We start from the raw sequence: 117894 nt of genomic DNA, 5'->3' as shown, positions 1-117894 counted from the left end.
AACAACAGCAAAAAATCCTAAATAAAGTATTAAATGACAAGATGCAACAGTGTATTTAAAAATACGTGGTGTTCAAAGGGTTTTTGTCCCAGGAGTGCGGGAAGGCAGGCCTGGGGACTCCCTGGTGGTGTGTATGTATGCTGGTGTCCCAGCAGATGGCAACAGAGAGGCTTGTGCTGGGAAAATCAGTAGATCATGACAGAAGGAAGTCAGGTGGCTTGGAGAAGTGGGATGTTTGAGGAATGGCAGTCTTCGACCTGCATCTGCTGGATAGTGCCTGCCAGGAGGACAGTTTTGCAAGGATGGTTCAACCTCAGGAACCCTCAGGAACTTGCTAAATAAAGGAGGGGAGAAAATCACATCTCCATCTATGCAGGGAAAAAGCCTGAAAAAGTCCAACAACCTATTTATGATTTTGAAAACACTGCTAGCAACTCACCCTGGCTGGGTAGCTCAGTTGGTTAAAGCATCATCCCAATACACCAAGGTTGTGAGTTTGGTTCGCCAGTCAGGGCACATACAAGAATCAACCAATGAATGCATCAATAAGTGGAACAATAAATCTATGTTTCTCTCTCTCTCTCTCAAATCATTATTATTATTTTTTAAATTTAAACTACTAGCAAACTAGCAGTAGAATAGACTTTCTACAATTGGATCAAGTTTGTGCACCCAAACCCCACAGACGACACTGAGCTCAGTGGAGAAACGGGGCAGGAGCTCTCTTTCCGGGGGGGAAGACAAGGACGCCCACTTCTGTTAGGCTTGGGGCAGAGTCCTGGACGATGCTATACAGACAGGGAAACAGATGAAAGGACTTAGGACTGGAAGGGAAAAGGGATGGCGGTCATTGTTTACAAAAGGAACCAACTGGGAATAGAATTTTTTAAAAACCAAGCGCCATTCACAATAGAAACCAACCTCTAAAGCATTTATAAAGGATTAACCGATACCATAAAAGACCTGGATGGGGACCACTTTAAGACTCTGGTGGAGTTTTATTAACGGGTGATGTGAAGTATTCGGAGAGCCGGATCTGAAGGCTCCCGAGCGCAGCTGAGGACAGAGCCTGCGGAGACCGCGGGGCGCGAGGCAGAGGCCCCCCACCCCCACCCCCCGGCTGCGGCCACTGCCAGCCGCACCACAACGCAAGCGCAAGGCGGTGTTGGCAGGACGACGTCCAAACCTGGACGTGCTCCGAGCAGAAAGCTGAAGCTCGCCCTCCGGCTAGCGCCTCGGTAACTGTGCTCCTGATGGCAAGAGGGGCTCAGCGGACTGACACGTGCTGGATAACCGTGTGACCGGCAGGCGAGGGATTCTGAACCAAACCCTGGGCACTCACTGATCAAAGGCAGTAGGTTTTCACTGGGTTGGAACAGGGCGTCTGCTCAGTGAAGGGGGAGGACAGAGCTCACAGGGGAAGACCACAGTGGGTGATGGATGGAAAACGGGAGCCCCCCCCCAACAAGAAAACTGGGCGAGCGATAGAAACGGGAGGGAAGGAGGGGGGCGCTCGGGAGGAAAAAAGTCCCAGGGAGAGACGCTCAAAACCTGAGAAATACAAATTAAAACACTGATGTCCCCTCGCCTATGACTAGGGCGGCACGTCAGTTGCAGGACAATGCTGAGCGCTGGGGGTCGTGGGAGGGGACCCTGTGCAGCCGGGCTGGGACGGTCCATCCGCCCTGCGCCGGCGGAGACTCCGGGGCCATCACCCTGTCCCTGGATCCCTGGGCTGTTCCCACCCAGGTCCTGGGGGTCTCCCCGTGGCCCCGCCAGCCCCCTCCCCGCTGTGGCAGCGCAGGCGCCCCTCACCATGTCCGAGACGCTGTGACGTTCTCGCACCAGGACTGACACCATCTGCAGGAAGACGTGGCATCAGCGGCGGACCCCACTGGACCCGCAGCCCCAGACCACGCGGGACCCCAGGCACCTTGTCCGCTGGGAACTCGACGACGGCGCCTGCGCACGGGGTCCGGTTCTGGCTCCAGTTGTCCGCCGTTTCGAAGTCAGTGTTGGGGACCCAGATTTTGTAGGCGGCCCCGGTCAGCTCTGGGGAGGAGGAAACTGAGTGCTCCCAGGGCCGTTGGCATCCAGGTTCCCGCCCAGACGTCCCGTCCCCCGGGGGGCACGACCTCTCCAGAGAGGCGCGGGTCACACAGCCAGGCACAGAGGGGGTCCCCGCGGTGGCCCCGACCAGGCCCGCACCCCTCCCCACGTCAGACCAGGCCGGCGGGAGCCCCGCCTTGGCGCTCTGTGAACTCCTACTGGATCCGCAGAGCCCGCGCAAACGTGCCCTCCCCCGGCTCCGTGCGCCCAGGTTTGCTCTGCGCTGGAGCAGAGGACGCGGCGCGGGAAGGACTGTGACACCCGAGGACCCAGGAGGATGGAGCAGCAGAAGGGCGGGGGCGGCAGGGCCCGGCCAGGAGGGCTCTGAATGGGAGCCGGGGACTTAAGAGAGGGGGACAGGGACGGGGCTGCTGTTTTTAAAACTCCTGGTGTGGGGCGGGCACGGAAGACACGCCCAGCCTGGTGCGATAGGGGAGGGTCAGCGGGGCCCTGGGGGACGGGGACCTGACGCAGGCTGTGGCGCCCCAGGGCAGGAGCGCCGCCCCGGGAGCGGCCTGGCCAGGGCTCCCTGCTTCCCGCGCCGCCGGCTGGGGCTGCGCCCGTGGGGCCCGGCCGCCCACCCTGGGGGTCCAGAGCGCCGGGGCCGCCCCGCCGCTTACCGCAGAGCTGCAGCCACAGCAGCAGCCGCCCCAGCGCGCCCATCGCGCCCGCTCCGCCGCCGCCGCCGCCGCCACCCAGGACTTTGCCCCGCGGAGCCCACGTGACCGGGCGGGGTGGGGTGGGGACCCGGGCGGTTACACATTTACCTCCAGACCCGCCTGGGCCCCGTCTTCAGGTTCCTCGGAGGCGCCTGACCAGCCTTGGTCCCCTGCCCCCTTCGGCCTTCCAGGACCTGAGGACCTTGGGTGTCCAGGAAGAAGGGTCTGTCAGGACCCACCTGCCCCATGAGGTGGGTGTGGTGTTGGGCGGAAGAATGAACACCTTTGGGTCCCCCTTCTCTGTCCCAGGTGCTGCTGGGTCATCTGCCCTCCAGCTGGGGCCGGGGGTCCATTCCTCAAGCAGGGCCTCCTGCCTCTGGCCTGGCTGGGCTGTGCATGGTGCTGGCTGGTGCAGGGGCGGCGTGCGAAGCCATGTGCGGCTGACCGGTGCCGGGGGGCAGCGGAGGGATCCCGCTGGTGGGTGGGTGGGAAGCAGTGAGTGAATAAATGCGTGGACAATAACTGAGGGATGGTGGGTAGCGAAGCAGTGGTCCCTGGCGGGTGGATGTTGGATGGGAGATGGAGGTGTGGTGGATGGAGAGGTGGCGGCCAGCTAGTGGAGGTGGATGGACAGGGGTAGTGGGCTGGGGTGGATGGCTGACGATGAGCAGACAGATGATGGATGGGAGATGAATGTAGGTAGCGGTAAGTGGATGCATTGGACCATGGGTGGTGGGGGCAGTGGTAGTCAGATGGAGAAAAGAATGGTGAGTGGATAAATGGACGGTTGATGGGTGGAAAAGTGTAGATGTGGGATGTCTATGGCCGGCTGGCTTGTTGAGATGATGGGGTGTGGATTTCAGATGGTAGGCGAGATTAAATGGTGGGTGAATGAATGGGGTGTGGGATTTAGATGAACTATGAACAGATGGCGAAGAGGGGGGATGAGAGTAGAGGTGACGACTGGAGACAGTGAATGGGCAAATGGCCCAGTGGGCTGAGTACAGGGCTACTGGGCAGACGGATGGTGGGATGTTGGAGGCATGGATGTGGGGTGGATGGTTAGACTCGACCAGAGCGATGGGCGCCTGGCTCTGCGCACGGCACGTTAGGATGGACAGCGGCGAGTGGCGGAGGTGGGTTTGTGGGTGGTGGGTGAGTGGGTGGGTGCACAGATTTCGCGTGTTGGACTGGAGGATGGTCAGTGGGTTTATGGATGGTGGGGCAAATGTTGGATTGATTATGAGGGGGTTGCCTGTGAATCACTGGAGAGATGGATGGGCGACTGTGGATGGTGGGTCTGACAGATGATGCCTTATGGCTGATGGAAGGGGAAGGAATGGCGGATCGGCCGAGTCTGGGATGACCTGATGGTGGCTGAGTGAAGACAGGGCGGATGGCGAGGTGGGTGTGCAGATGGAGGACTGTGGGTGAAGAGGGAACTACTCAGCCTTGGGAACTCCTGTGCCTTCTGCCCTCCAGGTCACCTGCCCTCTCCTGTGTCCACACCCCTCACCTGCCACCTCCCGGCCTTGGCACCCTTCTCTCATGCAGAGGGTGGAGACCGCCACTGGGGGCGCTCTCACCTCTGCGCCGCGCGGAGGGGCGGAGGCCTCTCTGGGAGGGGGCAGTGAGCACACCAGCACCCCCACACTTGTCCTGGTGAGACGGGGCACCTGCTCTCAGTGGCTCAGCAGTGCCAGCCCTGCCCGAGGGGTGGAGAAGGCCCAGTTCTGGAGCTCGGCCTGCCTGCCAAACGTGCTCACAGGTGGCTCCATTCTCTGTGGCCTCACCCAGGAGCAAAGGGGCTGTTTGAGAGTCACATCTGTTTTGCCCCTTGACTTGCTTCTCCCTGGGAAGGAGGTGGTCGTGTTGAATGGGACTCCTCGCACCGACCCCCCAGGGACTGCCGACACCTCCTCCCACCACCCCACTTCCGGGGCTCAGCGCAGAGGGCTTGGGAACTTCATCCAGAACACTGCAACCAGCCCCGGAAGGCCAGGCAGGCCTGCTCACTGGGCTCCTTTCTCTTAACACAGGGAGAGGACTGCGTGGAGGGCAGGGCCCCGGGAAGCTCCAGGGGGATGGCTGGGCCTGGGGAACCAGAACTCTGACCACTCCTGCCCCACCTGGGCAGGCCATTCCCAGAGAGACTGCTCTCTGGAGAGGGCAGTAAAACCATCTGGGCAGGCAAGGAAGGCTTCCTGGAAGAGGCAGCATGAAAGCGGTGACCCGAAGGCTGAGGTCACAACTGTAGGCACAGCTGTAGGATGGATCAAGGTGGAGTCAGGGCTGGTTGGCTATGGGGTATTGGCAGCCACCTCCATACCTGAGCAGAGGCTGGAGGTACGTCCAGTTATCTGAGGATGGCCCAGCGAGGAGCCCATGCCAGGCATGAGGCAGGCACTAGCCCTGGCCCAGGCTGCCAAAGGATCTCCACAACGACTCAGGTGCCCCGGACACCTGGGTCCACGTGAGCACACGCTCCCTCAGTGGGAAGTGGGAGGAATGCAACATTACTGTTTCTCCCTGTAACCAGGAAACCCCACAGAGCAGCTGCTTCAGGCACGGCTGGATCCAGGGGCTTGGCTGTCTGGTCTCCCGGTGTCTGCCTGTCTTGCTCTGTCCGGGCTTGACTGCCCTCGCTGTGCTGTTGTGTTGGTTTCTGCGTGCTCAGCCTTCTCCGCGTGGCAGGGAAGGTGGCCTGGGAGAGCTGAGCCCCCACCACCCTGGCTGGGCCTTTGTGCAGGGGCTGTGAGGTCTGGGCTCACCCTGCACCAGTCACATGGCCTGGGGTTGCTGTCCTCTGACTGGCTGTCACAGCCCTCCCCTGCTATAAGGGCACCATGAGTGACAGCCTTGCTACCCTGGGGATGGAGGGTGGGCAGACCTGCTCTTGGCCATGGTCCCCGTCACACCCCCAGGGCCATGAGAATCACTGCCTTCCCTACCCCTCCCCTTTCTCTGTTTTCAACTCCCCACTTCTGTGGGGAGTGGCCACACCCATCGGCCTGAGCCAGGGAGGCAGTGAGGGTCACCATAAACCATTGGGCACTCCACAGGCCTCCTGGAGAGCCGCTGTCCCGTCCCCAGTGCCGACCCCGCAGACCAAGGCCAAGGCCGCGAGCTGGTCAGCGGCACTGCTGCACCAGCCCTCTGGAGGTCTGTCCTCAGCACGGGCAGGACGCCGGGCCGGCAGGAGCCTGCTCTGCTGTGGACAGCAGCCTTCAGCCCGGTCCCCTGGCGCCTCCGGCTCCGATGCTCCTCTTCCTGGGCCATGCTGCTGACTTCCTTCCCCGTGGGACTCAGGAAAACCAGCTCAGAGGAGGAGGGAGAAAAGGATCCAGTTTCCGCCAGTGGAGCTGGAACTCCCACGGACACTCATCTGCACCGGCGGGGCTACAGGCCACCCGGGTGCTGCCAGTCTGCCCCGTGTGGGCAAGGCTGGGTGGAACCCCAGGCCCGAGGGCCTCCCTAGGAAGGTGGATGGGGTATAAGGGGTTCGTGGACTCGGGACCCCCAGACAAGGGGCCAAGGAATGGTGGTGTTCCCATCTGGGCAGCTCCTGGGGTCTGCCAGGAGGAGCCGGGGCCTCCGGCCTGTGGTGGGGGTGAGCCCCTGCAAGGGTAGGGAGGCCCCGTGGGTGGGCCTGTGTGTGTAGGGACAGGAGCAGTGTGGCCACTGGCCAAGTGGGTCCCAAGAGGTCGGTGCCAGGCCCTGGACTCCGGCAGGAGTGGCCTCTGGGGGTCTGCTCCAGGGCCTCTCCTGGGCCCGGGCCCCAAATGTGACTTGGAGGAGTGCGTGGCAGTCCAGTGGCTGCGCGAGGCTGTGGTGGTGACGCCCAGAGAAGCATGGGTGGTGGGGCAGGGCGAGGTGCTCGCCGGGGACTCTGTGCCAGGCTGGAAAGAGCCCACAGCCAATCATTTGGGGGAAGCCAGGGAGATGCCCGGTGGACAGGAGCACAGAGAGGGACGGCGCCTGGCGCTGAGTGGAGCCGGCAGACCCTCCGCACACCCGTCGGAGCGCAGCCCAGAAGCGCCCCCACACCACCCGGTCTCAGCACTGGCCCGGCTTCTTAACCACCACTTGTTTCAGAAACGTGCTGTCCTTCCACCTGACCGACCAGGAAACCGAGGCTCCAAGAGCCTGCAGTCCTCCGGCCGAGCGGGAACTGGGAGAGGATCCCAGACCTGTGGCCGCGCTCGGCGCCCCGGAAGGTGGGGGCTGCTGTGCTTGCTCTGGACCAGGCCACAGGCAGGGGACTGTGCCTGCTGGTGCACCTGCCCGGGCTCAGGGCCGGAGCCTCACGAAGGGTCGGCCAGGCGCCCCGGCGGAGAGACCGCTGTGCCCACACCCAGCGCCGCGCCCGCAGCTGCTCCCGACGCCGGCAAGACAGTGTGGTCAAGAAACTGAGTCCTTAGTCAGGTTTATTTTCCTCTAATAAGACAGTTCAGCATCTCAGTGTTGCATTCTATACTCTTACAAACTTTAGTTATTAGCATCCGGGACACAAAAACATTGCAAGACCTCAAAACACAAATAAATACCAAATAAAACCACACACAATGTACAGGAAACAAAAATATAAAACGTACTAATGCTATCGGAAAACCAGGCATGTTGCTAACTCGGATCAACAACATGGTTATTGCTGAGCAGGACTTACACTGGTCGGTTGTTTCTTAGAAGAGCAGGAACAGGCGCGGATCACTGGTCAGTCACTGGCACTGTCGAGCTGGGTCCTCACGGGGGCCACACGGACGGCGGTGTGCGCAACAGGCAGGTTACATACAGAGTCAAATGAAAGACCGGCCTTCTTTGGTCTTTGTTTGGGGGAAGAACTCAACGAAGAGGTGTGCGTCGGAGAACGAATGCAATTCCAAAACCACTCTGCAGCCGTGTCCGTGGACTCACACTGCGTCCCAGGTGTCACCCCACAGGGGACCCTCGCGGAAACCCCGGGGAACCATGCAGCTTGTGTTTACCTGTCGGGTCATCGGGTTTGCTGTTGAAGGTCATCTGACCTGTCTAAGGGGACTGAGTCACAGAACCACCACCTCGAGCTGCCCAGGCGGAGCGGCCATCCTGGACGGCCCCTCGTCTCTGCGTTCGCAGCGCGGACCAGACGCAGCAGGACGATGAAATGCAAGCATGCCAGCGCCCTCAGCCTGCCGCCCGCCCACCCCGGCCAGCGCCCCTGGGGTGCCTCTGGGCCTCGCCACCTCCTTCCCCGTCCTGGCTCCCTGTGACCACCAGCATGGCCCATTCAGGAGTGATGACCAGGTCACCTGCCAGCACGGAGCCTCACACTGGCCTCCCCTGACCTGGGCCCTGGGGACACACTCCACTGCAGAGAAACCACCATTTCCGAGACTGACCAGCGGGAGACAGACCACAGTGGTGGAGCAGTCGGTTGGGTGGAGACCCCTCGCTCATCACCGACGCTCACAGTGTGAAGGGGCTGCTGGAACCCAGCTCCCCTCTGCAGCCGATCCCCTCTGGTCTAGGGTCAAAGTCAGGGCTCGGCACTCTGCCCAGCTCCTTCCAGCACTGACTTCAAGCAGAGGGACGCACTTGGGAGGCGCAGGCCTGGGCTCCCGCCCCACCCCGGGAAGACGGCGGAGGGGCTGGGCCTGACGGGTGTCACCGCTTCAGTGCGGAGGGAGGGACGGTGTGGGCCCTGGCTGCCAGGGGCGCTGTGCCCCAGGGCGGGACTGCGGTCCTGCCTGTCTCCCCCACGCCCTTGGCCTGACCGGTAATGACCCACCTCAGGACTGGCTGTATTAAGGGTCCATCCAGGCACCCTTTTCTCTGCCAATGTTGCCCCCGCTGCAGGTCCTGGGCCAGCCACAGGGGACCATCACCTCGACATTGTCAATGGTGATGGGGGTGCTGTTGATGCAGGCATCGACCAGGGCAAGGGGCCTCAACCCCGGGCGGCTGAGGGCCCTGGGGAAGACAGGCTGGCTGTCTTGTGGTCCCCACGGTGGGCCACAGGGGTTCAGGGGAAGCCTGGGGGTGTCAGTTCTGCCTGACACCACTGGGGGGGGGCTGGCAGCTGGAGGGCCTGGTGGAGACGGCCAGCAGGGAGGGCAGCTTTCCCACCACAACCCCTGGGGTCACAGGGCAGGAAGGAGAGGCTGAGAGCCTGCGGCTCCACCAGCTGTTCCCGCATGGGGGTGCGGGTGCCCGGACAGCTGGGAGCTGGGGCCCTGGCAGCAGCCATCACAATGGCCCTGCAGGCTTCGGCCGGGAACAGGAACCGAGCCTCGCCCAGAGGTCAGCACCACCGCTCTGGACAGGCCTGAGGACGGACACACTCCCTGCTCTACCACCTGTGAAGCCGGGAGTGGAAAAACCCTGCTTACAGAAAGGGCTGGGGCAAGTGGGCCCAGCTGGGACACACCACGGGCCCAGGCTGCCAGGAAGCCCACAGTGTTGGTCTCTCTCAAGTATCAGAACTTTGATCCCGTGTGGAACTTTGTCACTTTTGGTAAACAGGAAAGTGCATCCAATCACACCACGTCTGCCCCTTCAGCTGTCACCTGCCGTGGAGCAGAAGGGCGCTCAGGGCAGGGGTCTGGCCTCGGCCGCCCAGGCGCACATGGGGAAGGCCCACACCCCTAGAGCTGCCCACTATGCCCAGGCCAAGGGTGACGCCGACACGGCACAGCCTCTTCCCAGCTACTGCGGCCCTGACCTATGGGCTCCTCGGGAGGGGCTGGGATGGCCCAGCCTCTCCCCAGGGGCAAGTCTCCCCACCAGGGCCGGATGACTGCAGGCGGCCCACCCCCAATAGCACTTCAACCCAGGGAGGAAGGAAAAAGGATCGTTTGTTTTCTTTTTGACCAGACCAAATGTTGCTTATGGTAAATCTGCTAGTGCAGTGGGAGTCACGGGTGTCTCTGTTGGTAAGCACGGACCTCGGGCAGCCACCAGAGGCCAGGCAGGGCCAGCCAGCGTGCTCCCTTCCGGGTCTGCAGGGTGGGCCAGGTGAGGCCGAGACGAGCGCCTTCGAGGGAGGGTGGCCCCACTGCACCTGCAAGAAGTCCTTCCTGTGAGTGGGGACACACGAGTCCTGAACTGATGACACGGACTCGCCCTCAGAGCCGTCCTGGGAGTGGTGACAGGTGAAGACAACTGAGCATTTTAACTGCCGAAGGGCCTGGCAGGTGCTCGGAACCCAGGAGGCCGCCTATGGAAGCCCGGACGGTGCGCGAGGAGGGCGCTCCCAGCAGGCAGGGCGAAGGCACACCCGGGCAGACACAGCACCAGAGACACGGCGGGCCGGGCACCGACCCAGCCGCCCCGCCACGCAGGAGCCCAGGGGCAGGCAGGCAGTCTGAGTGCGCGGCCGGCGGGCCCATGGGCGCGGCTTTTGGATGAGCGGCGCAGATGCGGTGGGTCACGCACTGGCTTTGCCTAGAAAGCACCCGTCACATGTAGCACCTGTCGGTGGTCAGAGCACCCATGAAGCGCGGTGCATAGCAGAGGGCACAGAAGGCAGGCTCCGGCTCCTATCACAGTTGGACCATTGAGAGAAGGTAAACAGTGGGTTGAGAGAGTGCTAGCTGGGTGGGCGCAGGCTGGGCCAGGGCACCCCACGGCCACCCTCCCCGAAGGCGGTGGTCGAGGCCTGGGGCAGCCTGGGCAGCCCCGGAGCGGCGGTCTCTGGAATGCTTGAGGGTTCTGCTTGCGTGGGCCCTCTCCCTCACCAGGCGGCTCACCTGCGGGGCCCAGGGATTTGGAATCTGTGATAATTAAGCAGTGGGCCCCAGCGGCCGAGGATGGAGCCTGACCCCTCCAGCAGGTGCGGAGCTGCCTGAGGGCCGCAGAGACAGATCTGGTGGTGGAGGGAGAAGTCTGGTTACACGGTCACTCCCTAGAATCACAGAGAACACAAAGCTCGGGTCGGGAAGCAGCGTGCATGGCTAAGGCACATGTACAGTACGCCACCATCTCTAGGCAAAGATGTCGCTTTTGGAGCTCATTAACAGAATGCAGCACATGACAGAATGAAGAGACACCTGCTGGGCCGCCTTCAGCAAAAGCCGCCCGCCCACCCGGACTCTGGACACTGAGGGCCGGTGCCTGTCGGCGATCGAGACCTTGTCGGGACACGTGGGGCACGATTTAAAAACCTACAGGTTTGTTAGAACTCCAAAGTTCAACGAGTGCCCTATTTTAGGGTGAAAACAATTATAAATCTGAAAATGATGCATAGCATCCATGAGCAATTTTCCTTTCGCAATAATTTTGAAGTAGTGTCATTAACTACGACAGATATTGAAGGTTTACATTTCTAACGAGAAATAACGACGGATTGAATATTCTCTTTCCTATCACAAGTGATAACCAGTGTTTGATATTTTACATTTTCTTCCAAGAAATATAAGTCTATCAACGTTTTAAAATAAAATGTCTGCAGTGACAATTATTTTAGAACTTTAAATTAAAAAGTGATTCTGAATTTAGAGACTTCCAAAAAAGACCGAGGTGCACTTCAGGGTCTTCTGACAAACAAACTATTAAAACAGAGACCAGGCGAGGCCTTAAAAATAGACAGTATGCTGTATTTGAAACAAGACTGCACTCTTGAATTTCAGAATGAATATATCAGAACTGCATTATTATTTCATAAATTCCTTTTTTACTTAACATGCTGACATGTCCAGCTATTCCCAGGTGTGTGTGCGTGTGGGTGGGTTTGTGTGTGTGTGTGTGTGTGTGTGTGTGTTCAAGTTTCAGGAAGAAAATCATGATTCTTTTGTTTAGCATATATGTTTTCCACCTTAATTAACGAGATCTTTAAAAATGAAAATGAAAACCTTCCCTGACAGCCGTATTTATCTCGTCGAAGGATAAATAATTCTTCAGTGAAGTGTTGCTAGTCTATTAGAAAACGTCCTCTTGCTGGTTCCTCCCGCCGGCCCGGGCCGCCGCCTGCCACCTCCTCCGTCCCACAAGGCCCTGTTCTGACACAGGGACCTTGGTGGAGACAGCGGTTCAAACCCCCCAGAGGAGTTGCCTTCTGCTCCGTCCACCTCCCCCGTGACTTGTCAGGGGTCAGGCAGATCTGAAGTATCCACTATGACTTTAATAAAAATGGTATCATCTTTGATATACGTCCCGTTTTCCAGCACCGTCTGGGCCACGAAGACCGGGCAGCCAGAGGCAATATTCATCTCCCCCGTGGGTTTCTTAAAGCTGCTGCTGTTGGGGTCTGGCTTGAACGCGTCTCCCAGGTGACGCCGAGAGGACCCCTGGTCCATCAGCATGAGCGTCACCTTCTGCTTGAAGGGCCAGGGAAGCAGAGCGTCGTACTCTCCGCGCATAATGACAAAGAAGAGCGACAAATGCGTCCCCTTGCCCATGCCGTCCCCATTCAGGTAGACGCGGGCGCACATCTTGTAGCCGAAGTACCCGGTGTAGAAAGGCTGGCTGTACAGAGACAGCGTCTTCCCCATGACGGCCTCCTGCTTCCGCCGCTTATAGTCACGGATCTTCCAGATTAGTACCCCGTTGTAGCTGGCGGTCTCCAGCACCTGGAACCGCAGGTCCATGTCGGCCAGGCGGATGTCATGCACACTCAGCATCTGGTCGTGCCGGCTCAGCTGGGACTCCAGCAGGCCTGGCAGGCGAGGGGACAGGGGTGGAGTCAGTGGGGATCAGAAAGATGGCAGAAGCCAACCCTCACCAGCGTCTGAACTAAACACCAAGAAATCACTGAGGTTCCCGGCTGGCGGAGGACAAACGCCACACAGACATCCTGACAGACACAGACCTCAGACTTCGGCACACTCATGGTGACAGCCTGCTGAGACGCAACAGCCTAGGGTCCCTGGGCACCTCCCTGCAGCGTCTGCGACAGGAGCCTGCTGGGGGCAGGCAAGGTGCCCTGGTGCCTGCCAGCCTGAGGCTCAGGGCTCTCTGTGCCTGAGCGGCAGCAGCTTCTCCCCACCCACGTCCTCGGCCTGCTTACTCCACCCCCACACATTCCTCTCACCATTCACCCTTCCTGCAAACACTGAGAATATCACTGCGCCCCGAAGGCAGAGGCCCCAGGCCTTCCAGGGAGGAGGCACACCTGGGCTGACCAGGTGGGTGCTCCACGTCACCTGCCTGTCACTTCTGCTCCTTGGGTCTTTGTAAGCACCTGCCAGCAGGCCCTGCCCTCCACCCGGCATCCACCCTGCGCCCACGGTCTGCCCTGCTGGCCTCACATGGACCGGACAAGTCTGTGGGACCCATTTCTTTCCACCAGCAGGAAGCCTGCCACCTGGGCCCATGCTGCACCTGCACCTAGGAAGTCCTGCTCTGGGGCACCACGTGCCAACAGACCACTTACCCCACGAGTCTGGGCCACAGCACCTACCTGGGGTTGCAAGAGCCCAAGACAAGTGTCACCTGTCCCAGGACCCTCTCGAACCTGCCCCTCCCCTGCTCGGCCCACCCGCCTTACCTGTGTTCCGGGCCGCCTGCCCCGAGCTCTTGTCCACACTCTCCAGCTCGGTGACCCGGTTCTGGAGGGACTCCACGCTGCTCTTCATGCTGTCTGCTTCCTCCCAGTTCTGACGGAAGGGGCGGATCTCTTTGTCAAGCTCTTTCAGTTTCTCCGCTTGGCTGTCTATCACTCGCTTCCAAATCAAATGCATCAGAAAGGCAGACCACCGTTAGAATGCTCTGAGGATGCCCGGCGCCACCACCGGGAACCGGCTACTGAGGGGCAGAGCTGTCCGCTCAGGCCGGCCTGGCAGCCGCGCACCTGCTCTCACAGGCATCTTGTCTGCTCCTCAGGAGTCTCAGGGGACTTAGGTAACAAGGGTCCCTACTTCCCAGAGGAGATCGAGGCACAGAGAGGCTTCACCCCACTGACTGCAGGGCAGGTGGCCCCCACATCACTGTCCTGGGGTCTCAAGTTCAGGACGCTGCAGTGACACCCATCGATGCTGTCTGCAGGCCTGGGTTCCTAAAGGCTTGAGCCATCACCAGGGGCCAAACAATGTGGGCCTCCTACCTGGGTTCCGGCCCTGTCCCTGTCCCAGGATCCTGTCTGGGCCCTGAGAGCGCGCGGCCACCTCCCTGCCCTGTTCCAGGTCTGAGCATCTGCACTGGGCGCGTGACAGAAAAGGGCCCTGGTTTGGGTCTTCAGACTCTGGGTGAAGCTCCGGGGCCGAGGCCAGGGGTGCTCCCACCACGCCCCCTGCTCGGCGCCCGCCCCACAGGCACTGCACAGCCTGGGCAGCGCTGTCGACAGCGAGGCCCGACTTCATGCTACTTTATGTGAAAAATTCAGAAAACCTTTCCTCCCAGAACACACAGACCCTTTACCTCGCTAACGGACTGGAGGACGAGGCCCGGCCCCTGCGCCAGTGACCCAGCTGTCAGGGACTGGTAGGCCCACTGCCCAGAGAAGCCAGGGCCCAGAGAGTTTCCACTTCAGAAGAATTTGCATTTGTGAAATGAGCACCGAGATGCTGGAGGTGGGCCTCGGGCTGCAGGCCACGCTCACTTCCCCTTTGAAAGCTTATTTTTAAACATTCAGTGTTCGGCACCTTTGTGGCTGTTACTAACCACGAAGGAACAAGCATGATGGGTCTGGCTTACTTTCTGGGGGTAAAAGTACAGTGTTGGTCTTCTTCTTCTTTCCAAGAAAGCTGATAATAGCCAACATGTAGAAAGGAGAGACGACTTCATTGAAGGATACTATCCATGTGGATGGCACCTGACTGTGAACACGTGTGGGCCCAGGCACAAAGCTACTCAGGGACAAGCATTCAGAATGTCTGACTGGGACTGTTCTCGTGCCCTCTCCTACTGAAGGACACGCCGAGCGATGTGGACACGGTGAGTGGGCAGGGATGTCAACGACACCCGCAGTGACCAGTGCCAGTCCTGAGAGCCGCCAGGAGGGGACCGGCAGCTGCAGCGTGGCTGAGGCAAGCCTCTCGTCACTTCTGAGCCACGTTCGCCCCCAGGTAAATGTGGATGGTGCTGAGCTGCCTCCTCCCCAGACCGGGGAGGTGCCTGGGACAGTGGTCTGTAGACCTGTGGTCACCTCAAGAACAGAACTGTGGAGTCAACAACAAAAGCTACGCCACACCGACAGCAGGCCCTGACTCCAACCCGGAACAGGAGCCAGCACGCGGTGCAGGGGCAGGAAGCTACATGCTGCACACACATGCACACAGACATGGCTCTACCACACAGTGAGGGAAACTGCTATTGTTAGTGACCTTTCACGTGTATAAACAGTACCGGTTCAAAGCAGAGCAGCAGCCTAAACCAAGCTTTCTCTGCCAAAGGCAGCCGAGGTGACTGCGTTCCCGAGAGCGGTCCACACGCAGCCACGGCGGCGTCACAGGAATATATCCTAGATGCAGGCGTGGGACTTCAGCAGAAGACACTAAGTCAGCAGCTGAGACACACAGCAGACTGCACACCATGTAAACAGCCCTGGGCAAGAACACCAAACACAAGACCTGCTCCCAGACAGGTGAGGGCCGCGGTGGAGACGGGCCGGTCCGGACGCCCTGACCACGGCCCTCAGCAGAATGCCGGGGACTCTCCACAGGAGGCCTGTTGGTGTTTTACGCTTATTGGCTTATTCAACCCTAATGACACGTGTGTTTCCTAATACAATCTAATATTTTGTTGTTCTTTTCCTCATCTCTGGACAACCACAAAGTTCAATACAAATGAAATTCATTCAGCTATTTCCCAGATAATTTAGGGAATGCTCCGTAAGGACAAACACTGACAAACCATTTGGCTGCATATGGAGCTATAACGGCGGAGGCACAGCGCACAACCACTGTGCAGACAGCAGCTAGAGACAAGACGCCGACAGGCACCTCGTGCGGCCTGTGTCGGTGACGGGCCGGGGCAGCTTAGGGGCTGTGTGCAGACACCTTTGGATCGGAGAGTGGAACCCAGGGAGTGAGTGTGGGAATCCCTGGGAAATTTGGAACAAGAGTCTGGTTTCACCTCACTTTTGGAAGTGAAACTTTACACATAACTACTCATGAACAACATGAAATCTTAAATAATAACAAAAGCAGCTACTTTTAAAAATCATGGCCTTAGCTCTTGTTGCACCAACAGCGGGTCAAAGGCGGAGAGAGGCTGGGGCCTGCTCTCGGGAAAGGAGGCGGGAACCCTGGGTGGGCCGCGCTAGTCCCGGCGGCCTGGCCTTCCCAGGGTCGGCACTTGGCAGGAGACAGGCCCACCCTTGGGAACCGTCCTGGATGAGCCCCCGCGCGGCCCGAGGCCTCTCACCTGCAAGTGCAGGATCTTGGACTCGTTGTTCCGCAGCATCTCCTTCTGCCTCTCGATCTCAATCTCGAAGCTGCATATCTGGTTGTGCAGGCTCTGGATGCTCTTGTTCTTCTCCACACTTTCATTCTGCAGCAAGGAGACCTGGAAAAGAAATTCTTCAATGAAGCACACAAAAAGTGGTTTTAATGCTAATTAGTAACAATTATGATAATAAACTCCCACAAATAAGCCTTCCCTTAGCTCACCGGATGGAGTTCCAGGGCAGAAATCCCCCACACGGGACACGAAGTCCTGGCGATGCAACGGGAGCTCCCACCCAGCTGCGGGCACCCTCCCACCCTCCCAGGTGAGGTCAAGTGCAGCCCCGGGTCTCAGAACAAATGGGAGGCTTCCTAAAGTTTCTGCTGAAAACGAGTCACTCCCTTACCAAAGAGGCTTTCCGACTTTGACCAGGAAATGCAGTAGGAACCACATTCTTACATGTCACTATGTATCACGTGCGTGCGTGTGTGTGTACTTAAAAAGCAGGTGCCACAAAACCACCCTTGTCCTCACCACTTACAACACACCCTGATATTTCCTATTTTATTCTCATTTGCTTTAAAAAATGCTAGTCGCAACCCACTAATTATTTCATGTCTACCGACAGGCCCCTCTGCACCCTGAAAAGCTCTCCCAGCATGAGAAAGTGGTGAAGCCAGCTCCTCTCCAAGGGAGCCGGGGCTGCGGGTGCCCCCAGCTGCCTCCGCAAGCTCACCTGCAGCGCCTCCTCAGCCCAAGGCAGGTCCACGCCCACCTTGGACTTTTTTGAAGTCTCTTTCTGAGACACAATTAGCTCTCAAAAGCCAACTTCCTCTGGTCTAAAGCCCCCAGGGTGAGGATCTGAGGGCAACTCCTTCAAGGCTTCGACACAGGATTTCTACACAGGCACCTGGCCCCCCGAAAGGCCTCCTCTACCCGAGCATGGGTGTGGCTGCCCCCCTGGAAGTCACTGTGCGCTCAGATGGACAGGAATGACTCCTGGCCTGAGGACCGTGGTGCTGTCCCTGAGCTGGTGGCCCAAGAGCAGTCAGGAGAAGCTCAGGAGTGATCAGAGCGGATTCCCAACAGTGTCCCTTTACGGAATGACCACTGAAGACAGACGTCCTATGCTCGAGATGTTCGGGCGAGCAGCACCTTTGGACACAATCACAGTCTGTTTTACTTTAGAACAAATGTGTTTACTGAGGAAGACAAAACCTGCAGTGTCTCCTGGGGCTGGACTCAGCACAGTCGGACTGTCTTTCCTAAGATCCGCCGTCTCCAGTGCCCACGATGCCCACATGTGGCTCCGTGCCCAGTGCTGTCTCCTTTCCTGCGGTCACAGTCCACTCGTTCCCACAATTCCCAGACTCTTCAGTCTCACACCAAAAAGGAGATACGAGCATGTGCCAACCCTGCTGAAAACATCTCGTATCTCCAAGAACAGCAGCAAACACGTCTCCTTGGGAGACTCAGAATGCCTCACCTTGGAGACCCTCATGCATACTAAACACTAAGTTCTTCACTGGGCAGCTTTCCTGATTCAAACTCATTTTATTTATTTACATATATTACTGGGAGAACCGGCCCACACCTGCGGAAGCCGCTCGCACTCATCCATCAGGTAGACGACATGCACCAGAGAGGCGGCCTAACAAGTGTTTCTAGGAGGCTCAGGCAACACTCCCACAACAGGTGCACAGGCCCTTGCCTCCCGAGAAGACCCCCCGGAGAACATCCTTGTCGGGCCTGTGCTGGGAGCAACTCCGTCTCCCTCCTAAAATGCAGGGTGTGGACGGGTGCTTTTAAGTCCAGATTTTACAAAACATTTTCTATATTTTGACCACAAATGTAATGTGATGACCAGTCTCTCCGAACCGACCTAAACATTCTATTTTCTATCACGTGAACAAAATAACCCGAGATTGCAGCTGGATAATCTATACCGAGGAAAAACCTTTGCGAGTAATCACAAGTTTCTCCACCTTGGTGCGGCCTTCACTTCGGGCCCAGTGAAGAGAGGGTCCAGGGGAGGCTGCATGGGGTCGAGGTTCGGCGGCCTGATGGACAGTCGAGGGCAGGGCTCTGAGCAGCACCCAAGACCAGCACCTCCGGTCTGCCCTTGCAGCGCCCCTCAGGCTGCAGGGTGGGCATGTCGCGGTGACACCAAGCGAGGTGTTCGCAGTGAGGCTGCTGCGGGCTGCGTGCAGGTGGCCACGCTGGCAGGTGTGGGTCCCCAGTGAAGGGGCGCTTCGCTGTGAGGTACTCTGACCAAGTAGGGGGAGAACCTACTGATGGGGAACCTCCAGGCGCCCCACAGGGTGTCAGCCCAGAACCATGCTGGTGGAACTGGACAGCTCCCACCGCAGCCTGCTGGACTGTTATGTAATCAGTGCAGCTGGAATAACCAATCCATTTCAATGAGAGAGAACCTTTTAAATGAATGAGAAGCCGTATTTATGAGACTTAAGCCCTGAGATCCACGCCTACCATTTTTAAAAGGGCAGAAACAGAACAGCCTTCAGAAAACAGATTCTAGGAAACCATCATGGACTCAGCAGCGCCACATGCTGACAGGACAGTGAACTAACACTTCACGTTCAGCAGACCTCCTCCCAGTGTGTATCTTCAGCTTGAGCATTTATATTAAAACACTACTTTATTTCAGATTTGATGAGACATTTGATTTAAGCCCTGGCCAGTTTGGCGCAGCGGTTAGAGTGTCGGCTGGCAGACCAGTGAGTCGTGGTTTCAATTCTGGCTACGGGCATGTACCTCAGTTGTGGTTGGTCCCAGGCCCTGGCTGGGGTTGTGTGGGAGGCAACCAGTCAATGTGTCTCTCTCACATTGATGTTTCTCTCTCTCTCCTGCCCTCCCTTCCACTCTGTCTGAAAATAAATGGAAAAAATCTCCTTGGGTGAAGATTAAAAATAAATAAAAAGCAGGGCACATGCAACTGAAAACCAGAACTCCTTTGTCGACATGTGAGATCACATGAGGGGAATCTGCTTGTCTGACCGGCTCGTGACGCCGTTTCCTTTACCCCCGAACCGTTAATAACTGTAACAGTTTGTCACTAACAGGTTTCCTCTTTTTTTTTTTTTTTTTTTGTAATCCTCACTCGAGGACATTTTTTTGTTCAGATAGAGAGGGAGGAAGAGAGAGAGAGAGAGAAACATCGACGCGAAGGGACACATCGAGTGGCTGCCACCTGCACGACCAACCAGGGCCGGGGACAAACTGCAACCGAGGTACGTGCCCTTAGCGGAACTGAACCCGGGTCTCTCGGGACCGCAGGCCGACGCTCTAACCGCTGAGCCAAACCGGCCAGGGCAACAGGTCTCCTCTTTGAGGTGACCTGAGGAGATCGAGGACCCAGGGGAAGCAGGACGTGCACCTACCTTCTTCTCCAGTGAGCTGCTCCACTCCTTCAGCAAGTCGACGTGCTGCACCGCGGAGCTGGCCTCGTGGGCCTTCATCTGCTGGTTGGTCCCCTGCGAGAACAGAGGTGCGGAGCATGAAGCCCAGGGTCGCACCACAAGAGCGGAAAGCCTAACAGACGGACGGCCTAAGAGCAGCGTGGACCATGAGGTGGGGGCCAGGCTGGCAGGCCGTGCCCAGAGTCCCTACTGGGAGCAGGCAAGAGGCTGGCCACCAAGGCTAGGGGACGGGCTCTGTGGCCGGGGGACGGGCTCTGCAGCTGCACAGTCTCAAGGCCGTGTGCCTCGCTTCTCAAGCTGCTCAGAGGGTGCCTTCTCGGCTATGCTCATACTTGTGATAGCGAGAAATTAAATTTCAGACATCATTTTCATTCCTTTATAAATGTTTTCATTAAAAATATAGATGGAAAATGTTTGGACAGCTTCAGTTACAGCTAGAGACTGATACAACAATCTAGTGGACATGGAATCGGACGAGGATTTGGAATAACTCACCGAGATATTAACTTATCAGGAAGCACACTGTCTCAGGAAATGTGCTGCTCACTGCCGTGAGCATACTTGGAAAGGTACGTACAAAACATAAACAATCTACAGAGTACATAAGATGTAGACCATCTTAGTCAGTACTAAGCACAGGAAGTAGTACTTCACATATTTAAGGAAATAGTTGGTATAAAAATGGAATTTGTTTTGATATTGAAAAATAAAGCCACAGGAAGCATTTTAATGATCTCCAAAACATATACTCTGTACATAGGATTTTCATATATGTATGTTGATATGAGTATTGCTGAATACCGACATACACATATGCATACACAGAATGAATGGCAACTACATACGACATCACGGGGTGAGGGCTCCGTGCCCTCTAGAGCGAGGCACAGGGAAAGCGGCATCCTTCTCACTTAGGCCTTTTACTTCCTAAGAAAATACTACGATGCCAATACCTCTGTCCTGATTTCACAGGATGCATAGCTAACACATAAAATTAAATATAAGATACTCTAATGGCAATATATATTGTCTTCACATAGTTTTAAAATTAAGATCTACATTAAATAAAAATTCAGTTCAAATTCACTACAACCTCGGACGTGCTAAAAAACAAACCAAAGCCAGAGCGTCTCACAGCGCGGATGCGGCAGTGACAGATGTCCTCTCCCCACGGCCCTCTGGGCTGCGGCTTGTGTGTGGGGTGCACGCCCCTGGAACCATGCTAGCTGCACGCCCACTCATGCTGTTACGGCTGACATTCCCGACTGGCTGCTGGAGAGCCCCCCCATCAGGCCTGCGCCCGCTCGCTAGCTGGTCTCAGACACAGCCGTTCTCGGGGAACGTGCTGACTTCCTCCTGGCACAGGCAGTGGGGTAATTCGGTTCCGTGACAAAGACTCAAAGTCCAGAACTGGCACGTTAGATAACTTGTCAATGTGATAACTTTCTCTCATGGCAGAATGTCAGCGACTGGGAAGGACAGATGTCGGATACTGACCTGAAAAACGCAGCCATAGCGCTTAAAACTACAGGTGCTGGGGGCATTGACACACTCTGACAAGTGCGCACTCAACTGCAACAGGAAAGAGACGTGAGTTGTGGCACGAACGTTCGCATGAACATGTTCAAGCAGGTTAAAGGCACAGTCACCTGGGCTGTACTGTCACGAACGGTGTGTACAGCCACAGGTGTGCACCTATCACTGGCTCCCGAACTTCGGCAGTAAATTTACAGTATCATCACATGTACACACATATATACACCAATATACAGAAATACGTTCACTGTAACATTGCTAAAACTTGCATTTTCTTTAGAATTGTCCAAAATGTGACATGCCATCTGCAGTGCCAGAATTAAAAAGGAAAAAAACGTAAACTAAAATGCACATTTAAAGACTGTAAACAAAAACTGCATGAAACACAAAAAAGGAAGCATTCAGGATGCAACTAGGCCACACACCTCATATACAGTACACAAAAATAAATTTATTTCCAAAGCAAGTTTACAGGACAAACCACCAGGTGCAACACTCGAGGTAACTGGAGATGTTCCTCCTACTAAGACGCTCCCTCTGCAGGGCTGTGCATTCACGGAGCTTCCAGGGACCGCTAAGGTCATTCTAACCACGTGAATCCTAACTGTCACCTCTCGCCATGGGAAAAAATTAGGAGGAAGCTGGAGAGGATCTCTCATGTGCAAGGAAAGAGCCTCTGTGCAGCTTATATGTTGGCAACTCATCGAACACAAACCACTTACACTCTTGATGCCTCAGGAGGGAAGGGGCCGACTGCCTGCCTTGTGGACGAGTGCTGGGCCCTGGGCTCCCATGATCTAAGGACAGTTTCTCCTTTACTGAAGAAATAAACTCTCATCAGGAAACTCTGGTGAAAGACCTTCCTGGGAACAATCAGACCCTGAATCGGCAGCGGGTGTGGGATGTCTGTCCATGGGCCAGAGCCCACGCACCCCAGGGCCCACAGCGTGTCACTCTGGCAGCTGCACTTGTTTCTACAGCTTCTCCTCCATCTACAGGACAAAGATGGGCCCTTCCCTTTAGGTCAGCACTCAGGGAGGAGAGGAAAGGGGGCCGCAGGACTGCTCTCTCACCCTGTCTTGACTGCTACGGAGGAGGCAGGTGCTGAGAGGGTGGCCTGAGGGACCCAGCCGACCAAGGCCGAGGCTGACCTCTGCAGAAGGTCTGAGCCAGGGCGGCCGTGGTGGCAGACATGCAGCCTAGCGCACCTGCTGTCCCCAGAGCCAGCCTGGAAGCTCAGGCTGCACCTGCAGGGAGCGCTGAGGGGTGCGTCCCAGGGCCACGCAGACACAGCCTGAGGCGGCATGCGCAGTGCGTCAGGTTAAGATGTCAGAGGTGCTCTTTCACGGCTGCACCACCTCGGAAACTGAGCAGCTAATGCTGGGCTAAAATGAGGACACTGAGTTTCACGCAATTTCTAGTGTGCCACTGTGAATTCAGGGTCACACTTTTTCCTAAATTGGCTTTATTATCATTACTCATAGAATATACAGGTGCTTTGGAATAGAGGCAAAAAGAATCTATACACTAATGATACCTTTCATCAAAACCCCAAGATAAATGCAGGTTTAAAGATTTTTTAAAATACAAGTAACTTAGAGGCGAAATGGAGGCAGCTTGTCCCTCATTCAGATAGCCCCACGTGAGTAAGAATTTAGGGACATGTATAAAACCCTGAAAGTTATTTCAACAGTACAGACCCTTCACACGCTCACTTTAGCAGGGGCTTCCCGCTGTGGCCGTAACCGACATGCACGCATCTCCGGGCGCCAGGGGCCCTGCCTCGCCCAGCAGTCACCTCGTGTGAGGGTGCACCTTGGGCGAGAGTAGCTCTTGGGGTCCTCCCTGCACCCTGTGTCTCCCTCAGCAGGGACATGAGATGACTCCTCACCCTGGACCAGGGTAAAGTACAGGCTGCTGGAAAGGCTGAGGTGAGCAGGTTCCTCAGGTCAGAGCACCCTGACTACGGGGACGCACGTGCCCACAGGAGCCCCAGATGGCACCCCGAACACAACCAAAGGGGCTCCAGCTCAGGATCAGGTAAAAACAGTAAGCATGCTTGGAATGTATCCTGATCGGGTGAAGTCCACCCAACTCTACTTCCTGAGGGCGGTGTGCGCTGTGGCGCCGGGTCAGGGGCCTTCTCTCTGCTCCCGAAATGCAGCGGCCACAGTGCCCACTGGCTTCCCAGGGCCAACCCCGCACGGCACGCGTGGCCATTAACTCATTTTATTCTTAATTAATTTCTTTTCTTGAGATACTGTACAGTAATTCCTATTTTATAGATGTACAAATAGTTTCTTTTTGAAAGAAAAGCAGCACCTTTACTTGCATTGTGAAGAAATCCCACTTTCTCTATTCTCAACAACATTTGTTCGGAATTTACCACTCTGTCGCTTTTCACTGCTCGCTTCTGCAAACTGCCTCCCCAAACAGCAGGTCTGTGCCGCTTTTCCAGCATCCTCATCATGGCTGGAGCCTGCGAACACCTCAGGTGTCCGCTCGCTCATCCTGAAGTCAGCCCCAACCCCTGGCCGGGCCCTGGCCACGCCCTTACCTCGCTCCTCAGGAGGGTCTGGACTCTGCACTGATGAGGGCAGGACACCACCACGCACGGACAGTCAGTGTCTTCATGTTTCTGGAGGAGAAAACCAGTGTCAACTCCGGAACATACAGGTCCCACCGGCGTTCCCACAAGGAGCCGGAGCTGCTCACAGTACTGCTCCGCAGTCACGAGGCTCCAGGACTCCGGGTAAGCCCTCGTCCTGAATAAATAAGGCCTCCCAGCAGACGCTCACCCCTGATGCACCGTGGGAGCGGTGCCCTCTTAGCAGCACCCCTGGGCCTACACTGCAGCAGGGACGCTGAGGCCAGCCCGGGTCCAGCCTTTGCTGGTTGGAGAGGACAGGTTTCATCTGGCCTCTCAGTCTGGGGTCTGGAAATGATGCTTCTCAAATACCTGAAACAGTAAGACCTCCTGGGTATTTAAATTACTGCCCTGTAATCTTACGGAGATTATCTTCGGTACATGGAAAATGTGGGTAAATTCTGCTTGAATCCCTCTCTGGATGGGGCCCAGATAATGGTGGCTGTTCAACTCAGTGCCACAGGTGCCCATCTTGTACACCTATCCATAAGCAAAGCGAGGGCAAGACAGGTAACAGGGCCCAGAGAACAGGTGGAGCCGGAGGGGGAACTGCCCGCTCAACAAAGCCCCTGCGGTGGACGGCTCCGGGGACACACCCTACTCTCTTCAGCTCCTCTGAGCTTCCACTCAGGCTGCGGTTACACTGAATGACGGGGGAGGCCTGACCAAGTGCCTCGTCTGACTGGGCAGGCGAGGGGACCAAGGATAAGGGTGACCCACATAAGCGAGTGAGCGAGGATGGTCCTCTCCCAAGTCCTGGAGCCAGGCGTGGGTTTGAGTCCCTCGTCTCCACTGTGGGTCCGTGGGGCAGCGATGACTAAGGCACACACTGCTCTGCTCCTGGGCCAGGTCCTCAGAGACCCCTACAGGGAGGCCCGGTGCTCAGAGCTCATCAGAGGGTACCTACTGGCAGGTCTCCCACAGGGGCACCAGCTTTGGCTTTCTGTCCTGCCTGCCTATGCCCAGAATTCTGAGTCCCCAGGTGCCAGTCTTTCAGGGAGAAACCTGAGACAAATGACTTCTCTGCTTTATCTGTAAAAGGTGGGAGTGGCCAGGGGTGAGGGCTGAGCCAGTCCTGGGCCTGCAGAGCTCCCCCAGCCAATGCTCTGCCTCCTCCTGGAACCTGCCCTTGACCCCACCTTCACGAACCACTGGGAACGCAAACAGATCATCACCCTGGAGATATCAGGGGACAGGGGTGGAGTGGGGGGGGCTGAAGAATAAGTGAGGGGTGGGGGCGGTGTTCTGGGGAGGGTTCCACACCTCTGTGTGTACCCTCTGCAGGGCTGCGCACGGGCACCTGCCAACAGGTTTCCAGGAGTCAGCTGTGCTGGGTGACAAAGGTATGGTACCTAAAGTGGGGTTTTCACAAATACTGCCAAGCCACCCTCCTATGACCCCACCCACACGCTCCGATCGCCCCGAGCTGCAAGCTCCAGCCTCGTAAGTGCCGTCAAGCCTGCCGATCTCCGCCAGTGCAGCAAGTCAAAACAGCGGCGTGCTTTGCAACCCTTCAACAGTGTGCGGTTAAGCACGTTTTTGATATTAACCATTTATATTTCCTGTGAATTGCCTTTTCTTGGCCTTTGCCCATTGTAGTGGGTTGAACAGTGACCCTTCCCCCCAACTCATGTCTATCCAGAACCTTGGAATGTGGCCTTATTTGGGAACAGGGCCTTTGCTGATGGAACGCTAGGATGAGGCCACGCTGGTCAGGGAGGGGCCTAGATCTACTGACTGGGGTCCTGATACGAGAAGGACACACGGCATGTGAACTGGGGCAGACCTCAGCAGTGTGGCTGCGGGCCAGCATGCACCCAGGATGCCCCGCCCAAGATGGGGGTGGGGGTGGGGGTGGGTTCGTCTCTGGAGCCTTCACAGGGAGCACAGCCCTGACGACATACCTTGGTTTGGGCTTTCTAGCCTCCAGAACTGTTAGAGAATATATTCCTGTTGTTTTAAAACACCAACTTTCTGCCCTGGACGGTTTGGCTCAGAGGTTAGAGCATCGGCCCGCGGACCAATGAGTCGCAGGTTCGATTCCACTCAAGGGCACGTACCTCAGTTGCAATTCATCCCTGGCTCTGGTTGGGGTCGTGCGGGAGGCAACCACTTGTGTCCCTTTCACGTTAATGTTTCTCTCTCTCTCTCCCACTCTATCTGAACAAAAAAGTGAAAAAAGTGTCCTTGGCTGAGGAATAAAAAAAATAAGTAAATTTAAAAAATAAAACACCAGCCTTGGCCGGTTTTGCTCAGTGGTTAGAGCATCGACCTGCGGTCCAGAGAGACCCGGGTTCGGTTCCCGCTAAGGGCATGTACCTCAGTTGCAGTTTGTCCTCAGCCCTGGTTGGTCGTGCGGGTGGCAGCCTCTCGATGTGTCCCTTTCACGTCGATGTCTCTCTCTCTCTCTCTCTCTCTCTCTCTCTCTCTCTCTCTCTCTCTCCCCCTCCTACTCTATCTGAACAAAAAATAGAAAAATGTCCTCAGGTGAGGATAAAAAAAAAACCCACCAACTTTGTGGTCCCTTGTTACAGCAGCCAAAGGAAAATAACAGTCATTAAAATGCTGCTCATCTACTGGAGCAGGAACTCTGCATCCTGACACAGCCAGCCTATCTGTCAAGTTACACGTGACTTTGATATGCGCAGAGCAGATGTAACATGCAGGGGAGCCGGGAGAGCAGGACCATCTGGTGACACCCCCAGGGGCCAGCCCATCTACCTGTGTGCTCCTGCCTCATCTGTGCCCTCCCCCACGAGCCACCATCAAAACTAGCCTCAAACTGTTTCTACTGTCTTTGCTTTAAAAATATTTTGCTGCACACATATTTGTGCCAGACAAAATACTGTTTTGTTTTGATTGCTTCTGAATTTTATCAAAACAGAATTCTACCCAAGGAGTTGTCTGCCACGTGGCTCAGTGTCAGGCTTCTCAGGCTGATCGTGTGCTGTGCACATCTGCAGGGTCTCACCTCACAGGTGTGACTGTCACACACACATCCTCACGTGTCACACGGCCCATGGGGCCTCCACACTGGTGTGTGCACTCTCCAGCAGGTGAAGGTGCGGGCTGTCTCCGGGCTCCGGAGGCTCTGGCTATGTGCGGCCATCCTGGCCTGTGTGCCTGACAGCTTCTCCCTGGCCAGGGGAGGAGCTACTAGTTAACTGAGCACATGAATGTTCTGCCAAATTGTTTTTCAAAGTGGCTACACCTACAAACCTCCCATTGCAATGTATGTTCTCCCATAACATGGGATGCTTGTCATCCTGACTTCTCACAAATGAACACAACTGCTAAAGAAGGCTAACTGTGAAGCGATGCTGACCTGCAGATGGACGATACAGCATCAACGCCAGTGCAAGCGCAGACAAAACTCCCACAGGATGTGAATGCTCAGAGTGCCGGGCTTCACCCACGCTATGCTATCAGCACTGCCGTAAGGACCCGACACAATGTGGGGAACGCAGGAATGCCAGGCGAGCGGAGCTCGGGTCTGCCCGAAGCTAAACGGCTGCTCTGTGTAAACGTGCCCAGAAGGCCTGGGAGGGTGAGGCTAAGTGTGTTCGAGTGGAAACAAGACTGGGAGCCAAAATCACGTCAATGGGACAGGAGGCCGGGCACCAAGGGACCTCTCCCTCGTTGTGTGAGGACATGAGTGTACAATGGTCTGACTAGCGTCAAGTGCCTGGTGCACACGGAGGGACCGGGAACAGATACACCTCATAGAACTACAGGTCCGGACAGACTGCAGCACATTCCTTAACGTACACTTGAATGTCAGCATCGCTAAAACAGGTCGTCTCGAGGGTGCAGTGAGATTTTAAGGAGGCTGGATTTGCACAACTCAGGCCCCAAACTTTCTAGTGAGCAGTCTATGCCTCTGCATCTGTTGTGCCTCTCGCCCGTTTGCAGCGGACAGATTTAAGACCCAGATCAAATCCACTGCTCTCTGCTTACCGAAGCCTTCGTGACCCGTCCTTCTCATGGCACTTCATTCCTACCAGTCTCAGCGAGACGAAGGGGCAGGCCAGTCTGTGCTCAAGTGCGCCGTGAGCAGCCAGCTCCCTGTCTGGTGCCCACCAGGCCTTCCAACATCTCGTGAATCTGGACACCACGTTATTTTAAAACCGGTCTCTTCACAGCCTCGTTTGGAGTTCAGTCGGTTACTTACGTGGTGTTTAACTGACAAGCTCTACAATTCTTTCTCAAATGAAAATTAATCACTGGATTCTATTCTGCAGAGAGAGGTCATTGATTCTTGCAGGAAGCAAAATGCAAGTTTGACAGCAACAGGCCCACATGTGCCAGGCCTGGGGTACTGCTCGTTAGGTGCATGTCTCCTTCACTCGAGCCTAATTACCAAAGGGATTATTCAGCTATGACAAATACTACTGCTGTTCTCCAAAGGGAGGGCACAGTTCTGAAAAGCTCTTAGTAACTGGAAACGTCTATAGAATTGTACAGGAAAAAGATTTCACAATGGAAGAAAGTCACAGGCATAAGAAAGTTACACAAAGTAAGATAAACATGGAGATTATCAAGATCATTTCATACCAAAACCCAAAAACTTTCCCTAATTTTGGTCAGTAAGTGCTTCAGAATGCCCACCAGGAACTTAGCTGTGGCCCTTGCGCCCAGGCTGCACTTTCCTAGTGCCCTCCCACCTGAGGTCCCCATCAGTCGTCACCCTGCCATGCCCAGAAGTCGATTCCCAGCCCCTCTGCTCAGCCTTCCAGCACCATCTGCCCCACCTGCCCCTCACCCCGCTCCCCTGCTCTGGGCACCACTCCCCTGGTCCTTGGCAGTGGCCACTCCTCTGCTGGATGGCCCCTCTCTGCAGTCTGCCAGTATTCGTGTGCTGGGCTGCTGGGCTGGCCTTGGTTCTGCAGCCTGGACAACTCCCGTCCTCCCCCAGCCTGTTACCGTCCACGAGCCTCGCCTTGGCAGGACACGCTGGCCCATGCAGCTGCTCTAGTTACAGATGCCGGTAGTCACCCTCAGCGCATTAGCTCATCCTACTGGTCTACCTTTGAAACTACCCCAGAACCCCTCCCTCCCCCTACTCTCCTTGTCCAGGCCAACACTGTGCCTCCCTGTCACCACCCCACGCACCTGTCGCACCTTCCAGAGCAGTGCAGGAAATGTCACCCCAGTTCAGGGCTGCCCTCTTGTCAGCCTCCTGACCCTTTGGCACCTTGACTCTGTTACGTGCTGGGAGCATGCTGGCCTCTCAACAGTTCCTAAAATTCACCTGCCAAGTTAGTCCCAGCTCAGAGAGCCCCACTGTTCCCTCTGCTGGGAGGTTCTTCCTGCCTCGGCCGTTGACGCAGTCAGAGGCCAGCCCTGATCACCTGTGCCCTGATGTAGCTTCCTGTTCTCCACAGTACCAATTGCTACTGCACACTGTGTGTGTACCTGTTACTCGTCTCTGCCCATGAGAAGGTGAGTTTCACCAAGAAACCCTCAGACCCAAGAACAATGTCAAGCACATAGTCGACACTTAGTAAATACTTATTCCACAAATGGACCCATTTTGAGGGTTACCACACCACTGATTGTTTTTTTTATCCTCACCCAAGGACATTTTTCCATTTTTTGTTCAGATAGAGTGAGAGGGAGTGGAAGGGAGAGAGAGGGGGGGAGAGAGAGAGAGAGAGAGAGAGAGAGAGAGAGAAACATCGACGTGAAAGGGACACATCGAGTGGCTGTCACAGGCATGACCAACCAGAGCTGGGGACAAACTACAACCAAGGTACATGCCCTTAGCGGGAACCAAACACGCGTCTCTCTGGACCACAGGCCGACGCTCTAACCGCTGAGCCAAACTGGCCAGGGCCACCACTTTTTAAAGTTTGTTCTCCACTCCCAAACCCTCTCTCTTTCTCTTTAATTTACATGATATTGAACCATGTCAAAATAATCGAGGTATGAAAAACATGTCAAGTTCTCATCTCTCTGCAGGACAGACAGCGGCACGTCAATGGTGCAGGACAATTACCCTGCCGAAGGGACGTTACCATGGGGCTGTGAAAAATGAAGCAATCTAACAAGATTTTCAGGCCATTCCTGAGACAAGTGAAAAAATTCTACCTCTTTTGAATAATTAGTCATTTTTTTTGGCATCCCAAATGATAGTCAACCAAGGCAATGAAAACGTTAATTACATACATGAAAACGGGTAAAACAAATAAAGCTTAACTCCGAAATAAAGTCAGATTAAATTGCTATTTTCTCCTATCTTGTCTCTTTATTCCTGTTAGAATAGTCATTTAAAAGCTATTCTGTGGACAAACCACATCTGGATTGAGCAATACTGCACCTGCAACGTGATCATGGGAACTTGGCTTTTGCAGTGGCTGCATGTGGCCTCGCGGTATTTACAGGCCTTATCCACATGGTCACGCAGGTCTTTTCTCAGGACCCTTTCTTTGCAGTCAGCGCGGACACACGGAAGCTCTTCAAACTGGCAGTCATTCTTCAAGTGCACCTAGAAGGCAAACAGTGCAAAGTTCTCAGTCGGCAAAAAATGCCATCAGCAACACCAGATTTTAGCCTCTATGCAATCAAACCCTGCAGAAGTGCTTCTGTCTGCCGAGACTAGCGCTCCACAGAGAAGACTGACACGTGTACGGAGGGCACTGCATTTACTCAAATGACTGCTCTGAAGAAGCAAGTCGACTCCTCCTCCTAGATAAATACATGGTTATCTGCTAAGGGCTTTGTTTTATTCTAATTCAAATCTCCTTTCGGGATAAAATGTTACCAACCAATAAAACACAAGAAGTTATGTAGAATTTCATGGTTTAAAAAAAACAAAAAAAGAGGCTTTAATGGGCCTTCCCAAATTAAAATTCAATACTATTTCTCTCTATTCTAAACAGGGTGGGGGTTTAAAACCCAGTTGCGAATTCTGCTAATGATGTCACCGAAAGAACATGTTGTACCCGAGGGCTCCGACTGCTCTCACACTGATTGTGTGTTGAAGGATTGATGCAAACGTGGACCTCAGTGGGCATCACACCAACCAGGGACACGTATGTTCTGTGTAAAACCCACCGTGTCACCTCGGTACTGACCAGCAGATGTCCCAGGGTTAGTTGCTCTGCACAGCCTCGACTTTCATTCCTACAGTAGATCTGAAGGGCCAGAATCTCCCTCTTGCAGCAGTTATCCTTAAACACCTGAAACAGAAAGACAGTCACTTTAGAGGATTAGTATTTCTTAATCTCCACATGATGCTACTTTGGACAACCCAAACCACTTTAAAAAATCATGAAAGCATCTCTTCAGTGGACTTCAGAAAGCATTAAGGACCATCTTAATTTCTAATGTCCATAAGTAGAAGAAAGAAGCTGCCCCCACAAAAAGACATTGCTTCAATAGCCCAACCTCAACTATGGTCTTTTATTAGAAATGCCGAAGGAAAGCCAGTCACACTGAACGCAGAGATCGCTATGGAGCGTCTGGACGGTCTGGATTCGCTCTGACACAATCTCAAGGCGGGCACGCCAGGACCAAGTTCACATTTGGACTCAGGACGCTTCTGGGAGCCAGCTCTGAGAGGGTAGCAACAGGAGCGCACCCCGATCAAGGGACAAGGGCAGAGCCTGCAGAATGCAAGGCCTTCCTAGATGGCTTGCTGGAGAAACTTCTGTGAATGATCACACCTCACAGATGGTTTGTAAAACATTTACTTTGGTTCTTTCTCCTAAGAGTAAGTCACTCACAACTCATTTTTCACCAAAAAGGAGGCATTAGCCTGCTATTTAAAAAATATATTTTATCCCTGGTCGGCTTGGCTCAGCGGTTAGAGCGTCGGCCTGCAGTCCGGAGAGACCTGGGTTCGGTTCCCGCTAAGGGCACGTACTTCGGTTGCAGTTTGTCCCCGGCCCTGGTTGGATTGTGCAGGTGGCAGCCACTCGATGTGTCCCTTTCACGTTGATGTTTCTCTCTCTCTTCCTCTCTTTCCCTTCCACTCTATCTGAACAAAAAAATGGAAAAATGTCGAGTGAGGATAAAAAAAAATATTTTAAATATTTATTGCAAAGACTGAGGGTGATCCAATAGTGAAAATATTTCCCTTTCAGAATGAGAACCCTCCGTTCTTTAATTTTATTCCCTCTTTAGAAGCAGGCCCAGCGGGCCTCCATCAGCAGTCCTCACCACCTGGGCCTCCGGCCTCTGCCTCTGAGGAACTCCGCATGCTAACACCACCACAGTGGGAAAACAGACAGGGTGCCTTTCTCAACTCCACAGGCAGAGAAACAGAATCGACAGCTGTTAAGCGTTAAACTAATTTGGAGTCAAATCTAATCCTTTATAAATATTACTTTTTTAAAAGGTCATAATTTAAGATATGAAAGTCAACAAAGTAAGTATTTTTTTTTATCCTCACCCGAGGACATTCCTGCTTTTATCTTCAGATACAGCGGGAGGGAGGGAGGGAGGGAGAGAAACATCTATGCGAGACTCATCGAGTGGCTGCCACCCACATGACCCCAACCAGGGCCAGGGACAAACTGCAACCGAGGCACGTGCCCTTAGTGGGAACCGAACCCGGGACTCTCTGGTTCGCCGGCCGACGCTCTAACTGCTGAGCCAAATCGGCCAGGGCCAAGGAAGTATTTTTATTTATATTTTTATCCTCACCTGAGGACATTTTTCCATATTTTGTTCATAGAGTGGGAGGGAGGGAGAGAGAGAGAGAGAGAGAGAGAAACATTGATGTGAAAGGGACACATCGAGTGGTTGCCACCCACACAACCCAACCAGGGCCGGGGACAAACTGCAACCGAGGTACATGCTCTTAGCGGGAACCGAACCCGGGTCTCTCTGGACCACAGGCTGACGCTCTAACCGCTGATCCAAACTGGCCAGGACCAAAGGAAGTATTTTTAATTGGTGAGAAATAAGCTTCCTTTTTGTGCCAAAGTTTAAGTCATTTGAGTTTAACTTGACAGAGAAGAACCACAGACGGAAACATAGTAACAGAAGTACAGAATGCGAGAGCTGAAAAAGAGCGCTGTTTATTCACTACAACCGTCCACCACGATGAGGACCCTGGGGTCCCACTGCGGCCCCATCGTCAGGGATCTAGCCGTGGTCTCCCAGGGCCCAGCTTTCCCACGAGGACTGATGACGTTACTCATCTCCTCTCTGATCCTTCAAAAAAACTCGTCCTTTTCCTCCAGCGATCAATGCCGCTGACAAAAGGAACAGTGCTGGAGAATGAATGGAGGTGCTGAAACCTCCTTGGTCTGCTGTCGCGACCTTCTCACAGTCACACCCGTCAGATGCACCTTTACAAAGTGCCAGGTTAGCTGCCGTGTTAAGAGGCTGAGGTGGGTGATTTGTTTTTCTTAAAAACAATCCCCTTCCTGTTACCAACCAAAGTTTTTAGAAGCAGATAAATGTTTGGAAAGAAAAGGCAGATGGACACTTGGCCAATCCCGTCTCTACACTGTGCCAAGCAGGTGCCCCCAGCCGCCCTGCCCTACAGCCCGGGGCACCCATCACAGTGACCCGCAGGCCACTGCGCTCTTCTGGGCTGCCCAACGGCACCCAGTCTGCGAAGTGCTGCAAAGAGGAGAGCCCCAGAGCGAGAATTCAACTGTATAATTTAATGACCTGCATTTAAAAAACTGTTAGGTTCATTAATCAAAATACCAGAACCACAGATTACTATTGATATTTTAAGTATTTCAATGAGTCATTTCAAACTACAAGTGTGCCTGACAGGGTTTGGCAGCACACGACGGCCACAGAGACGCCGCGAGAGGGGATCAGGCCTCAGGATGGAAGCTGATGGGAGACCTGGGTGGCCTCCTGAGCTCTGGCAGGGTGGCCCCCTGTGACACCTATGAGCTTTCCCTGGCACACAGAGTCATAAGGGGAGGGAAGGGGCTGAAATCTCAGGTGTGCAATGACTTGAAGATGCTACCTGAGGGCAGAGAGACAGTGAGCTCGTGTTTGTGTAAGACCCCAGGTGACAACCTGTGCACCTCACTCTCACCACCTCCTTGCTCCTCCCAGGTCTTAGGAGGGCGCCACTCCCATGTCAGGTAAGGGGAAGCTCAGAGTGTGAAGCACCTCGCTGGGGCAGACTTGCCCTGTGTCCGGGCGTCGGCATGACATGGCAGACATGACCCCACTGCACCAGCTGTCACACTGAGGTCAAGTTGGAGCTGGAGCACTATCCAGCTCACACATGAGACCAAATACTGTATCAAAGACCCAAGAATACCTTATCTTTAATGATGCTTTCTTGACACGCAGTACATTTTGGGCTGGTGGAGCTGAGAGGAAACACAAACACGTTAGGGTGGAGTCCCATCCCGGTCCGGTGCGAGCCTCGATGGCCCGCAGCTGTGGGGCGTTCGTGACGACCAGAGCTTTGGGATGCGGGGCAAGTCTGGTCGACACATGAAGTCATAGGAAGAGAGGGCAAACGTGTTTAATGGTAACTTTTCATAAGGAAGTTGAGAAGAACAGCTAGTCAGTCCCATTTGGAAAGCCCCTTTCAGTTAAAAGTGAAATTTTGTATCAGAAACCAAAACCAGCTACGCCGGCGTGTCCAGGGGCTCAGGAGCCAGCACTTTCCCTACACCCTCGTGCCCACCAATGGGGCCCACCGTGAAGGGAAGGCAGTGCCACTGCACACACTTGACAGTGTGTGCCGGGCGTGGGCAGAGGGGCAGGGTCCAGCAGCCTGGGAACAGGGCAGGAGAGCTGAGGGCTGATGGGGGAGGAAAGGAATGTGACTAACACTATGAGCTCGTTCATTTAGATGACACTATCTGACATGGAGGTGCTGCTAGGCTGTTTTAATCACAGGAATCTTTTCACACCCTTAGACCCCAGGGCTGAGCAACATCCAGGCAGGGTCCTGACAGCTATAGAACACGGGGCAGCAGAAGAAGCAGGAGCAGAAAAGGATGCACGAAGCCAGAGAGGAACAGCCCGCCCCCACCTGCCCTGAATTCAGGAACAACTGGTGCTTGGAGTTAACTCAAGAGTGACTCCACCCACAACAGGGAGCTGGGTTCACTGTCCCGGACAGTGGACAGGCCCACAGCTGGGAGGACCCAAAGGAGGGTGATGGGGACGGAGGCTGCGGTTGTGCCCAGTGGTGAGTTAGAAAGAGGAGGGGGCACCTTCCCAGACCCTGTGCCCTGACAGGGACAGAGTAAACCCAGGGCCCAGTACCATGGCCAGGAGACACCTGCGGGTGGAGGAAGACACTTGCATGGCCAGTGTTATTTTTGCTGAGATGCGCCCCCATGACTCTAAGGTGGCATCAGTACTCAGCTGACCAGGCTCCCACGGGCCTGGTGCACGCTCTGCTCACAGTCGCTGGCTCAGCGCACACACAGTGGATTACTCCTCAACCCTGCACACCAGAACACTTGCACATTAAGGATTCCGCAGTCAGGGTCTCCTCCCCCGAACTGTGAGCTAGCTCCTTGGGCAAAAGTCAGCAACACTGTCAGGGGACACCACAGACGGAACACCAGGGTCAGAGTGGCTGGTACCATCAAGAAGGTGGCAGGGGAGACTTTACAAATGCTTAGGGGAGGAGAAGACAGAAGTCTGCGGACGGGGCCAGGTGGTCCAGGCCACGGGTCACAGGGGCCCATGAATTCAGGTGTGGGTCCCGCTAGGCTTCCCTAAATGCCTCATTTATTTGGGTTTCTGGAGAGCTCAGACCTTAGAGCTTGCTTTCTGGAGAAGCAGACGGAGGAGCGTGAGGGAGACGCTGCCTCGGGGGGCGGGGTGGGCCTACCTCAGCACGGCGGCCATGCAGCTGTCGCAGAAGCGGTGCCCACACTCGGTCTGCTTCGGGTTGCACAGCACCAGCCGGCACTTCTCACACTTGTACTTGTCTTCCACGGACTTCACAAACCTCTCTTTGTACCCTCCTTGCTCAGGGACGAACACGGACGCCCCAGCGCTTCGGTCTGGGTGCAGCTTGAGTGGTGGGTTGGTCTGCAGTGAGCCAGAAGGGTCCATCTTTTTACTCGACTCCATTGTAAGAAGAGAAATTCTGCTAGAAAAGAACAGTGATGAGTAAGTCAAAAGCTTACCTGTCCCACCACCCCTGCAAGGAGAGAGCACACGGCTCGGAAAAGCAGCAGGTCGGAAGGAGAGACGTGCTGGGGACCAGGGGAGCAGGCGTGCCCCTCCCCTCTTGGCCACACACTGCTACTTGCCTCACTCCTCAGAACACTAAAGGTGTGAGCTGTATTAAGGTTCTTTAAATGACAGAAAATACTTTCTGTGCCATAATTTCCAACTCTATACCTCATTCTGATGTTTTCGCTGAAGCCAACAACCATTCTCCACCAGTTTTACTTCCTAGTAGCCTCACGTGGAGGACATCTGGATGGCACGACTCAGGTGGCCCCTCACACCGCAATGGCACCGCAGTCGAGCTGTGAGCAGAGCAGGTGTCTCTCACGCTGACAACAGCCTTCTGTCTGCGGACGCCTGCTGCTCCTATGTTCACGGTGTGCCCCGACCACAGTGTACCCACAGTGTCCCAGCCTGGGCGTGGCCGGCCTGGCCTTGCCTCTCCTGCCGCAACCCCCTTTCTAGTCACGTTACAAACCCTGCAACAGCGGCCCTTGCACTGTGCACACAGAGCTTCCCAGTGGGCCCGTCGTGCGTGGACTTACAGGCACTTTTGCGTCTAGGACAGAGTGGCAGACGGGTCTCCTGTGCCCATGCAGCAACTCTCCTACCACAGACAGTGACAAGTGTGCAGAGGGCTGGTTCCCACCTACGTGTTGCCATTAGCAGACAAAGTGAGCAGTTCCCAGACCCAAAGGACGCGGTGCCAGCCTGATGGGATGCACGGTGCGCATCTGCTGAAGCTACAGAGGAAGTTGCTTCCAAAGTCACCAGGACTCTCAAAACTACACTGTGTTCTTGTGTTCTGTCCATCTACTTCTGCTGCTTACAAACTTTTCCTGCTCTTGAGGTCCCGTGGATCCGCCCCCACCCCACCCTTCCCCCTGGGAGCCAGGGCTGGGCACAGCCACACACCTTGGCTCTGCTGGAACTGGAGGTCAGCCAAGCAAGGGTTCTCAAGCTGGGCTGGGCAGAGCCCACTCTCTCCCGGCCTCAGTACTCACGCTGCCTCCCTGCCTCTTTCTGAGGCTGAAAGAATGAACACTTCAAGCCACAGGATGTAAAGGACTCAAGCCAGCTAGCTGTACAACATGTGACAGATAATGAGCTGGTGTCCCAGCCACACGTGGGTTAGTTTTAATAAAACAGAACACTACTGTGCAACATGTGGAGCCTTCTGTTAAGTCTGTGAAACCAAAACAAGTCTTCACAATGACCTCAGAAGCCAGCAAGCCTTTGCCCACAAACCCGTTCACTAAGATGCTCAGTAGGAAGGTACCCCGTGCTCACCATGCCTGGCAGAGGAAAGGGTGGATCAGAAGTGGACCTGCCTGACCTCTGCTCTCTCCACACTGGGCACCTCCGTCCACAGATATTCTAGGTGCTGCCCCTCCTAGGATGCACCCTCCACCTTCCCAAGAAGCCCAGCCTGGCCAACCCCACTGGCCGACTTGCTCTGCCCTGCCTATGGTTCCATGGTGCTTCCTGCCACCCAGGACCACAGGCGGAGTATTGACTCATTCTCTCTCTCTGAGCTAGAACGTAAGCTCCCCCGATGACATGGGTTTTGATCTGTCTGGTCCCTAGAATAGTGCCTGATGGGTAGAAGGTACTTCATACACATGAACAAAGAGAAAGTGAGGTCTGAGCCACTCAACCAAATTGTATTTCTGTGACAACCAACTCTTCAGGAAAAGAAAACTCTTCAGCTTTCGGATCGGATCTGATAGCTTTACACCTTGAAAGCCCTCATTTAGATTAAAGCTACTTACCACTTCAGAGTAGTATTTTGTCCTGTGGAGCTTAGCAAACTGTGTGTTCTATAATTTTTAATAAGAAATGTTTGTTTGTTCGGAGGTAAATTCCCATTTCAAGTATGAGAGACAACTAACTTATCAAGCTGGTGATAACTGTGCACTTCCCTACAAGCCGTGCTCTACGCGCAGAAGCAGACGGTGCACTTTGGGAAGCTCTGTGTTTACATGCTACTAAGAGAACAGATGCAGAAGGCCCAGGCACACGACAGAGCCTCTCGCCGCCCTGGCCAGCGAGCACGGCTGCAGCCACGTCTGTCAGGACTTGCCTGTAGTGTGGGGCACGATGAGGCCACTCTGCAGTGGACACTGGGGCCTCTCGCAGCCCTTCCCAGCATCCCTGCATCCCGCCCAATGGGGCCCATTCCTGAGCTATGCCTTTGAAGACAGAGGAGAAGACGCCCCAAGGGGTTGGACAGCAGGAACAAGAATACACCAGCCTCCTCTCCCTACTGTTCGGTGAAGAAAAAGAACCACAGGAGAGCTGTCTACATGTGAGACACCCAGAATGCCTCTCAGGCCGCAGAGACAGGACGCCAAGGCCTGGTGGCCAGGGTGGGGGGCGTATGTCTGCTGCTGGCACAGGGCTTCCTGCAGGGCGATGTGAGGGGTCAGCAGCCACATGGCGGAGGCTGCACAGCTCTGCGAATCTACCAAAATCCACAGAAAAATGCCCTTTATTCAAAACGACTCCATTTGGCTTCGGTCAATTTGTGATATTTATATAAAGTGTCGCATACTTTATTACGTTTTTCTTTATTGTTTTTTTTTTTTAGAGAGAGAGAGAGAAAGTGAGAGGGAGAGATAGATAGAAACATTAATGAGAGAGAACATCGAGTGGCCGCCTCCTACACGTCCCCCAACTGGGGATTTGGCCCACAACCTGGGCATGTGCCCTGACCGGAAATCAAACCCATGACCTCTTGGTACATGGGTCGACGCCCAACCCCTGAGCACACTGGCCGGGCATAGAGAGTCACATACTTTACAATGTAGGGTTGTGAAACGAAAACTGTATGTATCTGACACACAAAGGGGTCTAAGATTTTCACTGACCTTGGGGAGAAAACAACAACTAAGACACAAGGGTAAAAGGGAAATTTAAGTTCCTTCCCTGTGGCCGATCCTTGGGAACAGCACCTTCTTTCCATGTGAGAAGCAGACACCGCCTCTCATTCCCAGAGTGTCGCCAGGCCTCCCTGAGGTGTCCTGTGCAGAACCCTCTGCTGGCTGCAGCACTGGACACACAAAAGCCACATCCTTTGGCCACAGGGGGTTGGGAAGCCCAACAAGAATTGAGCTGTTTCCTCATCTTTGATGGCTTAAAGTCTTTCTTCAAAATGCCCCTTCTTGGCAATTAGGCAAGAAAAAGAAATAAAAGGCATCCAGCTTGGAAAGGGAGAAGTAAAACTATTTCTAGTTTCAGAGGCCCTGACATAGAACATACTGAGGAATGACCCGAAGGCTAGCTGAACTAACAGACTTGCTCAGCAAAGCTGCAAGATGAAAACCGACAACAGGTGCAAGTCAACTGTATTTCTCTCCACTGGCAATGAACAACCCAAAAATGAAATTCAGAAAACAGTCATTTAAAATCACATCAAAAAGAATAACACACCCAGGAACATGCATAACCAAGGAGGTAGGGGAAGACATGTGCCCTGGAAGTTACAGAACATTGTCCAGATGGCGTGGCCTAAACAGCAAGCTTGCTCAGACAGCAACATTATGCAAACCCATCTCCAGAGTCACCTCACCTTGTTAAAAGCCTACTTTTTTTTTTTTTTTTCCAGAATAAGCTGAACCTAAGATTCATATGAAAATGAAGGGACCCAGAATGGACAAACAATCGTGAAAAAGAACAAAGTTGGAGAACTCACCCCTCCTGATTTCAAAACTTCAACAACTCAGTCAGGACAGGGCGGTACTGGTGCGAGCACAGACCTGCAGACACGCGGAACAAACTGAGAGTCCAGACACGAGCCCTGACATTTATGGTCTCGTGGGTTCTGCCGAGGCCGCCACGTCGGCGCAACAGAGGGAACAGTGTGCACTGGCCCAGCCATCTTGCTCCTGCTCAGAACAAAGGCTCCACTCCCAGGCGTTCTCATCAAGCTCTGTAAGGGTTGGGCTGAGTGTCACCACACGACAGCTGCTCAGATACCTGCCCTCCTTCCCTCCCTGGTGATCAACCAGGCATAGCTCTCATACAGAAATACTTCTTCAGGGAGGACAGAAGCGGGGAGTTCTAAGACCTCCCTTACTGGTATCCTTTCTTGCCTTTAAGAAATATATTAGCTGACACAGATAAAAGACTCTGTGCAACATACATGCAAGGTAAGAACACAACAGAAACAAACCCCAGAACACACCACCCACTCAGCAGCCACCATCTCTGTGTGCCCCTTCCTCAGCCATCCTCCTGCCCTCCAGGACATCAGCTTGAACCTTGCATTTATAATTCTCTTCCTATCATAAATGTTTTTCTTCTTAAACAATATAGTTTTGCCTGTTTTTAACGTCATACCACACGTCATTGGTATCATACACATTCATCTGTGCTTCTTTGTGCAGTGGATATACCGCGTTCATTTCTATGGCTACGTCATATTCCATGCTGTACTTACCCATTTTCTAATCACACTGCTTCCGGTCTTTGCTATTATAAACAGTCTGCTCTGAACATCCTGGCATGTCTGTTCTGGGGCCCTCATACGAGTTTCTCTAGGATATATTCTCAAGATTGGGGACCAGGGTCTAGAGCAAACAGTCTGTGGGTCAAATATAGCCAGCAGCCCGTTTCTGTTAGGTCCTTGAGCTAAGAATACTTTTAGATTGTTATGGGGCTGAACAAACAAACAACTGAAACAAGGACAGCTATGTGACAAGACCGCTGTGGTCCACAAAGCCTAGAATGTTTACCATCCTGCCTTTCACTGTGAAAGGACTCGACGCTGGAGTGCAGGGGAGCTGCAGGTCTGCACGTGGTGTGCACGGCACCTCACCAGTAGGGCCAGACTGCTCTCCAAAGCAAAGAGCATCCTCACCAACACCGTGGATTATCAGAAATCTTAATTTCTGCCAACCTAAAAGGTACGATGGGTGGCCTCTTTTTTCTTATTCTGATAAGTGAGTAGGTTTAGCAAATTTTTCTATGTTCATGGACCAATGGAGTCTCTACTTCTGTGAAATGCCCGATTCTGCCTTTTCTAACTGGGTTGCTGTCTTTTACAATATTGATCTATAGGAGTTATTCAAGTATTCCAACTACTAACCCTTTATTAGTTATATACGTATGTCTTCACCACAGTTTATGGCCTGACTTTAACTTTATTTACATCTTTTAATGAATGGTTCTTAATTTTAACGTAGTCAAATTTATCTGTATCTTTCCCTTATAAAGATATTGAAGATGCTGGTGACAAAAGACAGCCAGTGCAGACAAAACCGAAAGAAAGCAATTTTTATGATTTGGCTCCTGACACACACGCAGGTGTCAGAACACAGGCATGTGAGGGCTCTTCTCCAGCTGGAGAAACGGGGATCCAAAGGCTTATGACCCCAAAATTGTAAAAGAAGCTGCACTTCATTAAATGGGAAACTTGGTGCTATTTGCTCCACTTAGATAAACATGAATGTGAGACTCATGTATCCACAATCTCACGTGCTACTGCTGACTAACGTGCCAAGGCAATGGGCTTGGGGTGAAATGGTGACATGATGTCAAGAGTGGTCTGGGTGCCAGTCTAACAGTATGTAATGCTGACTCCTGTACAAGGGCTTCTTTCTCAACCTTCGAAACAGAATTCCTGGGACCTCTCGGGTTTCTAGAGTTAATATTAAGAATTTATATTTCTGACATCAGTAAACTGTTCAACGTCTTCAACGTTTTAATAGATTTGTGCATCTTTAAAAGCAGTTCTAATTCTATCCCAGAATTCTTTTCAAAAGAAGGATCCTTTTCAAAACTAGCAAATGAGCCACTGTGTCAAACAGACTCAAACTACCAAAGAAAACCACTCTTCCTGAACAAAAGCTTACTGGAGACAGAAATGGCACAGCCCCTGAGCCAGCCCAGTGGGCAGGCCTGACCTTCTGCAGCAATGAGATGGTGGATGTGGGCAACCTCAGCTGGCCCAAGCAGGAGTGAGACACCTCGGCAGGTGCCAGGACTGGTGGACAGATGAGGGCTCTCGGGTTGGCTGACAATCCCAATCTCCACCAGCTACTCAAAGTCACCCAAGGAGTCAGTGCTCATTTGAGGTGTAGGAATCACCTAATCCCCTCCTAAAGCCATTAGGACAATAGGAACATGTCTATCATGTCCTGAGGAAGGGGAGCTTTGGAGGCAAATGTTTCACAATCAGCTGCAACGTGGACAACAGTGAGCTCCCAAAGTCGGACACTAATGTGTTAGTAAGACCACATACACAACCACGCAAAGGAGAGCCACTGAGGTGAGCTGCTCTGGGTTCCCTTCCACTGATGTAACAGGGAGGTTAAAATCCAAGATCGCCAAAGGAAACAAAGTTTCTATTTGTAGGACTAAGTTTCCAATAGCAACAAGGGAGGGCAAGGTTTTTACTGGGGTGTCCTCCAATCAGCAGGCATACAATAAATATTAACAACGATAATTTACTGCATTTTTAAATCATTTATCTTTGTGAGTCATCTTGAATTCTTTCTGAAATCAGGTGGGGTGAATATAAATTAGGCAAATTCAAATCTGGTCACAATGTCAAGAACAGACTAGTGAGTGATGTCAGGAACTCCAGAAGTTCATCTTTCAATAAAAGCAAGCAAGCAAAAAAAAAAAAAACTGGCAAAACCTGTCAGAAACAACTTTCTTGGAATTCTGGAAACTAACTAAAAGCTTGCAGGAATCAGAGGAACATTTAATCAAAAGAAATGATCTAATCTTGGTAAGAACAGTGGCATCTGACCTTAGTGGGGCCCCATCTCCCAAGAGGTAGTAGCCTGGAAGAAAACGGCCTGAAATCCTGCACAGGTCCTTGGTTGGGGAGTGTGGAGAACAGAAAAGACCTCATTTGCAAAGAATTTTGCTGGTTTGTTTTGATCTATCTGGTGGTTCCCTATAAGATGGGCTCAAAGGGCTTACCTTGAGTTCACCAAACTCAGAACTCTCCCAGTGCTGAGGTGGCTCCTGGTGGCAGGGAGGGAGTACTGAAATATTCACAGGCAAAAGTATTAGTCACTGCTGCTGGGGGCAGTCAATAGGAGTTGAGACACACAATGGACCAACAGGCTGAGAGTAAAAGCTGGGAAATAAGGATTCTGAAAAGCTCCAACATATTCCTGGGAATCTAGAAGGTCAGGCAAATGTCCAGGGCTGTGTGCACACTCAGGAAAGACCTGAGAAAACCCAAAGCTCTCACCTCTGGCTGACCTTCCGGTTTTGCACAAGCAGAAAGAGAATTATTAGGCAGAGCTGCCAACAAAAAAGACTGGGAGATAGCCCTGGCCGGTTTGGCTCAGCGGTTGGAGTGTCGGCCTGCGGTACAGAGAGACCCGGGTTCGGTTCCCGCTAAGGGCACGGACCTCGGTTGCAGTTTGTCCCCGGCCCTGGTTGGTCGTGTGGGTGGCGGCCACTCAATGTGTCCCTTTCACATTGATGTTTCTCTCTCTCTCTCTTCCTCTCCCTCCCTCCCGCTCTATCTGAACAAAAAATGGAAAAAATGTCCTCGGGTGAGGATAAAATAAAAGACAAAAAAAAAAAAAAAAAAAGACTGGAAGATAATTTTATTTCTAAGCACTTAAGGAAATCTCTGTTCCAGTCACTAGCTGACCACTACACTAATGAAATAGAGACTTCAATGACCAAATATAAACTTTAGCCCAACCAGTGTGGCTCAGTGGATTCAGCATTGTCCTATGGACTGAGAGGTCTCAGTTCAATTCCCAGTCAGGGCACATGGCTGGGTTGTGGGTTCAATCCCCAGTAGGGGGCATGCAGGAGGCAGTCAATTGATGTTTTGCTCCCACATGGGTGTTTCTATCTCTCTCCCCCTTCCTCTCTCTCTAAAAAAAATAAATAAAATATATATATATATATATATATATATTTTTTAATCCTCACCCGAGGATATTTTTCCATTTTTTGTACAGATAGAGTGGGAGGGAGAGAGAGGAAGGAGAGAGAGAGAGAAACATCGACGTGAAAGGACACATCGAGCGGCTGCCACCCGCACGACCAACCAGGGCCGGGGACAAACTGCAACCGAAGCACGTGCCCTTAGCGGGAACCGAACCCAGGTCTCTCCGGACCACAGGCTGACGCTTTAACCGCTGAGCCAAACTGGCCAGGGCTAAATAAAAATATATTTTAAAAAGAAGATAAGCTTTCCAAAATTAGCTCAAAAGAGTCATTACACAGACAACAACCACAACACGTAGCAACAACATCCTAAAGAGAGAGGAGAGTCTCATTTCCAGATCAGCAATGTTACAATATTCAAAATGTCCAATTTTCAATAAAAAATTATAAGGTATGCCAAGAAACAAAGAAGGATAGCCCATACACAGAACAAAATGCAAGTAATAGAAACTGTCCAGAAGAAAACATAGACATTCGACTTACAAAGACTTTAAATTAGCTATTTTGCATATGTCCAAAGAAAACCATGTCTAAAGAACTAGAAGAAACCACCAGAACAATGTTTCAAGAAATAGACAATATCAATAAAGATACATTTTTAAAAGGAATCAAATACAAATTCTGGAGTTAAAAAGCACAATAACAAATGACAAACTCACTACAGGGACTCAGAATCAGAACTGAGCAGGCTGAAAAAAGTATTAGAGAACTTCAAGACAGATCAATCAAGATTTGAGGATAAGTCAATTGAATTTATCCAGTCTAAGTAATGAAGGAAAAAATAATAAAGAAAAATGAACAGAGCCCCAAAAACCTGTGGGGCAACATCAATCATACTAACATATATATTATGAGAGTCCCAGAAAAGGGCAGAGGGAGAGAAATGGGTGAAAAGAACATCTGAGAAAGTAATGAACAAAAACTTCCCATAGTTGATGCAAAAAAAAAAAAAAAATATATATATATATATATATATATATATATCTCCTCACCCGAGGATACTTTTCCATTGATTTTTAGATAGAGTGGGAGGGGAGGAGGGGAGAGAGAGAGAGAGAGAGAGAGAGAGGGGGAGGGAGGGAGAGGGAGAGAGAGAGGGAGGGAGAGGGAGAAAGAGAAACATGAATGTGAGGGAGACACATTGATTGGCTGCCTCCTGCACAACCCCAAAAGGGGCCAGGGATTGAACCTGTAACCAAGGTACATGTCCTTGACTGGGAATTGAACCCATGACTCGTTGGTCTGCAGGCCCACTCTCTAACTGCTGAGCCAAACTGGCCAGGGCTTGATGAAAAATATTGATAGGCACATCCAGGAAGCTCAACAAACTCAATTTAGGATAGACTCCAAGAGATCCACACTAGTATACATTCTAATTGAACGGATGAAAGAATTTTTAAAACAGCAAGAGAGAAACAACTCCTCACATAAGTTAATTTCCTCAGTGAAATTTACAGTTGATATCTCATCAGAAACCGTGGAGGATAAAGAGACAAGGGACTGAAAGAAAAAATTAAAAAACAAAACAAAACAAGAATCTTATATCCAGCAAAACTATCCTTCAAAAATGAAGGAGAGCCCTGGCAGGTTTGGTTCAGTGGACCCAAGGGTCGTCATGGATTTGATTACTGGTCAAGGTCACATACCTAGGTTGCAGGTCTATCCCTGGCCCTGGTCAGGGTTGTGTGGGAGGCAACCGGTTGATGTATCTCTCTCACATCAATGTTTCTCTCTCTCTCCCCCACCTCCACTCTGTCTAAAAATCATGCAAAAATATCCCCGGATGAGGATTAACAACAACAAAAAAGGAGAATCTCAACAAAATACTAGAACACTGAATCCAACAGCCTATTAACAACATTATATATCATGACCAGAAAGGCAAGGGTGGTTCAATATAAGATAATCAGTCCTGGCTGGTGTTGCTAAGTGGTTAGAATGTCAGCCCATGCACCAAAGGGCCAGGGGTTCAATTCCTGGTCCAGGGCATGTACCTGGGTTGCAGGTTCAATCCCTGGCCCCTGTTGGGGCACGTTTGGGAGGTAACCAATTGTTGTCTCTCTCTCACACTGATATTTCTATCTATCTTTCTCCCCCTCCCTTCCTCTTTTCTATTCTCTCTAAAAAGCAATGGAAAAAATATCCTCAGGTGAGGATTAACAACAACAACAAAATCAATCAATGTAATGCACCCCTTTAATAGAACAAGGGGTGAAAACCACATGATAATTTCAATTGATGTAGAAAAAGTACCTGACAAAATCCAAAACCCTTTCATGGTAAAAGTAAAACAAACAAACAAACAAACAAAAAAACCCCTCAGAAAACAAGGAGTAAAAGGGAACTGTCATGACATGATAAAGAATATGCATGAAAAGCCCACATTTAATGGTGAAAGACCGAAGGCTCCCCTCTAAGATCAGGAAGAAGGAAAGAAGGATGCTTTCACCACTGCTATTCAATATTATACTGGAGGTTCTAGCCAGAGCTATTAGGCAAGAAAAAAAAAAGAGGCATCCAAATTAGAAAGAAAGAAGTAAAACATCTCTATTTATAGATGACATGATCCTACATATAGAAAATCCCAAAGAATTCACAAGGAAACAATTATAGTTAACAAATGAATTCATTAAAGTTGCAGGATACAAGATCAATACAGAAACATCACTTGTGTTTCTATTACCCAACACTAAACAAAAAGGAAATTTAAAAAGAAATTCTGTTCACAATAGCATCTGAAAAAATAAAATACCTAGGAAAAAAATGTAACCAAGGAGGTGAAAGGTTTGTTCACTGAAAACTACAAAACAATTGCTGAAAGTTAAGAAGAAAAGGAGGAGGAGGAAGAGGAGACAATGACACAATTATATGACAGGACATTTGTTTATTCCAAAACAAATCTATGTGCATAAATTGGAAGACTTAATATTGTTACAAAAGCAGTATTACTTGTGATAATTAATTTTACGTGTCAACTGGACTGGACACAGGGTGCCTAGAGATTTGGCCAAACACTATTCTAGGTGTTCCTACGAGTGTTTTGGATGAGATTAACATTGAAATTGGTAGACTAAGTAAAGCAGATTGCCCTCCACAATGTGGGTGGGTCTAACCCAACCAAAGGCCTGGACAGAACAAAAGGGCAGATTCTCCCCCAGGTTAGAAGGATTATTTCTGCCCGATTGCCTTCAAATTGAGACATCAACTTTTTCTTGCATTAGGACTTGAACTAAAATATCAGCTCTCCCTGGATCTCAAGCCTGCTGGCCTCTGGATAGAAACTAAGCCACTGGCTCTCCTGACTCTCCAGCTTGCCAACTCATCCTGCAGATCTTGGGATCTGCCCACCTCCATAACTGCGTGAGAGCTAATTCCTTATTATAAATATATCTTTCTACACACACACACACACACACACACACACACACACTTGATTCTTTCTCTAAAGCACTGTAATACATTATATCCAAAGTGATCTACAGAGTCAACACAATCCCTACCAAAATTCTAAAGGCCTTTTTCTTTTACCAAAATGAAAAATCTGATCTTAAAATTCATATGGAATTGCAAGGGACCCCAAAAAGCTTTCAAACTTACTACTTCAAAATTTACTGCAATAATCAAAATAATATAATACTGACATAAGGATAGACATCTAGACCAATGAAATAGAACTGAGAGTCCAGATATAAGCCCATACATCCATGGCCAAATGATTTTTTACAATAATGCCAAGATCATTAAGTGGAGAAAACAGTCTCTGGGACAATTGGGTAACCACAGGCAGAAGAATGAACTTAGACCCCTATCACTCCATCTATACAAACTAACTCAAAATGAATCAATAACTAGACAATAAGATCTAACACCATAAAACTGATTAAAAGAAAAAACATAGGGATAAATCTTCATGACCTTGAATATAGCAAAGGATTCTTAGATATGACATCAAAAGCAGAATAAGAAAAAGAAATAAATTGAACTTCACCTAATTTGAAAAATTTTGTACATAAAAGGACATTATCAAGAATGTGAAAAGAGCCCTGGCTGGTTTGGCTCGGCGGTTAGAGCGTTGCCCTGTGGACCAGAGAGTCCTGGGTTTGGTTCTCACTAAGGGCACGTACCTTGGTTGCAGTGTCCCCACCCCAGTTGGGGTCATGTGGGTGGCAAACCAGTGGATATGTCTTTCTCACATCCATGTTTCTCTTTCTCTCTCTTCCTCCTTTTCTCCCTCCCGCTCTATCTGAATATAAATGCAAAAATGTCCTCAGGTGAGGATAAAAAAAAAGAATGTGAAAAGACAAACAAGAAAATGGGAGAAAATATCTCCAAATCACATATCTGTAATGATCTAGTATTCAGAATATATAAAGAACTCTTACAACTCAACAACAAAAAGACAACACAATCATAAAATGGGCAAAAGATGCCCTGGGGTGGCTCAGCAGTTAGAGTGTCGGCCAACGAACCAAAGAGTTGTGGGTTCGATCTCCAGCCCTAGCTGAGGTCACTCAGGAGGCAACCAATCAGTGTCTCTCTCTCTCTCTCTCTCTCTCTCTCTCTCTCTCCCCTCTCCTCCCTCCCTCCCTCTCACTCTATCTACACAAAAACAAATGAAAAAGTATCCTCGAGTGAAGATTAAAAAAATAAGGGCAACTAATCTGAGTGAATATTTCTCCAAAGATATAGAAATTACTAACAAGCATATGAAAAGATGTTCAACATCATTAGTCATTAGGAAAATACCAATCAAAACCTCAATAAGTTACCAATTCATACCCACCAGGATGGCTATAATTTTTTTTCAAAGTAAAACAACTACTGATGAGGATGTGAAGAAACAGGAATTCTAAAACATTGCTGGTGGAGCCCTGGCCAATTTGGCTCAGCAGTTAGAGCATTGGCCTGTGGACCGAAGTGTCTCGAGTTCAATTCCCAGTCAAGGGCATGTTCCTGGGTTGCAGATTCCATCCTTGGTCTTGGTCAGGGTCCTGTGGGAGGCAGCCAGTCAATGTGTCTCTCTCACATCAATGTCTCTCTGTCTGTCTGTCTGTCTGTCTGTCTGTCTCCCTCCCTCCCTCCCTTCCTCCCTTCCACTCTCTAAAAATGAATGGGAAAATATCCTCAGGTGAGGATTAACAACAACAAAAAACCCACATTGTGGTGGAAACATAAATTGGTTCAGCCACTGCGGAAAAGTTTGGCAGGTCCTCAAAAAATAAAACATAGATTTATCACATGAACCTACAATTCCACTCCTATGTGTATACCCCAGAAAACTGAAAACATATGTTTATACAAAGACTTGTACATGAAGGTTCATAGCAATATTCATCAACAATAGTCAATAAACAAAAAGTATTAATAGTCCAAATGTCCATTAAGGAACGACCAGATAACAAAAGGTGGTATATATACATACAACATACAATTGATTAGCCATTAACAAGGAATGAATAGACCTCAGGGGAGGGGGCGGGAGGGATGGATGAGATAAACCAAAGAACTTATATGCAAGTATGAGTAACTAATAGACATAGACAACAATGCTGGGGGCAGGGGGACCAGGATGGTGACGAGTGTGTCTAGGGGGGGGAAAGGAGAAACATCTGTAACAAAAATAAATTAATAAAAATTGGAGGAAAAACAAGAAGGAATAAAATATTAAAGCGTGCTACATCATGAATGAACCTTAAAAACATTATGCTACATGATAAAATTCAGAAAGAAAAGGCCACATATTGTATGATTCCATTTATATAAAATGTCCAGAACAGGCAGATCCACAGAGACAAAAAGTAAATTAGTGGCTGCCAGAGGCTGGGCCACAGGGAGAATAATGAACAGTGACTTCTTAGTGGGTAGGAAGTTTCTTTTTGGGATGATGAAAATGTTCTGGAAATAGATGGTGACAGTTGTATAACATTGTGAAAATACTAGAAAACACTGAATCATATACTTTAAATGGTTAAAATGATAATTTTTTTCCTTAATAAAAAAGTAAAAATCATTTTTAATAAAAAATAAAAAGTCTAAGGAGCTTGGATACCCTAATCTCTCTTCATCACACACAGCCTGATAACCCTCCTCACCAACCAACCCTAGCAGAGAAATAATAATAGCAATGACAACAACATTAGAAACATCTAGCACGTTGTAACCTGATATATATAATTCTGTCCATATTCAGATCCAAAGAATTTCATATCATTGTATGCATTTTAATGGAAAAATTAAAGAGGAATAAAGACATCAGAAGGCAATAAAAAACTAAGCTTGAGGAAACAATGCTTTAAACTAAATGCAGAGAAATAAGAAGTGGCCAGAGGACAACTGCCAACATCAGACGTGGACCACGGTGAGCACCCCAGCGTAGACGGTAAATGGACACCGCTGCAGGCGACCCCTTCTCCGTCCCTGGCTGGGACAATGGCACTGACTATAAGTACAGTTACAGAGCTGATATCGTGTTCAAAGGCCCTCATACTAAAAACCACTATTAAAAAGGAAGTTCCTTGGTTCTTATCATAATTCTCTAAAACAAATTTAAGTGCTAAATTTTTCTAAAATATCTGTGATGCAATTTCTAATCTGCAACTAAATCTGGTCCTTCACGCCAAGCTGCAGATGGGCCAGGAGTCCCGCGTGTGCCCCACGTGGGGCCAATTGCAGTGAATAAGCAAAGTCGCATCTCTGGAATCTTCCAAAATGGGGACTGTGGAAAATTTTAACTAGATTTCTTGATTTAAATATAAATATCTTATTTCATTTGCTTATACATGGGTATAAAAATAGTTAAATTCTACTTTAATCCTGAAGTTCAGGTGTGACAAAGGCACGTTAATGAATTTCTACAATATTTACAACGGCTGTTGGTGGAAGAGAGGCCATGCAAGCAAATGCCTTAAGGAGGTGGTGGAGGAAGCAGCTGTTAGAGACCTGCGGATGGGGGTGGGGGAGGTGGTTGTAACAACTTGGTTTGGGGAAGCAGCCGCAGACTGACACACGTGCCTCTGTTTAGGACATCGGGCCACGCAGGGGTGGAGCTCAGGGCCACTGCCAAGGCCTCATCTTCCCATCCCCATTTTAGCATCAAGTTTGGGAAGAAGATGTTTGCTTCCACACACAAAGAAAAAGATTCTGCTGAAAAGGAGCAACAGAAACACTGAGCGTGAAAGGAAACGACAACGGAGAAGCCTGTGGCTAAGAAATGGCACACAAGTCAGTGTACTGGGGGCTGAAGAGCAGCCATGACCAGAGCCACCAGGAGGCCATGGCCTTCAGCTGCTGTCCTGGCCCCACCAGAGGGTCAGGCCTGCCTGCCACAGCCTCGGGCTCTCGCTTCCAGAACACTGATTCTGCAGTTCCCTTCGAGCAGAGTTACTACTCCGTTATCACACTGTTCACTGTTTGCTATACGTGGAGGCGTGAATTTATTAGAGTTGGAGGCCATATTTTTACCCAAATGGAAAAAAACCAACCCTACTTGAGGAATCATTTCATAAAGTGTTGGTTTCTAGCCATCTGCGCAGGAAGCCCCTCCCTCACAGCTGAGGCCGACCTGTACTTAGGGATAAGCGAGGAGCTGCACTGAGTTCCTCCACTTTCTTCTAAAGACTTACTGTATGTTCCCTGCTTCTGGGATTTCAGTCGAGCTACATTTTACTTGGAGATTAGAAACTGGAAACAAAAGTACATCTGCTGACAAAGGGTGTTCCAAGAACGGGAAAGCCTGGGGAAAACCAAAAAAGGGAAGCATCAGATAAACAAAGAAAGTGGCTCCTGCCAGCCAGAAAGTACTAAACACACACAATGTGAAAAATGAGCTCCTTGTCCGTAAACGGAGTGATGCCGTAAAGGGAGGAGGGAAGAACTCGCCAGCGGACAGGTGTGCCTGGGGTAAGTCGCGGGCAATCCACATTCATGCAAACATCTTGGCACACTGACACCGTCCTGACCCCACAGCAAAAGCTCTGCCAAGGGAGCGGCCTGTGGCTGACTGGCCATGGGACAGTAAGATAAAAGGAGACTAGATTCACATTCAGACAAACAGGCAGATCACAATCACATGCTAAAAGCCCCACTTAGGAGAGACAAAGAGACAGAGACAGACAGACAGACAGGTACACAGCAAAGAAAACCATGCTACTGATCAATCCATAGTATAAAACTTGTTCTCAAATCCTTTAGGAAAACAACAGCGATTTGAGGCCCAGCACTGCCACATCATTTTTTTTTTTTTTTTTTTTTAAAGCATTCATTCAACCCTGACCACATGCAAGGATGCTGTGCCTGTGATGGCCCAGGGCCCGAGTCCAACTATCTGGACAGGAAGGGCGCAGAGGGCTCAGACCACTGACAACACAGAGCAGGCAGCCAGTCCAGGCGGATGCTGCCCTGAGGCTGTGCCGGGGCCAGAGCTGTAGGTAACAAGGGTCATGTTCCTGGAGCATCAAGTTTACCTGAAAATATGAGTGAGAAGCACAAATACTGGTCATTACCATATTTAAATCTGCCCTGGCCGGTTTAGCTCAGCGGTTACAGCGTCAGCCTGCAGACTAGAGTCCCGGGTTCAGTTCCCACTAAGGGCACATACCTCGGTTGCAGTTCGTCCCAGCCCCTGTTGGTTGTGTGGGTGGCAGCCACTTGATATGTCTCTCTCACATCAGTATTTCTCTCTCTCTTTCTTCTTCCCTCTCTCCCTCCTGCTTTGTCTGAAGATAAATGCAAAAATGTCCTCAGATAAGGATTAAAAAAAAATTTTTTTCAATCAACTTTCAGAATAAAGCATGAGATTAAAAAAAAAGCATGGCTGTTATTCCAACCTGTTTTGCAGACTTTCCCATTTCTTTTTTCTTTAATATATTTTTATTAATTTTTTGAGAGAGGGGAGGGGGGAGAGAGTGAGAGAGAATTGATGTGTGAGAGATACATCAATCGGCTGCCTCCTGCACGCCCCCTACTGGGGACCGAGCCCACAACCCAGGCACGTACCCTGACTGGGAATAGAACCAGGACCTCTCAGTCCATGGGACGATGCTCAATCCACTGAGCCACACCGGCCGGGCTGACTCTCCCATTTCTACCTGTGGTTTCAAGGCAGGAGCTACTCAGGTGCTGCTCTAAGAGCCTCTTCCTCCCTCCTCCCCACAGTGCGTCCCCTCCCCAGGCTTCACCTACAGAGTCAGCATCTAGCTCTGAGTGCCTGGACAAGCTTGTCATGTTGCACCGGTGCTCGTATTCACACAGCCAACGTGGAACTTGTCACCTTCAGTGCTTCTGACCCTGTTCAACCCGTCTCCACCTACCCCGCACAACCTACGACACCACTGACACCACCACAGCCAGCCACCACAGCCACAGGCAGAACTGTCCTGCCTCCCCGATTCTGACACCCAACCATTAACCAAGACCTGTCCATTTCGCTGCCTCCACCTAACTCTGCCTGTTACCACCACCTCCCTCTCAGATTTGGTTCCTCATCTGCCGTCTCTTCCAGCCAAAACCACCCATCCAGAGCTCCTAGTCCAAGCCTCTCATTTTCCACGTAAGGAAAACCAGGCCAGTCAAGCAATGTGTTTGTAAAACCCCCATATTGCTGAGAAACAGGCAACAGGATCAAGGGCGAATCACCACATTTCGATGCAGGAGACATATACTGATTGAAGCCAAAACATTTTTTAAAATCCATTTTTTCTATAATATATCCAACATGATGGAATACCATGCAGCTGTAAAAAAAGAATGAAGATCTTTGTATACTGTGATGGTGTGAGCCTCATTTGTTGTTAAATTAGGGGGGGAAATCAAAATGGAGAAAAGCTTCTACTGTTTTCTAAGAAAGAGAACTGTGTTCTCTCTCTCTCTCTCTCTCTCTCACACACACACACACACACACACACTGTCTCTCTCTCTCTCTTACACTAAAAGCAGAAAGACCCAAAAAACTAAACAAAAAGTTACCTCTGGAGGAGTGAAGAAACAGGGTGGAGTAAGCAAGAATGAAAGTTAAGTTTCTGAAAATATTTGACTTGGAACCATGAAAATGTTTCACAAACATATAACACAAAATTTAGAAAGCTATTCCTTAAAATAAAAACAAATGAATCTAACTGTCAACAAGAAATTGGTTCAACTTTAAAACTTAATTTAGCAGAACATCACTAGGAGTGAACTCTAAGGACAAAAGAACTGGAGAGTCCTGGCAGGTCTCGCTTAGTGGTTAGAAGACCACTGACCTGAGGACTAAAAGGTCACAGGTTCGATTCCCAAACAGCAGCAGGTACCTGGGTTGCAGGTTTGATCCCAGGCCCCTAGTCAGGGTTGTGTGGGAGGCAACCAATTGATGTGTTTCTCTCACATCAATGTTTTTCTCTCTACCTCCCTCCTTTCCTTTCACTCTATCTAAAACTCAAGGGAAAAATATCCTCAGGTGACGATTAACAACAACAAAAAGAAGAACTAAAAAAAAAATCTTAGACATTTTCAGTCATCATGTTGTCTGTACTATATTGGAATTGTTATTCTAAAATTGTCACATGTATTTTATAGGCTAAAACAAATAAGTAATGATGCTAATGTTGAGAACCAGTTTTTCAACATAAAAGAGTCATATAAAATCAAAGAAGTGAAAGCTAGATGGTTCTAAATTTGAAATGAAAACATCAATATGAGCTCATGATGTATTTTTACTTAAAAAGTATAATTCCTGGCTGTCCAACAAAACGACCTAGAAACAATAACCAGCCCCATACCAACGAGTACCCATGGCACCCAGACTGTGGTCTCAAGATACCATTTTCTACAAAAGGGAACCTGAGCTACTTAGACAAATAGCCAATTCTAGGTCTGGGGCAAGAAAGTACAACATGAATCGGAAACATCTTACCATACCGGAAAGCAGGGGAAGGAAGACCAGGGGTCTTGGTAAAGCAGGAAGGAGTCAACTCAGAGAGGCCCCACTGGCCAGCAGGGGAGCAATTTTAGCATGTATAACATGTTAATAACAACTGCAATGAATCAGAACACAACACCTGCTGACATTCTTGCATTTGTAACAATACTAAGTCATCACTGGTCACCTGTGCAGTGGCTAGGGGTCCATCTCACTACACTGAGAACCAACAGAGAGAAAGAATCAGGTGTTTATCCTGCCTTTCCTATTTAGATTGTCCCTTAGAGTAGCCACTGGTTAATGAGTGAAGGTTTCTCTCTAGAGAAATATTTAATTTAATCAAGGCAGGGTAAATGATAACAGTTATAACATCATTGTTTTGCAACCCGGAATGACTGAGTCCCGGCACCGCGGGCGCCCGTGTGCAAAGCCTGAGCCAGAACGGGACCAAGCCTCTGGCCTACCTGCCATTTCACAGGAAATCCAGGGGACAGAAGAGCGCGTTCGATGGAAATGGCAAAAGTCAAAACAGGGAAACTTCTAAACAATAAGCCTGGATTTTCCAAAAACGAAAATGCAAGGAGAAAGGTGTAGGGAGGGGCAATCAACTGATTAAAGAGACAAGCAGCGAATCAGCTAACCGCATTTGTCTGGGCCCTGCTTCAAACAAGCTGAAAAAAACCAAGACAACTGGGGACAACTGAATGGTATGGTGACTATGAACAAAATTTTAAATAGCAGTTTTCTTGACATTTATGAATTTATCAAAAATAGCTATGCATAAAATATCACTTTGTATGCAAACATTTCAAATCCATATTATATTCATTTTAATGTTTTAACATATTAAAGAGTTCTTAATTTCAAATATAAAATGTTACTCCATCACAAATTAGAGGTGAAAACACAAGGTATTTTGTTTCTTTTCAAACTCCTGGAGAAGGAGGTAGAGGGGCACAGTTTACATTCTGAAGAGACGCCATGCTCGGTCCAGGCAGCCTCCAGCCTCAGCAGCTGGCGGGCACCCGCATGCAGGGGGTCCTAGGGAAGGGTGGGCCTACTGAGGGAGGTGCATGCTGCTGCCTTGGTTCTCACACTCTTTAATCACCACTGGGCCATTACACAGGATGACAACTTCTATGACCCTCCAAGTTTAATGCTGGTTTTAAAAAAATAAAAATGAAGTCAAACACAGACCAAAACACTCTGCCACGTGTGAAGAAGATACTCAAACACATCTGTCACGGATGAAACTGCTGGAGCCCAGATGCGCACATTCTGAATGTTTTTAAATTTAATTAGTTTTATACAAAACGAACAAATGACAGCAAAAGAAAGAAATCAACTGAAGTAAACTTTCCTAGCGACGTACCTGTGTCCCCTGTGCTGTCAGAAGGTTCGGCCAAGGAGGAAGACTCCAGGAACGAAAGGCGCAAAGCTGCGTCAACCTTACCCTTCTTCAAATAATGTTGCAGAGTCCCTGACCTAGGAAGCAAGAATACTCGGTCAACTTGCATGTGAAACATTTAAAAGCTTTAAAAAATAGAATTTCAAAAATGTACAATTTCTAAAAAAGGATCAAGTAAGAAGATAAACCATTTTTGACCACTCCATAAAAACATGTGCTTTGGGTTTCCCACATTTTTTGAGTTGGACACAAATTACAAAGTCTGACTATCTTCAGATTTTCATTTGAAAATCACATTTATCATGAAGGATTACAAAAACATAGAAAAGCATAAGAAAGGTGTACAGTTTCATAAGGTTATTACCAAATGCCAGTCCATTTGCCACCCAGCCCAAGGAATGGAGCACAGATGGAACCCGAAAAAGATGGGTGCCTCTCTGACCCCAAACTCTCTCCTCCCCGTAAGGAACAGCCACCCTGACTCTGACGGATATCGTCTCCTTGCTTTTCTTCAGCTTTATCACTGGGTGTGCAGTCTGACACTTCTGCCTGCTTCTAAATTTTACTGACTGCACCGCACTGTCTGCATTCTTTTGTCTTGCTCCCTTCCTCTGCAGCCACTGTGCCCAGCAGTTTCTTTTCACTGCTGTGTAATACTCTGCTGTGTAAATCAGCCGTCATTTCCTTGTTCATTCCCCTGCCCCCTGGGGTGGTTTCTGCTGTGGAGAAATACAAGCACCATCGAGACCCTTCTGGTGCAGCTGTCTGATGCACCCGGGCATGCATGTCTCTGGTGCGCACACCTAGAAGTGCAGTGCCAGGTTACTGGGCCAGTCTCAACTTTGCTACTTAAAGTCAAACTGTTTGTCAAAGCAGCTGTAACAATTTAGACTCCCTCCAAAAGAGACTAGTCTCTGTTGTTTTACATTTTGAACGAGACCTGTCAGACTTTCATTCTTGTGAACTGAATGGCTGTGTCGAGGTAGCCTAAGGATTCTCTATTATGTAGAATTTTATAATTATTTTGAATAAAGAATTCATGACATTTTACATCTGACCACTGCTGCAAAGGAGATTTAATTTTGCAGCCAAGCCTCCCTTCACTTTCCCAATGGTCACTGCACTCAGTTTTCTCGCCCAATCTCCATTCACTACTCGAGACACTGACTCCGACCCCCACGCCAGCAAGAGCATGCTAATCCCTGGGCAGAGTTAGCTCATCTCCGTGCACACCCCAACTCAAAATTAATGAAGGCTTTCCTTCCTCCTCTGGGACCTGCAGAGATTCTTACTCTTTCCAAAGAACTTGAGCATGAGCACAAGGAGTGAAGAGCCTGCATGAGAAGCATGGAGGATGCCGGGGAAGGACACTGGCCCCTGGGGCCAGCTCTACCGCAGATTCTTCAATTAGGGGATCAACAAATCCCCTTTGTACTTGTAACAGTAAAGGTCCAGTTACATCAGAGAGTCTTCACTAATAAAATCACACTTTCATTTTCTTAAAAAAAATTTTTTTTCTTTATTGATTTGAGAGAGAGAGAGAGAGAGAGAGAGAAATATGGATGAGAGAAAACATCCACTGGCTGCCTCCTGCATGCTCCACACTGGGGATTCGGTCCACAACCTGGGCATGTGTCCTGACCAGAAATCGAACTGGCAACCCCTTGGTATGTGGGTCAATGCTCAACCACTGAGCCACACCAGCCGGACCTACAATCACACTTTCAAAAACATAAATTTTAATCCACTCGAGAAACTGTATAGACCAATTAAGGTAATACACACACACACATACACACACACACACACCCTCAATATTCTCCATTCGTATTTTGTAAATCAAAACAGTTTATCATGCTCAGTGAAATAAGGCAGTCAGAGAAAGACAAGGACCATATGACTTCACTTATATGTGGAAACTAAAGAACAAAACAAACGAACAAAATAGAAACAGACTTGTAGATATAGAGAACAGGCTGACAGCTGTTAGAGGGGAGGGGGGCTGAGGAGTTTGGGAGGAAGAAGTGAAGGAATTAAGGAAAAAAACCCTCATAGAAAGGGGGACTGGGGGAGGTAGAGAGGATAAAGGGGGGTAATGGGGGACAAATGGTGATGGAAGGAGACTTGATGTGGGATGTTGAACACACAATATCAGATTATGTATTATAGAATTGTACACCTGAATCCTATATCGTTTTATTAACCAATGTCATCCCACTAAATTCAATAAATAAATTTAAAAAGTTTATCAGCCCTGGTCAGGTAGCTCAGTTGGTTATAGCAACCTCCCGATATGCCAAGGCTGGGGGTTCGATCCCCAGTTGGAGCACATACAAGGGTCAACCAGTGAATGCATGAATGGATGTTAACAAGTCGATGTTTCTCTTTCTCTCAAATCAATAAATTAAAAAAAATTTAAAAACAAAACAGTTTATCACTCAAACTTGATCTACAGTTCTTGCCAAGAGCAAGTTAACTCTGCATGTTTCTTTGGCAAGGAAACAAAAAGTCAGTGCTGGCAATTTATTTGTCCTTGCCTGTTAGAAACACTTCACTGACTCTACTACCCCTGTTAGGTTTTAGTAATGAAGTTGTGATAAACTCAAAAATGAATTAGGGCCCTAGCCAGTTTGACTCAGCGGTTAGAGTGCCAGTCCTTGGACCAAAGAGTCTTGGGTTCAGTTCTGGTCAAGGGTATGTCCCTTGGTTGCCATTAGATCCCCAGCCCTGGTTGGGGTTGTGCGGGAGGCAACCAGTTGATGTGTCTCTCTCACATCAATGTTTCTCTCTCTTTCCCTCCTTCCCTCCCATTCTTATCAGAAAAAAAATCAATGGAAAAATATACTCGGGTGAGGATTTTTAAAAAAATAAAACAGGCCCTGGCCGGATTGGCTCAGTGGTTAGAGCGTCAGCCTGCAGTCCAGAGAGACCCAGGTTTGGTTCCCGGTTGCAGTTTGTCCCCGGCCCTGGTTGGGTCATGAGGGTGGCGACCACTCGATGTGTCCCTTTCATGTCGATGATTCTCTCTCTCCCCCTCCCACTCTATCTGAACAAAATATGGAAAAATGTCCTCGGGTGAGGATAAAAAAAAAAATGAAACAAGACATGTTTCCTGTTTCATTCTGAGGAAGTATTTGGGTAAGACTGGTGGAATTTAACAATGAAGCTATTTTGTCCAAAAATTTTAAATTACTGATTCGATTTTTTAAACGGGTTATAGACTTAGTTAAAGTTTTCTGTTTCTTCTGCAGTTACATTTATTTATTTATTACAGAGAAGAAGAGAGAGAGAGAGAGACATTGACATGAAAGGGACACATCGAGTGGCTGCTACCTGCACGACCCAACCAGGGCCGGGGACTAACCACAACCAAAGTACATACATGCCCTTTGCGGGAACCGAACCCAGGTCTCTTTGGACCGCAGGCCAACGCTCTAACCGCTGAGCCAAACCAGCCAGGGCTGCAGTTACTTTTAATAAGTTACATTTCAAGAAATTGATTACACCTGATTTTTCAAATTTACTGACATGATGCTATTTTTAATGTTTTGCAGTTTTACGGTCCACTGAATCCACAGTGGTTTCTCTTTTTTCTTTTCACTGATTGTGCATCCACTTTCTTTTCTGTTACCAGTCTCACCAGAGGTTTGTCAATTTGACTAGCCCATTCAAGGAACCAATTTTTGGCTTTGCTGATCTTTTCTACTGTAAAACTTCCATTTGATTAATTCTACTCTTATTTTTATTATTTTCTTTCTTTGGGCTTTTTACCCCTTGTTTTTGGGGTTTTTTTTTATCCTCACCCGAGGACATTTTTCGATATTTTGTTCAGATAGAGTGCGAGGGGGGGAGAGGGGGAGGGGGAGGGGGGGAGAGAGAGAGAGAGAGAGAGAGAGAAACATCGACGTGAAAGGGACACAATGAGTGGTTGCCACCCACATGACCCAACCAGGGCCAGGGACAAACTGCAACCGAGGTACATGCCCTTAGCAGGAACCAAACCCGGGTCTCTCCGGACCGCAGGCTGATGCTCTAACCGCTGAGCCAAACTGGCCAGGGCAACCTCATGTTTTTTTCTAATTTTTAATTAGAATGATGCTTAGCCTACTAATTCTCAGCTTTTCTACTTTTCTAAGGCTATAAATCTCCTTCCATGTACAGCTTTGGCTGCATTCTACAAGTTTTGTACACAGTATTTTCATTATTATCCTGTTACAAATATTTTCTAACTTCCATTATATCATCTTCTTAGACCCAAGATATTTCAAAATTTTTGTTTGTAAACTATTAGGGGTTTTATAATCCTCTTTTTGTTACTGACTTTTTAAAATTTAAATATTTTAAAATTGATTTTAAGAGGGAGAGGGAGAGAGAAACATCGATGTGAGAGTGAAACATCGATGAACTGCCTCCTGCACACTCCCCACTGGGGATCAGGCCTGCAACCTGGGCCTATGCCCTGAGTGGGAATCAAACCAGCAACCTTTCGGTGCATAGGACAAAGTCCAACCAACTGAGACACACCAGCCAGGGCTTGTTACAGATTTTATAGGTCAATTCTACTGAGATCAGAGATTCTCATTGGTATTATTGTTAGAATGCTTTAAAACGTGTGAGATTTGCACTATGGCCCAGTATTGGTCAATTTTTACAAATATCGTATGTGTGCTTGAAAATAAAGTTTCTGAATGGAATGTTATTTATATGTACACAAGACCAAGAGTATTGATCCCGTTTAAAAACATCTGTGCTTACAGATTTTTTTGGTCTGCTTATTCTATCAATTACTAAGAAAAATAATTCCCATCTGGTATCATTTTCCTTCTATATGAAGTTCCTTTAAAATTTCCTGGAGTGCAGTTATGCTGGCAATAAATTCTGTCAGCTTTTATTGGCCTAGAAATTTTTATTTCACTTTCATTTGTGAAAAATATTTTCACAGAATACAGAATTCTAAACATTATTAAATGTCACTCTGTTGTCTTCTGGGTGACAAGTTCTGACCGGAAGTCACTGCCATTTGTATCTTTTTTTTTTATCCTCACCCAAGGACATTTTTGCATTTATCTTCAGATAGAGTGGGAGGGAAAGAGGAAAGAAGAGAGAGAAATACCGATGTGAGAGACACATCAAGCGGTTGCCACCCACATGATCCCAACCGGGGCAGGGACAAACCACAACCATCCCTCGCCACTTCGTGCTTCTTCACTCTATCGCAGTTTTTTCAAATATATTCATTAAAAAGTTGATTGAGACAGTGAAAATGATACAGCGTGCACTCGGTTGTCTGAGTCAATTATACACCCCTGCATTACAATAAAAATTAAAATTACTGTACGTATGGACTGTAGGCCTATGTATTCGAGCACCCCAGGAATCCTTCAACGCCAGGTGCAACTGCTAGAGTCTGGAACGAGTTAACTGTGATAAACGAGGGACGACTGTATGTGCCCTTAGTGGGAACTGAACCTGGGACTCTCTGGTCCATGGACCGACGCTCTAACCACTGAGCAAAAGTGGCCAGGGTGCCATTTGTATCTTATTTCCTCTGTAATATGACTTCTTTTCTTCTTGCTGCTTTTCAAGAATTTTTTTCTCGTTATCATTGTTTTTTTTAGCAACTGGATTATGTGATACCCTGGTAAGGTTTTCTTTGATTACTCTGACATTTTTTAGTTTTGTGGCTTATAATTTTCATCAAATTTGGACATTTTAGCCATTATTTTTCAAATATTGTTTCCAGTCTCTCCTCTTCTTCTGGAACTCCATTTACACATATCTTAGAACAATTAATGTTGACTCAAAGGTCAAGAGTGCCTTGTTATTTTGTTCACTTTTCTTTATTCTTTCTGCTGTAAAATGGATAGTTGCTATTGCTGTCTTGAAGCTCACTGAACTTTTCTTCTGTGGTGCTAATTTGCTGTTAATCTCTCTACTGCATTGCCCATTTCAGATATTACTTTTTTTTATCTCTAGTTCTATTTCAGTCTTTTTTATATCTATCATTTCACTCACTATGCTCATTTTCCTCTACATTCTTGAGTGTGTGCATCTTATTTATAATAATGTTTTAATGCCTTTGTCAGCTAATTCCACCATCTCTGTTATTTTTGGGTCTGTTTCTATTGACTGACATTTCTCTTGGTTTATATCATATTTTCTTGCTCCTTTGCATGCCTGCTGATTTTTATTAGATGCTATAATGTCCTGCCCTGTATTGTGGAACTGTCTCTAGGCTGGGATTGACAAGCTACAGTATGAGGGCCACATCCAACCTGCTGCTTGTTTTTACAAATACAGTTTTATTGGAACACATCACACCTATTTGTTTGCGCACACAGTAGGAAAGCAGCTACAGGCAAAGGCAGAGCTGAGCAGTGTCACACAGACCATGTGGTCTGCAAGCCTGAGACACTTACTGTCCGGCCCAGGACAGGAACAGTGTGGCTCCTGCTCTGCAGAATAAGCTAGGATAATTGCAGGGCTTACTTCCTCTGTTTCCCTTATTTCAAGGAACACAGTCTTAACCTGCCTGTTGACCACAACCAATGTTGAACTCTTGTTTTACATTTTGTCTGGTTTTCAAGTTGTTTAAGGTGGGAGTCAGGTTTTGGAACTACAGTGAGGTGAGCGAGGCACTTGCCTCAGGTATAAATTTTAAAGGAGTAACAGACATAAAACCAAAATTAATAAAAAAAATCCACAAGAAACAAAAAAGACAGTTATCAGTGACAGAGCTGAGTTGAGCTCTACTGAAGCTAAGGCAAAAAGAAAAATCACTGATACTGACCCCGGCTCTATTTAAAACTTGATTTTTTCATTGTGGATTTTCTTCTTGCATTGAATTTGTTATTTTTAAAAGTAGTTCTCTACAATTTTATTAATCTCAATCGCTAAGCGTTCTGGTGTGCACCTGAATTCTGCACCCGAGGCAGGTCCTCAGTCACCTCCCCTTAGTCCTGTTGGACAGGGAGCCTGGTGCCTGTTAACCCCGCATGGCTGCGACAGCAGACTTCAGAACAATTTTCTTAGTAAGCAGAAGCCCACTACCACGTAACTACTACAGTTTATCAGAACTAGGAAGCTAAGTGTTTCCTTCCTCACAGACATCTTAGAAGCAGAAAAGGCTTTAGTGTGCAACATTATGCTCTAATTCTATTTGCAGCAAACAGGTCTTCTATGTACATGTTCCCACCTACCCACTTTGCCAACAGGACAGGACTATGAAAACAAAACAACTTTCTTTCTTTCTTTTTTTTAATCCTCATCCAAGCTTATTTTTCTCTATATCTTCAGACAGAGTGGGAGGGAGAGAGAGAGAGAAACATCGATGAGAGATGGACACATTGACTGGTTGCCTACCGCATGACCCCAACCAGGGCCAGGGACAAGCTGCAACGGAGGTGCTTGCCCTTGACGGGAATTGAACCTGTGACTCATTGGTCCGTGGGCCAATGCTCTAACCACTGAGAAAACCGTCCAGGGCCACAACATCTTTCTTATCATCACTAGTGAGTACATGCCTCGGAGACACTGTGGCAGTACAGTGACTGTGCCACTGGGTGCCACCAGCACATTACCAGGCGTGCGAAGCAGCCACGCAGGGCCTGCTGCCAAGCCTGCTCACTGACTGACGAGCGGGCGTGCCCAGTCTCCAGACATAACGGTGTAATGGAAAGCAAATCAACTAACAAACTTCCATTTCTGACTTTGTGGGCCTCCCATCCTGACTCAGCCAGCTCCCGCTCCTCACTAAGAAATGCAGCAGAAAGTGCTGGGTGAGCAAAGGCACCACGTCCTCCACAGGGCATGAAGCAGCCCCTCCACAGAAGCCGATTTCTGCACGTTCTCCATGCCATTTGTTTCATTTTCTAACCCACAGGTGCAGGAAACTGTCTGCAAACGTAATGACCAAAAAAGGTTGTTTTCTTAATTAAAAATTTTATGGCTTTAAGTTCAGTGGAGAAACAAAGACTATGAAATTGAGTTATTTTTAAGAAGAAATAGTCTAGCACACATAAAACTCTAATTCAACAATTAGACGCCACTCAAAGTCATGAAGCACTCCCCCTCCCTCGCCGTCTGTCCTCTGACCTGGCGTGGGCCTGAGTCCAAGGAACCCCACTCCAGTTCAGCAGGCCCAGACCCCACTGCTCCCTCAGCAGGGGGCCTTGCAAACTGTGCTATACTGCCCCTTCCCTGTGGCTCCTCCTTCTCTCCCACGCCCTCCCTGTCCTCACACTTCAGCCTCAAGACTCAGTTCTTAACATCAACTATTTACACCAAACTCAGTTTCTCACTAACCTCAGGGCAGGGATCATGTTAGATTTAGTTCCCCAGTCTCCCGAGCACTAAACAAGGTGCCATGCACACTTGGCAGGCTCTTGCTGGCTGGGGAGCTCGACTCCAGTATCTTCCCACAAACCCTCCCCTCCCAGTGAAAGTGACCCTCCTGTCTATACTACCGGGTCACCATCCAACACTTAACAAGCCTGGCCTGGCCTTGCTGCCTTCTCGCTCCCACGTGACGGTGAGCTTTCTGAAGACAAATGTGTTTTCCTCAGATTTATACCCTCAGCACCTAGAAAGCGCCTACACCACAGTAAGCATTCAATTCATACTAGTCGTAGTTACTATTAACTTATCCCTGTAGTTATGAGTTTATTACTCCCAGTTCTATAAACACCTTTCTCCCTCTCCCCGACCCACAATAGATGAGGAAAAGGGGATGCAAAGATTCAACAACTTCTCAACATTACACGTTAGCAAGTGGCAGTGGTTGTCCTCGAGTCTGTGGTTCTTAACAACTATATCTGTCACCAAGGAGAGAACACGCCAGCAAAGCCATGCTCATGACTTACGATGTCATAAGGACTGATAAAGATTTATACTGTAAACCCAGATTTGCCATTTGCACCCTCAAATTATCTTTAGATGGTTACCCACTAGTCCACATCTCTCCCTGGACTGTTGAGGGACTAAGAGAATGACATCAGCAACCTGCCCAAAGTCAGAGTCAGCAGGACTGAAATCTGGGTCTCAAGGACCAGTGGAGACTTGGCCACAGTGTTCTCGACGGTTCTGACATCTATAAGTTCAAATTCTGAGCAGTCATCCAATTCTCTATCAAGAGGCAAAATACATACCTCAAAAGTCCCAAAACGTCAATAATGTCTAACAGATGCATTTGTCCCTTTTAAAAACAAAGCATGTTTTTTCCTTGTTTTGAATTTCAGCACTGACATCCCAGAATTTATTCCCTTCAGACAAACATGACATTCAGAACCAAGTAAGGCCCTTTTTGACTTCACAGGTGATGTTGAGATGCCGGTGAGGCTAAAATAAATTTTCTCACAGCATTTAAATAACAATTTGCTTAGTTTCCAGCTACTTTAATATGAAAATAAACCAAACTTGTTCCCTGACATTTTGAAGTGTTATCGACGTGGACTTGAAGAGGAACAGCTAGCTAAGAGTGCAATGACTACCCCACTTTACTGGGTGACAGTTCAAACTACTGCAGGGTGAAAAGAAGCCGTTTTAGACTACACTGCAATGGTGAGTTTAGTTTTGTCTCTGACACTGGGACAGGTCTCTCTGAAGTCTTACCTGAAACCATGATCGAACGCCCACTACCATGGCTTGCTTACTCAAGTGAAGCTATGAAGTGGCAGCTATATTTCTACAGTTAGGTAGTCATGTTGAAAATTTAAGCTATCTAGGGTATATTTTTAGGATCTCTTTGAATTTAATATTCTTCATGTTACATAAACCCTCTAGAATAGATCTACTTCCGAATCAAATGTGACCCCGTTGCTAAAACTGCTAGACCCACCATTACTGGAAAGAGGACCAGGCCCAGAGCCTTGGGCCCATCGGTAGTGTGTGGGTTCTGGACGTTGTGCAGGAAAGATTTCACAACAGGATTCCTAGTGATTGGGAGAGTACATTTATTAAAGCTGGGGACAGTGGAACAAGGAAGGGCCTAGGATAGAGAAAGCAACAGGAGAGAGCCTGGTTGGGGCTGCTGTCAGCTCACAGGAGAGTCAGAGGAAAGGGGACCTTGGGATAGGTTCAGGGGTTAGCCCAGGACGAGCTGCCCACTGCTCCTTGGTTGCAAGTCTCGTAGGGACCCTTAGAGTTTAGGAGATGCACTCCTGTGGGGGAACAGAGGGGAAAGGTGCAGGGGTGCTTCTGGGAAGGAGAGCACTGGGTCCTTTGTTTTAAGGGGTTTTAAGGCTGGAAGTTTAGGGGAGGATCTCAATAGAATATTCATCAGCTTTTCCAAGTGTGTCCTTTCAGGGTCGGGTCGTGGTCTTTACAGATGAGTCAGGGCATGGGGTCATCATTAGTCATTGCAGCTGGTCCTGGCACCACTCACCTGGACTGGCTGCTTTTCTGTGCCTGGAGCTGAAATACAACTGAGGCCTAGATGCTATCTCTAGGGAGAAAAGGTCAGAGGAGGCAAGACCACCGTGGGGGGACCCAGCACTAGATTTTTGCCTACTGCTAGACAGCTGGGCTTTCCACCCTGGGGAATCTTCTGTACCTGGCTGTACACTGCTCAGCCAGTTTGTTCGGCTATCTGTCTGTTTCTCCATTCTGCTTGCCAAGAAATTTTTGTAGCTTCTTACTATCCTGCCTCCGCGCCATTACAGAGGTCTCACACCGGCCTCTTACTGATCATGTAATTCTAATTAGAGATGTACCAAGTGTGAAACGCTTCCAGGTCGCCCCGCAATGTGCATCTAACCAGCCCTTCAATGAGCTCTATTGCGCAATGGGCTCGTGCGGAACACAGTTATGATCCACTGCATTTTACTCAGTGAATTTATTTATTTTACTTTTCTTTTTTTTAATCCTCGCCCAAGGATATTTTTTCCATTTATTTTAGTCAGAATTGGAGGAGGAGGAGAGAGAGAAAAAAAAACAAACACCAATGTGAGAGAGAGACATACATTTGGTTGCCCCCCTCCGCACAACCCCGACCAGGTCTGGGGACCGAACTGCAACTGAGGCACGTCCCCTGACCAGACTCGAACCCTTGACTCTTTGGTCCAAGGGCCAATGCTCTAACTGCCGAGCCAAACTGGTCAGGGCTACTCAGTGAATTTAAATGGAAATCTGGCCCTGGCCAGTTTGGCTCATTGATTAGAGTGTCGGCCTGGGGACCAAAGTGTTCCAGGTTCGATTCTAGTCAAGGGCATGTACCTGGGTTGCGGGTTTGATCCCCAGGTCGGGGTCATGCAGAGGCAACCAATCATGTGTCTCTCTCACATCACTGTTTCTCTTTCTCCCTCCCACCCCTTCCACTCTATCTAAAAAAATAAAAATAAAAAAATTTAAAAAATGGAGATCTGTTGTGCAACACCAAACTTCTTAGGCTTGCCCCAAAATTAATCCACATTCTTAACATAAAATATTCTGTTAACATTTCTTATATGAATGGCGACATTAGTAACATTTTCTACTAGAAAAATATGAAGACAAATCTTTTTTTGTAGGTTACAGCAGTGCTGACAATGACTCCAGAACAGCCTGCGCAGGCCTGGAGCGCCCGGGGCAGGGTGCGCAGCTTGCACCCAGCACCCAGCTCATCCCAGATGGTCCAGAGCATCTGAGACCACCCTAGGCTTGTCTGACCTCAGGGTCCATTTCTGTCCACTCTCACAAGTGCCCGATAAATATTTTCGAATGACACAACCTTCACCCGATCTCATAACTGTCATTAGGAAAATGGAAGAGAATTTTCTATAAATTAAAATAGCAAAAGTAATGGGGCAGGTTTTCTTAGTCTCTCTAAAATGTGCCTCATTCTCCTGAAGACTCTTCACTAGAACTAGAAGGACCGTTTACATTTGCTCTCCTCACAATGCCTTCGCTCACATACATGAGAAAGAGCCCGAGGGAAGAGCAGAAGGAGGGGCCCGCCAGGACACGAAAGCCAGCCACTCCTCGTGTGTTCTGCTCTGGGAGGAGGGGGAGTAGAAGCAGTCAATCATCTGAAAAAGCAAGTTAGTAATGAGAAAAAGATTTCTTGGATGAGTCAGAAGACTCCTGGAAACTCGAGGCAGTTGTGTGAAAGACAGGGTGGGCGTGGGTCATCATGGCCACCTGAGGATAGCTCTGGCTATAGGCTCCTTCGTTTGTTCAGCATCACCCAGGGCAGGGCCAGGGAGGCACCGCTCAGGGAGACGGGGCAGGAAAGAGTCCCACCCCAGAGATCTGGCTGTGGACAGGGAAGGGGCCACAGCACACATGTGTGTGTGTGTGTGTGTGTACACACGCATGCTCATGTGTGAGAGGAGAACTACAGAAGAATAGTATGTGCTGAGGAGCCCGCCAGCGCCACCCGTTTATAAAGGCCTCCCTGCAGTCAGGGCGTCTAAGCCATGACCTGAAGAATCAGTAGAGATTAACTATTTCTGTGATTTCTAGATTTTAAAATTATAGACATAGGTAAATGTAAAAAGAAAAATCAAGTGTTATGCAAAAGAATGAAACTAGAGTGCCCTTTGTCATCACACACAATAAATTAACTCAAAATAGATCGATGACCTAAATATAAGATGTGAAACAATAAAATACATAGAAGAAAATATAGGTACTAAACTTACAAACCTTGGTCTCAGGATTTTATGAATTTCAACTCAAAGGCAAGAGAAGTAAAAGCAAAAATAAATGAGCCCAGCTGGTGTGCCTCAGTGGATTGAGTGTCGTCTTACGGACTGAAAGGTCCCAGTTCAATTCCTGGTCACTACACATGCCCAGGTTATGGGCTTGATGCCCAGTAAGGGGTATGCGGGAGGCAGCCAATCAATGTTTCTCTCTCACATCAATGTTTCTCTCTCTCCCTTCCTCTCTCTCTAAAATCAATAAAAATCTTTAAAAAAAGAAATATATATATATTTAAAAGACATACATTAGCCAACAGATACATGAAAAGATGCTCAACTTCACTAGCTATTAGTGAAATGCAAGTCAAAATCACAATGAGATACCACCTCACCTGTTAGAATGGCTATTATCACCAAGACAAGTAACAAGTGCTGGAGAGGTTGTGGAGAAAAAGGAACCCCCATTCACTGCTGGTGGGATGTAACCTGGTACAGCCACTATGGAAAACAGTATGGAGGCTTCTCAAAAATTAAGAATAGAGTTACCACATGATCCAGCAACCCCTCTTCTGAACATCTACCCCAATAATTTGAAAACATTTATTTGTAAAGATATATGTAGACCTATGTTCACTGCACCATTACTCATGGAGGCTAAGACACAGAAACAACAGATACAGAGGATGTGGTACATAAATGCAATGGAATACTCCTCAGCCACAAGAAAAGATGACAACATGGACAGATCTTCAGAATATGCTAAGCAAAATAAGTTAGAGGGAAAAAGTCGAGAACTTTATAATTTCACTCATGTGGGATATAAAACAGAAAGCAACAAATGACACACAAAAACTCAGAGACACAGACAAAAGTATGTTAGTGACCATAGGAGACAGGTGTGGAGGGCAGAAGAGGGTAAAGGGGGTCAGATATGTGGTGATGGAAGGAGACCTAACTTTGGGTGGTGTGCACACATTGCAATATACAGATGATGTATAACAGAACTGTACACTTGAAACCAGTATAATCTTATTAATCAATGTCATCCCAACACATTTAATACAATTTTTTCTATTGACTTTTTTCTTCAGAGAGAGGAAGAGAGAGAGTGATAGAAACATCAATGTAAGAGAGAAAGATCAATCGGCTGCCTTCTGCATGGCCACCACCAGGGATCGAGCCCACAACTCGGGGCTATGCGCCCTGAACCAGGAATCGAACTGGGACCTCTCAGTCCATGGGACAATGCTCAATCCACTGAGCCACACTGGCCGGGCCATTTAATAAAATTTTTAAAAAATCAAGTGTTTAAAAGTGGCTCAGTATTGAACATCAATTCAGTATCTCATTTTATAAGTTATATGGGGGGGGGGGGATCCCACTGTAATTCAAGGGTACCAACCTTTTTGCTGTATTTCAGCTTGATATTAAATAGTATGTACATATATACATACAGTTACACTAATATATATCAAGCATGAGGATGTTAGCATACATAAAAGTATATGTATATATAAAATAAATATATTGATAAATATTAGTGGTTGATAATTAATTAAATGGGTTGTTAAAAAGACACTTTTAGCCCTGGCCGGAATGGGTTGGTCGGCTGAGTGTAGTCGTACCCTGCACTGAAAGGTCACCAGTTCTATTCCCAGTCAGGGCACATGCCCAGGTTTCGGCTCAATCGATGTTTCTCTCTCTCTCTCTCTCTCTCTCAAATCAATGAAAACCATATATATATTTTCAAAAAACACTTCTGCCTTGGCCAGTTTGGCTCAGGGGTTAGAGGATCAGCCCGTGTACCGAAAGGTTGAGGTTTCAATTCCCAGGCAAGGGCACATACCTGGGGGGTTAAGGTCCCTCCCTGGCCCGTCGGGGTTGTGCTGGAGGCAACCCATTGGTGTCTCTCTCACATTGATGTTTCTCTCTCCTGCTCCCTCCCTTCTACTTTATGTGAGAATCAATGGAAAAATATCCTCAGGTGAGGATTAACAACAACAAAAAAATACTCCTCACACTTCTTTTCCAAGCAACAAACTAAACCTCTGTAGCAATTCACTTTCAGGCATAAATTATACTTCAAAAATATCTGTATTAAAGATGATACAAGAGCTATTTTTCAACAACTCATAGTAGATGCCTTCTAAATTAATATTATAATCAGAATTTTTAGAGGAGCAAATCTGAATGCAGAAAACAAATTTTTTTTTTAAATCTTCACCAGGGGATATTTTTCTATTTAGCTTCAGATAGAGTGGGAGAGAGGGAGACAGGGAGGGAGAGAGAAAGAGAAACATAGACTTGAGAGGGACACATCGACAGGTTGCTTCCCGCACGACCCCAACCAAGGCAGGGGACTGAACTGCAACCAAGGTATGCCACTGAGTCAAGCCAGCCAGGGCGGAAATAAAACTATTTTACAAGATCTGTAGTTGTGCCCTGGCTTGTTTAGCTCAGTGGTTAGAGCGCCGGCCTGCAGACCAGAGTTGCGGATTCGATTCTGGTCAAGGGCACGTACCTCGGTTGCAGTTCATCCCTGACCCTGGTCAGGATTGTGGGGGAGGCAACCAATTGATGTGTCCCTCTCATGTTGATGTTTCTCTCTATATATATACATCTCTCCCTCCCATTCTGTCTGAAAATAAATGGAAAAATATTCTCAGGTGAGGATTTAAAAAAAAAAAAAGATATGTAATTACAAGTTGGAATAAACCTTACCACTCATGTGGTGAATGCTAAACCATCCAGCACTGTGAGAAATTTTCAAAATCCCAGGCAGACTAAAAAGGAAAACAATGTTCTAGGATGTCTATGGGTTTTGAGTTAAGGTACTAAGCCAAAAAAGACTCCTACACCCTGGGCAACAAGCCCCATGGTGGGGGTTGGAGGAGGATCACCCCAAGGAGGGGCAGCAGGCAGCCACAGTCACGCAGGAGAGCTGGACAGGAGGCACCGACCTGGGCTCTGACACCTCCTCTGTGCCCGGGGGCTGGGTCTCAGCGAAAGAGGGCTGGCAGAGGGACTGAACAAGATTATTTCAGAGGTTTTAACATCTCACAATCTCGCCCTGGCTGGTTTGGCTCAGCGGTTAGCACGCTGGCCTGCGGTCCAGAGAGACCGGGCTCGGTTCCCGATAAGGGCACATACCTCGGTTGCAGTTTGTCCCTGACCCTGGCTGGGTCAGGGCCGTGCGCAAGGCAGCCGCTCCATGTGTCTCTTTCATGTCGATGTTTCTCTTTCTCTCTTTCTCTCTCTCTCTCTCTCTCTCTCTCTCTCTCCCACCCTCTCTCTCCCTCCCACTGTATCTGAACAAAAAATGAAAAAATATCCTTAGGTGAGGATTAAAAAAACAAAAAAAATATCTCATAATCTCTGTCTTCAACAGTCTAAAATACTGATGAGGCATCTCCTCCTGCTGCAACAAACGCAAGTCCCATCCTAACCTTTTCTTCACGACACATTTCCCCTCCGTCTGCAGTGTGCAGGGACACAGCTGCCCAGGAAGCACTCGGAGGGGAGCTGACTCCCGTCTGGGTCTGAAAACCCTTGCAAAGCAATCCTAACGACGAGTCTGCCCGTGAACCGCCATTCTGCAACATATGCAGGGCTTATCTGTGTGAGAATTTGTCATTTCTAATTGAACATCAATTTTTTTTGACAAATCAAGCTACTGTCTTCCTTCAGTTAAACTAATGTTTATTCTTCCAAGCCAGCAATTTTCAACCTTTTTCATTTCACAGCACATAAACTAATTACTAAAATTCTGTATCACACCGAAAAGAATATTTTTATGTGATTTTTTTTTTTTTATCCTCATTCGACGACATTTTTCCATTTTTTGTACAGACAGAGTGGGAGGGAGAGAGAGGAAGAGAGAGAGAGGGAAACATCGATGTGAAAGGGACACCTCGAGTGGCTGCCACCCACACGACCAACCAGGGCCGGGGACAAACTGCAACGGAGGTACATGCCCTTAGCGGGAACCGAACCCGGGTCTCTCCGGACCGCAGGCGGACGCTCTAACCGCTGAGCCAAACCGGTCAGGGCTTATGTGATTTTTTAAAAAGGCGTAATTTTGATCCATTCACACATACCAGCTATTGTTGTGTTGGCTGTTGTCATTTAAAAAAAAATTTTTTTTTCTGTATTGATTTTAGAGAGAAAGGAAGGGAGAGGGAGAGAGAGACAGAAACACCAATGAGAGAGAACATTGATTAGCCGCCTCCTGTACACCCCCACTGGGGATCGGGCCCACAACCTGAGCATGTGCCCTGACCAGAAATGGAACCGGCGACCTCTTGGTGTGTGGGTCGACGCTCAACCACTGAGCCACACTGGCCGGGCTGCTGTCATTTTTTAAATCTGACAAGCTAAGGGAAAAAAGGTCAGTGTCCCTCACTAAATAGTCAGGTATTGCATGTTGTAAAAATGCTATGGCATAGCCATTGGAAATCTCTGTTTTAAGCCAAAGAACAAGTTCAATGAGATTATACTGTTGAATTCTGTTTGAGTTTATTACAGGTTTCTAACACCATTGCCTGATTCACTCACTATAAATTAACGAATATGCCACGAGGGGGTCGGGGGGAGCATGCAAGGCCCAGTGCTAAGGCACTCACTTTAGAGATCTCTTATGGAGGGCTCCTGGGTCACAGGATCCCTCATATCAAGAAAAACCAGTGTCTCCAAGACCTGAAGGCAGTGTCTCTAAGACTGAAGGTGGTTTCTCCACCTGAATGGTTACTTCTAGGACCCCTTTGATGCAGTTCTGTTGAGAAAGTGTAACAACATTGTTCCTGGGTCAAAGGGAAACTGGTGACTGCATTCCTGTTTGTCCTCACCATTCTGGGTTTTCCCATGTCTTACCACCTGCCTGAGCAGTGGGGTCCAGATGCTGCTGGACCTGCCCACTGGCCTCACTCCTTCTCCCTCACCTTTGCCCACCAGCCCTCAACTGTGATGGCCCCATCACTTCTTCAGGGCTCCAAGGTTAATCAGCCATTTAATGGGTTCCTGTTACTACTGAGCCAAGATCCAACAATGAGAAATGTGCCTCCTGCCCTCATGGGGCCTGCAGGGAGGATGGTGGCCACGGGCTAAGTACTGTGAGAATGCCCTCGCTGCCTCATAGCCTAAGCAGCAGACAGGTAGGACAGGCAGGTGGCCAGATGTATTCAGGCCCGGGGCCAGGCAAAGGAGGGCCACTGTTCTGTAACTAGTTTTACTGGAACACAGGCACACTCATTGGTTTACACATTGTCTACCACCGGACAGGCCCGCAAAGCCTCACACATTTACTCTCTGGCCCTTTACAGAGAAAGTATGCTGACCCCTGGTCTAGGCTATTAGCAGCCCCTTCCGCCTTGGGTCATGCCTTTGCTCTTGCCCACGATATCAACTGTTGTGTGCGAGTGTGAAACAGCACGCACCCACAGGAGGGCACATCGGCGCACACGGACATGTGTGGACAGCAAGGAAAAATGAATAAGCACACTGTGCCCTGAATGTGTCAGATGCTCACCAAACACCCAGAGATGCCCTTCCTGTTTGTAGCATGGTCTCTGTCCCTGAAAGCCTTAGTTGTTGACCCTCCAATGAAAACCCAGTCAAAGCTCCTGGCTTATCCAAGACTCAACAGGAACTCCCATGCACAGACCAGATGCTCCAGAGACACTGCAGCCAAAAATGCTCCACCTGTCCGGCTATCACCTTCACACGACCAGAACTCACGCACTCATGAGCCTGGCCCCAGTGCCTGCGGGACCCAGCACGTGGCGCCGTGGCTGCACATGGTGCACAGCTGGCCCGGTCTTCCATCTTGCTGGTCTGTGAGTGAACCAGAGTCAGAGTCTGGACATCACTCTGGGGTGGTGGAATGTTCTGGACACACAACTGGGAGCACACTAAAAACGGCAGAATTGCACACTGTGAAAGGGTGCAGCCGACAGTATGAAAATCACCTTTCAAAAGCTGTTATTTTTAAAAGGTAAGGCTAAGTATCCAAAGAGCCACTAATTTCTTATGCTTTTTATCTTTACCATGCAATGAATGGAAACACTAAGGATTCCAGTAACCAGGCTTCATACTAAATGACCCCAAACAGAGTGGTGAGAACCATCACTTGTCATGCCCACAGGTTCTGTGGGTTGGGATCCAGATAAAGGATGTAGCACTCTCTGCTCTGGCGTCCGGGGTCTCGGCGAGAACGTGAGAACAGTGGACTGCCAGGGCCATCGGTGGCCACGCACTCACAGCCCACGGCTGCTGGCTGGGGCTCCTGAGGGCCCCGCCATGCAGTCCTCCTGTGGGAGCTCACTGGGCCTCTCGGCATGGCAGCTGGGTGCCCCAGAGCAGGTATCCCCAAAAGAGAAGCCAGGCAAAAATGTTTAAGACTTCGCGTGGAAGTTGCAAAGCATCACTTCTGCCTCACCACTGGGTGAGGCGGGTCACAAACCAGGCTCACAAGGAAGGGACAGAGACCCCCCACCTCCTGGTCAAGGTGCCACTGTGAGAACACATAGGATGGGAGACAGCACTGAGGCCACTTAGGAAAACACAGTCTGTACGTAAATTCTACAATAAAACCTTAATCTTCTTGAAGACTGGTAAGTTAAAATTCTGGGTTAACTGGCATCTGGTTAAAATTCAATTTGTATTTCAAGCTTTGCAAGCTGAATCTCTTATTACTTGTAGTGAGGTGTAACCTGTAAGCTGTACCTAATAGTACTTTGTGGTCTGTCTCAGAAAATACAGTACCATGACCTTGACTTAACAGGTGATGACTCAGGTCCACACACACATCCCCACACCCCGCCCATGACCACTGGGCGCTTGGCTTCTCTGCAAACACGGACAGGCAGAGTTATCAGGATGCTCAGGCTGGGCTCTCATACCACTTGGCCTGGTCTCTAGCACACTGAGCAGAAGTTCAATAAACGACAGAAGAAAGAACATGAGAAAGCTGAAATTTTTAAATGATCAACAAGCAAGCTGCTCTTGTCACTACGATGGGGTCCCTGTGCTCACAGGAAGCAAGAACAAGTAACCAAGAGCGAACCTCTTCTGTCAGGAAAGCGATCCTTAGGAGAAGGCAGCCAGGAGCCGGTTCTGGTCCTAGATCTGGTTCTGACCTGCTTTGGGACCTTAACCCAGTGGCATAACTTCTGTGGGTCTCAGTTTCCTCATCTGCAAAATAAAGGAATTGAATTAGATGAAGACTCTTAACTGAGACCTCTAGGTGAGTTGCCGCAACATGCCCAGTGATGTGAGCCTGAAAGTTAACCTGCCAGAAAGTTTAAACTTCAAACTGTATGATCTGACTGTTTATTAACGAAGAGAATGAATTCTACAGGCGTGTGACATCCCTCCGGAACCTGGCGATCCATCTCTGAGCTACTGCCTCAGCGGCCACCATCACCCAGAGCTCCTTAGACTCGGCCCCCAGGCCCCCAGGCCCCCAGGCCCCCAGGCTGTCGAGAGGCCTTTTACAGACACTGACAAAGAGTAGTCCCACACAGTCAAGGTATTGATTGATACAGTTTAAATACACGAGAAACTATACCACGTATATTTCTAACATGGCAGACAATCCTCTGGTAATGATCAGCCTTTGTTACTGTCACAAGCTGGCATCTGGACAGGGGTCTTTCTGACCTGGGCTGGCTCTCCAGAACCACCTCAGGACACCAGGAAGAGCAGCCAGCAGGGCTGCCCCAGTAGTCAGGCTCTTGGAGCCAGGTAGGGAGTTACTGGAGAGGAGCTATTCACATGCAGAGGAGGCTTTGCCACGGCCATGCAGCACACGCTGCAACTATGCCCTGGCGATGGCGAGGGTCGCAGCTCGCTTCACACCCCACGGACTGAGGTGCTGGGCTGTTGAAAACACATGCTAGGCCTCCAACCTGAAGGTGAAAACCATGTCTCAACCACACTCTGTTGCCAGGAACCCAGCACCAAGGCAGATGTCACCAGAGAAAGAACTGAGCTGAATGAACAACTCGGGTGACAGAGAAAGGACGTGCTGCACACGGGCAGCTGAATTTATTTACACTAAGCATGACTGCAGCCTCTCAGCTGGAACCTCTCACTTAAAACACCAGAAGGCTCAGAACCCATTCATAAGCTTTTCAGGATGCATGCAGTTGCCATGGTAACCCTGGCATTATATTTCTTGGTGTTGGGACATATAAATTACCACTCATGATGCATTTAATACAGTCGGGGGCCACCAATTCACAGCAAGACGAATCTGAGCTCTGACTCTCAGCCTCCCTCGTAGGCAAGCACAGAGGAGCAGCTGGAGGCAGAACCTGACCCACCCCAGGATAAGCACCGAGCTCCACACACCCGAGAGTGCTCATCAGAAGGCAAATAAGAACTAAGGAAATTAGACTTCACCACCCACCGCCATATGGCTGAGATTTTGTAAAACAGATTAATGAAAAGTGTCATATTGCTTCAGGTAAACAAATATATCACACCCATATCTCCATCTCTGGAATTCAACCATGTTTATCTAGCAAGCCAAAGAAAAAGCAGCTCTCTTTAAAGAACATCTTCAATAATTTATTAGAGGGCATTTGTCAACACTAAATAAGACAACCGTTCAAATGTCCAAACTGTCCTTAATAAGAAACCAAAGTTTCATTTCTTAGGTTCAGACGAGATCTATTTGATCCTGATTCTTCACCCGAATTACTAGGGATATTCATAAACATTCAGACAGTATGCAAGATTTTTAAAGCCCCTTACCGTCTCGTAAGCCACCATGTGACCGGGGAAGAGAACAAGGTCTCGGCGCACCAGCTGCAGAGGCATCTTCAGTTCCTCAATGCTGGGAGCCACTGCACTGGCCAGGCAGGAGCTGCAGCAGGCTGCGCTGCGCTGGCCACAGCCTCCACACACACCACGTCCCTTCTCACGGCCAGCCGGCTAAGGCCAGGAGAACATCACCCTCATCATCCCCTGCTTCACACCGCAGATCCCAGTCAGCGGCTGTGGAGGGGCGCAAACGACCTCACCACTGGTTGTTTCCATATTAACAGAGACTTCAGGGACCGCTGCATTGCAGTCTTTCTGAAAGCTATCAACCTCACAAGCAAGAGCGCAGGGGACTCCTTGGCCCAGGAAGCTGCCTCTGAAGCACAAAGATGTGTATGATCCTCTAAAAACTGTTGCAAACACCTGGGGGGGCAGGGGGCGTTGTTTCTAGATTTCTAGCCTGTTTGCTGGAGGCTGGCTGATCTGTGGTTTTCACTGCAGGACAGCCTTGATGATGTACTGTGCTGGTAAGAACGCTGACCTTAAGGAAAATGTGCACGATGACACACCATCTTCAGAGCTCAAGGGCTCCTCACACCTGCTGCCTAGCACCCAATTCAAAGCCCCTACTGAGGAGCTACTGAAAACAGACCATAACTCTTATTCCAGAGATGGCAAGTACAGTGAGCTCTTCCAGTTCCTGTGTGGGCAGCAATCACCTGAACACCCAGCTACCTCCACGGTCACCTGAACACCCACCTACCTCCACGGTACAGTAAAAACCACTGTGTGGTGAGAGCACTTGAATTATTAAAACACTGACCAATTCAGAAGAAGGGATTTAACAAGTAGCACACTTACTAAGTGTCCTCTAATGTCCGTGCATTCATTCAGTCCACTTGCTGAGCATGGACCACATGCTGCATCAGGCAGGCCTCACTGTCTGATGGGTATAGGCACTCCAAGGGGGGAGACAAATGGACACAAGTCATTCCAAGCCTGAGGAGAACCAGCACCGCGAGGAACTGGAGTCCGCGGGGGTCCAGGGAAGGTTCTGTCAGAAGAGAGCTAGCAAGGCTGAAGCACAGCACTCAGCCGGGAAAAGAAGATGGGGGGACACCCTCAGCACGGTGTGCACATTCCTTGGCATGCCAGCGTGTCTTCAGCAAGTGTGCGGGTGCTGCTCTGAACTGAGCCGTCACTGCACCACTGACAGATGCCCCAGTACCTGGCACCAGAGGCACACACTCCCCCCAGGCACATGGTGCCCACACAGAAGGGCAGACTCTGAACCTAGCAGAGCACCACCACCACACACCCCTCGTAGGTAACATCTGTCTTCTGGTGACTCTGGTGACCACTTTCTGGCAGGGACTGTTGTCTAAATAACCTCCATTCAACCATGTGTGCCCAGCCTGACCCTGAGCAGGTGCTGGGTAAGGGACAGGTGAGTGAATACCCTAGATCGAGTACCACAAAACAACACGTGGCACCCCTGCAAACACTCAGCTGCCTCTGTGAGCCCTCCTCTACCTAACCCCTCCCAGCGCAGGCTCCTGAAATGTCTCCTCCAGGAGTCTTCAATGACTCCCTCCCACCCCCAGCACCAGCAGCAAGGCCCTTCCTCTGTGCTCCGTTGTTTCCAGTGGTTAGCACACCACAGAAGTGACATTCCTGCAGCTGACCCCACGGAAGCCCCTCCTACAGAAGCAGGCCCTTTTGTATCATCGGAGGTAGTGCATCACTGTTGGGGCAGGCACTCATGAAGGATCCCCCATAAGTCAGCCACCACTACTCCGTCGGTCCCTGGAAGGTAGTTACCAGTATCCTTTCCACCTCACAACCAAGGAGACCGAGGCCCAGAGAAACTAAGTTACAGACCAGGTGGGAGAGCAGGCTTCAACCCAGGCCCTGGCTCCACAGGCCACATCCTAACCAGCAGCAGCAGGCTTTTCCAGGCACCAACCAAAGTTCATTAACACCAACCAGAAAGGATGATGCTTCCCTGGGGCTTGACTGCTGGAGGTGGTGGAGTGGGAACAGATCAGCTCCGTGGAAATGCTGCCGCTTCCCTGAATGAAGGAGTATTTCAGACCTCGGGTGAATCCCTGACTGACTGGCCATCTCACAGCACCAGGCTGGTGATCAAAGGGAAGGCAGAGAGTGGCGGTGTGAGAAGTTTCTCTTTGCCATCACTGTGCACTGTCAACTCACTACAGTGGTTTAACAGCCTCAGAGGAACTTGGATCAAACGCCTCTGGGCACATGTAGGCCTGGGCACCCCCGATACCTCCGCCTTTCAAGTCAGAGATCAAGGCTGGTTCTCTGTGGCGGTCTCTCCCTACCAGCCCCACCAGCCCCGCCAGCCCGGCATGGTAATACACTCTCCCCTAATTACCAGCCAGAGACCTCGAGCCTGGAGAGTCAGACCCTGTGCTCTGGCCCAAGGGGGCGTTCCCAGGAGAGTCTGGAAGAGCTGGCAGGGTCTTACATGAAGACTCTTGAGACTCCTGGAACAGACAGTACCTAGAGGGGTGGGGTCAACAGCTGCCAGGGGCTGAGACCCCCCAGCAAATAGAACTAAGTTGGTGGTAGTGCGCACTGGTGGGGAGAAACCAGTGGGGGAGGGAGGGGCTCTAGGGCCAGTGGTAGATGGTTAGAGGAGAGGGTGATGAGGAGGAGCCGCTACAGGACCATTCAAACCGCTTCTGGGTCAACCATCTGAAAACCAAAGGCAGCGAGCAGGTTCGGTTCAGGGGGAGTGGCTTCTATCATCTTCACGTTAGAGATGAGGAGGAGGAGGCAGCTCAAAGGGGAGAAATAACGTTTCAAGGGCGCCACTGAGTACCCGGCAATGCTGTGCCTGTCGCTGTCTGGTGCTCTGGGCTTGGCACACCAGGAGGGCAGGGCCTGGTCTCCCCACACTGACTCAGCCCGCAGCACTCTGCCTCCCTCCAGCACTGACTTCTCCCAATCAACTGCTCATTTCTGAACATGGGATTTCTTGTCTATAGGGAAGGAGAAGACCTATCCTAGGAACCTTACAGAGTTCATTTCATTTTTTTTGTTTTTCACCCAAGGACATGCACCGGAGAACATGCTGGAGGGGGGGGGGGGGGCGGAGAATCATCAATGTGAGAGAGAAACATCAATTGGTTGCCTTCCCTATGCTCTCCAACTGGGGAATCAAACCTGCAACCCAGGTACGTGCCCTGATGGGGAACTGAACCAGCAACCTTTTGGTGTACGGATAACGCTCAACTGAGTGAGCCACTCCAGCCAGGGGAGTTCATTTGAATATTTTTTCCAATTTTTATTAATTTATTTTTGTTACAGATGTTTCTCCTTTTTTCCCCTTTAGCCACACTCCTCCCCATCCTGTCTCCCCACCCCCCAGCATTGTTGTTTATGTCCATTGGTTATGCATACATGCATATAAGTTCTTTGGTCATTTTTTAATTTATGTGATGCATGTAAAAGGTTCCCAAAAGTATACATTTCTCAAATGTAAGACACAACTGTTACAAAATACAGCCAGCATCCACAAAGCACTCAATAATTTTTCTAAGCTTCACTCAGTTTGAATACATGATGAGAGACCTACAAGACACTCACCATTAATTGGAATGACCATGGCAGAATCTGCTCCTTAATTAAACAGCAGTAATGAAATTCATAATTTAACTCAGGCAACTAGCTAATAGTGTTAATGTACATTTACATGAATTTGATACAAATTATGGAAACATCCCTGTAGGTCTCATTTGGACACTTAACAAAATGCTCAAGAGTATCACTACTATCTTAAGATGTTTATTACTTCAAAAATAGGCAACCCAGTTACCAAAACTCCCATGAAAAAGGCTAAAGGAGTGAGTAGTATACTGCCTAAAGGGAAAATATAGATTATTCAGTCACAACCTCTCTGATGCTGGGCCCACAGGACAAAGTGTGCTGCCAAGAAGAGGGGAGAACATAAAAAAAAATGTAAAATACAGACAAGATTTAGTTGGCTTAGACACAGAACAGACTTACTATCTGCCAACAATCTAATAGGATACTTATTTGATAAGACCCTGTGATAACCGTCAGATGTGATCTGGTCTTAGGAAAGAAAGATGTAATTCTGTAGGCAGAAGGGGGTCCAGGGGCTTCAAGCATAAAATACGAGTCACCAAGTCACCAACGACAGTCAAAGGAGCCCCCATTACAGGTAGCAGAGCCTCTTTACAAACCTAGATCAGAACCTGAAGAGTAGCTCAAATAAGCATCAAAAGCAGATGCGGCCCAGGCTGGGTGGCTCGGATGGTTGGAGTGTTGTCCTGTAGACTAAAAGGTTATGGGTTCAATCCCCAGTCAGGGCATGTATGGGAGGCAACTGATCAATGTTTCTCACATCCATGTTTCTCTCTTTCCACCCCCCCACTCCCTCTCTCTAAAATCAAATTTTAAAGAAACACACTCGGGTGAGGATTTTTTTTTTTTTAAACAGATGCAAACTTCTCGGTACACACCCAAAAGAAATGACCCAAACGTGCACATAAAAACTTGTACACGATTTCTCAGCAGCATTATTCGTAACAGCCAAAAAGGGAAACAACGCAAATGCTGTATCAAAGACTACCGAATACATAACATGTGGTACATCTATACAACGGAATATGATTGGGCAACAAAAAGGAACAACTTTCTGATACAGGTGCCTGGGAAATACAGCTCTGTGAATGTACCAAAAACCACTAAATTGGGTGCATAAAATAGATGAATTGTATGGTATGTGACTTATTGTTTTAAAAAGTTGATGCAATCCAGCCAAAGGCCAAATACCTGAGTTAACATCACTTAATGAGATGCAGCTCACCAACTCAAAGAAACAAAAAAGGAAAATTATGCCCCCCAATTACATTATTTTGGGGGTATCCCTTTCAAATAATTTTAAATAAGCTTCTCACTGTCCAAAACAACTCATAACTGTTTTTGTTAACTTTTTCTCCCCAAAAATCTCAGAGTTCAACAATTTTTCAAGAAAAAGATTGATTGTAACTTTAATGTAAAATGTCAATTACACATGTATACAAATGTAGCACTTTTAAACATGAAAGAGTATCACCAGGAAAGCCATCAACCCCACCATCATCACCAAAACGTATTCCTTTACTTAGTTCTTTCTACTATGAAATACATAACAGCACTTGGTCTTTCAAGACCCAGAAATATATACAAGATTGAAGTCAGTAAGTCAAAGAAAACACATTCATTAACTGAACTCATAAAACTCATAAAAACAAAAGCCTCTGTACAGAACACACTGACTAAGACTGCATCCTCTACCCTAACACAGGCGCTCCACTCCCAACTTGTTCCACTCGGTCTGTCCCCCTCAGTCTTCAACAAGTAGCCAACAGACAGCAACGTGGAAACCTGAGCACCGTTTGTAATTGGCTGAAATCATCATCATAGTAACGTGTTGCTCTTTTCCGCAGGAAGAGAATCATGTCTACTCATCATTCACAATGAGTCAGCCAGTGTGTAAGATGTTTTACATAATGGGAAATTTATTGTGACCCAAAAGTTCAGTGTGTTCTCATTAAGTTACCAGAAATTACAGATGTGAAGATACTTCTGTTAACCCAAATCAAGAAAAGAAACTACTTTAGATATGCACACATTTTCGGTTTGGTAGGTCTAATTCCTTGTAGGCTACTGTATTTCGTATTACTCAGGCTGGTAAGTTTTGTAGTTTAAATACTGAATAAAGAAAATCTGCATATTGACGACACAGGTAATTTTAAATTGGTTTTGACACTGCATCACTTGCTACCTACATAGCTAAGCAATGTCAAACCGGGCAGAGACGGATTCAGTTTTTGTAAACACCCTGATGGTGAAATGGTTTTTCCAAAATTATGATACCATCTGAAGTGCTAACGACACCTTCCCATTGTGCCTCACTGAGCATTAAAAACTTCTTCGAGCCCTGGCCAGTGTGGTTCAATGGTTAGAACATTGGCCCTCGAGCATCAAAGAGTCTCGAGTTTAATTCCCAGTCAAGGACATGTACCTGGGTTGCAAGGTTCGATCCCCAGCCGGTCAGAGCAAGTGCGGGAGGCAACCAATAGATGTGTCCCTCTCACATTGATATTTCTCTCTCACTCTCTCTCTCTCTCACTCTCCCTCTCTTCTACTTCCTCTAAAAACAATGGAAAAATATCCTTCAGTGAGGATTAACAAAAAAAACCTCTGGGAAAAATCTTATAGTGTTGTATCCATTTAACATTTCACATGTTACATCCAGTGTTTTTTTGTTTGTTTGTTTTAATCCTAGTAGAAGAAAATATTTAAGCAACTAAACACATTGATACATTCCTGGACCTTTTAAGAAGCCTTCTACAATATACTATAATACTCTGAAGGCCACACTTGGAAACTGACGTTTATACATGAAATATAGATGCAAGCATTTAAACTATGATACACGTACACTCTAAGAAAGCAAACACTTCCAATTCCATAACCATAATACATGTGTAGCAAAGACAATACCACCAGATATTGTTTACATTATAGGATGGTTCCCCAAAAAGGGTAATTATAAAACACAAGGAGTCTCTTTTAAACCCTGTTAAACTCCCTGAAAATATCCACCATGAAGCTCTGGGTGATGCCCCGTCCTGCCAGCACTGCTCACCAGAATGTGTCTTGAAGGAAGTGCTTATAGTGTACACTCTAGTCTTCGGTATTTAAAATATATTACAAAATAAATAAATAAAATATAGTACAAAAGGCCATTCTAAGTCTTTTTGAAACTGCAGTGTCTCTTATAAAATCTGAAACACTGAATGTGTGCTTCTGATTCAGTGTTATGCTCATTAAATCTTAGATCAAGTACCCTGGACAAAAAATTCTAAATTAAAAGAGCAATCTTGCCCTGACCGGTTTGGCTCAGCGGTTGGAGCGTCAGCCTGTGGTCCAGAGAGACCCAGGTTCAGTTCCCGCTAAGGGCACGTACCTCGGTTGCAGTTTGTCCCCGGCCTTACGGCCCTGGTTGGTCGTGCGGGTGGCAGTCACTCGATGTGTCCCTTCACGTCGATGTTTCTCTCTCCCTCCCACTCTATCTGAACAAAAAATGGAAAAATGTCCTCGGGTGAGGATAAAAAAAAAAGAACAATCTTCAATATGCATGTTCAGAGGTGAGTTAATACATTCTACATAATTTATCAAAGTCCACAGGAAAACTTGAGAAATAATACGAGTAACATCTGTGTCAGGAACAAACGATACGCCCTATGTCCTCTTTAAAGGCTCAGAACATGCAGATTTAGACATATCTGAGCATTGGCTCTTCATTTTCTAATTAAAATGGGCAAGCTTCATGCAGCCGGGCAATTAAACATTTTTTCAAAATGCAGGCACAATTTCAGAAAGTAGGTGATTTTTTTTAAAGATACCCACATACACACATATACCCACATCAAAAATGCAAATTGTTGTTGTTGTTGTTATTAATCCTCACCAAAGATATTTTTTCCATTGATTTTTACAGAGAATGGCAGGGAGGCCTCCATTGGGAGAAAGACAGAGAGAGAGAGAAATATAAGTGTGAGAGAGACACATCGACTGGTTGCCTCCCGCACTCGCCCCGACCAGAGCTGGGGATTGACCCTGCAACCCAGGTACGTGACCTTGACTGGGAATTGAAACCAAGACCCTTCCATGTGCAGGCCGACACTTTAACCACTTAGCCACAGAGGCCAGGGCCAAAAACACATGTTAAAAACATTAAAATAAAACTATGTTCACATTTTAGCCTGGCCAGTGTGGCTCACTGGTACCGTTCAGTCCCTTGCTGAGGATCAGATCTACCAAGCTTCATGTCTGCCCATGGAGGGCACAGAAGGTCAGAGGGTCCAAAGGGGGGTACCTCATCTTGAGACTCACTCTCTGCCCTTGACCAGCACCAGACCCGAGGGTAGGGAATGTAGAATGGTCCAAGGCAGCCACTTCCTGCATTCCCTGCGCCAGAGGGCAGTGCCATGTGCCAGGCTGTGTGTGAAACAACCAGCACTTGCTTCTCAGAAGCAAGCAGGCTGACAGCACACACCAGCACTCACTGTGCTGCCTCCTCAGTGTGTGTCTGTCCCACCCCATGCCTCTGCCTTTTCCTTCCAGCAGGCAGCATCATGCCTGATAGACAGACATCCGCTGAAACAGGCCCACAACCCCTTATCTGCGATTCTGAAACCCCCAAAGCTCTGAAAACACATCCCTAACTCACTGGGCGGCAGGCCCTGCTGCATGAGAGGCTATCCATGGTCTCTCTACCATTTGGTGCTAACAGTCATACCTGCTGTTGCAAAACTCTTAGTGTCTGATTACAAGGTGCTGCCTAGCATGTTCCCCAGTGTGTGGTATATTCATTACTTCCATTCTAAAATCCCCAAAATCCCAAACTCCAAACCTCTCTGGCCCCCGAGTTGCACAGGCTGTTGAATGACACCAGGACAGGTATTGGCTAAGACAGTGATGCGTGAGAACTCCTTTAATGGCCGGGAGACAACAGTCATCTGGAGTTAAGAGTCCAGATTTACACAGCTGTTTGTTCCACAAACTTTTTGAGCACAGATGTCCCACAGCCCTCAGCAGATGCTGGGTATGGTAGGCTGAAAACAACACTCCAGTCCCTGCCTCCATGAACCCTCCGACTGGAGGAGAAGACCAAGGGGCAATAAGTGAGTAAACACAGCGGTGGCCAGGGGGTGACACTCAAAGACGCGCTGTGCAGAGGGTGGTCAGAGAAGGCCTCTCTGCTCAGTGACTGGGGAGCCAGCCTGTAGGAATGGGGAGTGCTGGGGGCCCTCTGCTCAATTTCAAGACAGGGTGAGGGGAGAAGCAGGGGCCACTCAATGCAGTGGGACCATGATGCTGTGGAGAACTGGAAAGCAATGTGTCCTGGTCATGCAATTACACTACCAGTGACAAATCAAGCTCCTGCAGGCCTCGGCCATCTCATCTGTCTGAAGGAGCAGCCAGCCCTAGGATCCCTCACCTCCTCCCATTCCAATGTAACTTTGTGCAGTGAATCTAACTGTTCACAGTGCTTCCTACTAGGAGTGTTGAAGAAGCTAAACTGGGGGAGGGGGGCTTAACCATACTAAAATTGTATAGAAAGAAAAGAAAGTAGACAATGCAATAAACAGGAAAGAAGCCAAATAACTTAATCACTATTGATTGAGTATGGCAAAAGATTGGTTCACCCAAACCACCTCACCAGAATAAAAGATATGCAGTGTATCTGTTGTGTTTCAAGAAAACCAGAAAAAGTTTTGCTGAAATGTCCTCAGAGGTGTTGCTCCCCGCGCCCTGTCTTCTCCACATCCTTACCCAGGAAAGGGGTGGAAGGGGTGGGACTTGAGCACTCTGTTCTGCCAGCGGCCTCTCTGGTGCAGAAGGGAGTGGCATGCCAAAGGACTATTAAGATGCACAAATGGAGGGATATCTGCAGCAGCTGCAAAAACTCTATTAAGGATAACAAAATGGGTAAGTGAATCTAAAACTCTTGGAGGTTAAATACTCACTTGGGTGAGATTTCAATGGAATACAATAATGAAGTGGTTTCTCAAATTTTTCCACCAAAATGCCCCCAAAGGCACAGGAGAGAGAACCCCGGTGGGTAAGCACTTTAAAGTAACTCAATTTATAGAAAATCTTATGTTTCCCATTAAAAATTCATGCAAATTTTACGTTTAACTCCATAGCGAAGCCTACAACACCCCTCCCTCCTTGTCACTCTTAGCTTCTGGAAACAGGCACTCTGACGTTTTCGCACGAAAGGCCTGCCAGCCTACTCTGCCTTCTCCCCTGACCCCACGAGCCGGCCCACCCTCCGCTCCCCTCTCAGCATCTCCCCAGCCCACTCCCACCAGTGCACAGGGAAGCCAAAGTCTGTCCCCAGCCACATCATCTGTCTACTAGAGAGCAAAAGGCTCCAAGGAGCGGCCAATGTTGATCCACCTCCCCCGGAACCTTGCACCCACCACCCACCACAGGCTACGACACCACTCTCGCCCAAGTCCCAAGAACTCAATGTTCCCAAATCCAGTGGTCAGCTCTGACTCAACCTGCTTAATGCCCAACTGGTTTTTCCTAATTCCAAATTCACATCTGCAGCCCCACCTCCCTGTACTTTCGAGACTAGTATCCAATTACCAACTCCACAGAACTCTTGGTGTTCCCGCCCCTCTGACCCACCTCTTGCAATCCCTGGCTCAGCAAATGGCACCATACAATTGCCTAGGTCACATGCTCCATGCTCAATCCATCAGCAAGGACTTACTCCATCTTCAAAATGTGTCCCAAACGCACCCACTTCTTTCCCAGCTCCAGCCACACCGGCCCTTTGCAGTTCCTAAAACATGCCAAGCATATTCCCACTTCGAGGTCTTTGTACTTCCTGACCGGTCTACCCAAAACACCCTCATCCCCAGATCTTCACATGCTCCCTCCCTTCTTTCAGTCCCTACTCAAATGCCACCGGTTCAGAAAGGCCCTCCCTGACCACTGTGAGGTGGTGCTCCCATCCCACTCGGGCCCGAAGCCTGTGCCCTTGTCCTTCCTAACACTGCTCTTTTGCACTAACTGATACGGTTACTGGTTTCTTGACTAGCCCTTCCCCTGTTAGAATATAAACTTCAAGAGGACTAGAAGTTGGATTCATTTACCACTGTGTTGCCAACTCTTGGAACAGAGCCCAACTCATGGTGGGGGGGGTGGGGTGGAACTCAATCAATATTTTTGAATCTGTTTATAGACTTATTTTGAAACATTTTTCGTCGATGTGAAAACTTCATTCATGTACTGGACACTGTAACACTAGAGCCTGTGTGCCCTAGACTCGCAAGGACAGCACACACACTCCCCATGCCCTCCTCGTGAACTGTGTCCTGGAGGCATCCTGGGAGGGACACACACAGCAGTGCCCAAGACCTGGCTACACAGTTATTCATCACAACACTGCGTAAAGCAGGAAAAACTAAAACAACCTCTGTCCGACAGTAGAAAACTGAATCAAGAAAATTGGGCCCTGGCCGGTTTGGCTCAGCAGTTAAGAGCGTCGGCCTGCAGTCCAGAGAGACCGGGGCTCGGTTCCCATAAGGGCATGTACCTTGGTTGCAGTTTGTCCCCGGCCCTGGTTGGGTCGTGCGGGTGGCAGCCCCTCGATGTGTCCCTTTCACATCAATGTTTCTTTCTCTCTCTCTCCCTCCCCACTCTATCTGAATAAAAAATGGAAAAATGTCCTCGGGTGAGGATAGAAAAAAAAAAAGAAAATCTGACTTGGCCATAAAAAAAGAATGAAATCGCCCTGGCTGGTTAGGCTCAGCGGTTGGAGCGTCAACCTGTGGACTAGAGAGTCCAGGGTTTGGTTCCCGCTAGGGGCACGTACCAAAAAAAAAAAAAAGAATGAGGGGAGTAGGGAATGGATAAAATGGTTGAAACAAACTTATCAGGTATTAAATAACTAAGTCCTGGGGTATAATGTACAGCATGGTGTCTATAGTTAATAATACTGTGTTAAATATTTGAAAGCTGCTAAGAGAGTAGATCTTAAAATTCTCATCACAAGAAAAAAAATTCTGTAACTATGCATGATGATGGATGTTATATAGACTTATTGTGGTGATCATTTCACAATATATACAAATATCTAATCACTATATTGTACACCTGAAACTAATATAATGTTGTATGTCAATCATACCTCTGTACATAAAAAGAAACTTTGACACAATATAATCATCACAGAATCAACCAAATAATAGAATGCCATGCTATTAAAAAATACTTCTGTCGCCCAGCCAATGTGGCTCAGTGGCTGAGTGTCGACCCATGCACCAAGACATTGCCAGTTCAATTCCCAGTCATGGTACAAGCCCAGGTAGTAGGCCCGATCCCCAGTGGGGGACATGCAGGAGGCGGCCAATCGATGTTTCTATCTCTCTCTCCCTCTCCCTTCCTCTCTCTAAAATAAAAATATATATATATTAAAATAAAAAATAATACTTCCATCCAACATAAATATGAGAAGTACATAAATAATTTTGAATCTTCTACTAGATATTTTAAAAAGGTAAAAATAGGTACACTTATGTGATATGCATTATTTAACCCAATATGAAATTTTAATGTGTAATCAATATAAACAATTACTTGAGATATTTTCTGTTCTTTTTCCCACACTAACTCTCAGAAACCTGGTGTAAGCTCACACTTAGGCACATCATGGTGTGCACTGGCCACATCCCACATGCTCGCCAACCACATGGCTACTGTTTCAGACAGCACAACATTACGTCATGAACATTTTCCCTTTTCTTAGTCTGTAAGTGAAAGAGAAGTTATACTTTGTAGAAATTAGTAAACTGACCCTAAAGCACACAAGGGAATGCAAGGGACTCAGAATAGACAAAACGATCTTTAAAAAGAACCAATATGGCCCTGGCTGGTGTTGCTCAGTGGTTAGAGCATCAGCCTGCCCACCAAAGGGTCTCGGGTTCGATTCTCGGTCAAGGGCACATATCTGGGTTGCAGGTTTGATCCCCAGCCCTGGTTGGGGTGCATGCAGGAGGCAACCAATTGATATGTCTCTCTCACATTGATGTTTTTCCGCCCCCCACACCCCTGCCTCCCTTCTTCTCTCTAAAAATCAATGGAAATATAGCCTCAGGTGAGAATTAAAAAATAATAAATTAAAAAATAAAATGGTGAATACATGTAAATTACATCTCAATAAAGCTATTATATAAAAAAGCAAATGAGCTCCGGCCAGTTTTTTGTTTTTTTGTGTTTTTTTTTTTTGTTTTTTTTTTATCCTCACCCGAGGACATTTTTCCATTTTTTGTTCAGGTAGAGTGGGAGGGAGAGAGAGGAACAGAGAGAGAGAGAGAAACATCGATGTGAAAGGACACATCGAGTGGTTGCCACCCGCACAGCCGACCAGGGCCGGGGACAAACTGCAACCGAGGTACATGCCCTTAGCGGGAACCGAACCTGGGTCTCTCAGGACCGCAGGCCGACGCTCTGACCGCTGAGCCAAACCGGCCAGGGCTCCGGCCAGTTTTGTTCAGAGGTAGAGCATCGGCCCACAGACCAATGAGTCCCAGGTTCAATTACAGCCAAGGGCACATACCTCAATTGTGGTTCGTCCCCACCCCTGGTCAGGGTCGTGGGAGAGGCACCCAGTCTATGTGTCCCTCTCACATCAATGTTTCTCTCTCTCTCCCTCTCTCTCTACCTGAAGATAAATAGAAAAATATCCTCGGGTAAGGGTTAAAATAAATAAATAAGCAAGCAAATTATAAAATGTTATTACGTATATAGAATTCTATTTTTATAAAAAGAAAATATCTATGTCCCATATATGGCTTAGTAGTGATCTGAGAGGGCAGGACTGTATTTATATCTTTTATCTTTTGAATTGTCTATTAAAACATTTCCAATTCTTTTTAATTAAAAAATTGTTTTTAAAATTTAAAAGCACGTTTGTAAAAACTAAAAATTATTTCAATATGTTCCTATTTTTTGTAAAAATGCTTAAGATTATGCCCCCCCCCCCAAAAGAGATAATATATACCAAAATAATAACAGTGGTGAAGTAAAGGAAAATATTTGCATTTTCTAAATATTCAACCATGAACACACTGGCTTTTTTTCCCTTAAACAGACAAGACATTCACATTCTCTTTCTCCCTCTCTCTCTCCTCTTTCAGAGCACCCAGCTCTGGCATGAAGGCGGCATGGCCCCCAGGAAGCACAGCAAGCAGGTGCATGTACACAGAGGCTGGTCCTATGAGTGACACCTTGAAGTGAAGTCCACAGGACCCACATGTTCCTTGCTAACACCTAGGGGGCAATCTACCCGACAAAGTGTCCTAGGGAAGGGGAGACTGAGACACACAGCCACACAAAGGGCAGTGGCTATACCCCAACCATGGCCAACTCTCTCAGGGGCTAGGTGGGGAGGCTCTGGATGGACAGTCCAGACAGGTAGGGGCAGGGCTCTGACCTCCCAGGACTCCTCAGGGATGACCCTGGTGCAAACAAGGCCTTTCTGAAGGGCTTCATTCTGAAAGGCAACTTAACTGCTATGTGGCTGGAGCAAGACCCTCTTCACAACATTAGTCTATCTGAGCAAATTTGGATGACACGAAGTCAAATCCAGGGGTCTGAATGAAGGCACATCACCTTTGTCCTAAGACCAGGTTCTGACTTCTGGTCACAGTCTAAACCCCAGTGAGAGTGGCCCTCAGAAGAGAAGCCACACAAACAGCAAGCAGCAAGGAGGCTCCAGGGAAGACCATGGGAACAGCCATCCTGCCTCCCCAGACAGTCAGGCCGCACCCTTCTCCACTACAAGGTAGTGTGTATAATGTACAGAACTTGACCCTCACAAAAAGTGATTGAAGTTCATCTACACTGAAAAAGACTCAAGGACTACACACCTAAATGTTAGCAGTGGGTAAAACAGGAAAATGCATTTTCTTTTTTTCATTTTATTTATTTTTAACTTATCTTTATTATTGAATGTATTACAGATATTCCTCCTTTCCCCCTTACTGACTCCCTCCTCCCCGCTCCTGCCCCCCTCCTGCCTTTCCCCACACTGTTGTCTGTGTCCACTAGTTTTGCATATATACATAGAAGTTTTTTGGTTTACTTCTTTACCCCCCAACCCCCCTTCCCTTTGAGGTTTGTCAGTCTAACAACTAATTTGTACTTCTTAATCCCTTCACCTTTTTCACCCATTCCCCCAACCCCTCTCCCATCTGGCAACCAACAAAATGTTCTCTGTATCTATGAGAATGTTTCTGTTCTCCTTGTTCGTTTGTAGATTCAATTGTTGATAGATATGTATTTATTGCCATTTTGTTTGTTCATATTTTTTATCTTTTTCTTCAAGAAGACCCTTCAACATTTCATCTAATAATGGGTTGGTGGTGATGAACTCCTTTAGCTTTTTCTTGTCTGGGAAACTCTTCACATAGCTGTCAATTCTAAATGACAGCTTTGCAGTATACAATAATCTTGGTTGTAGGTTCTTGCTTTTCATCACTCTGAATATTTTTTGCCACCCCCTTCTGGCCTGCAAAGTTTCTTTTGAGAAATCAGCTGACAGTCTTATGGGAACTCTCTTGTAGGTAACTAACTGCTTTTCTCTTGCTGCTTTTAAGATTTTCTCTTTGTCTTGAACCTTTTGCATTTTGATGATGATGTGTCTTGGTGTGGGCCTCTTGGGGTTCATCTTGTTTTGGACTCTCTGTGCTTCCTGGACTTGTATGTCTGCTTCCTTCACCAAGTTAGAGAATTTTTCTGTCATTATTGTTTAAAACAGGTTTTCAATTTCTTGCTCTCTCTCTTCTCCTTCTGGCACCCCCAAGATGCGAGTGTTGGCATGCTTGAAGTTGTCCCAGAGGCTCCTTACACTATCCTCATTTTCTTGGATTCTTTTTTCTTTTTGCTGTTCTGATTGGGTGTTTCTTGCTTCCTTATATTCCAAATCGATGGTTTGCTTCTTGGCTTTACCTACTCTACTACTGAATCTGTGTAAATTATTCTTTATTTCAGTTAGTGCCTCCTTCATTTCTGACTGTGCATCCTTCATTTCTGACTGGTCCTTTTTTATGCTCTTGAGGCCCTCACTAATAAGTTCATTGAAGTTCTCGCTAAGTTCATTAAGCATCCTTATAAGCAGTGTTTTTGAACTCTGCATCTGTTAGGTTGCTTCTCTCCATTTCGCTTAGTTCTTTTCCTGGAGTTTTGTTCTGTTCATTCATTTGGGACCTGTTTCTTTGTCTCATTTTGGCTGCCTCCCTGTGTTTGTTTCTATGTGTTAGGTAGAGTTGCTATGTCTCCTATGCTTCCTAGGGTGGCCTGTTGTAGTAGGTGTCCAGTAGGGTCCAGTGGCACAGCCTTCCTGATTTCCCAGCTGGGCTCTCAAGGTGCATATCTCGTGTGGACTTTACACCCTTCTGTTGTACTTACTTGAGTCTTGACTTTAGTCTCGATGTGGCTTCTTCTTTAACTCCGTAGTTGTAGCACTTCCATTCAGCTTGATTTCAGGCGGTTTTGAATGATGACTGTTCTATAGTTTAGTTGTAACTTTGATGTGGTTGTGGGAGGACGCAATACCGCTTTTACCTATGCTGCCATCTTGACCAGAAGTCGGAAAATGCCATTTTCTTTATTGTTATCTTCATGTATGTCCTCTGGATGTACACACTTACAAAACTGGGACACCTCTGTCCAGCTTCCATTTTCTGGAGAGAGGGACTGTAAAGGGTCCGCTCTCAGAGACGGCCTGTCAGTGGGAACTGAGAGCATCCCCAGCATCAAGCACCTTCTCCACAGCCATCTCTCAAAGAACAACACCCCCCTCCCCACGCCCAGGTGGCTGGTGTAGCTGTAACACACAAATGGAAATTCTCCATGGAGTTTAACAGCTGAAATACAATTACTGACTTCAGCAGGAATTGTTATGCCTTTCTGGAGATCCTCGTGAGTTCCTCAACACATGGGATCACAAGTGTCATGTCGGCTGCAGGTCAGGAAACGTAAACAAGCATGGAAAGCATGGCGGCCAATCTTTGGCCTCACACCAGGAACTCTGGGGGGACCCCCTACACATCACACACCACAGTCAGTGGCCTGTTAAAGAACACAACCCCTTCCAAAGAGCATGCCCTCTGAAAAAATGAATGCTTATTTCAATTTCTCACAATTACCTGTAATTATGGCATCGACATTCTCCTACCCAATAGCTTCTGGTGGGCACACATGCAACATACAGATCATGAATCATAGAAATGTACACTTGAAACCTATATGATCCTATTGACCAATGTCACCCCAATGCATTTAATTTTTAAAATTTTTAAATAAAAAATAAGTGCAAGAAAAAGAGGACTATGCTGCACCATCAAAAAATGCTTTTAATGGTTCACGACTCACTTCAGAACTGAGTGCACACTGGCTGGTGCTGAACCACCCTAAGAGCCAAGCGCAGCCCAGTGCACAGTCTGACCTACAGCGCCTGTGCTCCCTCCTATCTTCTCTCACCTTTGGGCCTCCCCCTCATCCCTGCTGCCCTGAAAATCAAAATGTTATTTATCCTATGAAATGACTGCTCAACTTTTAGTTTTTGTAAAGCATTTCCTAACCCCTTCAGCCAACAGTCAGCAAAACGTTTTGCTATAAATGGCCAGATAATAAATATTTTAGGGTTCCTGGACCATTGATGGTGCCTGTTACATGTTCTTCTTTATCTTTATAACCCTTTATAGACGTAAAACCACAATCAGATCTGTGTTTTCTATCTCTTTTAAACACCCTTCTCCCACACTGCGCTCTGACATCAGTCCTGCAACACTCCTGCCTCTATCACACGGTGTCACAACTGCCTCCGGCGCACAGTGTCACAGCCACCTCCACGGTATGGTGTCAGGACTGCCTCCACGGTACAGTGTCATGACAGCCACTCTGACTCTACTACATCTGCTGCACTTTCCTGCTTGTCCAACAGTCCACATGTCTGCCCTCCTCACATGGCGTGTTCTTCAATGGCAAGAAAAATCTCCCTTTACCCCCCATCACCTATCGCAACACATGCAAAGTGCTTTGTCCATGAATCTTTTTAAATGATCACTTTTGAGTCAAGTGTGTTGAATTTTAAATTGCCATTTAAGCATTTTCCATCATAAGCAGCTGAAGAACTTGTTTTTGGTAAAGCTGGTTTCTAATGAGCTTTTCAAGCCACGCAGACTCTGGAGTTAGATGGGGTGAACTCCTTAGTCTAATTTCAATTAGATGGACTTCCAGGTTCAACAGAGGTTTCCCTTCAAAGACTTGTTCCCGTCTACACAGGTCTTTCAAGTTCTACACCGTAAAAGGTTTTATTTTAAAACCTAAACATAATCCTTACATGGTATACATTCCATTTCCAGGAAATATAGAAACTTAAAAAACTCATTCTTATTAGCAAGCTCATAACAAAATCTGAAAGCAGGACTACAGTCTTTCTAGAAACATCATTCAGCATTAGAGGATGTGTTTTCCCTCACTGGGAAATGAACCTTCAGCAGTTCCAGCTTATTACTTCTTGTGAAATGTCTGAGAGCCACTTGCGAGGCAGATTCAGAAGTTTCTCAGTCACCAACAAATCATCTTAAATAACTTCTCAGACACGTCCTTCTCTCCTGGCCACCTGGGAATCCCTCTAACTCCTGACCAGTGCGGACCTTCTTTTATATTCACTTTCTAATTGGAAACTGAAGATTCACCACTGTCCTGTGGTAAATAAGGGGCAAGGCCAAATGGATCCTTGGTGCCCACCTCCCACATCCTTCTCACCCACGAAACGGAGCCACACAAACACATTATCACCCATGCACGAACACCTGGAGTGTGCCCTCTTTCACCTCCCAGGACAAGCCTCCACGTATCTCAGACACAGCTTAAGGACCAGGAGAGCATGTAAGCGCACTGCCCCGACCACTCCAGGCTTGACTCCCGCTGGAGTCACCATGCCAAAATACGCCACTAGTCTCCCATCCCCCCCCCTTTATTGATTTTAGAGAGAGAGGAAGGGAGAGGGGGAGAGAGATAGAAACATTGATGAGAGAGACCATCGATTGACCACCTTCTGCACGCTCCCCACTGGAGATCTGGCCCACAACCTGGGCATGTGTCCTGACCAGGAATCGAACTGGCGACTTCTTGGTGCATGGGTTGATGCTCAACCACTGAGTCACACTGACCAGGCTCCCATTCCCTTTTATATGAGCAGAAAGGCCTGCTAACGCACAGTGCTTTACTCAAAACTGGCTAAAAAACAGCAGTGTGGGGCTGCTATTCTGTACTCTGTGGACACAGGGGGAACAGGACCCAGCACAGGGATCAAAGAGCTCCTCAGAGGTTCAGTCACTGTGTCCCCCTCCCCCCCACACACACCCCACTGCCTCGGCTCTTTTAGTACTCCAAAAGGTGAGGAAAAAAATAACTGACAGAAAAATCCCCTATGCAAAAACCCCAACTCTGTGGGAAGCAGGGCGGGTCCCTGTGAATCATGACCCCTCCTCCAAGCATACTGCAGCCAGGTGAGTGGTTCTCCTCTAAAGACAGCCGACATGGGGGCACTGCACGTCAGGGGTGGGGGGACATCAGAAGGCAATGGGAAGCAGAGTGGAGGGGCGGGAGACAGGGTTCGCTGGAGGAAGAGGGATGAAGATGCAGGCAGGGCAGGTGAGGTCCAGAGGAGAGTGGACACAGCCACTGGGCAGGCAGGTTCTTTTTTTTAAAATTAATTCTCACCCAAGGGTATTTTTCCATTGATTTTTTGATAGAGTGGAAGGGGGAAAGAGAAACATCCATGTGAGAGAAACACATAAACTGTCTGCCTCCCACACAACCCCAAACAGGGCCAGGGATCGAACGTGTAACCCAAGTACATGCCCTTGACAGGGAATCGAACCTGCAACCAAGGGCTGACGCTCTAACCGCTGTGCCAATCTGGCTAGGGTGCAGGCAGGTTCTTTTGGGCAGAGGCCCACAGGGAGGTCACATTTCCTGAGTGCAGAGGGAAGCCAATGAGGGTTTTCAGTGCAGGGCAGAGGTGACCTACGGTTCTGAAAGACCTCTCCTGCATCTGTATGGAGAAGGCCTGGAGTGACGTAGGTTGAAGCCACCGGTGGGCAAGAGGCCTGGATCAGGTTGGAGACCAGGGAGGCGGGGAAAAGCAGGATGCAAGACAGACAGCCATGAACCAAATGGGAGGGCAGAAGAGGGATCAAGGGAGGCTCCCTAGTCTTCTGACTTCAGCACCTGGAGGGAAGGGAAGGAACAGTGAGGTCACTGGAGATAGGTGAGGTGACATCTGAGGAAAAACACCAGATAGCCTCTGTCATGTCTGGCCACTCCCCCAGGGCTCGTGGACAAAGTGCCTCTTTCAACCCCCATAGGTCCTGGTCAGTAAGCTCCCCCCAGACCAGCTAGGTGAGGTCCCAGCACCGCCAATTCCGCTCTGTTCTGCGATCTGCACAGGGACGTGCCTATCTGTTCCTACAGCACAGGCTCCATGACAGTGGGGAGCTGCCTGCATTTGCTTGCTGTGTCCCTGGCACACACCAAGGACTCAACTGATAGTTAAATAAATACACAAGGCTAATGCTGAAGCTCAGAGAATTAGAGTTAGAGATATAAACTTGGGGAACTTGGGAACCACAGCTGGGAAATTACTTTATTTCTGATGGTACCTACTCAAAAATTCCCATTCTGCCAACCAAAGTCTCATTTAAATTATGGTTTCTTAGGAACGGTTTATCCAGACCAGCTTGATGGACATCTGGGCTTCTGTCCCAGGCTCTCTGACCTCCCAGTTCCCTCTGCCCAGTCTAATACATACTTATAGCAGAGCCTCGTGATATTAAAAAACATTTTTTAATCTTCAAGATCTCATTTAATAGCTAAAGATGGAATTTTGTAGAGAGCACCTCACCTTACAAAACTATGAAACTTAATAGTCACACATTCACTGGAAATCAGGAAAAGAACACCTTGGAACACCTTGGACACCAGAGGTTCCAACCTCTGCACCACTGACATGCTAGACCAGTCATTCTTTGTTGTGGGGCTGTCCTGGGTGTTGTAGGGTGTTTGCACAGCTCTGGCCTGTACTCACCAGACACCAGCAGCACTCCTCACCCCACCCCCACTCCCCAGGGAGTTTCCAGATGCTGCCAAACGTCTACTGGGGAACAAAATTGCACACACCCTCCACAACAAGGATCCTAGACCAGGTGGTCTTGTCTTACTATTAATACAACCAAGGAAACAGGGATGAAATTCTGTTGTATTTGAACTGCTCACTTAAAAACCACTGGCCCAAATTATACCCTGTGGTGAAACTGAAAGAACACAGGTACTCACACAGGCATCCTGGCGAGGCCCTGAACCGTGACAGCAGGGCTCAAGGGCACTTCCTCTGGACAGACTCAGGAGGCCTGCCTCGCTCTCTAGGGGAGGGAACTCATCACCAAGTCTCCATTTCCACAGGAGGAAGATCCCAAAGTCAAAGGCATTTTGACCTAGGCCTTTAGGACACACAGGAAACACGGTCGTGTGGAGCTGTTCTTGCACCTGTGCAACTAGGGGGACCACGACGGTGGCCGGGTGCAGGCTGGCTCCCTGCCTCCTCCTTGGCCTGCCCTGCTCATCAGCTAGGAGGAGAAGGCAGCAGCCCGCAGCCACCCAGAAGAGGGCTTATCTGCAGTCTAGCAGTGAGTCCACCCAAGGGGTTCCTGACACTGGGACCCTCGCCCCAAGAGCAGTGACAGTCCCATCTGGGCATTCTCTTCTATCTATGATTGTTTCTGTGCACAACTCTGAAAACGTGTTAATAATCTTACACACTTTAAATCACCTGAGATGTAGGTAGTATCAGATTCCCACATCAGTTTACCACAGAGTTCTGAGGTTTGAACTTCTCCTCCCCAACTCAGAAAGGCAGCCACACACAAAGCGAGCATCCAGCGAGACTCAGCCTTCCCAGTACCCCTGATGGACCTGGCTGGTGATGGTGGCAGTCAGATCAAAACTAGTTACCAATGCCCCAAGTATCAAAACCAAAAGGCACTACACAGACATGTAAAGCAAACACTCTCTTAAGGGCCAAAAGGAAAGAAAACTGAGGAGAAATGATAAAGGGTTTAAAGATGGGTCTATCTCAGTGCAGATTCTGCTCCGCCCAAGGATGGTCAGAATCTCACCCGTGCTCCTCAGAGTGCAGCAGGCTGCAAGGGAGCCGGGCAATAACTCACATGTCCTTGTCCTAGAAGGCCATTTCAGACACAAAGAAACTCTTTGAGAGGTTTGTAATAGCAAACACATAGTATATAGCAGAGTACAAAAGTCATATGAATTCCAGATAAAACAGGCCACAAAAACCCTGTGTTCAGAACAGGCTGCTTGAGCATGCTACGCCCTTGGCCTTCTGAAAGCAGCCAAGGCACACATCCACCACTCTTCTGGGGCTGGAGGAGGGGGGCTTACAGTGGAAAGTCCGAGACATGCCGATTATCCTCATCCACTTCCACATACTGAAAACGGCCCAATTATTTTCTTCTTTTTAATAGTATTTTATTTCTTTCTTTCTTTCATTCATTCATTCATTCAATTCATTCATTCATTCATTCATTCATTTATTTATAATTTACTTTCTTTAATCCTCCCCCAAGGATATTTCTCCATTGATTCTGAGAGAGAGTGGGGGGGTATCAATGTGAGAGACACATGGAATGGTTGCCTCCCGCATGAGCCAGACCAGGGCCAGGGATCAAACCTGCAACCAGGTACGTGCCCTTGACCAGGAATCGAACATGACACCTTTTAGCCCGCAGGCTGGTGCTCTAACCACTAAACAAACCAGCCAGGATCAGCCCAATTATGTTCATGAATCAAAAGAATCCTGGCCCTGGCTGATTTGGCTCAGCGGTTAGAGTGTCGTCCTGCGGTCCAGAGAGACCCGGGTTCGGTTCCCGCTAAGGGTGCGTATCTCGGTTGCAGTTTGTCCCCGGCCCTGGATGGGTCATGTAGGTGGTAGCCACTCAAGGTGTCCCTTTCACATCAATGTTTCTCTCTCTCTCTCCCTCCCACGTTTCCTCTTTCTAGGACTGACTTCTAAGCTCTCTGCCAACAGGGACAATGTCATGCACACACTGTTACTCCCTGCTGACATCCGGCCCAGATTATGCAGAGTGATGGTGGTCACCCAGTCACAGACTTAACTGACTTCTGAAATGTAGAAGATACTGAATTATCTGAAGAATTAAGTCTGCCATACCACGTATGAAGGTTCCGGGAAAACAGAGGAACCCAGTGGGGAGAGTGTAACACAATGAGGAGTCACAGGTGCAACCAAGCTGCCTATGCCAGATGCCGGGAGCCACAGACATACTGACCCCCAGAACCACCCGAGAGCCAGGCCTCCACAGTTCCAAAATCCCTCACCCCAAACCAAAGCCATATGTGTTTCAGAATTCCAAGTTTCTTGGATTTTAGAAAGGAAATATCAGGTATATCACAAATTACATCACACTCTCAGTGAAGTCTGTGCCAGCACCTGTACAAAAACACGTTAATTGACAGTCTGCAGTGTAATACAAGACTACTCATACTAAATGGAACAGAGATTACAAACAGCATCACCTCAGCTCAGGTCAGGTTTTGGTACCAAACCTATAAAAGCCATTCTATTTTCAGAGGCTCTGGGGCTTCAGAATGGTGACTGAGGAACTGGGTGGCTCATTTTCTGTGCAGGGGCCCAAGGCGCAGGAAGGTCAAATAACTTGCTCAAGTTCACACAAGCTGAAAGGAAGGGGCCCAAGATGGCATGGGGCTTCCCCACTGAGCAGGTCCATCCCCTGAAAAGCCTGCTGCAATGGCCCCCTGGGAACCAGCAGGTGCGCGGGAGGGCCTGGGGTCTGCCTTTCTAAGCCGCCTGGAAAGGTGGTGCCGGAGAAAGAAGGAAGGTGCTCCTGCGCTGCACGCAGGTCTCAGCCCAGGCAGAGCATCAGCACCGTCGGGAACGCTTTATTCAAGAGAGTCAGTACATCTGAGTGCAGGGCTCCTGCCTGACCCAACAGTCTGAAGTGGGGCCCCAGTTGTTGTGGTTCTTTCTGATAATTCTAATGTGCAGCCGGGATTCAGAATCACTGACATGAAGCCATTAAAAGAAAAGAAATAAATCACTAATAAAGCAAGATACTCTGAGAAGGCAGCCTGCAGGCCGTCAGGAGTTCCACGTGGAGTCCCTACATCCATCACAGGACTCTGTGCGGCTTCCAATAATGACTGGGGAATGTTTCAAAATTCCTTAGGGACGGAATGCCCAGCCATCCCAGGCTCTGTGGGTCATAAGCATTTTCCCTCCCTTGAAACCAATGAAATCCTAGACACACCACACTAAAGGTCAAGGCCTAGGGCACAACCACCCACAAACAAGAAATCCAGCACTGCGGCTGCCCGCTGACATAACAAACAATGAGTGGAAGACCCCGGGCAAGCTCGAACACATAGACTGTGGCTGCACTATGGGTAGAATTAATTAACTGAGTGGGATCTACACACAGCAAAGTTCTGATGCTAAATTATACCCACGACCCCTAAGACAGAAAGGGGCATTAGTGGTCACGCAGCCAGCTCCTGCGCTGTGCGAGCTCTACCCTCCCTGACAGATGTCTGCCAGTGTCTACTGACCACACTCATCACCAGAAGGTCCCTGAGCAGGCCTTCCACATGCCAGTCTGCCCCCTACAGCCACCTAAACTCTAATCTTGCTTCCAAAATGCCAACTTAGCCACTGTCTTCTAGCCCGGTCCCAGGTCATCTCCAACACGACGTGCGTCTCCAGCCCAGGCACCTCCACTATGTCAGCTCTCTGCGGAGGCTCACTTGGCGAAGTTCCTCATGGAGACCGAACAAGAGTCCCATTCTGGTCGAGCACTAGCTTGCTGACTGACTTACTGGTCCTGTAATTTGCCCCCTCTGCTTTGTTTTCTATTGCTTTCCAGGCCACATAGAGATCACCGGGCTGACCCTCAGTTTCAAAGGTGGATGGCCATCACCTAGGTTTCAGGTCAGGCAGAGCCTTTGGGCACGACTTCCTGACAACAGAAGCGAAACCTCCATGCCCGTGGGTCCAAAAGGATTCTTCTCCAGCCTTAAGATCTGACGGGATCTGCCTGGCTGAGCTGTGGACATGCGTGGAACCCAGCAGCCTTCCTTCTTTCCTTTCTCCCTGTGGAACGGGAATGTCTACCCGGTATCTGTCTAACCAGTGCCACTCACCTGGTTTCACAGGTTCACAGCTGCAAGAAATTTTGTCAAGATGAACTATACCTCAAGTCTCATCTGACTTAAATGATATTTAGATGAGACTTTGGACTTGAAGCTTTAGAGGTGATACTGAAGCTAGACTTTGGGGCTTTGGGGATGGAAATAATGTATTTGCCTATGTGAAGAGCATGAATGTTGGGGGTTCAGGACAGAATGCTATGAACTGAATTGTACCCCTCAAAATTCACATTAAAACTCTAATTCCCAATGCGATAGCACTGAGAGATGGGCCTTTGGGAGGTAATCAGGGGCCCTAATAAGAGATACCACAGAGCTTCCTGTCTCTCTCTCCCCACCATGTGAGGACACAGGGCAAAGGTGACCACCTGCAAGCCAGGAAGAGAACCCTCACTGGGAAACTGAACTGGCTGGTACCTTAATCTTGGACTTTCAGCCGCCAGAACTGTGAGAAGTAAATCTGTTGTTTAAGTCATGCAATCTAGGATGTTTTGCCATGACAGCCTGAGCAGGCCAACATGTGCCTCTTCCGCAAAGTGCAACATCCCAGACTGACACGAGCAGTCTGAACTTCTTGAGAACAGTGTCTCCCTTGCTAACACATACATACACACATAAACATACATGCATGAAAAGCATGTCAGGAATCCATGAAGTGCTTTATAAAAGTTTGCTGAGCTAAAGTGAATGTGGTCAGTGTTCATTTAAATGTTTTTCTTTATACACTTAATATAAACACACACACAAAATAGTGAGCACCAAAATTTAGCCATGCTGACCCTGGACGGTGTGACTCGGTTGGTTCGACATCATCCTGTGCACCCAAAGATTGCCGGTTTGATTCCCGGTCAGGGCACATACCCGGGCTGCAGGCTCAATCCCCAGTAGGAGGCATGCTGGAAGCAGCCAATCAATGTTCTCTCTCATTGATGTTTCCATCTCTCTCTCTCTCCCTCTCTCATTTCCTCTCTCTCTAAAATCAATAAAGGAAAAAATGAAAATAAAATAATAAAGCCCTGGCCGGTTTTGCTCAGTGGTTAGAGCGCCGGCCTGCGGTCCAGAGAGACCCGGGTTCAGTGCCCGCTAAGGGCGCGTACCTTGGTTGCAGTTTGTCCCCGGCCCTGGTTGGGTCATGCAGGTGGCAACCACTCTATGTGTCCCTTCCATGTCGATGTTTCTCTCTCTCTCTCTTCCTCTCTCTCCCTCCCACTCTATCTGAACAAAAAGAAAAAGAAAAAGAAAAAGAAAAAGAAAAAATGTCCTCGAGTGAAGATAAAAAATAAATAAATAAAATAAAATATGTGATGAAATGGTGCATGTTTCGTGGACATACCCTCTACTCTTTTCCAGGCTAAAAATGCAAGTTCCTTTAACATTAAATGTTCTTTTTCATTTTTCTAATGAATTCTTTTCAAATTTTATTTTCACCACAACCATGACAAATCTATCCCCATCTGCCATGAAAGGGGACAGGATTTCAAGGGTTAAATAATGTGCCCCAGGTCCCTCCACAGCAGGGCCTCCACCTCTCTGGCCCGGTTTGCCAACAAACACTCTCCATGCTTTCCAGCACTGTGTAATTCAGAGACTTCACTTTGTAGGCTTACACTTGAGGAACAGAACGTCAAAGCCTGAAGAGCCCTTATCTGCTGTGTGCAGAATCGGGACCTCTATGAAGGTGCCTCACAGACCGTTTTCTTCATGTACACTATACCTTACTTATTTCACTCTAAGCTTAAGTGACTAAAATCTGATGCAGTTCCCAATAACCCCAAGACAAAATTAAAAAGTAAGAGTAACTATCTTATTCCTCTTAACACAAGAAAATACCTTTTGTGTATGAACCAGAACACAGAGGAGACAGGCAAAGGCATGTTGTCACCTGTGTGAACCGCTCCATCCTCCAGTCTCACTACCCTTCTTCAGCCCCCAGGCCACAGTCACCACATTCTGGTACAGAGACTCTGGAAGGTGATGGGAAACATAAGTAGTACCAGAAGAAGCATCCCCAAGGACTTGCAGAAAGCAATTATTTTCTCCCTGATAATATGTCAAAGACCAGCAAACTTTTGGAATTCCTAACAAGGACAGAATAAAAATCAGGCACCTCTCCTCTATACTAAATATATACAAAACCTTGCTGCTGTAAGAGACCTCAGACCAGCCAACCAGAGGTTCTGGACTCCCCGGACTCCCTGCAATTCCATGCATTTGTCACACCAATCACTTAAAGTGGCTGACTCTTTTTTGGATAGAAGGTTAAATGCCCAGGAGTGGTGGGTATTTGGGAACAAAGGCAGAGTATGCTTGAGACACCAGGCATGGGGCAGCAGCTGGTACTGTGGCGGGCACTACACTGGGCAGGGCTCACGGGCAGGTGCAAGCAGAGGACGCACAAAAACAGATCAGTCACAGCTCCCCTCTCCACCCTCATCAGTCCCCACACCTTGTGGCTCCCCTGAAGCCAAAGATGCAGATTTCTTGTCTCATTTTTTTTTATCCTCACCCGAGGACATTTTTCCATATTTTGTTCAGATAGAGTGGGAGGGAGAGAGAGTGAAAGAGAGAAATATCAATGCGAAAGGGACACATCGCGTGGTTGCCACCCACACGACCCAACCAGGGCCGGGGACAAACTGCAACCGATGTACATGCCCTTAGCGGGAACCGAACCCGGGTCTCTCTGGACCACAGGTTGACGCTCTAATCGCTGAGCCAAACGGGGCAAGGCTCTTGTCTCCTTATTTAAATCCACTTCCCCACTCCCTGTGACCTCACCACATCTGCTCGGGCTCAAATTGTGCTGCAGCAACCAGCTGTGATGGGCCGAGGCAGGGCTTACAGAATGAGACTTCTGAGGCAGGGCTAACGCACACACTCTCTGCACATGCTGTCCAGTTATCCCATACATACACAAACCATAGACTCCATTCTAATAAGTCTCTAAGGATTTACTAGTATAATCTAGGGTGAAGAAAAGGAAGTTTAGGATATATTGGCTTACTAATATTTTCTCAATGAAGCTTTACTATAGAACAGAGAGAAATATAAGCTTGAACTCCATAATACATTTCAAAATAAAAGTGAATAATTTTTAAAATAAACGAACAGAAAGGGAAAATTTATGGACCCAAAGTCATGCTTGAAAAACTCCTGACAAACAGATAATCAAGGATGCCTGCTCATTAGGTAAATAAAACATACCTTTTGTACAGCAATTATCACTTTATGAATGGGTATATTCCAAAAGCTTAGTCACAATGCTTGGTATAGAACACACAGAAAACAAACACAAACATTGGTGTTTCCATTTTAGCCCACAGCAGCCTGTTTTAACCAGTATATACAGTTGAGAGCACTGAGGAATCTCACCACCATACAGGTAGGTAGCAGACTAATGCCAGGCACACTCCTTGACGCTCCTCTCATCAAGAGGTAGGCTCTGTGTTCCTTCCCCTAAACTGGGAATGCTCTGTGGGGTCTTTAACCAATAGCCAGAATAACGTCACATGGATCTGTCAGCCTCCACTTCCTCTCCCAGAAAAATCACTCTAGCAGTCCTGAGCTGCCACATAAGAAATCCGACCACCCCAGCAGATAGGCCGTCTACAGAGGCCCTGACACTACACAGAAAGGGAGGAACCACTACACCTGACCTTCCAACCATCCGGGCATGTGAGTGCATCTGTTTTGAACCCTCTAGACCAGAAGCCACAGAAGCACCAGAGTGATCTCAGTTAATGCCACATACAGCAGAAGAACTGCCCAGCTGAGCCCTGCCTGCTCAACCCACAGAACCATGAGATCGAATAACAGACTACTGCTTGAGGTCCCCGGTGCTTAGGGTGGTCTGTTACGCAGCACTCATTACCAGGAACAATCTGTGGCTCTTTCTGGCAATGACAGAAGCATGTCTCTCCTGTCCTGGCATCAGGAATAGAGTCCCTTCCTGCATTCTCCCATGGTGGACACAGTTATGGTGGTAGTGTCAGCCAGGATTTTCCCATTCTAGGGGCAGCTTCGTGTTGGAAAGGGGGAAGTAAATGACCACCAAAGAGTTCTGTCTGCTTTGACATCCTCCTAGAGTCTGCCATACACTACTAATTTAAGGGAAGACAAGGTTCACAATTCTGAAGAAATGCAAGGTATAGTCAAAATGAGGTTGGTACCCTAATACAAATGCCAGACAAAGATACCCCAAGAAAAGAAAACTAAAGACCAATATCCTTTATGAACATGGAGGCAAAATTTTTCAACAAAACAATAGCAAACCAAATCCAACACGTTAAAAGGAATAAATACCACAAAAATGAGCTTTATCCCAGGTAAGCAAGGGAAGATCAATATTGGAAAATCAACTAATGTGATACACCACATTAATAGAATAAAGGGGGAAAAACACACGATCATAGCAACAGACATATAGAACGCATGTGACAAAATTCAACAACCTTTCATGATAAAGCACTCAGCAAAGCAGTAATTAAAGGAAACTTCCTTAACATGATAAAGAGCATTTATTTTAAAAACCTACACCTTGCCCTGGCCGGTTTGGTTCAGCAGTTAGAGCATCGGCCTGTGGTCCAGAGAGACCTGGGTTTGGTTCCCGCTAAGGGCACGTACCTTGGTTGCAGTTTGTCCCTAGCCCTGGTTGGTCATGCGGGTGGCAGCCATTTGATGTGTCCCTTTCACATCGATGTTTCTCTCTCTCTCTCTGTTCCTCTCTCTCCCTCCCACTCTACCTGAACAAAAAATGGAAAAATGTCCTCGGGTGAGGATTAAAAAAATAATAATAAATAAATAAATAAATAGCCCTGGCCAGTTTGGCTCAGCTGTTAGACGGCCTGCGGTCCAGAGAGACCTGGGTTCGGTTCCCACTAAGGGCACATACCTCAGTTGAAGTTTGTCCCCAGCCCTGGTTCGTTGTGCAGGTGGCAGTCACTTGAGGTGTGCCCTTCACGTCGATGTTTCTCTCTCTCTCTTTCTCTTCCTCTCTCTCTCTCCCACTCTATCTGAACAAAAAAATGAAAAAATGCCCTCGGGTGTGGATAATTAATTTAATTAAAAATTAAAAAAAAAATAAAAAACCTACACCTAACTTTATCACCAATGGTGAAAGTCTGAAAGCTTCCCCAAGCTCAGCAACAAGACAAAGCTGTCTGCTTTCACTGGTGCTGTTGAGTCCTAGCCAGAGCAATGAGACAAGAAAAAGAAAGACAAGGCATCCAAACTGGAAAGAAAGACATAAATGATCTTTATTTGCATTTGACATGATTCCATATATAGAAAATCCCACAGAACCCACAAAAAACTACTAGAGGTAATAACTAAATTCAGCAAAGTTGCAGGGTATATGGACCACCACACAAAAATCAATTGTGGTTTTACTTATTTATTTATTTTTGGTTAATCTTTACCCAAGGATATTTTTCCATTGATTTTTAGATAGCGTGTAAGGGAGGAAAGGATGGAGGGAGCGAGGGAGGAGGGAAGTCAGGGCACATGCCCAGGTTGTGGGCCAAATCCTCAGTGGGGGGCATGCAAGAGGCAGTCAATCGATGTTCTCTCTCATCAATGTTTCTCTCTCTCTCCCTCTCATTTCTTCTCTCTCTAAAATCAATAAAGAAAAAAATTTTTTTTAAAAGAACAAAATACTAAAACAGGCTATGGCTTAGATGCACCTCAACAACATTATGCTAAGTGAAAGAAGCTAGACACAAAAGCCAGTCACGTTATAGGATTCCTTTTATTTTTTATTTTTTTATTTTTTTTATCCTCACCCGAGGACATTTTTCCATTTTTTGTTCAGATAGAGCGGGAGGGAGAGAGGGGAAGAGAGAGAGAGAAACATTGATGTGAAGGGACACATCGAGTGGCTGCCACCCGCACGACCAACCAGGGCCGGGGACAAACTGCAACCGTGGTACATGCCCTTAGCGGGAACCGAAGCCGGGTCTCTCTGTACCGCAGGCCGACGCTCTAACCGCTGAGCCAAACCGGCCAGGGCATATGATTCCTTTTATATGAGATGTCCAGAATAGGCAAATCCATAGAGACAGAAAGCAGATTAGAGAAGGGGGAATCGGGAATGATTACATAATGAGTACAGGGGTTTTTATGGAGTAATGAAAAAGTTTTGCAACTAGAAAGAACTGGTGTTTGCACAATATTGTGAACGCACTAAATGCCCTGAACTGCACACTTTAAAACAGTTAATTGTATGTTATGTGAAGTTTGCCTCAATAAAAGAAAATGTAGTTAGACTATCAATAAACTTATTGATTCATTGATACATACTCTTTTTTTTTTTGGTACGCGCCCCTAGCGGAAACCGAACCCGGGACTCTCTGGTCCGCAGACCTACACTTCAACTGCTGAGCCAAACCTGCCAAGGCCATTGATACATACTCTTAAGTTCCTACCACACACCAGGCATTCTGCTGGTACATGGGTTAAGTTAATGGACAAAAACTTTCTGCTGTGAATTTAAAAGACAAGGGAGGAGACCAGAGAGTGACAACATGGGCTATTTTAATTAGGGTGTTCAAGGAAGACCTCCTAGAAGAAGTAATGTCTGAACAGACACCAGAATGAACTGAAGAATACTGTTCTGCTAAATAATTTAAGAAAAGAATGTACTAAAATATAAATTTAAATTGATCACAAATCACCATAGGCAAAAATGGGGGACTACCTAAATACTCTAGAGTCCAGCGGTTCTCAACCTGCGGGTCGCAACCCCTTTGGGGGTCAAACACCCTTTCACAGGAGTCGCCTAAGACATAACAATAGCAAGATTACAGTTATAAATTATAAATTACAAAAATAATTTTATGGTTGGGGGTCACCACAACATGAGGAACTGTATTAAAAGGATCTTGGCATTAGGAAGGTTGAGAACCACTAAAGTCTAGACATTCCTTTTTGTGCAAATACACTGACTGCTAGTTTCTAGACCTTTTACTCTGTTACAAATAATTTTTTTACAGTCCAATAATGTGCTGCTTCTACTCCCGCCTGTAGGACAGTCTTCCAGAGCCAGGCCATATTCCCAGAAGAGCCTGCCATTCACCTTGCTTGTTTTCCCTTTGGGAAATCACTCAGGGAAGGAAGGAGGGAGAGGAATTACCACTTATGATATGTTAGGTTATCACATTCTCACTTTCCATCCCCACAATTAACTTTTCGTAAATGAGAACACTAAGGTTCAGAAAGGATAAGTAACTTACCCTATCACAGTCAGGTCTGACTCACACCCATACTCCCTCCATACAGAAATAAGTCTCACTTTTACCATGCACATCTTAGGCCAAAATGTGAAAATATGACAAAGTGACCCTGTCCTTAAGAAGCTTGTCATCTTGCCTGGCCAGCACAGCTCAGTGGGTGGAGAGTCCTGCCATGGACTGAGAGGTCCCGATTCAATTCCCAATCAGGGCACATGCCTGGGGTTTCAGGCTTGATCCCCAGCAGAGGGCGTGCAGGAGGCAGCCAAGAGATGTTTCTCTCTCATATCAATGTTTCTATCTCTCACCCTTCCTCTAAATAATCAATAAAAACATATTTTTTAAAAAATCTTAAAAAAAAAAAGCAGCAGCAGCTTGTCATCTTAACACCATCCAAGATGTCCTAGAACATCCCTCAACCTGGAGGGCAGGCAGGCTCCCGAATCATGAGTCTCTTGCTATCCTACCCAAAAGGTCCACCTCGTGCAAGAACAATGAAACGTACCCGCTGTCACTCCAGGAGCCTGACCTTGCAGCCTGTGTCCAGCTGTGTCCCACCACTCACTGCCCTTCCACGAGCAGGTACAGGTGGCTGTGAAACAAGCCCCCCCTTCACTGATCCCTCCTGACTCCATGTTCAGAACGTCACAGTGGTTTTAGCAGAGGAGCCACCTAGTCTCCTCCAGAACAGCCAACAACATCATTTCCTTGCTGACTGTGGAGAAGGCTTCTTTGCCTTTCACTTATATTCCCATAAGCAGTATGCAGTTATAATTAAATTCCAGATGAATGGATGGAAATCTGTGCTGGGCTGTAACCAGTATGCTCTGTACAGTGTGACCAGGCCTCAGGGATTTGTTCATCACTAACAAGCTAATGTTTATAAAACTCTGTAAAAACACAATGACTAAATACTAGCATTATTACCAGACTAGCAGTTTAAATGTAAATTAAGAGAGAGAAAGGGGAAGACAGCATATTAGTAGATCAGGTTTGGGACTGCTACCCAGCAAGATGTATGCAACATCTGAAGAACACTTTAACTGAATTTTAAAGGTTATTGAATGAAATGTTGCTGCCACAGGAAAATAACTCAAAACAGAGAGAAGGAATGGAGTACCATCTGGAAAAATAAGTCAATATAGGCAAAACAGATTCTGGAGGAAGGGAAGGCTGCATGAAAAACACGTGCTGGTAAAATACACATTTTCTTTAAAGAACACACCATAGCCCTGGCCAGTTTGGTTTGGCTCAGCAGTTAGAGCGTCTGCCCGCAGACCAAAGAGTTGCAGGTTTGATTCTGGTCAAAGGCACAAACCTCGTTGTGGTTCATCCCCGGCCCAGGTCAGGGTCGAGCAAGAGGCAACCAGTCAATGTGTCCCTCTCACATCATGTTTCTCTCTCTCTCTCTCTCTCTCTCTCTCTCCCTCCCTCCCTCCCTCTCTATCCGAAGATAAACAAACAGAAAAATGTCCTCGAAGATAAACAAACAGAAAAATGTCCTCGGGTGAGGATTTAAAAAAAAAAGCACACCATATAGCAGCCAAGCTAAAACATCTAGAATCCGAAAGCAAAATGTGTAAGTCTTGAGTAAAATCAAAATCCAAAGTAATTCAGCTTCAACTGCCCACTGAGCACAGTGATGAGAACATGAACTGTGGGGTCCCACAGGCCTGCTGTTCTTCATTTTCCTCATCTGTAAAATGGGATCATCTTACTGCACAAAGGCGGCACTAAGCACAGCCAGCTCCCTCTCCTCAAATGACAGGCACAGGGAACCTCTGCAGACTCTGGACCTGGCCATGAGCCCGCCCACCCCACAGCTAGCTTGCTTATGTTCATCCTCCCAGAAACCACCTCCTAAGACTCGGTCCAAGTCACAGGGTGCCCACTGCTCCCACCGCACCTCTCCTCCACTGTACTGGCACCTACCACTGGGCCACGACCACATGATTCTTCTGACTCCCCCACATACAGAAGCCCCTCGAAGCCAGTGCTCACAGAGCATCTTACTCGACTATTTAGCGTTGGCAACCAGCACCGTCCCTGAGTAAGTTCTCAAAAATGCATGTTGATTAAATAATTCTCAACTCTCCCAAGTTGGAATTAGAGGCCAAGCAGCTTCCCCAGGGCAGATATCGGGAAAATGAAGAATGCAGGGGGAAAAACTCTCCTCTGGGTGACTAGTCCCTGCTTTGTCATTATCTGACTTGGGAGAGTTACCCAAACACTAAGCCTCAGCTGCCTCCCATACAAAATGAGAGAACTCAACAAGAAAATCTAAATGGTCCCTAAATTCAGATACCTTATGTTTACATTCCATGATCTCCACACTCTGGCTCTCCTACATCTCGGTCCTCTCTAGACTATGGAAACCAACATCAGTAGATGCTTTGTTCATAACAAGCAAGTGCTGTGTGTGGTGGGTGCTGCTATTAGCCACATTTACAGGCTGGGAAACTAAGGGAGGCCCAAAGGCCTACCCTCTGTGCTTCTGCTGCTAAAGACAGAGGGCGGGACTGCGATTCGATGTTACAGCTGGTGACTTTCCACCATGCCCACACTGCTCCAGCTGGGGGGCTGGGGGTGGAGAGACCCAAGAACACACAGCCCTAGGGGAGCCAAGGATAAACACAATGCATCTTCTGGAGAATCTACTACACTTAAAAACTGCGAAGACAAAGTGTGTTTATGTTAAAAAAAAAATCAGACATACTACTGAGTATAATGTAAAACTGGTATTAAATTTTAAGATAAAATTTAATGGGTCTGAGACATACTGCACTAACATCATGCCATGCCCTTTCTCACACTGGCAAGCCTTCTGAAACCAGAACACTTAATTTACCATATAATAACGTTTCATACATCAAGCTATTATTAATCCAAAAAGGACAGAATTGAATTTCTAGAATAAAGTTGTAGCTTGCGGGCATTACTGGGCATGGAAGGGCTGAAGAGAACAGGTTTCCCTGTTCTTCCTCTTTAAGTCATTAAAAGCACCCGAGAGAGTTGCAATGTCAAGTGAAGGCACCTATCTCACCAGTCCCCAGGGAGCTGACCACTGTCAGGAGGAGGCAGGTGGGATGCAAGGTTAGCAGCTACAAGGCTCAAGGTTCACCCAACTGCATATGCCAAACTACGTGGAACCTCTGTGTGGCAGCTGTCCCATCCCTCCTCTCCCCCAAATCTGCAGATTCTGGACACAAACACTAGATGGTCTACGGTCTACAGAGCACCTGCCTGGCCCTGAAGGCAGCGGAGAGGCCTAACCAGCCCTCATTCCTCCGCCAGGGTACGCAGGCCTCCTACTGGGTGTTAATCTCCCAGAGTAAGAAGCTAGTCTCCGAAAACCTTCAACACAGTCTCATGGACACTGTAACACTCAAGGTTTACCACTTTGATGCTACTGTTGCCCTAAAGATTTTATTATGCCACCTGGTTAAGCAGTTTTCCTTTTCTCTCCACTTACAGAAGCCAAGTTTCCCATGAAAATGCTTTTAGGTTTTGCCATAGAAACAAGTGTTTAAATTGGAAAGGATATCAGGATTATCAAAACAGCAAGCATGATATCTTTCTTGGTAGAATGGCATCATGAGGAGTTACCAAATAACCTCCATTAAAAAAAAAAATGGGAGTCCAAATCAGCATGGAGCAAACCCTTAAAAAAATCAATCATGAAGTAAAATTATAGGGCCCAATTTCTCATTTCTTGAGAACTAAAAAGATTTCGGGTTGTTTCAGCATGGATGAAAAAGCAATAGGTGTGAGGAAGTTCCTGGGGAATGGGCTTTTTAACTTAGACCCCTCCCTCATCACCACTCTTTGAGACTTCCAACCTCCAACGAGGGACAGCAATATGCTCCACCCAGGGAGGGTGCTCCATTTCCCACCGCAGACCAGGCCCTTCACAGGGGCAGACCACCTGACCCACAAAGGGTCTGGTAAGAGCCAGAGGACAGGACAGGAATATCACAACTGGAAACCCACTGACCAGTGGCATCACCAGTACTGCACCCTCTGGCAAGCAACAGCAGGGCGGCCAGTCATCAGATCCCATCTTAGGGAAACACCACGGGGACTTGTAAGGACTGCTATTCTCAGGGCTCCATTCTCAGGACCCCGCTGTGCCTGCCTTCCTAACACTGGGGCTCAACACCCACTTCCCTGAAGCCTCCCCAATGACCCCCATCAGCCAAGAGCTTTCCCTTTTCTGAACTTCCAAAGACCTCATCTGCTATACTATCCACTCATTCACCACAGTCTGTTTTATGACTCTCTACTTTCTTCCTGGGGGGGTCTTCACTCTTGCTGAGCAGCTACTCCCTGAGGGCAGGTGGTGAGTTTTCACTTTCCTCACCCTTCCTGCCACCAGCTTCTGTCCCAGTGCAGTCTCAGCCATAGCCCCTGGTTTCTGGCTCCTCCCCTCACTGTGCATTGGAGCCAAGATGCCCAGACTTCTGCAGACCATGCCTCTGAAGGCAGGTGCCGTCTCTCATCATCCTGGCACTGTAACTAGAACATTATGGGAACTTGAGGCACATTAATTGAACATTAAATTAAATGAGAAAAAGACTCCCAAGTCCCAGCTAATGATCCACTTATCTTGAGGAATACAGAATTCAGTAAGAGATTCCAACCTGATTTCTGGAGTTGACAAAAACCAGGAGTCACCTGCATTTACAACATCTCACCACCTGCCAACCTCAGCCCAAAGTACCTGCACAGGAAGACAAAAAATTTTGGCCAAAGAAAGGTACTAATGCTTACTGATAAAAACCTCACCTCTCACCTACTCCTTCCTACATTGGTCAGTTCCCCACCACCCACTATGTCTAGGATGGTGTTATGCAGAACAGTCAATAAAGGGCCTCTAAAATGAGAAAGCCGCCCTGGCCAGTTTGGCTCAGCGTTAGAGCATTGGCCTGCGGTCCAGAGAGACCTGGGTTCGGTTCCTGCTAAGGGCACGTACCTCGGTTGCAGTTTGTCCCTGGCCCTGGTTGGTCGTGCAGGTGGCAGCCACTCAATGTGTCCCTTTCACGTCAATGTTTCTCTCTCTCTCCTTCCTCTCTCTCTCTCCCATTCTATGAACAAAAAGATGAAAAAATGTCCTCAGGTGAGGATAAAAAAAAAGAAAAGAAATAAAATGAGAAAGCCATTTTGTATTTTTTTAAGTTAAGTATGAATAATAGATATTACACAAGCAGATAGAATGTTTTCTTACATTTTTTTCCTTTCCTGTTTAAAAATTGTATTTTCTTCTATTTCCATTAGCTCCTTTGGACCCAAAACAAAGCCTGCTAACCTGCAATCTGCACCATCCCCATTCAATGCTCTACTGCCCTCTTGCCTGCAGGTGTCTGGCCCCCACTGGTTTTATTCCTCCTGCTCACCTGCTCAGTACAAATCTATGCAACATCTCTACATTTAGGCCTTGGCTGCCTCTCTCTGGTCGCCTTCCAGATCCTCTGGCCTCATCTTCTTCTTTCCCACTCTATAGCTCTCTTCCCAGTTTCTTTCTGTATCTTGTCAATGTTATGACTCTCCTACCCCACTCCCAAATAATATTTCTTCCTTTATGAACACTTGTAAAGAAGCACCCAAGAGGTCGTGATTCCATGGAATTGACGTAGAGGGACTTGGTCATGTATCTCCTGTGCTAAGTTAATAGTTCTTAAACTGACCACTGCAAGGAAACAGCTATTGCATAATATTTGATAGGTTAGATCACTTGCTGCTTGGAGAGTCTTGCTATGAGAAGATGAGAGCATAAATGGGCAAATTTAACGCAATTTCCTTTGTTTGCTTGAGCTAGCCCAGACTTGCAACACCACAGTGACAGTTTTATCTTTCTTGAAGTACAGCTTTAACACCATTAAAAAAGGACTTTTAGGGAGTAAATCATTCTCATCCTTCAGCTCATTAGCATATCTATCCTGACAACACCCCAGAAAGGTCCCTCTCCATTTGCAGAGGGAAAATTAAAGGGATTCTGACAGGGGTGTTTACTGAATCCAAATCCCAAACATGGGAAAAACAGCAAGAAGCATCTGAGATGTTTCAGTTAAATGAAGGACCTTCTTCAAGGCAAGAACAAGAGCAGGAATATTTTTTAACAAAAACAACTGCCCGCTGCTATGGCCAGGTTCCTGCAGAATGCCTTTCCCTCCTCACTGAGTGAGACCAGCTTATTCACTCCAAAATGAATGGGTAGTATCCAAGGAAAATAACTGGTCTTCTTTCCCCTCACAGAAAAATTCACATGAATCTTTTAAAAAAAAATAGTCTGGAATTCTCCCTGCCAGCTCCCTTCGCTCTCCTGGCTTCTGCATGGTGACAGCTGGAACAGATGGCGTCTGGGTGAGACACCTCACATCTCAAACCTCGTCCCTGCACAGGCCTGATTTTCACTAGTGATGCTGGAATCCCAGGCCAGGGTTTCTGCCACCAGCACCTACTCACAAGAGGGTTCCCAATCTTGCATGGTGTTTTCCAGTTTTCACACTGAGGAGGCTTATTTTGTTTGGGCCAAAGAATTTTTTGTCTTCCGACTAATTCCTAACATGTACCTTGTCACAACGCGGTGCAAAGGCAGATGCTGCTTCTCATCTGGAGAACGAATGGCTGTCCACTACTTCGCCAGACGTCCTACACACGATGCAGTGTTTTCCATAGGCCATTTCAAAGACGGGAAAGACGCGAGAAGACCTTAGGGCCAACTGGGGGCCCACCGGGCCGCTTCTTTGGCTGCGGGTTTTATAGACACACGAGGGGACAGAAAGCAACATTTCCGAAAGCTTCACCAGTGTGTGCTCACAGCAATTGCTGGATTGGGGGGGGAGGGGGGGGTGATGGCTCCTCCTCAGTCGTATGCTGTGAATGTAAATTAAGAAGCGGCAACAACGCTACTCAATACAGCCTTTATGACTCCACAAAAATAAATGAATAAATCACACACACACACACACACACACACACACCCTGTGTCATTCGGAAAACTGATTCACAGCTTCATACGAAAAACGTGAAATAAAACTGTCTCCTTCAATGGATCATTATCTGAAGCCTTCTTAGATTTCAAGGCACGTCCACAACACTTCAACCATTTCCATTTTGCTATGTTTCCCAATTAAAGGTAAAGAATGCTCCGCACAGAATTCTCTCTAGCGGTCGAGACACTCGAGCCATGTCCCCCAACCGGGTGACAGTGTGAAAACGTGGCAGAGCGTCGCGGAGCAGCAGCCGGCGCCTGCAGAAGGCACTGCGGCCGGAGTGGCTCCGCGCTTGGCCGGGGCGCCGTTCTGACCTTCCGCGCAGCAAAGGTGGAATGTGTGCGTTCTGCCCCAAACCGGGGCCGGTCCCGCCCGCCTGCGAGGCCGCTGCGGCTCTGCCTCTGAATCAGTCAGAGGTCCATCTGCAGTGGAATGACTCAGTATAAACTTTTAAATAATGGCTTAAAAAAAGAAACGCAGCCAGCCCAGGGCGAGCACGCCGGTCTGTGCGGACCCGACCCGGCCGGCGCCTCCCGCACAGACACCGCCGCGCAGCAGATGCTGGTGGCTCGCCGCCCGAGGGGGGTCGCGTTCCCAGGAGGCCTGGGCGCTCCGTTTCCTAAAAAGCTGCGGAGCCCCGGCTCCGCCGTCCCGGGCCCGGCCTCGGGCACAAAGTTTCCCGAAGTTGAAGCGTCCGGGGCCCAGGCGGGCCGGTGGGGACCGGGCGAGGCGGCGCCGCACCAAGCTCTCGCCGCCGGCCGCCAGGCCTGCGCCGCTCCGGCCCCGCGCCGCCGCCGAGGGCGCGGGATGGAGCCCCGGGATGGAGCCGCCGGGCCCGCCCGCCACCGCCAGCCCGCCGCCGCCCCTTACCCCGCGGTTTGGCGCCGCTCGCCGGCTCAGGGACGCCGGGCGCGTCCTCCGCCGCGGTCCGCAGCGTCCTGCTCCCCGGGCAGCCCCATGTCGGGGGGCGGGGAAGGGCCGGCGGCCGCCGCCGCCGCCGCCGCCGCCGGCTGGAAAGTCCCTGCTGGGCTGCAACCGGCTCGCGCACGCGGCGGCAGCGCCGCGCCGCGCTCCCTCGCGCCCTCACGCTCCCTCTCTCAGCACTTCCTCTCGCGCGCTGGAAATCCCCGCCGGCCGCCGGAGCGCGCCCGCCCCGCCCCGCCCCGCCCCCCTGCGCGCGCGCGCGCGTGGGAGCCGCAGGACCCGCCGGCGCGGCCGCCCCACGCGCCCGCGCGCCCGCGCGCGCCCGCAGCCGGTTGCTAAGGCCCTCCCGCGCCGCGCCCGCCAGCCGGCCTTAGCAACGGCGCCCCGGCGCGGACGGGGGCGCCCCAGGCCGCCCCCCGCGTCCC

General features: G+C 48.6%; 2 protein-coding genes across 8 annotated transcripts in view; both read right to left on the bottom strand.

The window, feature by feature from the left end:
* Positions 1–2772, bottom strand: part of AMN (amnion associated transmembrane protein) — a 6791-nt gene extending 4019 nt beyond the window's left edge. The window contains exons 1-3 of the mRNA XM_036247413.1: positions 2730–2772; positions 1934–2052; positions 1816–1860 (exon numbers count right to left, since the gene is read on the bottom strand). Of these exons, the coding sequence (XP_036103306.1) occupies positions 1816–1860; positions 1934–2052; positions 2730–2772 (207 nt within the window). The remainder of the gene's footprint in view (positions 1–1815; positions 1861–1933; positions 2053–2729) is intronic.
* Positions 2773–10421: 7649 nt separating this feature from the next.
* On the bottom strand, positions 10422–75855 carry TRAF3 (TNF receptor associated factor 3). Of its 7 annotated transcripts, none has more exons than XM_036267444.1 (13): positions 75728–75855; positions 56015–56127; positions 51371–51480; positions 35473–35736; positions 33934–33985; positions 30767–30871; positions 30010–30177; positions 23601–23681; positions 21005–21079; positions 19469–19561; positions 16047–16187; positions 13231–13405; positions 10422–12399 (listed from the first exon to the last, which is right to left on the bottom strand). In XM_036267444.1, exons 4-13 carry the CDS (start codon positions 35715–35717, stop codon positions 11828–11830), a joined length of 1707 nt encoding a protein of 568 aa, XP_036123337.1. In that variant the 5' UTR covers positions 35718–35736; positions 51371–51480; positions 56015–56127; positions 75728–75855; the 3' UTR covers positions 10422–11827. The 7 variants fall into 7 exon arrangements, with proteins under 7 accessions (XP_036123337.1, XP_036123334.1, XP_036123348.1 ...); XM_036267441.1 differs by having other exon boundaries at positions 35473–35733; XM_036267455.1 differs by lacking the exon at positions 51371–51480 and adding an exon at positions 42753–42817.
* Between the last annotated feature and the right edge of the window lie 42039 nt (positions 75856–117894).

The sequence above is a fragment of the Molossus molossus genome, unplaced genomic scaffold, assembly GCF_014108415.1.
Source record: "Molossus molossus isolate mMolMol1 unplaced genomic scaffold, mMolMol1.p scaffold_m16_p_1, whole genome shotgun sequence".
Lineage (NCBI taxonomy): Eukaryota > Metazoa > Chordata > Mammalia > Chiroptera > Molossidae > Molossus > Molossus molossus.
The sequence above is the reverse complement of the archived record's forward strand: the minus strand, read 5'-3'. Positions and strand labels throughout refer to the sequence as shown.

Coding starts and splice junctions, on each gene's coding strand:
- TRAF3 (XM_036267444.1), bottom strand. CDS start 35,717: ATGGAGTCGAGTAAAAAGATGGACCCTTCTGGCTCACTGCAGACCAAC. Junction 30,872..33,933: donor AAAGCATCATTAAAGATAAG/GTATTCTTGGGT, acceptor TTTCTGTTTCAG/GTGTTTAAGGATAACTGCTG. Junction 21,080..23,600: donor AGACCCTCCTGAGGAGCGAG/GTAAGGGCGTGG, acceptor TTCCTGTTGCAG/TTGAGTGCGCACTTGTCAGA.